The 140953-nt window shown below is 42.2% G+C and overlaps 10 protein-coding genes across 18 annotated transcripts in view; 5 read left to right on the top strand and 5 right to left on the bottom strand.

The window, feature by feature from the left end:
- Window positions 1-5802: 5802 nt before the first annotated feature.
- On the top strand, window positions 5803-28038 carry LOC121701035 (rho GTPase-activating protein 6-like). Its single transcript, XM_042084092.1, has 12 exons — window positions 5803-6051; window positions 14037-14196; window positions 16108-16179; window positions 19296-19561; window positions 20758-20953; window positions 21055-21110; window positions 21220-21370; window positions 21935-22083; window positions 22799-22978; window positions 24165-24262; window positions 24520-24770; window positions 25453-28038. Exons 1-12 carry the CDS (start codon window positions 5989-5991, stop codon window positions 26019-26021), a joined length of 2211 nt encoding a protein of 736 aa, XP_041940026.1. The 5' UTR covers window positions 5803-5988; the 3' UTR covers window positions 26022-28038.
- A 14759-nt stretch (window positions 28039-42797) lies between these two features.
- Window positions 42798-65734, top strand: mid1 (midline 1). 4 transcript variants are annotated; one of them, XM_042083420.1, is made up of 11 exons: window positions 42798-42914; window positions 52689-53422; window positions 55046-55099; window positions 59021-59116; window positions 60017-60124; window positions 61573-61721; window positions 61852-61979; window positions 62487-62630; window positions 63501-63662; window positions 63761-63968; window positions 64610-65734. In XM_042083420.1, exons 2-11 carry the CDS (start codon window positions 52745-52747, stop codon window positions 64956-64958), a joined length of 2076 nt encoding a protein of 691 aa, XP_041939354.1. In that variant the 5' UTR covers window positions 42798-42914; window positions 52689-52744; the 3' UTR covers window positions 64959-65734. The 4 variants fall into 4 exon arrangements, with proteins under 4 accessions (XP_041939354.1, XP_041939337.1, XP_041939364.1 ...); XM_042083403.1 differs by lacking the exon at window positions 42798-42914 and adding an exon at window positions 45061-45256; XM_042083412.1 differs by lacking the exon at window positions 42798-42914 and adding an exon at window positions 50614-50945.
- A 1951-nt stretch (window positions 65735-67685) lies between these two features.
- On the top strand, window positions 67686-78655 carry cog3 (component of oligomeric golgi complex 3). The gene is made up of 23 exons (XM_042082154.1): window positions 67686-67942; window positions 68655-68801; window positions 68917-68978; window positions 69247-69412; window positions 69535-69609; window positions 69696-69788; window positions 69954-70079; window positions 70192-70272; window positions 70414-70457; window positions 70558-70684; window positions 70798-70889; window positions 71175-71314; window positions 72943-73103; window positions 73223-73331; window positions 73521-73639; window positions 73937-74026; window positions 74915-75035; window positions 75188-75276; window positions 75443-75577; window positions 76006-76081; window positions 76254-76381; window positions 76691-76789; window positions 76950-78655. The coding sequence occupies exons 1-23, from the start codon at window positions 67760-67762 to the stop codon at window positions 76977-76979; spliced, it is 2493 nt and encodes an 830-aa protein (XP_041938088.1). The 5' UTR covers window positions 67686-67759; the 3' UTR covers window positions 76980-78655.
- Window positions 78656-78850: 195 nt separating this feature from the next.
- Window positions 78851-84153, bottom strand: LOC121699764 (glutamate-rich protein 6-like). Of its 2 annotated transcripts, none has more exons than XM_042082169.1 (13): window positions 83828-84153; window positions 83401-83440; window positions 82892-83010; window positions 81685-81767; window positions 81290-81397; window positions 81056-81199; window positions 80819-80976; window positions 80622-80695; window positions 80271-80419; window positions 80076-80155; window positions 79835-79990; window positions 79486-79714; window positions 78851-79154 (listed from the first exon to the last, which is right to left on the bottom strand). In XM_042082169.1, the coding sequence occupies exons 1-13, from the start codon at window positions 84039-84041 to the stop codon at window positions 78894-78896; spliced, it is 1815 nt and encodes a 604-aa protein (XP_041938103.1). In that variant the 5' UTR covers window positions 84042-84153; the 3' UTR covers window positions 78851-78893. The 2 variants fall into 2 exon arrangements, with proteins under 2 accessions (XP_041938103.1, XP_041938113.1); XM_042082179.1 differs by having other exon boundaries at window positions 83881-84047.
- A 1558-nt stretch (window positions 84154-85711) lies between these two features.
- LOC121699427 (glutamate-rich protein 6-like) lies at window positions 85712-89531 on the bottom strand. Of its 3 annotated transcripts, none has more exons than XM_042081758.1 (13): window positions 89184-89531; window positions 88846-88900; window positions 88596-88738; window positions 88406-88494; window positions 88165-88287; window positions 87948-88076; window positions 87605-87765; window positions 87412-87473; window positions 86955-87094; window positions 86772-86851; window positions 86513-86668; window positions 86124-86352; window positions 85712-86020 (listed from the first exon to the last, which is right to left on the bottom strand). In XM_042081758.1, the coding sequence occupies exons 1-13, from the start codon at window positions 89335-89337 to the stop codon at window positions 85775-85777; spliced, it is 1767 nt and encodes a 588-aa protein (XP_041937692.1). In that variant the 5' UTR covers window positions 89338-89531; the 3' UTR covers window positions 85712-85774. The 3 variants fall into 3 exon arrangements, with proteins under 3 accessions (XP_041937692.1, XP_041937694.1, XP_041937693.1); XM_042081760.1 differs by having other exon boundaries at window positions 89226-89531; XM_042081759.1 differs by having other exon boundaries at window positions 85713-86020; window positions 88171-88287.
- Window positions 89532-90160: 629 nt separating this feature from the next.
- On the top strand, window positions 90161-93213 carry ednrbb (endothelin receptor type Bb). The gene is made up of 8 exons (XM_042080028.1): window positions 90161-90247; window positions 90379-90842; window positions 91015-91127; window positions 91338-91542; window positions 92028-92174; window positions 92271-92404; window positions 92515-92623; window positions 93019-93213. Exons 2-8 carry the CDS (start codon window positions 90420-90422, stop codon window positions 93127-93129), a joined length of 1242 nt encoding a protein of 413 aa, XP_041935962.1. The 5' UTR covers window positions 90161-90247; window positions 90379-90419; the 3' UTR covers window positions 93130-93213.
- Window positions 93214-102074: 8861 nt separating this feature from the next.
- On the bottom strand, window positions 102075-107896 carry cnmd (chondromodulin). 3 transcript variants are annotated; one of them, XM_042081738.1, is made up of 7 exons: window positions 107788-107896; window positions 107472-107609; window positions 106365-106505; window positions 106122-106235; window positions 105028-105181; window positions 103047-103231; window positions 102075-102637 (listed from the first exon to the last, which is right to left on the bottom strand). In XM_042081738.1, the coding sequence occupies exons 1-7, from the start codon at window positions 107857-107859 to the stop codon at window positions 102410-102412; spliced, it is 1032 nt and encodes a 343-aa protein (XP_041937672.1). In that variant the 5' UTR covers window positions 107860-107896; the 3' UTR covers window positions 102075-102409. The 3 variants fall into 3 exon arrangements, with proteins under 3 accessions (XP_041937672.1, XP_041937673.1, XP_041937674.1); XM_042081739.1 differs by having other exon boundaries at window positions 102075-102634; XM_042081740.1 differs by having other exon boundaries at window positions 107472-107585.
- Window positions 107897-111059: 3163 nt separating this feature from the next.
- Window positions 111060-114905, bottom strand: si:ch211-199f5.1 (protocadherin-8). The gene is made up of 3 exons (XM_042081540.1): window positions 112299-114905; window positions 112016-112211; window positions 111060-111647 (listed from the first exon to the last, which is right to left on the bottom strand). The coding sequence occupies exons 1-3, from the start codon at window positions 114738-114740 to the stop codon at window positions 111268-111270; spliced, it is 3018 nt and encodes a 1005-aa protein (XP_041937474.1). The 5' UTR covers window positions 114741-114905; the 3' UTR covers window positions 111060-111267.
- Window positions 114906-135549: 20644 nt separating this feature from the next.
- pcdh8 (protocadherin 8) lies at window positions 135550-139332 on the top strand. The gene is made up of 4 exons (XM_042082751.1): window positions 135550-137950; window positions 138070-138140; window positions 138630-138763; window positions 138875-139332. Exons 1-4 carry the CDS (start codon window positions 135611-135613, stop codon window positions 139225-139227), a joined length of 2898 nt encoding a protein of 965 aa, XP_041938685.1. The 5' UTR covers window positions 135550-135610; the 3' UTR covers window positions 139228-139332.
- Window positions 139333-140155: 823 nt separating this feature from the next.
- The window catches only part of LOC121696981 (protocadherin-8-like), a 4318-nt gene continuing 3520 nt past the window's right edge, over window positions 140156-140953 (bottom strand). Inside the window, 2 exon segments of the mRNA XM_042078215.1 lie at window positions 140156-140499; window positions 140889-140953. The exon segment at window positions 140889-140953 is cut by the window's right edge and continues 6 nt beyond it. Of these exon segments, the coding sequence (XP_041934149.1) occupies window positions 140156-140499; window positions 140889-140953 (409 nt within the window).

The raw sequence follows: 140953 nt of genomic DNA, 5'->3' as shown, positions 1-140953 counted from the left end.
TTGCATTTAAACTTCAGTAAAACAATTCAGCCTTTGATGGTCTTTGTTACTCTGGATTAAAAGAGGCAAAGACTGTGATAAATATGGCCCTAAATCGATACTTGATACTCTTGCCCATGTTGCTTCATGGTCTCCTCTGTGAAAGATCTTGTTGAGCTCTGAAATGGCTGAGTTGAAATGTAAAGTAAGAAGACATCTGGTTTACATGAAGTAAGCCCCCACTCCTATTTCTCACAACAGAGTAGCATGACCTGATCTTTGGCAATGTTCCCCAAGCAAATATTTCTTCCCGCAGGAGACTGTCAGGGTAGGATATGTGGCACGGAACAGAACCTGCTCCTTGGCCTCCCACTCCTTTGGCGTTTATCTGCCTGTGCTCCCACAGTCTGTAATGCAGATAAGTACAACTATGCAGCACTAGGGCCATTACCACCGTCCCTCAGGAATATAGATTTTTACTTTTTTATTTCACAAAAACATTATTGCAGAACAGCAAGTGACTCAAATATCTTATCCACTTTACCTCAACACTTCAATGAGTACAAAAAGAAAGCTTATTGGTTTGTCAACATCTTCAGCTTTTCAGTTTTATATTAAGGAGACCTCTCCAGCCTAAAGACTGGAAGGGTGTCACTTCACATACAAGGTCAACAAAGCACAGTCAGAATCTGTAAATGTTTTTGAGTGCTATTAATAGAACTGCCGGAAAGATGCTTCCCCTCCTCATAATGCTGTACATATGGGTTTGATATTGGCAAGCGGCTGCTTGTGCTGCTCTGTGCATGTTTATGTTTTGGGGCTTTTATTTGTGTGATTGGAGAGCTCATTCCCTTTTCCTGCACCGCTGTGCTGTTGTTTGCTTTTTGTGCTGCGGATCACTAAACCTTTATAACTCTTTCAGGAGAGGGTTATGGGCCCAGCTGTAACATTATGCCATGTATTTTGCATCATGAGCAGATATAGTCCCTAAACCATGTTGGGGGAAAAAAAATAAACTCTATGTAATTGCCTTATTAATCTACTGCTTAACGTTCAGACATCCTGCACCAGTAAAGAGCATTAATCCTGAAAATGGTATGTTTCCATCTCAAGCATCCTCTCCGGAGTTAAATGGACTACAACTAATTTGACGAAGCAACATTTTTCCATGTGACTAAAAACGTATTTGTCATTGTTTCTAATTCCTCACAGTTGACATGGCTTAAAAACCCCAATGTGCTAGACTGGTAAATACAGAGGCCAATCCCACATCTGTTCGTGTCTGTGTTTCACTAGAGTGCTGCGGACCTTCAGCAGAGCTGCAGCAGAGGCTATCACTTTGTTTACAGAAAGGTTTTCAGTTGTTGCCTGCAGGCATCTGAGCCCGAAGTTCGTTTTTGCTTCATGTGGCTGTGGACATTCCCCCTCTGACCACAAGACCTCGCTCACATCTCAGACTTAGTTATGCAGCCATTTTGAATTAGTTTAGACTGATTTTAGACTTTTAAATGATGTGGCTTTCTGCCCCACATGTCGTCCTACCTCTCTCTCTCTCTCTCTCTCTCTCTTCTCCACCCTTTTCACTCTCCTTCTCTCCCTATCTGTTGTTATATTGTCTGTCCCATTCCACTCTGTCTTTTTTTTTCTTTTCTTTCTTTCATTATTTTTCATGAGTAGGACCGCGACAGTAGAAGTTACAGGCTACATTGACAAAAGTGATCCATATGTTCTTGGAGAAGGAACACATTGGGCACTGATGGAGAGCCCCTTTAGTCTTCTGAAGGGGAATTCAGTTGTTGGTCATCAATGGCAGCTTGTTTCAATTAGACACATCCTTTGTGCATGAACTAATAGCATTCATGTCAAATGAAATTCAGACCATGTTGTCCTGTCAGAGGCATGTTATTGCAGCGTTAATGTTGAGGGGCCTCACTGAGCTGGTGATGAATATGTTCTCATAGCTGTTGGTCTTCAACAGACATCTGGTGATGTCTTAAAGCAGGCTTTAATGACATAAGCAATGTGGGACTGCAGACATTTTGTTTATTTATTAAGTGGCCTAATGTTAGCTTGGCCACATGCATGCTACAACTCTTGTGAAGCGCTTTGTCTGATTAAGTCTGAGTGCAGCAGTGGTAATGCTGTCAGTGAATGGGTTTTAATGTGTTCAGTTCATCTCTATGATAGTATTATCATGCCTCCAAATGTAGACTTTGATTGCTATCATGGTTTGAAATACAGTGTGTACAAACTTCCTGTGATCTCTTCTTGATCATAGATTGACAACAGAACATGGCAATATAGCGATCTCTAGTGGACATTTGTTGCCACATTTGGTAAATGCAGGAACAGGCTGTACACAGGGAGTAATGTGCAGTATATTGATGAACTATTTAGAAGATGGACATTATTTTCATTTAAGCACCACTAGAATATATTAATTTCAAACGATACCACACCCAGAAGGAATATCCTGTTATATCCATATTATGTTCATGTTTTTTTTTACCATTTTGTCCTCTTTGCTTTTAATTGTTTGATCTGGAATGCATAACATGCATATGGCATGATCCCACATACCAATAAGAACGGTCATTTCAACCAGTGTCCACTTGTTCTTTTTCATCTCCAGTTGTTTTTAGTCGCCTTTAAAAAACTGCAAGTGTCTTCATCTTCATGGCTTTAGAGGGAGCCATTTCCCTTCGACCCCTAGACTGCCTGGAACTGGCTTAATGAGTGCCTGAAACTGAGGCCAAGATAACGCAGTAAATGGCATATTTCCTGATTCATCCTCTCGCCCCACATGGATGTGGTGAGCCAGTCTAATGGCTTTTTAACCCATTCGTGCTGGATGCTGCACAACGCAATATTCTATCTCCCGCTGGTTGCTGCGTAGCGCAGCATGCTTTTAATTTCATGTTTTTAGGTGTGCAGAGGCTTAGATAGTAAGGTTTTGGTAGAAGTTGACAATTCTTTTTCAGAAAACCCTCAGGAAATAAGGTTATTTAGTCTAGAATGCCATAGGATTCTATAAGCGTTTTTAGCAGGCATTTCAGGAGTAAATGGGTTAAGAAGAATGAGACTCCATGCGGAGTGTTTACTCAAGACTACTTGTTTCAGAAAGTTCTGTGTGAGGGACTTCATGAGAAAAGAATGCACAGTGGAGAGCAAGCAGAACAAGGAAAATATTCCTGAAATCCATTTCAACATCACACAGTCCTCAGGCCACCTCTTTTCAAAAGCCTTATTTACTTGTTGAAGAAGTTCTTAGGTCACATGAAGTGTATTCTAATCAAACAAAGACTCAGATGGGTCAGCAGATCTTGTGCTCTATGTCTCGCTTGGAAATCACTCTACCAGGTCACAAGCATCAAATTAATCTCTGGGATTAATCTTCATCCAGTTCATCATTAGTGCTCTCTCTTTTTCTCTCCATGGTCACATTCTTTCACTTCTCTCTTTCTTACCTCATTTTCTGGGAATTTTCTGGAGGCATCTGAAACAAATCAAGCTAAACTGACCTGTCTGTCTGACCTAAAGTCAGGGTCTGTCTGTCCTCTCCCTGGGGCATGCTGTCGCGGGACACTTAAAAGCACACTTTACTCAGGGGACCTGACTGGAACAGACCACTTTCATCTCTAGATGTTTTAATAATGTGCGTCACATCTAGGCTAAACAGTGAGGGTAGGCCTACATTGTAGATGTGTTGTGTGCAGCAGCTGGTAGCATGGATCAAAAGAGAAGGTCCATGCACTGTGTAGCTCCATACTATATGACTTTTTAATTTGATCTTTAGGGTCTTTTGAAGAATCTCCTGGATGTGTGCACACTTGTTTTGTTTTCAAATGTCTGGTAGAAACTCCACAGCAACAGCTGCTTGATAGAGATGTTTTTTCTACAGCAAGACAGGAAATGACATTAGGGCTGCAACTAACAGTTATTTTCATTAATCTGTCTTAATCATTTTCTTGATTAATCAATTAGCCTAGTTGTTGACGATCGTGCCTTCTGTCCACACGCCAAAGATGTTTAGCTTACTGTCATATGCTGAAAATTTTAAGAAGACGGTAGGCCCTAGCCTAAGTCTCGTAAAACAGTTTTTTAATAAACTCCCGGTAGGCTACACTTACTAAATTCTTGATGCTTTCTTGATGTGTAGGGACCCTATTCATGCTACTGCAGAAGAGTGGTGCTATTTTGAGCATTATTAGTAGTTAAAAAATGGCGGTTTGGATATGTTTAGTGAATGGCCCTTAGTAGGCCTACTTGCTCTGTTAGCTATTTGGACTGTAGGCCTAAGTGCTAAAGCCAGTCAAACTCGCTACTCCTTCGATCAACGCAATTTATCTCCCGAGGAGGTGTTCTACTTGTCATGGTGAAAAAGACCCTGGGTTCAACTCTGGAATTACATTTTAAATGATAATAATTGACAACAAATTGATTAATGGTTGCAGCCCTAAATATTCCTATATTGATCTAGACATGTGGATATGTGCTTTGATTAGATTCTGAGAAGAGATGTGTTATTGCTTGTGAGTGATTGATAGAGTGGTTTGGCAGAAGTGGAGGTAGAAGTGGAATGCTGTCTGCATTCCGGAGGGCTCTAGAGAAAGGGGTATCCCATCTCAGGGGAGGAGAGCTCTGGACTATGCTTTGACAAGCAGCACTGATAATTAAAGCTTGTCATTCATTTATTTGTGAACCTTTTACCAGCTTTCTGGAACAAGCTTAACTTTATCATGAATCTCCATTATGAGTTCTCCTCTTCTCTTCTGCTAAGCTGGGGATGGTGTAGGCCTAGCCACTCACATGTGACCTTTGTTATTGAGAAAGTGTGAAATCAATAAATCTACATTACTTGAAATTATATTTGTTGAGGCATGAAGATGTTAAAAGTGCCCAGATTAGATTCAAGAAGAAGTACAAATATGATAATGGACTTGCCATGACTTCAACTGATTTTGAGATTAATGAGGTAACATGTCAGCACCCTGTAGATCCACCATGGACCTTTAATTTAAATAAAGAAAAGGAAGCTTAAAACAAATGTTGTTGCAAATGTGTTGTTTGTTTTGTGATTGGGTGCTGCCAATCTTGTGCAGTAAGCTAGCAAAGACTTACCCTTAGCATACCCTGTTGATCAATGCCAGTATATTCACAATAGATAACGAATGATTGTAGGCCTATTGTATCTTCAGAAGAGGCTCATTCAGGAAGATAACATTTATGCCAGTTAACCTCAAAACAATGACTTGACAGTTATGGCGCAATACTATGGCTTCAGTGTTAACAAGGAAAGGGCTGGTAAATGTGCAGTACGAAATCGTATCAAAAATAAAATATCAGTGGTGAAGTTATTCATAATGAAATATGCGTCCAGGAAATAGTGTAGAATACCATGCCAGTGACTCTTCAAATCTGTATTTCGTACATATGAACAAGGCTGGATATAGGCTACTGTAGGCTACCGAGAAAATACTTATTGAGTGAGAGTTATTATATGACTCCAAATGTAGGCCTACATAGTTTACCACAGAACTGTACAATACAGCTAGTCATTGTGGAAAACAATTACAATTTAATAGTCTTTACAGTTCTTTACATGCATAACTAATATGCACGTAGGCTACATTTAACAACATGCTACTGTAAACAACCTAGGCTACTGTAAGTTTACATGCATATATAATAGTCGTTATCTTCTCAAATCGTGTTAATCAAGCATAATCTTAGTTGTTCTGTCGGGCTTCCTCCCATCTGAGATTGTTTTGTGATGCCCCGCCTCTGTTATCTGTCAGCTTTTCTAACTTACAACGAGGAAGGTCCTGCGCGCAGCATCGTTTAGAGTGTCAATGGACACGCGGTATGTCAAGGAGATGTACGGTGCTTTAATGTGAGTTCGTCCTTCGCTGAACTTTATCAGAATTCATTCGTCCGCCCCGTCTGCCTTCCCATGTCTTTGTTTGTGACGGCCCATTGCTTGGAGTATTTTTCCCATCAAAAGTGCAGATGAGGACCTCAACTTGCGACATGGAGGATATTGTGGTCTTCAACAGGCGCATTTCCTACCTTGTAAGTCAGTCCTCATGTGTTTTTCAGTATCTCTTAATCAGTTGGTCTTTCACATTCTTAAACATTCATATTCATAAGTTATATTATTTTCCCCACTAAACGATTACTGTTATCATGATCATGCATGTCAGCCAGTCTTTAGATTGTCAGTTAGTTATCCTGTACTGTTTTGGGGATATATTATCCATCTTTGTTATGGAGAGTGATGATCTGTAGGTGTATTGAACTGCTGTCATTATTTCTTTCCTTCCCCTACAATCGTATTTCTTCTACATTTACAGCCAAGAATGTGTAGAGGTCTAGATAAGGGCAGAAGATTCAGATAGATAAGAGGCTACTGTGGCTCTTCCTTTCTTGGTTCTAATAGGCTATATTCTGTTTATCAATATAATAATTTTGAGATGATTAAATGCCTAGAGTTGTTGTCTATTGTCTATACATTGTAAACCTCATTAACTACCTATTCATTACTTTTCACCTCACTGTGAATAATTGTATACACATAGACACATCTGCATTCCTATTCATATTTCTGATTTTCAAAAAAGTAGCTATAGAGTGCAACACAGAAGTCATGTGCAACTGTGATCAGTAATCAGCAATCAGCAATGGAAGCCATCAGAAATCTTCATACCACAGACATATAGTTTGCAGCATGCATTCAGCACTTGTTCAGATTCGTTCAGCTCAAATCAACTCGTTGAATTTATGGATTTAGCCTGTACTGTGTAGGGCATTAGCCTAATAATGCTTGCATGCTCATATGATGTAATAGTGAATATTCTTTAAGGACAACTGGACAAGCAACCACAATTAAGTGCCCTATGCTGTCTGGTTATTTGAAATGCATATTTCTAATATGTATAGTGTACAACTGATGCACGCATTCCTTGATAGTGCTGACTTAATGTTATAAAGCTGGTTTTGCATTAGAAATCATTTCTGAAAATGATTATCTTTGAAGAATATAGCACATGGTATATAGGTACCCATTACACATCATGCTATTGATTATTGCCATCTCTGGACCCTGGGACAATACTTCACACTTTTAAAGAAGTTTTTGTCTGCAAGATCTGCAGTCATACATCAAAGACAGGAATAACTGGAACAGATTGTTTAGAAGTTAAACAATGTTGTTTCCAGGGAGGGTGATGGGCAGAGCACTCACTTCTAATTTTAGCATCTTTCAGAACTTTGGATTGCTCTGCTTTGAAAACAAAAACACTGAAAAACAGTGAACACACACTAAACTGAGCAGTGTCATGATATCAGATTTAATATGGCACAGTTGTTCTGCATCAAATAGTGATATTGTAAATGTAAGCTTTTCACTGTAGGCTGTGTACGTTGTAACTCCAGTGATATTGTAAGCTATTCACTGTTGTTTATGTTGTTTTAACTCCTCTCGAATGAGACGGAACTCCACTCAAATGCTGGCTCCTCGTTTGTCGTCTTACTTGGCGTTTGACATTAGTTTAAAAACAGTATAGATTATTTTGCCATTAATCCGGTTATTTATGGATTTGGCCATTTTTTTTTAAAAGAGTGACCACTGAGTGGCCAGTTAAAATAAATGACCACTGTTTCTTTTTAGTTCCAAGTTACATTTCACTGTATATAAACAAAGCTCACACCATGTGGCTTGTAGTAAGGCAGGTTTAATGGTTCAGGGTGGGATAGAAGGCGATAAGGATCTGTCTACTAAGACACATGCACAGTTTGTGAATTCTTTCTCTAGCATAAATAAAACCCTCATGGTCGTTCATGGTCACGTATGACCATGGGGTTGTGATAAGACAGAGACCAGGAGCTAGTCCCCATTTGCCTAAAGACCAAGTCCAATGTATTCTGGACTTGCATATACTGAATGTCAGGAAGTGTGGAGTGTATGAAAGGCGCACCTACATAAAAAGAACAACACTGTGTTTATCATTTGTATCAGTCTTGCAGTCCACTTCCACCATTGTCTCCAATATAGAAACCATTTGTCTTCTTGTTTTAATTATATTCAGCCATCAATTAAGAATATGTATTGTCGATTCATAAATGCCATAAATGTTTTCTTGAGACATGCACATCCTGCTATTCTTATACACAGTTTAAGTAAGTGAATGGTGAATAACATATGCCTTTTTTTCTACCTAGTAAATTAACATTATTTCACACATTACAAATCACAGATTAATGTTATAGACAAATTGAATGTGATGACAAATATTTTTCTTTGTTTCTTTGCTTTATTTTTCACATTCAGTTGAACTATCATGGTAGGGGAACTGGAGTCTGTTTTGGCTGCATGTTTCTGTGGAGGTACTGAATGAAAGTGTGAAGGAGCCGGTGGTTCCTTTTTACATTAGCCAAGTCTGACCAAAGCTAGCCTGGACAGCTCCCAGGGACCCTTCGATTCATTTTCACATCTGAGCATATTTTCCAGTTTCTCAGTCTCAATGAGAGAATTTCAGATACAGTCAGTGACAGACATGCAGATCAAAGCAGGTGTTCTGTGACCTGAGTAGTGAGCTTTGTGGAAATGTTGTAAATGTGGTAATGTCTGAATCTGGGCTGCAAGTTGACGTATTCATAGGTTTATTGATTGATCATTGCTTCAAATTGCAGCTAATCTAGTGCACAACTGGACTAAAGGTTTTATTGTATGGACTTTGAAATTGCTTCAATGAACTTGTCTCTTTCAAAGGAGTGCCACCTTTTAAATGTGTTGAATTTTATATCAGGGAAGACATTGAATGCATGCCTATTATGTTCCAACTGTCTTGCTGTTGATAGCTCAAAAACAAAACAAAAAAAGATCATGTTTACATAGAAAATGAAGCAATTGCTAATTCTGGACCTGCTTTAACTTAACCTGCAATATTTTCATAAGTCTTAGAAATGGCTTAAGCTCGAGCACAACATAAGTTTACCATTTCTGTGGTCTGAAAGACACATAGGCAAGTCCAAAGATCTAGTTGACCTGGAAAAACAACCTGGGAATAGTTTTCACTCATAGGGGAATTTTAGTGTTGATGTTGTGAAATGAAACCTGGATTAAGATTTGGCAAGATATTGATCCATATAAAAAGTATAAACACTCCATAATCCACAATTGGATGCTTTACATAATACACACCAGTTTTTCTTGGCCAGTTCATGGAGCCCTCCGAGTATAGCTGATTTTTTTATATTAATTGAAAATAAGAAAAAGAACCAACTAGGATAATAAGGCTTATTCTTAAGTTTGTAAGCAAAAACCTGAATTGCGTATTAAAATTACTTTCTGTATGACTTGGCTTGTTGTAAATGTAACGCTATGCATAGTTTGTAAATTAATAGTCACAGAGAATGTTCTTGTAGACCTTATTGATTTAATTCATGTAATTCATATTTTACTACAAGATACCTACCCTGCTGAGCTACAGTTTTTCAATGGTCAATTCCCCTTTTTGTATTTAACCTGGCACATAATCATGCATGCTAGTACTTTCCATAGTTATGAGTGAGTCTTTATCACTTCAACTATTACAGGTTCTCTATCTCTCTTTCTCTCTCTCTTTCTCTCTCTTCCTCCCTCTCTCTCTCTCTCTTCTGTCAGTTCTACAATTGTATAGTAGAGCTAGGCAATGTTTATGGACTCATAGTTTAAGAAGTACTACTAGTAGTAGAAGTAGTAATCATAGCAAAGTAAGTGGGAAAAAGACTCTTAACACAAACAAAACATCCAAATTAGGCATTTAATTATGTGATGCCTGGCTGTTCTTATTTTTCTTTCATGGTTAAAAAGTAAATACTATTGTACTTTCATGGTTATGAACTGAATTTAGGCAGTAATGGACATAGCTCTGTTTTGAAAGAGTAACTTCTCTCTGAAAAAGAAAATGCAGCATAAAGTCAGGAAAGAAAAAGTCCCTTAATGTAATAATGCAACAAGGCACCACTGTCTGAAGAGGCAAAAAACCTAAAAACCTCAAGGTGACTGGAGACCATTTGCCCATCCCCAGCAGCTCAAAGTAGCAATATGCAGGTTTTGTTGTTTTTATAGACACGCTTTGGCTTTGCCTCCCTGCTGAGAGAAGACTCTAATGAAGGCCCTAATCAGCTATGCACTATATCTTCTGCTATCTGTTGTGTTTACTCCACAGAATAGAATTAAGCTGTCCATATGCATTCTGTGCCCGACATGAAAACCCAGATGGTGGGTTGGTGGATGTCTCTGCATTTGACAAATGTGGTATTTACTTAGCGTGCTTGTAAATTGTTTCACGTGTTATGTAATATCGTAATAAGGCTCAGCAGTCCACATGGTTAGTGCTGCTTCTCTGCAGCCGGAGATAACGGTACAGCTGTGTGTGTGTGTGTGTGTGTGTGTGTGTGTGTGTGTGTGTGTGTGTGTGTGTGTGAGGTGCCTCAGCCAGGATTAAACACATTCTCAAGCCTCCCAGACCTCTGCTGTGTGGCAGGAGGCCTACGCCTGTTTACACTCTAATAAAATGGGGGGGTGCATAGTGTGTGTGTGTGCGTGTGTGTGTTTGGGAGGGTGGGTGTTACAATGGACCCAGAATGGTGATTGATGTCTTCTTTTGTGTGATAGGGAGCTCCTCTGATCTTGGCACACTCTGTGTCATTGTGAGACTGTCTCTCAACAGTAAAGGTTCATTAAAAATACTTTTCTTCACAGTTCCACCAACCTTTGTTTAGAGACTGGGAGACCTGCCACTGTTTTCCAGATACATCCTGATAATCACCATGACAACTGATTTTTGAACTAACAGTGAATCTATAATAAGGAGTAGGGTCAAAATGGATACAGGCATTGTTCCTCTCTTGACTTCTAATGTAAAATAAAAAGAAGTTCAGAGGTTTTTGATGGATGGGACCTAACCTGCTTATACAACTGGTTTTTGATGGATGGGACCTAACCTGCTCATCCAACTTTTGGACAGTACACTTCTCAAATGGCTTCAGAGGTTTTTACTGACAGTCTGGGGCTTGGGAAAAGACCACTCTAAGAACCCTAATCTATGTCCCAATGTCTATGAGATAGAACACTCCTAACAGAGAGAGAGAGCTACCTTACTGTAACCCTCGTAATGAGTCACTAAGCCTCTTTGGAAATGGGCTCATATGACAGGCTGGACTAGTGGATCAAAGAAAGTCTAATCTTGTCAGGGTAGACTTACAGGGGAGTTGCTCAAAGGTCAAGAAATTCCACTTAATATTGATCCTGTGGACCTACAGAACTCTTCTTCCAGAGTTTATGGGTGATATACAACATTCTTACAGTTCTGTTATTTTAAGTCCCGCTCACCCCAGTTCAGTGTCATATGGATTAAGCTGAAGACAATAGAATATCATTACCAGAATACAAATGCATAAAAACAGAAGAAAAAAAAAATTGTGTTTTCAACACAATTTTTGCTTGGCAGATACCCACACAGCTAGTCCTCTCCAGTCACTTTCTCACCTCAGCTTAAGAGGCGCATTAGCAGGGGCCGGTGGAAGAGGATTCTAGAAGGGTTGTTGGCATGTAGGGCTCCTGCAGGGTTGTTAGTGGGAACTGATGTTGTGCCATACAGCCCTGTCACAGGGCCTTATTACACTCACAGTGACTGAGCCCAGCAGGCTCCCAACTTGTCATCATTATGAGACACTACATGTGTCAGCTATGTAGATATATCAGCACAGAGAGAAGAGTTGGAGTTTTGGTAAGGCTGTGCAATTAATCAAATGAATTAATTAATCATAAACGACTCGTTGAATGAATCATTGACTTCCAACAATATCCAACATTATCAAAGTATAAAGATTATTTTGCTGCATGCCATTTTGCAACTGTTGTCATTTTATGGATTTAGCACACTACTTTGCTTTACAATGCTAAATTGTGTGATCTTTTTTGCAGTTGAATTATTTAAAGTTCAATTCAATCTGCTGTTATCTTTTTATGTTTCGAAAATGGATGTTTCCAAAATCTTTGAGTGAATGTGTTAAATAATCATGATCTCAATATTGACCAAATGAATCATGGTTAGACTCTGTGGCATAATCGAGCATAATGGCACATTGCCCCCCCCCCCCATGCATCAGGAATGAGTTTTTACAAGATTGTAATTGTGGTGCATAGGGAACCAGACGAAGCAGCACTTTAGGAGAGAGGTGAAACAGGACTTGTTCAGGGATCATGTATGTGTCATCAAATGCTTGTTATTTGTTTGTGCGGCATTTAGTTTCCCTCTGTGTGTGGACAGAGTCTGAGAAAGTGCACTGGGATGGAGCACGTGGATAGCATACTTCTTCACTGTCTGTTTAAGTCAGCAACTTGGCGTAACAGCCAAGAGAAAGTCCTTCTTAAGACAAAGGTTGTCTCTTTGAAAAGGGAAAAATGCAGCCAGCACAGTGTCCCTTAGAAAGAGTCATGAGTAGTTTAAAATGACAAAAATTCAGAATCGAATCAAAGCAAATCTAATTTTAACAGCTAAATGAAAGATAAGGTTTATTACAGTGCATGAAAATGCACTGTTCTGTTATCTGAAGTCTTCTTCTTCTTCTTCTTCTTCTTCTTATTCTTCCCACCAAATTTCTGCATCTAATTCAGCTTTAACCGTTTAACGTAGAAACTTCGTTCAAACTTTTTAATGTAGGTCTTGAAAAGGACACGTGGGGAATGTATTTTTCACTTTTGTAAACTTTATACTTTTTGAGATATTAATAAAAAACAAGCTTATTTTTCCCCATAGACTTAACATGGGCTGATGACATCACAATGGGCTAATTAACTTGATTTGCACCTGTATCAACTTCCAGCTGCTCACTACTAGGACCCATCAAAGGGCCAGTTAAACTGATTGCACCTGTATCAACTGCTTTCTGCTTAACTAGGCCAACTCTCTCTGTGTCTCTCCATTCTACAAGGATATAAGGCACATTCCATCCAACTTTCTATCCATTCATCCTCTTCAAACCATTCACTCATCCACCCATTAAACTATCCACCAACATCCATTAAACAATCTGCCTATCAACATCCATTCAACTTTCTGTCTATCAACATCCATTACACTATCTAAATTCAACTTTTAAACTATATACTCTGTCTCAGGCTTTACGCATACAATCTGGCTCTATTAAGACTACAGATTCTGTTCCTATTTCTTCTGCCCACAACTGTTTCAAAATAAATGTCCTCACTACAATAATTCACTATTAAATAATTTAACTATGTAAACTACTCAACTATTTAACTGTTTAGACATTTCAACTGTCAGTTGTTATCAACTATGACTCCTGCCAACTGTTTCCAAATAAAAGTTTGTTTTGCATTTTATGTTAATATACAGTATGTTTATATTTTCATGCACTGGTAATTTCCTCGAAATTACATTTTCTTGTTATTATTTGTATAATGTATTTGCACTTTCTTTGTTTTTTCTTTGCATTTATTGGCATTGTTGGATGATGTTCAAAACTGAAAAAAAAGCTTTTGACAACAGCAAACCCTCACCACCTTCAGTCATTTCTATGCACGTAAAAGCTTATGTCTTACAGTATGATTATAAAGTGAAAGTTAAGAAAGGAAATGAGCGAGAGCGAGTGTGTGTGTGTGTGTGAGAGAGAGAGAGAGAGACAGAGAGAGAGAGAGAGAGAGTGATTAAGTGCCTCTCAGTGAGGAGAGGGCACCCGTGGCTTTGTTAGCTTGTGTGACTGGGGTCAGTGTAAGGTGCTGTTGCTGTCAGCAGTGTGGAATGTTGGTGATGTAAGCTGTGCCTCTCTGTGTCTCTCCTCTCCTCTCGGCTCCTCACCTCTCCTCTCCTCTCGGCTCCTCTCCTCTCCTCTCCTCTCCTCTCGGCTCCTCACCTCTCCTCTCCTCTCGGCTCCTCACCTCTCCTCTCCTCTCGGCTCCTCACCTCTCCTCTCCTCTCTGCTCCTCTCCTCTCGGCTCCTCACCTCTCCTCTCCTCTCCTCTCCTCTCCTCTCTGCTCTGCTCACAGGGAGACTTCACCTGGAGCAGTGTGTCGGGGCGCACCGTGCCTCTGCAGCCCTCTCCCATCCAGAGCCTGTCGGAGCTGGAGCGTGTCCGTCTGCAGGAGGTAGCCTACAGCCGCCTGCACCAGGACTACGACCTGACCTGTCAGGTCACCATCCCCAAAGGTACACACACACACACACACACACACACACACACACACACACACACACACACAGGCACATACTGCATACATGCTGAACATACACATACATACATGTATACATACATCCAAACACACACGCACATGCTCTGTGTGTCCACTTGTCCTTTGTCCTTTCTTTCTAAGTTGGATGTGAGTCTTGTATAGGGATTGGCAGACCCGTGCTGAGTGAGGAAAGTGAACAAAGGGAACTGTCCACTTCTCACTCTTCCACTCAGTGTAGAGGCAGTTAGCTCTTAAGTGCTTTAATCTCCTGTTTCTCAAGTTTGTCCTGGAGAGTCACACAGAGCTCTGGTGTAGTTTAAAATGCCCCCCAGATCTGAGAGCTGCAGTGTGATGTCTCTGACAGTCAACCACACAGTGAGTCCTGATCAGTGAGCGAGGTCTGTGTTTTAGTGTGTGTGTGTGTGTGTGTGTGTGTGTGTGTGTGTGTGTGTGTGTGTGCGTGTGTGCGTGTGTGTGTGTGTGCGTGTGTGTGCGTGTGTGTGCGTGTGTGTGCGTGTGTGTGCGTGTGTGTGTATGTGTGTGTTGGGCAGTGTGTGTGTGTGTGTGTGGGTGTATGCGTGTCTATGTGGGTGAATGGGTTCAAAGACAGGAGTGAGCCCAGCAGGACTCTAATGTGGCCTCATTCCTGACCCTCCACTCTCCTCGGCTACTGGTGAATAATGGCCATGAAAGCCCATTAGAAGATCCGTCCACCACTATGACCAGCGATCTAACTCTAAAACACTACACAAGCTAGACTTGGAATCAAGGAAGCAGGAAACATTTTTTTTTTCTAATTGTATCCAACATTACCCCATTCCTCATCAGCATGAATGAAGTAATTAGTTGATCATGAAGAAACGCCCAGTTCACTAGAAATACCACAAAGTAGAGCAAGATGTAACTGAGTCGGTTAATAAGGGAAATATGAAAGTTTCATTTAGATGAGTTGTTTTGTTGAATTGTGTCGAAATGGGCCGTTGCCTAAAGCTAAATGCTCGTGTGCTAACCTGCTCTGGCCCAAACCCTGATCTCCTCTGTTTCTCGTCTGCCCTGTTCTGTCACAGCCCTCTTTCCCGCATGTGGCTTGTGACCCCTCATCCCTCCAGCCCTCTTAATGAGTGACACACACTCTCTCTCTCTCTCTCACACACACACACACACACACACACACACACACACACACACACACACACACACACACATAACACAAGAATCGTTTGATTATTATTTACCCTCAGCAGTACGCATGGAAGAAGGTAGCATAACATTGAGAAGGGTATGCGGATCCAAGGAATACTCCGAAACGCTCATGCTTCTTGTCAGCACACGTACTGCAAGATCTGACAGAAATGGGCACCATATGTGCGCCTGTGTTTGTGGTCTCTGTCACGTAGGGTAGCATAAATCAAGCATAGCCTTCTTGTCACACTTGCATATGTACCATGAGTTATTGCTACATTTTCTGGGTGGATTTTTTCCAGGTAGGATTCTTTAACCTTTTGCATATTTCAGAGCAATAGCATGAACAAACAAACTGTTGTGTCCACCCTGTTATATGAGCATATCAAATTAGATTTATAGTGCCTATAAAATGTTCAGCCCATTGGATATTTTCACTTCTATTGATTTTATAAATGGAATCATGGTCAATTTAGTTTTTGTACAATTTGACAAGGACTTTAATGTCAATGTCAAAGTGAAAACACAAAGTAATGTTAATTCATGAAAAATATAATAATGCAAAAAAAGCAAATGCATAAATATTCACTCTCTTCAAGTCAGTATACTGGTAGTAGATACACCTTTGGCCACAATTACAGCGCTCTGCGTGGCTATATTTTACTGTATCATGTTACTCATAACCTTGTTTTACCCCCATTTCCAGATTGTCAGAAGCGCAAGAAGTCCCTGAGGAGGAAACTTGATTCATTATCCAAAGAGAAGAGTAAAGACAAAGGTACAGTATCTTCACTGTCATCAAATGCCCTCACACATGGCTACGACCACAGATTCATTTCAAGGGTAAAAGGGTCATTAAACCTAAACAGACCTTAGCATGTCGAAAGTACATCCTAGTAGTGCAACAACACTATTTGACACTTACGTCAGACCCAGTGAGATTACAGTATACAGACAACATTGTTTCTGTAATTTCAGTGTGGCTAGCAGTGAAACATACACAGGATCCATTCAGTTGAAGGTCTCAGTGGAACCAAACTAAGATTATTCAATTAAATACTTTTAAAGCATGCCTAAATTACCGGTATGTGGTGGATTTTATTAAATCAGATGAAACAAAAATACTTCCAAAATAGCCTTACTTTCAGAACCAACTTCCTCTGTAGGTTAGGGCCGACACGGCCTCTGTGTTATTTTATGACATTTCAAACCTTTAGGTGTTATTATTATTATTATTATTATTATTATTAGTAGTAGTAGTAGTAGTAGTAGTAGTCAGGGCTGTAGTGGAGGCTAAAGAGATGCCGTTTATGCACCTCATGAATTTTGGAAATATAGTTTACGGTACTCATCTCTAAATTGCCTTTATCCACCTCTAAACAGCCTACCATTTTTAAGCCATTCTAAATTAAGCTTATGTCATTTTACAGTTGCCTTTAGATTGGGGGGGGGGGGGGGTGTCATTTAGCAGCCATGTTAACAGGTTAGAGCAGCCACCGTGCCACAGGCGTGGGTCAAACCACGCTGCAACCGCGACCCAGCTACTAATAGTAGTAAGGAGTAGTGGTCTAGTAGTAGTACTAGTTGTAGTAGTAATAGTAACAGTAATAGTATGAGTAATAGTAGTAGTATAGGCTAGTAGTAGTAGTAATAGTAATAGTAGGATTAGAAGTAGTACTATAGGTTAGTAGTAGTAGCAGCAGCAGTAGTAGTATAGGCTAGTAGTAGTAGTAATGATACTACTGAATAGTATTAAGTATAGTATATAAGTATATATACTTTTTTGATCCCGTGAGGGAAATTTGGTCTCTGCATTTAACCCAATCGGTGAATTAGTGAAACACAAACAGCACACAGTGAACACACAGTGAAGTGAAGCACACACTAATCCCGGCGCAGTGAGCTGCCTGCTTCAGGGTTTAGGTGCCTTGCTCAAGGGCACTTCAGCCGCGGCCCACTGGTCGGGGCTCGATCCGGCAACCCTCTGGTTACAAGTCCAGAGTGCTAACCAGTGGGCACGGCTGCCAGTAGTAGTAGTAATAGTAACAGTAGGCTAATAGTAATAGTAATAGTAATAGTAATAGTAGTAGTAGTAGTAGTAGTAGTAGTAGTAGTAGTAGTAGTAGTAACAGTAATAGTAATGGTAATAGTAGTAGTAGTAGTAGTAGTAGTAGTAACAGTAATAGTAATAGTAATAGTAGTAGTAGTAGTAACAGTAATAGTAATGGTAATAGTAGTAGTAGTAGTAGTAGTAACAGTAATAGTAATAGTAATAGTAGTAGTAGTAGTAGTAGTAGTAGTAGTAGTAGTAGTAGTAGTAACAGTAACAGTAATAGTAATAGTAATAGTAGTAGTAGTAGTAACAGTAATAGTAATGGTAATAGTAATAGTAGTAGTAGTAGTAACAGTAATAGTAATGGTAATAGTAGTAGTAGTAGTAGTAGTAACAGTAATAGTAATGGTAATAGTAGTAGTAGTAGTAGTAGTAACAGTAATAGTAATGGTAATAGTAGTAGTAGTAGTAACAGTAATAGTAATGGTAATAGTAGTAGTAGTAGTAGTAGTAGTAGTAGTAGTAGTAGTAGTAACAGTAATAGTAGAAGTAATAGGAATAATAATTTGTATAGCACCTTTCATACACAGAATGCAGCTCAAAATGCTTTACATTTGGAGCATTTAACACAATAATAGAGAGAAGAAAAAGATGAGAATGAAAATGAGAATTCACAAGATGGTAAGGAGATAGATACAAAATACAATTAATGCAGTGAAAATAGGAAGACCCTGTTATTAATAGCAGTAGAATGTAAAATAATGTAAAGAAATAGGCTACAAGATAAAAGTGAGTTAACTAAAAGCTCTCAATACAGTCTTTTTTAAAGATGCTTACAGAATTTGCCTGTTTGATGTACAGAGGCAGGGTGTTCCATAGCTTCGGTGCATAATGGATAAAAGCAGCTTCTCCATTTTGCTTGTGGAGCACTTTGGGCACAATTAAAAGATTAGCATTGGAAGAGCTAAGGTTCTAAGCTTTGTGGTTGTAAATAGTGGTATTACAGTAATAGTAGTAGTAGTATAACAGTAGTAGTAGTAGTAGTTTTAGTAACAGTAGTAGTAGTAAAAGTAGTAATAGTAGGACTAGTAGTAAGATATATTATACTGTATACTGCTTATATATTTTTCATCAACCCACCAAAGAAAAAAAAGACAGGAATCAAGGTGAAAAAAGTGTTTGATGGTGATTTGAATCCCGTGGGCCTTTGTTCTTCTCCAGCTGGGCAGTGTTTTCTCACTCTGTGGCTGGACAGTGGACTGACAGTGGAAAGCAGTGCCTTTGATCCGTTTCACTAAAGCCATGTGGAACTCACTGGAGCAGACATGCTCAGCTGTTTATACTGACATAGCCCTGTGCGAAAATATACAGTATCCCGCCTCAGAAAGGTCAGCTCCAAAAAAAATCCCTCCGCCCAGCCCCCTTACAACAACCTCCACTGGAATGCACTTTTCACTGTCGAGCAGGCAGCCAGTGGACTAACAAAAACAATCAGGAGAGGTTCCTCATCATGGCCAGCCAGCGCTCAGGTCTCGTGAAGCTCAGCCCCTTCCTCCTTTTTTTTCTGTGTGCACTGAACCCAAGAATGGTCTTCCATTGGACTGTGCAAGCTGATAGTCAGAGCTATCAGAGTGTGTCTGTAGTAAATCTGCACCATTGAGAGGCTTGAGATGCTATCATGGCTGTGCCTTCAGCGAGTGATTGATGAGTGATGAGTGATAAGGTATCTCAGCTAATGATAAGGATCCCTTCTGAAAACATCCCTTCCCTCTAACTCTCCTCCTTATCAGACCATTTATCTCCCTCTCAGACCATTTATCTCCCTCTCTCCCCTTCCACAGAGTTTGTGCCCCAGGCGTTCGGAATGCCGCTGTCGCAGGTGATCGCTAACGATCGTGCGCATAAGCAGCGGCACGATGGCCACCGCGGAGCCGAAGAGCATCGGGGAGATGCCGCCTCTGACCTGGTTTCCTCCATCCTGCACTTCACCACCAAGCGGCCAAAGGAGCTCTCCAGCAGCAACTCCTCGCTCAGCTCCACTTCAGAGACGCCCAGCGAGAGCGCCACCCCCGGCACGCCCGATTCTGCACCACGCGCTCGCAGACGGGTAAGAGACACCTCCAGCTACCCGACCGGTGGACAGGGAGTGTTCTAGGGTCCCTAAATGAGTGTCAAGTTATCTCATCTGAAAAACAACATTTACCTAAATGTGCATGCCTCAGGCTAAGCCTGTTTAACAACAAGCATATTCACCAGAGGCACACTTAAAGACCCACTCCAGCAAAAAATGAGCGAAATAAAGAGTAAACATCATGACCAAGTATTTCTGATTAAGATTGGCAGTACACCAGTTGATGCTTAAAAATAATGAATCAGAACAGTCTGCTGTAGCTACCTGGCAAAGGAGGGCACGGAATTCTGACTGACTCACAGGGTCCAACTCACAGGGTCCAAATAATTTAACTCCTCATATTGGAGATGAGAGAGTGTAGAGATACATACAAGCTGTTTCAAGGTAATTGAAGGATTTTTGGTCACACTTTACTCGACACTGTCATGACACATGAACTCTAACCCTAACCCTAATCCTAACCTCTAACCCTTATCCTAACCCCAACCCTAACCCTAACTTGTTATGACAAAAAACAAATGACACTTAATGACAGAAGCGTTATGTCATAAACATTTATGACACGTTCATGATAGTGTCATGTCACTCTTATGTCGATACTGTCAAGTAAAGTGTACCCGGATTTTTTTACCAGAAAAAGAATGTATCTTTAAGGAACTAAGGTGAGTTTGTATGGGTTAATCAATGGCTGGAGTGGTCTGTCATAGACACGAAAGCTCCATAGACAAAGGATAAAGAGCCAAACAAAGTTTTTTTTTCTTTCAATGTCAAAAGTAAATCTCTTGCTCTTGCCTAAGGTGAGGGTATTTTGTATTGTGCACAGTTAATGTCTTCAACTGAGCCCTGATTACAGTTACCCAGGCAACGCACTGCAACTGTTCATGAAACCCAGGTGGAAAAACCCCACTCTCTACCACAGTCCAGAGACCTCCAGTGCTCTCAAAGCTTTGATATTATGTGCACTGTGCGTTGTGTGGCACTGAAATGAAAGACATTCATTTCTAATGAGATATTGCACTATAACTCATACTCATGCATACTTTCTCATGAATGAATGAAGGAATAACATATTCCAGATTTAAGGCGCACATAAGAGAAGGTGAAGAGCCAAACCTGCAGTCTGCTTCCATGATGTATGTAGCTAATCTGCATGCTCTCTTTCTGTACTCCAGGGTGGGATGTCTGTGGACTCCATCACAGACCTGGACGACAGTGAGTCTCGTCTGCTGGAGGCCCTGCAGCTCTCGCTGCCCACAGAGGCGGGCAGTAAGAAGGAGAAGCACCAGGACAAGAAGCTCAGCCTCAACCCCATCTACAGACAGGTGCCCAGGGTAGTGGACTGCTGCTGCCAGCACCTGGAGCGATATGGTACCCATCCACTAACACGTGGCCACTTCCTCATCATCCCACTTTCTTGTGTTTCTTTTGTGAACATGTACATCACATATTTTCCTTTCATTTTTGTACAGGTTTGCAGACTGTTGGTATTTTCCGTGTAGGAAGTTCAAAGAAAAGAGTACGACAGGTATGAGACATATTCTGTGACCGTAAGCTTCTGAAGTGTTTGTTTTCTAGTTTGCTTTGGTGATGCTGACACAGGCCTTGCTGTGTGTCTTTCTACTGGTTTGCTATAGCTGCGAGATGAATTTGACCAGGGCTCGGAGATCCAACTGGATGAGGAACACAGTGTCCATGATGTGGCAGCGCTTCTGAAAGAGTTTCTGCGGGACATGCCTGACCCCCTGCTCACTAAAGAGCTCTATACCGCATTCATCAACTGCATGTGTAAGCATCCCATGTTCTTTACTATCGTAAAAGCACCAATTACCGGCCCTTTCGTTCGAACATTCTAAAACAACGATGTTTTTTAATACTTCAAAATAACATTTGATAAACGAACCTTACATTTTTCGGTAGCCATACAGTAGGTGTGTAGATTTGAACAAAATCTGGTTTGGTTCTTATCGGGGCTTTATTTACTGCCTGAAATATGCGATTTTGTTTACCACGCTCGGAGGTTAGTGCTGGCCTGGTGGGTCGCCTATTTCCGACCTTTCTCACGGCTCATCAACGGTTAGACCGAGAATTCTTGTCGCATATCAAAATTCCATTGGAGCTCCACATACATGTAAGAGGTCGGAAATACGGGACGGTCGGTAATGATGTGATGTTCCGATAGTTATTTAAGATACATGCTGTATTGCACAGTCAAATACCTTGATGATACATACTAGACTAGGATACAGATATATAGCGTAACTCATTTGGTCAGTGCACATCTGGAGCTGTTGTGTTTAGCCAGTGGTGAAGGGCTCATATCCATATGTCTCCCTCTGCTGCTATGTTCAGCACTAGACCCTGTGGAGCAGTTCAGCGCCATGCAGCTGCTGGTCTACCTGCTGCCTCCCTGCAACAGTGACACCCTGCACAGGCTCCTGGAGTTCCTGTTCACGGTAGCCGCCCACGCCGAAGACACCCACAACGGAGAAGGCCAAGAGGTGAGCCACTCTACTAGAACAACTCTAATATCTTTGCTAATGCTAATCTTTGCTAACTTCCCAAACTCAGCCAAGTCTGATTATCACACTGTGTGGATCATAGAAAAACAAGAACAACATATGGTATTGAAAGAGCGAGCCAGGTAAGAATCAGTATTATTCTCAGCAATGTTTACACAGGTAAGGTGAATGCTAATGTTTCTACACTTATCAACTTGTACCATCTTTTGGCTTCTGAGGAGGCATTTTGTGGTGCTGAAGCCAGAATGAGATCAGATTTAACTATCATTATCCTGTTATTACTCAGGATATCGTGCCGATCCATAACAAACTCAGCTAATCCCATCAAGCTCAGTGAACAGGTATGCCATTATTGGCAGTAGTTCCAGGTCTTTAGCAGACCCCCCATCCTGGGAGTGTGTGTGTGTGTGTGTGTGTGTGTGTGTGTGTGTGTGTGTGTGTGTGTGTGTGTGTGTGTGTGTGTATGTGTGTGTGTCTCTGTAGGTGTGTGTGTGTGTGTGTGTGTGTGTGTGTGTGTGTGTGTGTGTGTGTGTGTGCATTCTGCCTCAGTGTTCCTGCCTGCCTCCATTTCTCTGTCTGTCTCCTCGCTCCTGCTGTCTGCCAGTATTTATTTACATCTGTGTCAGCGCTTCTGCCTATGGCCTCATCCATAAGGGCCCGTCCACTTAGTCTAACACAGAGCTGTCCCGTTTAGATTACAGGGAACAAGATGACCTCTCTGAACCTGGCCACCATCTTTGGGCCCAACCTCCTCCATAAACAGAAAAGCTCAGATAAAGAGTTCATGGTCCAGAGCTCTGCTCGGGCAGAAGAGAGCACCACCATCATCGGGATCGTCCAGAGGATGATCGACACGTATGAGTCACTCTTCATGGTAGGTGGAGGCCTGGGCTGCTGACGTGGCACTGGCCTGAGCTTAGGCGTCCCGTCCAGTGGCGGCCAGGCCCTGTTCTCTGTCATTTACAGCTCACCGTGTCAAATAAAGTGGCACAGCGATCGCAGGAGATGGGAACAAGACGCCTGCAGCTCTCATAGAAACTCTCCCCAGCCCATTCCCACTACGGGCTTTGCAGTGTTTAGGCATTTGCAGAGTTACTGTAGGCCAAGTGGCTGAGCCCAATAAAATGTAAACATGAGTTTAACAAAGTAGTGATGGGTTTGAAAAGAGCTGGGCTCTGCTCGAGTGACTCTTCAAACAGAGCTCCACTCGGAGCTTTTACAAGCCTGTCCAACTCTAGTGGCTCTGCAGAGGTCTGTGCAGTCTGGAGCTTTTACAAGCCTGTCCAACTCTAGTGGCTCTGCAGAGGTCTGTGCAGTCTGGTACGATAGGTGTACCTGCAGTGCAGCTCCAGAGGGCACGGAGGCTTTGGGAATTACAGGAAATGCTATGTCTGTTTGGAATGCTTCCAGACGGCCTGCTTTCTCCACTGGAGGCTTTATGAAGTTTATTTGCTGACTGCATGCAGGTATAAATGTAGTTTCTGTTTTGTGGGCCTCTCATAGGAGAGCTTGTACGTACAACCCACAGCTATATCTTGCAACACCCACCACTGCTAAAAAAAATCTGGTGTCTTGAAGTGTCAACCCACTCATTATACTTTCGAAAATGCTTGTCTGAATATGTATTGAAAGTATAATGGTGGTCAACACTGTCATGCTAAATAGGCCTACCTGTTTAAGAAGTGATGTTGAAAGAGCTGATAATTTGACTATCCATGTTGCTGGTGTTTTAAAGGGTCACTTTAATTACCTCAGAGTAGTCACGCACCAGGGAAACGGATATGTGTGTGTGTGCGTGTGTGTCTGTGTGTGTGTGTATTTGTGACTAACTCAGCTGGGTGGAGACTGACACAGCAAGCCACATCTGCAGACGATCACCTGGGGGATGTGAGAGGAGAGCTGTGAGCTGGGCGAGAGTGTGAGTGAGGAGTGATGAGTGATGAGTGTGTGGGTGTGTGGGTGAGAGTGTTTGCCCAAGGAGGAGGAGGGGTTGCAGGTGTGCCGGGCGGCGTGATGTGGTTAACGTGGCTAATGTTGCTGATTTCTGACGTCTCCCGCAGGTGTCCCCTGACCTGCAACACGAGGTGCTGATGAGTCTGCTGGAGACGGACCATGACGTCGTGGACTACCTGCTGAGGAGGAAGGCGTCTCAGTGGGAGTGAGTCAGTCAGGCAGCCCTGCTGCTGTGTGCACACACTATGAAACAGCCTGCTACACCATGTCTCCCCCTGGTGGCCACTATCAGTAACACACATTGTTCACACACTGGCATGAGCTGACTGCATAAGGCCATATTTAAAGAGCTTCCAATAAAACAAGGGTCTTTCTTCACATGTAGTCATGTTAAGGTTGTTACTGCTGCTGTCCAAGAATGCCCGTCTTCCCCTCACCACCCTGCTCTCCTCCCTCCTCCAGGAACCCAGGCCTGCTGCGCTCCGACGACTCGTTCTCCCTGAGTGAGCGGCACTCCTGCAGCGACTCCAACAATGTGTCCAGTGGGGAGGTCTCCCCCTACGATAACAACTCCCCCGTGCTCACTGACCGACTGCTGTCCCCAGAGCCGTGTGAAGAAGACAGCCGGCCCCGCCGGCCAGACAAGCTGTCTCAGGAGGGCCCCGTCAGCGGGAGGCCGGGCCACATCAGCCTCTCCTCAGCCTGCAGCACAGGTGAGCTCGCTGGACACAAGGGTTAAAGGAGTTTACTCAGCAATCTTCTAGTTCAGTTCAGTTCAGTTCAGTTCAGTTTATTGTCCCCTAAGGGGAACTTGTCTTGCAGCCAGGTAAACATACAGGTACAACAGGTAAACACCACTTACACATATCAATAAATAACACAAACTACTAGTTAATACAAACTACTAGTTAAAGTAGTTTGGCAGTGAATATGTTGATGGGTTTACTTATGTGCTGTAATGGAATCATCATCTTCCCCAGGGCCTCTGAAGATTTGGGTCTTTGTTTGTTTGACAAGATGCAGTTTCCTCTTTTACAGCTGAACACAAAGATGACCGTTTCAGTCAGAAAGTCAGAATTACAAGACCAGAACTCAGGTTATTTACACTAATGACCTATCATAAAGGATATGGGTCATTCATGCATTTATATCACAACAGCGACAACAGTAGGCTAATAATAATACAGTAATACATTATTTTGTTATTCACACACTTTTACATCATGTTCAGCATGTTTCAGCCTCCTCTCATGAGTGAATGTGTCTATCACATGAATGTGTGAGGAATCGTATAAAATGGAGGGGGATTGTTTTGCTTATGGAACTGCAAACATAAGGTCGGAATAGAAGGCTTCATGCTGGCTAAAAATGTTTTGTGTGTGAAATCTGACCCAGGCTCCCACAGAAGCATATCCCAGAGCTTAGCAGAGGGCCTGGACAACCAGCGCGGCCTGCAGAAGCGGCGCGCACACACCTCCTCAGCAGTGCTGGACTGCCAGAGTCACACGCCGGTCACACGGGTCAGCAGCAGCCCACAGACAGGCAGTTGCTTCAGCCAACCGCAACGCAGCACGGAGCCCCGCAGCCAACCAGGATCAAGCAGCTTAGATGACATCACGCTCAGTAGAGCCTCCCCTACCAGAGCTTTTCACTCGGCCAAGAGTTGGGGCAGGCTGGACAGCACGTTGCCCCCTCCGTACCCAGGGTTCAACAGAAGGGCCAGTACCCCTTCACCAGCGGCACCCACACCACCCCAGGTGCCTCCGTCCATACAGGTACCACGGCAACCCCCACAGATCCGCATCCCCGGCCCCCAGATGGAGGCCTCTGACGAGCCGTCCACCCCAAAGGCCCTCAGGCCGCCCAACAGCCCAGGCTGGCCGGTCTGGCAGCGGGACAAGTGGCAGATATGGCAGCTGCTCTCCTCAGACAGCGCTGACACACTGCCAGAGACACTGGTGTGATGCTGTGCCCAGTACAGCGCTCCAGTTGACCGTGTCTCTCTGGGCTGGACATAAAGGATGTGGATAGTTCTTCTGAGAATGTTGGGGCTTTGTTGTTGTTGTTTTTTTTACTTTACATTTCCTGCCAAGTAATCTTTATTTTTTACTCAGCTCCAACAGTAGTTTGTTCATTACATGTTTAAACATACCTCTAAATGGAAAAGATCACATTTCTCACTGTTAGTAAAGAATGGTTCTTTACAGTAAGATGACTCCTCTATCTGATGCTCCGATCAAACAAAAAAGAGTCATTGATATGTCAAAAACATGACCCATTTGAATGTAGACTATTATGCAGTGCCTTTGGTACTATTTTTCTACCCTAAGTTCACTGTTTGTGGATGCTGGTTTGTTGTTTGTGTGTGTGTGTGTGTGTGTGTGTGTGTGTGTGTGTGTGTGTGTGTGTGTGTCTGTGTCTGTGTCTGTGTCTGTGTCTGTGTGTGTGTGTGTGTGTGTGTGTGTGTGTGTGTGTGTGTGTATGTGTCACAGTGTTTCCATTTTTTGTGGAGCAACAGAGCAATCCTATACTGTATGTCCTTTTCAGTCAGTAAGACAGCGCAGCGCACTTCACCTTACAGTAAGTGTGCTTGGCAATTTGAATCCCAATGTAGTAAGTCCCTTTTGTGAAATGCTGCACAGCACTCAGTATGCCTGTTTGGCTTGCTGTTGGAGTAAGCTCATCTGGAGGCAATGTAAATGGATGACTGCATTATTGCACTTAATTTTCTGATAGAGCTTTTCGTATATTTTCTACAGCTATAAATGCTTTTATTTTTGTCTTTATTGTCACATACGTTTTATAGAAATTGACAGAGTCAAAGTATATTTTATTAGGTATAGATATAAGTTAAACTAGGTGCTATCCTTGTGCATGATATAACAGTACTTATATGTATTGACCACGTTCCCTCCCAAGTTTCTTTGTCCACTGTTTTAAAGAACATTCTATGCTCTAGATGCTCTACACTATTGGTTCAGTGATAGTTTTCCTTTAGTTATTGTGCACTTTGACTTCAGTTTACAGTTTTCTTCTTTACCCAGAATGCATTTTGTCCATGTATGTGTGCCTTGAAATTCATTGCATGCTAGAATATTGAGCTAGTCTGCAATGCTACTGGAACATTCTCAGCTACAGTAAATGGCAGTAAAACATCCCCAGAAGCTTAGTGTACAAGAAATGTGTGTTTTACCAGAACGATTAAACAGTGTTCTCTTAAAGGAGCTCAGAGAGGAGATGGCTGACACAAGGTAACACATCATAAAAATAAGCAACTGTACAAACAGTGCAGTACTGCTGAGTTCTTCTGTGTCTGCTAGGCTGTCTAGCAAAATGCTGTTCTATTGTTGTCAATCCAATCACAATCTGTTTCTTTCGCTATTTCCTCACAGACAATCTTAGTGTCTAATTATGCTTTATGCTTTATTCAAACTGTCAAAGACACTGCAATTCAGTTGTGATTTATCATCAGTATGTCATCACACAATAAAGCTTTCAGCTCCCTAGTCATCACAGAAAGTTCAGTAGGTGCCTGTATTTATCTTTTAACAAAATGGAAATGGTCAATTATCGCAGCCATATGTCTAAAGGAACTCTATGGTTGTGACTCAGAGATGTATTGTTCATTATGCTTTGGTTAAGCTCTTTAATCTGTCACACTGACAGTAACACTCTGTGACACTGATCCTTTCATTTGTGTATGGGGAGGGAACAGAGGAAAAAGTGAATCTGCATTGTAGACTCAATTGAAATCATGTGTTGCTTAAAGCGAAGCAGTCATAAAAATGTGGTTGGCAAAAAAAGATGTGCCTGTATTCTGGTCACAATAATTTGTTAAAAATAAAGTGTTTCTTTCTTCTTTCTGTTGTTTACTTATCCATGTTTTATTGTCCTGTACTGGTCGAGTCATCTTTTCATTTGTAATATGCATTGTCCTAAAGGCTTTCTTGATGTAATAAAGCTGCTTAGCTGCTTTCTATTTATGGATTTTCTCAGTATTTGTATTAGTTTGTTTGTGTTTTCCTCCATCTCACAATAATGTGTTGACTTCAACCCACTTAAAAGCAGGATGGAGATTGGTGGGGGGCACCGTGTTTTAGTCTCATTCTAATGCCACTTAAATGAAACTTAAAGCCGGGAGTCTCTCCGCCTCATCCGCCTGTGTGGATGGGCATAGCTGCCCGCTCCCACAGAGGAAGCCTGGAACAATTGGAGTTGTTCATGCTCTAATGAAGTGAAGCGGAAGGTGGCTTTTTTGGCAGCTCCTCAGACTCCTTAAAGGCCTAATTCTGGCAGATTTCAACACAGCGGTGAACTGCCACCCGCGGGTCAGCTGCCCTCATCAGGACCCTTCGCGGCCGGCACCAGGAAGTGTGCACTGGGGCTTTCGCTTGGGGCAGGGCGGGTGCGGGGGGGGGGGGGGGGGGGTGGAGGCGGGGCAGCTTTACCCCCCCTCGCTGAGAGATTTTTCCAATCTTCCCGTAGACTCTGCAGGCATGCCAGCGGGGGGTCAGGGAACATTCAGAACGAGGTTTTCATTCAGTTCTCCTCAGCAGGTTGCACATCACTGACCTCACCCCCTTGTTGGCCTCTACAGCTCTGCCTCAAGCTTGGCATGTGGTAACAACTGAATGGAATCAGTGGTTAATGGTAAGTCTGCTTTTGATGTCTCTGATGTCTATGGTCTCTTCACATAGTGAGTCACTAACAGTCTATCATAATCAGTAACTGTCACTGAACAAGTTACTGTAAGTATAGAGAGAAGGGTGAGGTGGTGTACCAGTGTGGTAGTTCTACAAATCAGCCACTAGGGAGCAATGTTATTTTGCCACTGCATCCACTTTGCCTCTTCAGGTTTTGGCACTGCTTAGCTGGGTGTTGGCGATTTATGGATCTAGTCAGTAAGGCTCTACGGCGGAAAGGTTAGCTCTGCTCCAGAACATTCTGACATGAATCTCTCCAACCACAAAAGTCAGAGTATTCACTCAATAAAGCAAGTCTGACGCCATAAAGTATTTTTAAGCTCTCGTTTCCCACACCACAGAAGAGGATGAACATGGCTCACAAACAATACAACACATTCTGATTCTCATGGCAGACGCCTAAGGCAGAGACTGATGTTAAATGTGTGTGTCTGTGTGTGTGTGTCTGTGTGTGTGTATGTCCCTCTGTTTGGACTCTGTGGGATAAATGTTTCATTTGAACAGAACTGAAGTTGAGAAAGTGCCATTTCAATTTTGAGAAAGACTCATTCGAGCAGCAAACAACAAAAAACAAAGCCATGTTCTCTGCTGCCAAGCCGGTCCATTTGTGAAGCATTCAGTGGTTTGGTGTCGCCACTCTCTGGAGAGACCACTGTTGAAATACATCAGCCTGCTGCAGTCTCCACATTCTGCTGCGCCCCTTTGACAGCCAGAGAATTTGCTCAGCTCTGAAAAATGTGGTTAAACTTTGTGGGGCATATGTGGCCTTGGAGCTGTGGTCCTCCACTATGCATCTCCAGCCGCCGACCCCGGAGCGCAGACCCGACCAGAGGCCTAGAGAACCCTGACCTGACCAGAGCAGACTGGAGCGCAGCGGACCGCCTGGGCAGGATGTTGGCTTTTTATAGGGCATTCCACTTTCACCATTTATGCAGCAGTAAATCACCAGAGGAACCTCAGAACAAGCCCCTCCATCCAGCTTGTCAACATGTCTAATGTTGGTGCAGATGCAGGCTTGAGACACGATGGCAGTCTTTGTGAGGAATCTCTTCAAGATGTTAGTAATTTGAACCAAAGTCTATCTATGAAGACGAGGTAATTTTTCTTTATTCTTTTTTCTTTATACCTTTCTTTCTTTCTTTCTTTCATTTTTTCTTGCGTATTGGATTGCTTACTTAGTTGCTTACTTTTACAGGAATTTTAATCTCTAGAAACAATAGCTATGATTGCATCATAGGGTGCAACACTCAAATAATTGACGTCATAGTGAAACCTGGCCCATTGTGATCAGCAGGGTGTTGATGAGAACACAACTTCAGCGAGCTCTGAAATCAGAAATCAGCAGCCAGTCTGCAGCAGGAGAGTCCGCCCAGTCTCTAGGTGTCACGTGAGGAAGAGGGCAGCGGCTGACACTGCAAATGACATCTGCTGCAAATTAAATCAAATATGTGAGATGACTGGGTTATGTCCATTGTGTTGTTGTGTTGTTCCTTAGAACACCTATCAACTGAAATTAAGCTAATAATTGAATCATTTAATGGCACCAGGAAGAGGATGCTCCTCTGTGTCCTTATTGTGTCTGGTGGCCAAGCCCTCCATGACCCTCATCACATGGTGAAACAGCTGTTTTAGAAAGAGACCAATCTCAGGCCATGAAGGTTATGAACTTTATGTTAAAGAAAAGTTTGTTTGAGATTAAAGGATTTGTTCTGATTGCATTAAGCCTACAAAGCCTCTGCTATTCAGAATCCTCTTACAGAACTGAAATCTGAAAGTTGACTTCAGATTAAAGCCACCCCTTTGATAGGTAAGGAATTGTATAACAACTTAGAGCATTTGGCTTCAGAGCCAGCTATAGATTTTTTTTATTTAGTGTTTGGTTGCAATGTATCTTGTTTCTCTCTCTTATGTGTGGGCATGTTAGAGGTGGGGGAAATCCAGTCAATTCAATTCCAATATCATGATGTTCTGAAGTTCTGTATCAAATCAGATTATACATTATGAGTAAATCTTCTTGCCTATTAATCACCCAGATTTTTTAATGATCACTGGAGCAGTAAGCCTCTAAGAAATCATTTGTTTCTACAGTCCACACTCAGATTAATGTGTTTTGTTGACATTTTTTTAATCACATCACAATGCATCACATATTCATAATGAAGTACTGTGATCGTAATGAGTGACTCAAATATTCTTATACAATAATAATAATAATAATAATAATAATAATGTATCATAATACAATGATCATGGGGACTTTTTGTGTTTACTGGTTGTACTGTATTACACATACAATGAAAACATATTGATCAACAATTGAATTCACACAAAATGTGTATGTCTGTGCAAATGCATTGGATGAAATGCATGTTGTGTGAAATACTAGAACAGGAAGTGTCTGTAGATGAGCGTGTTAGAGCGTATTTGTAGGTTGCCTGCTGCGCTGTTCTGTCAGCCCCCCCGCCCTCCACCAAGTCCCACCTGCCAGTACCCCCCACCCTAAGCCCCATCCGGCTGCAATCTCATTAACACTGCCACCAGCAGCCTCATCCCTCCCTGCCCATCTGCTCCTAATGACCTTTAGGCCCAGTTGGGCTCAGGCTGTGCCTCCGACAAAGCTCCAGAAGCCTCTCAAGATGGGATTTTTTTCATGAGTAAATATAGACATTTCTGGGAAACAATTCTGGGTCTGATATTGCATCAGAACAATCGTTTCTGCTGTTTGAATTTCAAGACTATGATTGTGGCAAACTTTTTAAACAATGGGTTTGGCTTTTCAGTACTTACTGTATGTTGTGACAGGCACACTGCGTGTGGCTGGTTTAAAGAGGAGTTTGGATATTGTAATATTTCTGGTTGGACCATCAGTTAAGTTAGCAGGTAAGTGGGCAGCCGTGGCCTACTGGTTAGCGCTTCGGACTTCGAACCCCCGACCAGTAGGAACGGCTAACCCCTCACTGCTCCCCGAGTGCCGCTGTTGTAGCAGGCAGCTCACCAGCGCCAGGATTAGTGTGTGCTTCACCTCACTATGTGTTCACTGTGTGCTGAGTGTGTTTCACTAATTCACGGATTGGGATAAATGCAGAAACCAAATTTCCCTCACGGGATCAAAAGAGTATATATACTTATACTTATACTTATACCAGTGATTTTGGCACTATCGTCAAATGGACTGATGTTATGTTTCCTGATGCCATGCTCATATTTCTGCTTAGGCACACAGTATGATTACTGCCTGCATATCAAAACCACGAGTAGGCCTACATATCTTGATCAGAAACACTCTCTCTCTCTCTCTCTCTCTCTCTCTCTCTCTCTCTCTCCCTCTTTCTCCCATGTCTTCAGTTGGTGAACATGGTCTCATTTCCTTTCCAGCTCACATAGAATCTGGACCACAAGACATGCTTTCTCAGACAGCAGGCAACTGTTCACCAAAAGCTGTGTTGTATCAAATATATGTGTGAATAATAAAAAATGTAGGCGGTGGAGCCCATTGCAGCTGAATAGAACAGCAGAGAAAAAAATATGCTCCATCAGGGAATGTACAGGCTATTGTGCATTTAAGACTAAAAAATGGGAAAGCAATTTACTTCATGTTCTTCCAACAGGTCCCACAAGGCCAGTCTGAGAGTTGACTCAAAAGCAAATTTTTGAACATTTGAAACAGGAAGGGCTGCTTTCCCCTCAGAGCCAAAGCTGGGGGGGAAATCATCCAGATGTTTTCATGAGAAAAAGTCAATAGCCAAATGCTGAAAGCAATCTATTCCTGGTTCAATCACTGAGGTTTGTTAGCTCGGCAGGTCTTTGGAACAATTGAGTTATAGGTGAGACCGTGGCTAAATTATCGACATTATTATTTTATTCAATGAAAGGTATATTTGGATAATTTGCTAGTTGCTCCAACTAAAACAACATATTTTGTATTGTGTATTATTTTGATTAAACCTCTCACCCTAACATTATTCATAAAGAACGAAAGACTATCATTTTCACACTGACAAGTTACTGCTTACAATTACAATAAATTGCTCTCACCAGTTCCCTTCTCTTTCCTCTGTATTTCTCCGTATGTCTAATCTTTTTGTTTTACTTTAATGTCCTCAGGAGGATTTTGGACAAGCTCTTACACGTTCAGATTCCACTGCTTTGTGGGCTACTTGTAATGATATCAGCAAAATAATCGTATACTCCTCATTATAATACTAAACCAGAATGATGACCAATTAACACAAAATATCACATGAAGTCAGGGTTAATGGCTACAAGGTATAACTCCATAAAGAGCATTATCATTCTGATTCTGAATTAAATCCAGAATATCCTGTTGCTGTGTGTACCCCTTTCAGACATTATTTTTTCCAAACTGTGCGCTCATCTGGTCTGCCTCACAGTAATTTCAGGTGAAGGTAAGTGGTACTTATGCAGAAGATGTGCCTTGATAGATAATAGTAGTAATCTTATTTTACTGCAGCAGATGAAGTAAAGGGGATTTCCATTAGGTTAGGTCAAGGCTCCTTCTGCTTGTTCTGATTCATGCCCACCATACTTTCCCAAACATTTCCTGGTTCACGTGGAGAAAGGAAACTTTGTCATGGTGAATCATCATCTGTGTGGTTGACAACATCTGCACTCCAAACACTGTTTAGTCCACACTAGACACTGCTTTAGACATGGTTTCTGAAAGCTTACAAAGATTGTTTGGTGTGACACACAAGCTTCTTTTCACTTGAATGACAGATGTATCAGTGCACTATTGAGAGCAAATTCCTGTCCATTCTTTGGCACTGATTTATTCCCTAGAGTGCAGCATCTGCTGAAGTCAGACCGAGACAGAGCTGGTTGAAACTGCAACGGTACAGTACCATGATCACTGAGAGTAACCAATCACTCAGTTGATCTTAGTACTCCTTTTCTGACCACCACTTCTTAATGGTAAATCTGTTGGCCAAAATATTGCATGCTGAACCTTTAGGACTATTGCAGAGTTAGAGTTTGTGCTCTTTTTTCAAAGCACCATGGTCATCATCCATGTTCTAGGCAATGGTGGACTTATACAGTTAATGGAAACTAGGAGAAAGGAAATGCTGAGAGATAAGACCACAAGAGCATTTGAACATTTATGCTTGCTCCCATCTTTTCCATTTGATGCTGACAGACAAACTGGAATAAATCCACACTGATGACACTCACAGAGAATTGAATCAGCAACGTGAAGGTACTTTCCCCTATAGAGAAAATGCTGGGCTTAAATAATCTTCCATTTCTGCTGACCTATGTGAGATTGAATGGCAAATGTTTGCCAGGAGCACCGGGTGCCCTATCAGCATGTAGAGGGTTAAAGCAGATCCCTGAGACTCCTGGCGCTTCTCTGGAAACCTGTAGGGCAGATGTGCACGTGGGCTTGTCAGAGAGGTATGCACGAACACACCCTGCTCAGGCAGAGCCAGCTGCACGACCACGGCAGCTCCACCGAGGAGAAGAGGCTCCGCACACACACACACACAAACACACACACAAGTGTGGCACACAGACAGACGGACACCCTCCGTGACACACTCGACTGCCACTGTCCCTCTGAGAGACCCTGGGAAATCATGGGGGAGCAGGTAAGACTGGTGCTGTTAGTTTATGGACAGTCAAGTGACTCTCAACTGATGATTGGACAATAGTGTTAGTCGGACTTGTTTCACAGACACTGCCACTCCTGGAGAGACTTTGCTTGATGTGCAAGTATGTTGGTGGAATAGTAATGGTTTAAGGAACATCAATTGTTGTTGTTGAATAGGATTGATACTAACAGTTTTTCAGCAAAATAAGGGTGTGGAAATTAAGTTTGTTTACAGGAAATACTTGCTGCGAGCTGACAAACATGAAAGAGCATCCGATATAGCGTATGAAAATCCATTTTACGTTCATTTTTTAAACCAGGGCCTACCCATGCATAATGCCTCCAAGTAGTTATAGTTTTAGGCCCCTGAAATTAATGGGTTTTTTATGGATTTCCATTTGGAAAAAGAATTACTGGTCACAGCCTGGGTGGCAAATATCAAGATGAATGATGTACAGCCAGAGGAGCTGACTTTAGCTTTTCAAGGAGAGGAGAGAGGAGGATGTGCACTTGAGAGGAATAAATCACAAACAGCTTTGGGCAAGTTGTTTCTTGCATGAGCAAACAGTCGACTAATAGCTTACTAAAAGGTAGAGGCAGGGGCTGTTGCCTGCCTCACTGCTTAACAGGCCTGCTTAGCAAACTTTAGACATGTATAGTGTGCATTCGCTAATGCACTGTTAAATTAAACACAGCGCTATAGTTTGGGGAAAGCAGAACATCAGGGCCTTCCACTCTGTTTATCATAACTCTTCCATTTAGTGAGATGATTGATTGGTGTCATACATGTTGGGACTTGTGAGTGAAGGGAAGTCCATGAGTGTTTTTCTGTCTGGTCCTCCTAAGATGTCTGAGTGATGTAAGGAGTGAGATGCTGTGCATTAGACCATAAAACATCAGCTCCTGCATTTTTCTACCTTCTTTGAATCCGACGCCTGGACTCTAATAAAAATCAGACTTCTGTAATCTAGATTTGGGATGAGTGCTGATGTAGCAAAGTTAAAGCAACATCAAAGCACTTTTCCTCTGCCGCACGCACGTAATTTGATTATCCAGCACCGGCTTTGCAAATAACGATGTCCACAGACACGGTAGAGTATGTTGCATGATTTTATGAAAGTATGATGTATTGCGGCATCAGAAGCAGGTAACATTTGTAGTTTCTTATGTCTCATTCCATCAAACTACAGATCCGCTACCCAATCTGGCAAACTTGCATAGTGCGGTTATAGCCGATAGAGGGTGTTGCTTTAAATGCTTGAATGTCTTCCTCCCTAAGGGTTAACTGGATTTGATCCAAGCCTTGGGATTACCTGGTTTACCTGGATTACCAGACACCCCAACTCATATCCATTGAAATGGCAAAACAAGAACTCAATCCAGAGAGGGATATTTACTGGATATTTATTGGACTGAGGCGTTACCCTCTTTATTATACAGTATCTAAACTATGCGCAAGCACAGTACTAGGCAACACCCCCTACCACCTCCTGTAAAGACTAGTCTCTGAAGCAACACAGAAAATAATAATAAATAATGCAAAGGCATTTTTATGACTAGCGAATGCATGCCCTGGCAATGATAAGACATTCAGTTTCAACATGATTAGCTTCAGGTTCATGACAACACTGGTATCTTAAGAGAACAGGCATGAGGTGTTTTAGTAAAGATAACTATTGGAAGTGCTGTGGTAAAGGAAGTACAGCCCACACCTGTCACAGAGCTGGTGCTTGCAGATGTACACTGCCTAGGTTCTGATAGTATGATTTCCCTGCCAGTATTTTGTACCATCTGTATTTTTGAATCAGCGCAGTTCTTGCACCATACAGATGGATGGAGCATGGAGACACTTTGAGCCCTTGGTTTAAAAGCCTTCATGACAGAGAGCCTGTTTCCCAAGAAAATCTCTCAGATATGGAAAGACTCTGAAACCATAGCTCATACATGCTTTACGTCTTACTTGACATCACTTCATCTCTTCAATCTTGAGGAATGGATAAATAGTGTTTTCCAAACACGATACCAGAAGACTCATGGTTCTGTTTGTGCCAAAAGAATATTAACTGTGTGTGAGAGTGCGTGAGGCAGAATCTCTGATGGGTTATGTTTTCTTGGTAATACTTGATTTGAAGTATGACTGAGCAGTATAGCCAAGGCATACTGCTAATACTGGATATTGTTGTGACTGTTTATAGAGACGGCATGCAGATCTGGTATGTAATATATTGTGAGTAGGTAAGAAACAGATCCTGAGTTGGTTGAGGGCAGTTTATCATGTATGCAGTATGCTAGACTAATACTGTTCATTTGATGTAAAGTGAAACCATTCCTTTTCATTGAAAGTCAAATCATTCTGTTCACTCTCAGGACTTCATTTTGCACTAAATCTGCAGTGTGCTCTTTGACAGGCTGAGGCCTCATTAACATCTAGCATTGTGACGTCCCCACAGATTTCAATAAATCCATCACAATCTGGAAGCAATTAAAATGTCTCAACCAGCAGCATGTGAAGAATTTACCACTAACCAACAAAAGACAGATGCATTTTTCTGGACACAAACATTAAGTCAGACGTTTCTTTATGGGAGAACCAAAATAATGCATGATCTGATGTTCTAGATGTCATTCCACCGTTCTTTGAATTGTTAGAGTGATAGTCCTTGTCGTCAGTCCTGAGTCCAAGCAGATCGTAAATGCTGATTTTATTTTCAATTTGATGATCAGTTTTACACAGTTGGTAATGTTTTCTAGTGGGATATTTTTTAATTACGCATTTGCTTGTAAACTCCCATTTAATTTGTTGCTGCATATACGTACACTGACTGAAAACATATCAAAATTGATATTTTGTGAGCAACTGATTTCTGTGTACATGTGTATGTATATTTGAGATGATGGTGATGCTGATGGTTTCCCGGGAGTCCTATAACTTGCCCTTAAAAGACCACCATCAGGGAAGGTCAGGGAGGTCCCTGATAATCCTCCTTGAATCCCCCACTGCCCAAACACTTTCAAATGTGGGATAGAATCTCCTGCCAAGAGGGAGAGTATTCCCCTGTCATCTGTGCTCTTCATCCCTACCAGCCATATAGTCTTTAGGCTCCTTCGCAGCCACACTTCCAGGCAGCAAGTATGCAAGGCCCCAGGCGATGAAAACCTGACTCTGAAGTCTGAAGTCTGATCCTCTACTGGAAATGCCAGTAAAAGTATTTATGATGGACCAACACAATTGTTCACTCCAAATGCCTGGGTGTGTTTTCAATTACAATAATAGTGTGGCTATAAAACTGTAATATTTCAATATAATGACTAGAGACATTGTTTAGTTATTTGTTGATCTATTTACTCAGAAAGTTGAAGAACATCTAAATGTTCACACTGGATTTTTTCCATTGAAATGCAGCCATTTTGGATTTTTTTTTCTAGTGATACTCCTGTAGCTTTCGCTGTCCATTTGGGTAATAAGTGTATCAGTCTCTTTGCTTTCTGCTTTGAGCTCTTGCTCCATGATCAGCCCAGTCAGTATCGATCAGAGTTGTTTGCTGTTTCTCTGGAGATGGGACGGGAGGGTTCTGGCATCTGAAATCTAAGGGCCGGCTGTGTTGGCAGACTTAGGTACTCCATGTTCCAACAGCAAAGGAATCAGTTCTAGGTCAGCGCTCACTGGAGCCTCATTCTGGAGAGTGACCTGGCGTTAATGCAAGCTATTGTAGCTAATTATAGGGAAGTATAGATTTTGTGGAGATGATATGGATCATATAGCGAGTTCACCGTATAGCAGATATAGTATGCTGGAAAAGCTCTCCACTCCCACTCTAGTGGAAAGAATCCCAATCATGTGCCTGACCTAATTCACTAGAAAGTAAGAGAAATCTCCTCATTTGGCAAATATTCGTGAATATAAATGGCACATTAATCTCCTGATACTCCCCATGGGTGGTCTGATGTCCACACTCGGTGATTATTCCCGTTTCCATTAATCCGTACCTTCCGGCCACTCAGCAGCCAAGCGGAGTCGCCCGTTCTCCTCTCGTGCCGCCTGGTCTTGGTGCAGCCCATCAGCTCTCCTCCTGCTCCTCTCCTCCTGCTCCTCTCCTCCTGCTCCAGCCAGCCGGTCCAGGCCCAGCACTGACGGGAGCCTCTGCACCACACATGGGGCCCAGCGGTGCGGCGGGGAAGCCCCTCCGACCGACCCCATCTGGCCACGCAGCCTGGTTATCTGGGCCGCCTCATCACAATCGGCTCCCTAAGGCCCCCCCCCCCCACACACACACACACACCACCACCACCACCACCACCTCCCCCACCTCCCTCCAGCTCCCTCTGTCTTTGTTCCCCAATTTGCTAGGCTTTTGTTTTTTTTCAGGGCGAGGGGAGCGGGGCGTGTCAGGGCCCAAAGTGGCGCCCACCATTACTGGAGCCGGAGCCCATGAAATAGCCCAGAGGAAGAGGCGCTTCCCCACATGCTTCACGCCAAAGTGAGCACATAGCGGCAGAGGCAGGGGGGCGGGGGCGGGGGCAGGGGAGTGGGAGGGGGAGGGACCACGCTGGCTAGGTGGCTGGGTTTTGTTTGGAATCAGAGTTTCGGACATGTGCTTGTGTAAGGGACAACCGCCCATTGCCTCCTATACTGTACAAGAGTTGCATCCATTTGCAGAGGGCCAACAACAAAGCGCAGAGAGAGTGAGTACTTCTTCCCCGTGCTTTTGCGCTCCGCCAGCATGATGTATGACCCAGTTAGTTCATTAGAAGTGTAATGAGATTCATCATCAGGAAGGACACAGATGGAGCTGTATTTGGGGGTGTTTAGCTGTGAAAAATTATGCATGTGTTTATTTCATTTACAAACATCTTGATGAGTTATCACAAGATTATTTCTCAAGATGTTGCTCATTAATTCTCTTGATGTAGCTCACTACTTCCAATGTAACCCCATCAGACATGGGAGATCAGAGCGTGTTTTGCCTTCCTGCTGTGTTTTTCTCTTCTAAATTTGGTCTTTACACACTAACTTCCAGTGTGTTTGTGTAAAACATTATTAGACAATGGCTGATTCAGTGCAGACATGATTCCAGTGTAGATTGATTAGATGCCAGCCTAATGAGGACACAGTTACTGTATAATAAGCATGGACATGACCGCATACGTACAATACAAAAGTGTACAATATCATGCACCACATAGCAATATGATCAGGTGAATTGTTTTAATCCTATTTTAAATCTCTAATTGCTTTCATGCTGTTGTAATCCAGCAAGATGTTTATGGCACATGGCAAGAGGTACCCATTCACGAATGGCCACGGGCCATGCATGGCCTTCTTAAAAATGCTTGAATATTAATTTACGCAATTACTTGATAGTATGCACTGTTTACATTCTGTCTTTATGTAGGGCAAGCGCAGTTCATTTGGTGACCATGCCATATCAATAATGTATGGACCCTTTCAAGAGAGTTCCATTCTCAGCATCATAGTTGGCCCCACAAGACTTCCTTTTTAACATTCCATATGTTATCTTAATGCAGAGGAAGTAGATTGGGGCCCAAATAGAATGTTCAAGCATTGTTTTTGTTTTTATTGATGAAAGGGTCTATAGAGCTTTGTCTCTGTGGCTGGTGCTCCAGCTGAGTTTGCAGAGAGTGATGTCAGATTTCTTCAGCTTGGTTGCAACTCCATCCCTTTGCCTATAGGATGACATACATTTATCTAGACTGACTGGACTCATGTGTGCTTGTGTGGAAGGACATAAGGATGGACCTATTACAGTCACATTCTTCACTGCATCAAGCAGCCAGTAAAGATACTGTGGTGTGCATAAATGCTATTGAAAAACAATCAGAAGATAAAGCATAATCATACATGACATTGTATGAAGTCATTGAGATGAGTATTATATGACTGTAAGTATGATTTGTGTTCAGAAGTGCATGGCTTATGCTGATGCTGTTGACCTGCCATAGTACTATCTCTGTGGAGAGCCACTGTTGAGCTCTGAGTGTCTTTGGAGGAAAGTGGACGTGAAGCATCATCATCATTGCCACCTTTACTAGATGCTGATGTCATCCTCAGTGGGACTAGAAGCACTGCCCATTCATCAGTATTCCACCATCCAATTCATTCGGACATATTTCATACATGGATAAATCCAAAGCTTGTGTTCCTAACCCATAAACAGCTCTCCGGCCAAGGTGTCTTCTGTATCCTCCAAACAGTTGTTTCCCCCCCACTGTTTTCTAAAGGCCTTGTGAGTCATTGAAAATTGAGAATCCAGCTGCATTTCATGTGGGCGAATTGGAGACAGCATCTTAACCACAACCCAGAAATGTCTTCTTGGAATAGGTCAAATGCACCAGATTCAAAGTTTCCACTCAGCCATAGTCCCTGACAAAATGAAGGTTTTGGAGTTGACCTTCAGATAGTATGGTAACTGCTTGTTATCAGTCAAACCTATCATCCCAAAAATAAGCAGTGCTTAGAAATGGCACATCTAATTAGGAGACGGAGCACTTGGGTCTCTTGTGTCAACAGTGTGGTGATGCTCCACTGAAGCTCCCTGTGCCGGTCCATTTCACTGCGATGGCTAATGCACTTCAAGGGCGCTCCATCAGAATGAATGCGGATAGTGCCAGTAATATTGTGTACTGGATCCTCCCCCTTCACATCACTGCTGCACTGTGACCACACGTTTTGGTCAGAAAAGTCACAGCAGTGCAGAGCATGTATTGCAAAACATCAGTGAGTGTTTCTGAGTACATATGTGTATTGGTCACATGCAGTACTGGCAAGTGATGTGCTTAGTCACATGGGCAATGATACACTTACAAAAATGACATATGAATATAAACAGGTACTGAACCTAATTTGTACACATTGTTGTACACATAATTCATACTTAGCCAGAGGACACTGGCTGACATCACTTAAGCTGAGTTGACAGCCTCAAGTCCCTCTCCCCGGGTTGGATAAGTATCTCTGAGAAGTGCCCCCATGACAACCTGTGTGCCTCTCCATGTCAACCTGTCAACTTAAGGGCTTTGTGTAGGTCACTACAAACAGACAGGCCCTTCACCAGTCCGACTGCCTCGTGAAAAAATGCGTCCGAGTAAACAACTTCCAACTTGTCCCCCGTCTCCCGCGCCTTTCCATTGGGCCCTCTCCCAAACACAAGAGAGTGTGGGGGAGCTGCAGAATGGAGCCAGCTCTGTGCCTGGGTAGGAAACAAGCAGCCTTTCATCTGCTAGGCTGGAAGCCTGGCTCTGAAAAGATTAGAGTGCTGCTGGACGCAAATGCCAAGATGCAGCAAGAAACACTTACACACCGCCATGGTAACAGGAGACGTAAAATATGTGTAGATCTCTCCCACTGCTTACTGCCAAAGAAGAAAGGGAAAAAGACAACATTATGTATGTGACTAACACACTTTGAATGCACTTATACAGGACTAACTGTTCTGAAGCCAAATACATAATGTGAAATGTTAATGACTAAATAGGACTGTAGAGCATGTCACATCATGCATGGAGCTCTGTGCTACTCCAATGTAGAACGAAGAGGCCACGTGTGCAAATCTTAACACAAGGCACTGAAATGACTGACATTACAAAAAAGGACACAATCGCTCCACTTATTTGGCCTGTTGCATAACATAGTTTAGTCAATCGAATTGACAGGTGAATGAAACTCTGATGAGTCGCAGAACTTAAGCTGACCCTGACAGTGGAGAGAGAGAGAAAGAGAGAGAGAGAGAGAGACTTCATTCAGAAACCTTGATTGACTTATTAAAGCACTAATACTGCCATTGTGTGTGCGAGTCTGCCCATGTCTGGCATGACTGCCATGCAAATGAAGGGCTGCCATGAAACCCCATTATGTGCGCGCGGCACTGGTCAGCTCAATCTGCATCCCGCGGTGACAAAACTCTCTGCCGTCCCCTGTGCCGCCGTCCCCTAATTAACAATCAGAGGTGCCTCCTTGGCAGCCAGTCCCAAGGCCGTCCCGTCCGGCAGGGCTGAGTGACAGCTCCCCGCTGGAGGGGGGGGATTATTTACCTCAGCCTGTTCCCCCCGGGGACCGGCTAATGATCCGGCCCAACAAAACAAGACAGAGAGGAGAGCCTGAGAAGTCGCTGGAGCTGCTGGAGTCATTTGGACGACAAACAACACCCCCCCCCCCCCCACACACACACACACACACACACACATACAAATACACCACCACCGCCACCACCACCTCCTCCTCAGCTTCCTCTCCAGAATGGATTAGAGTGGTGTGTGTCTGTGAAACTGTGAGGAGAATATCAGAGATAGGGGCAGAAGAAGGAGGCAGGAGTCTAGTCTTGGAGTCTGACCGACAGAGAGAGACTTGCAGAGAGGGGGAGAGAGTGGGAGAGAAAGAAGAAAAAGGAACAGTGGAAGAGAGTGAGAGAAAGAGTGAGGGAGAAAGAGAGAGAGAGTGCTCCTGAGAGGAAACTGGTGCTCTCAGCAGTTTCCTTTAAGTCCCCAGCATTGTGTGTTCAGCTGTCACTCACACGGTGGATGTCAGACTGGTAAGGCAATCCTCCATGCCATGCTTCTCTGTCATTAGCTCTAATGTATTTCGCTCGGATGCATTGTGGTCTGTTTCCAGGCAGGAGACTGAGGAATATTTGTGGGCTGTTGGGATACGCGGGAGGCGTTGCTCATTGGCAGATACTGTATTTCATCTCAGGCTTGTGCTATATGCTTCACACTAGATATGGGGACTGTTTTTCCTGAGCTATTGCCTCTAACATTTTCAAGATCATTTGCATGACAATTCTACCAAGGATTCAGAATGGTTTTCCCCAAATCTGAAAAATGTCAGTGTATCTGTGTTCTCATTTGCATGTTGCTCTTAACTATATTCATTTGACTGAATCAGGTCTCTGTTTTTGGTGACAATACTGGTAAAGTGATGATATGCATTGGATGAAGAAGCAGATAATGATTTCTCCGGTCTATGCTGACACTGATCAAAAATCATATATCATATGTACAGTAGTTGTAAAATCATATCTTTCATATATTTGTTTTTTCAGTAAATTACATTTATTCATCTCGACTTCCATCCATGTATTCCACCCACAGTAAGACACTAGAGGGTTTGTTAAAAGGTAATACGGAAGCCAGTCACACTTCTCTAATCCCAGAAGCTTCTTTAGTGTTTAGTGATGAGATGGCAATTAAACAGTGAAGTGGTTTACCAGAGTTAAGACCGCATAATCCCCATTACAGGTCCAAGTTTGGGCATATAATTCACATTATTGAAATGGGGATTGAGGGTCTGGATCAGTCTGTCAGGCTCATGCTGTGGCTTTGTTTGTTGTGAAGTGGACTTTGTTGTGGAATGAAATGGTATTAGCGTATTAATCTTGGGCTGGTGCTCGTTGGCCGCACCCAGGAAAAATGTGATAACTCTTAGATTAGAGTAGTTGAGAAACCTATTTAGAGCTTTTACAACTTAACAATATAATATTAATAGCTAAGTAATGACCGTTGGTAGTGAGCTGACCGGCCTGTATGGATCAGACAGAGTCAGTTAGTTTTAGTGAGCGCCAAGCCTGTAATTTTGAGTCCAGTGAATGAAAAGCGATGGCACTGAATTGTTCCTGCTAAAACCGTCTTGTGGCCGCTGGTGGAAAGGGCTGCATTCTTCCCCACAACCACAGCATGGAAATAAGCAACAGAGAGAGCTGATGCCAGGCAGCCAGGACTGCTCTCCCTACTCTCCACGGCCTCCACCACAAACAAATTCCACTGTGTTTCTGCAAGAGTTTGCTTAGCGCAAAAGTAATGTTATGTTTTTCTCCATGTGGTTGACACAGACAATACTGCTCAAAGTGAAGGCTGAAGAATTCACAGCCCTCAAAATACTGTTTGCATAAACAGAGTATGAGACACACATCTCCACTAAAAATACCGCTGTTAATGCCAACTGAACATGTGGAAAAATCTCACTCACTTCTGACACTACTGAGAGAGAACATTGCTTTCACCATCGAGGTGCACTGCCAGCCTCACGAGACAAGCATCTGGTGAAGGCAGAGAGAAGACACAACTGATGAACAGAGCAGATAACGTCATTTGGGTTATGGATTCCGCCTCCTGAAGAGGGTTGAACTCTCTGGAGCTTCAGTGATTGATCACCTCTCATCTGATTTTACTAAGAGAGAGAGAGAGAGAGAGAGAGAGAGATAGAGAGAGAGCAACCAACCAAGGGCAGCCACTCTGCTTATTTGACAGTTACACAGACAAGAAGTATAGAGGAACCCAGAATGTCAGAATGTCAGAGACTGATTGATGCTAGTCTGAAATTACTTTCTCCTGCTTTTGTGTCATTGTGTGTAAGTACAGACTTATTTTTGCTTGTTCTCTCATTCAGCATTGTTACTTTTTTTTTCTTATTTTATTTGTTGAACTTTGTTCTTTTTCAACATATTTTTCACTGCAGTTCCCTGTAGTTTTTTTATATCAGTTCCACATAACTGCAAAGCCTGAATTCTGTCAACTCCTGTCAGACATACCAATACTTCTGGAGATCCCGCCCCTGATGTTTGATTGGCTAGGAGAGCTGAATCCCACCCACAGCCGTGGGTGACAGATTCTATTAGACAGAAAGAGAGCGGGTGGTTGGACAGTGCCCCTCCTGCCTTCTGCCATTGGCTGAGCTGGAAAGCTTGAGGTTCAGAAACTGCCACAAGGAGCAATACAGATAGTGATAAACAAATAAAGTCAGAGCACAAGCATTCACTTTTCTCACAGACTTCCTCTGTGGATGTTCGTATCAGGACTCTGCCTCAAGAGTGAATTCCAGCTTGCTAATTCTTCTTCTGCTCTGTTAATGGATAATGGGAATTTAACCATGTGGCAGGTAAGGAGAACATCACTGGTCTTACATGCATACCTGTTACAAAGACTTATTGTCCTTCAGTCAGTGGCACTGCCAAGTGTGTGTGTGTGTGTGTGTGTGTGTGTGTGTGTGTGTGTGTGTGTGTGTGTGTGTGTGTGTGTGTGTGTGAGTGAGTGAGTGAGTGTATGTGAGTGTGTTTGCTCCATTTTAATCTTGTAACCTGCAAAGAAAGTACGACATAAGTACTGTAATTGGTTGTCAGGTTTTACAAATGGTAAAATATTTTGCTGGACATTTTTACCCCGACTTTAGTGAAGTAAATGACATGTGTAGGTTGCATTCATCTACATAATTGAATTTGACTTTAGAAGTTATAATAATCTTACTGAAATGAAAATATATAAATGCCACATGGAAAGTTTCCAAATGACTGTTCTGTGGCATATAGCCACACTGATGAACTGTGTGCTCTATAATTGTTTGCTTTCTACACATTCATCTCACTTTATGATGTGTGAAGAGAGTGTGTTCATGCATTGTATGACTTGTGAGCTTGGCATTCCAAACTGCTGAGAAGTTAGATGTGTGTGTGCGCTCCCACACGACTGCTGTGTGCTCACATTAGAACTGTGTGTGTACGCAGAACCAATGGTGTACTTTCATCAACATGTGAAATAGGATCCAGTAAGCTCTTTAGTCGGCTGTCTTTCTCAAGTCCGTGGAGTTAGATATTGAGCTGAGATAAGACGGTAAAAAATGCTGCATATCTGATTCTTCCCCAGCGTATTTCAATGAATAGTTTAATAACCATGAAAGTGGCTTTTATGCCCTCAGGCAATTTAATTAGTGGGTGTATTTGTATCTTAAAAGATAAGCCTCTTTATTTTCTTTGGCTCCAAAGGGAAGTGTGAAAAATGCAGATAATTGATCATCTATTAACTGGACTTCAGAGCGTGGAGACCCTGACCCACACTGGTCAGCATGCCTTTCCTCACCTCAGGGCCAAACGATATAATGGGGGTCACCGTGGAAACCAAACTGCTGGGGTGGCTCTGGGCTGTTGTTTTACATAAACAGAAACCGGTCATGACTCTACATGTGAAGGCTGAGTTGTATGTGGAATGAAGGTGTGGTTGCGTTTATAACGCCTGAAGTTGTTATTCTGGTAGACTTTAGCTTTCTCTGTGGCAGCTGAAGAGAGACTGGGGCTGAGTGAGAGGCCAAAGCTCTGCTTGCCCTCCCTGACTTTCACTGGCTTTCAGTTGAAAGGTCATGAGATGGACCTTTCAAACAGACAATAGACCAGCTAACCTGTTTCTTTAAATTCTATAAAGGGAATATATGGAAAGGAGTTACATTCTGACATTTCATTATTGGTTCCTATTGTAATTTACAGATTCACCGCAAGGTGGCAATGTTGAGACATGAATTGGCTTCATGGACATATCAACAATTTTCCTCTGCTGTCTTCTAATGTTTGCTACTTATTTGTGATTTTTCTATATCTTTCCACATTTGGAGTATATCACAACAGAGATAACTCTGCATGGAATAGTGTTGTGTTTGTGTTCCATGAGAGCACCTGTATTTAACCATTCGTTTGGCCATAATTACATTCCATGAAAAGTGGCAGGTTCAGGACTGTGGTTAAGAAAGAGACTGTTGACCAAAGGCTGGACTTAGCTTTTCCCCCTCCTATGGACCTTTCTTCAACCTGACCCTGGGACTCTTTGGTCTGCAGTCCTCTGATGGGAGGGTAGTGAAGGAAGGACAGGCTCTTTTGGAAGGAATTTTCTGCTTAAGTTCACAGCTATGGAAAGAAAACGGTGTTTTCCTGCAGACACCACCTGCCAAACCACAGGAGGAAGTGGGCGAGTTCGGATTACTGACCAGGATGACCCAGAGAGTGTGCCTGCCCCTGGCAGAATGCTTTACGCCGGGTCCCATTTCCACTGTCTGATCTCGCAGAGAAAATGTGCCACATAGATACAAAATTCTGTGTGTAAATGCTCATTGTTCTGCTTAGTTACACAGTCAAATAACCTTTTTTTTTTAGTTCCAGTTTCCTTAATAATTTGACACAATGTTGTCACAATATCTACTCATTTCAAGGCATATAACTGATTTAGGGGGAAATATATTTCTATTATGATCTTTAATTGTTAGCATATTATGATTGTTCTCTTTAATAAGAACAGGCGGCAGTCTGCTGACCTAAGGATGCACAAGAATGTGCCTAAGTGTCCTGTTTAGGATTGTGCACACTAGGCCCTGCCAAGGAATCTTTGGCCTTTGCACTGAGCATTCCATGGCCTCCAGGTAACAGGCAGCTTTCCTGCCAAGAGACCCCAAAACGTAGGCCAAGAAAACAGCATCTTGAGAAAAAGCAGCTTTGCCATAGTGGGCTTCATTTCACAGCACATAGCATTTTAACTCAGTGTAAATACTGTAGTTCATGTGTTCCCTCAGTTAAATTCATTTTATGCTAATTTGCACTCTGGATCACCACATTAGGCAGTCAGGAGCTTATCTGCATGTCGGGAAGAGATGGATATCTTAATGAAGGCATTCAGATCACTTAGATATGCTAGGAAGTGAAACTGAAGGTCAAATCTGCCTCATGCATTTAGCATGACTGCAAAATGACTTTAATGGTGTGCAGTGCTTTGCCTCTATCCTGTTGTTTAAGCTTGTTTGTTCAGTGTTTGTCCAACACGGGCCGGAGCTCTTACTAACCACATGCTCCGAGTGCCACAGACAAAGTGTAGCCGGTGAATGTAGGCCAAAATGAGGATAATCATGCTGATAATCACTGTGATACGTCCAGGGTGAAGATTTAGGAGATTAGACCCTGTCTAATCATCGCGCCCGAGTCGCCAATCACATTAGGGGGAAAATAGGCCCGCTCCATCCGCCTCTGTTGTTTAGTGAAGAGCATGAAAGAGTGCTGATTGGACACAGATATGCTGCTGAGAGTGGATTACAGATAACCAGCATGGATCTGCTCAGCGAGTGAAAGAGACAGGGAGAGCATAGGAGAGCAGGATACTGCTCTGGATTGGCCAGTGAGATTGAGTGTCTTAGTCAAGCGTCCAGGCCAGGCGTCCTTGGCTTACTGACTGTGCTGAAGGGCATGTGACACAACCTGGCACATTCTCCTGAACTCAGGAAACCTGAAAGTCTTGTCTGTATGAAACTATTGTTTCATTGTTGGTCGTGCATATCCAATGTCAGAGTGGCATCCAAAATCTGCTCAGCACAAACCACACATGGTATTTCAGCATGTTTTGCACGGTACCTCATTTCATGCCTTTAAATGACATGATACAAAGAACTGTAGCCTATTGTAAATCACTATGCAGATCTACAGTCACAAGCGATCGTTCATTCATTTTCCCCACTCTGTGCCTAGCTGCAAGCTTCATTTGAGAGGCATGAAAGGCTATGGCCATGTGTCCAGTCAATAAGTGGTGCCAACATTATTTGGCATTGACATCCTGTGCAACGTCCATTTAAATTAAGGTTACTGTTTTTTTTTGGCACTGTATGGGGAGCAGGCGAAATAGGCTGATGGCCGAGCGCAGCCACGCGGACTTTATTTACGTGTCCTCAGCCAAGAAGCACACAATATATTTATCCTGATAGATATTTAAATATATTTTTTGCAGTATCATAACAATTCTTTGCCAATAAACTCTTGGTGGGCCATCCAATGCTGCGTTCACATAGCGATATAAAGGCATGCAGTGCTCCAGTCGAGCGCATGTGAGTAGGCGAGCCTAGATAGAGGGGAGATGAGCAGGGGGCCATCCAGCTCCATTAGGAGCCATAGAGCCGTGAGTGGCCCTGATGGAGCTCCATTCAGCCCTCCATGACTTCCATTGACACCCGCATTCCAGCCCAACAGGGAGCCTGTTGAGGAGCCAGGCCAGGAATGCCACTCACTCTCACTCACTCACTCGCTCGCTCGCTCGCATGCCATTCAGGCGGGTTCCCTCGCCACTAGTGTAGTATTCGCAAAGGCATGTCTCTGATGCCCTCAGCATGGATGTGTATGTGTGTGTGTGTGTGTGTGTGTTTCAGAAGGGGGCTATTCCCACCACTCAGGCAAGGAGGGGTGCCGAGAGCTATGGTAGCAATCAGTGTCCACATGTAAAAGCTGCGCTGGTGGGGTTGAGGAGGCAGCACATGGGGGCCAGATGGACCGGCCTGCCCAAGGTTAGAACGCAGCAGCGGATGGGGAACGCGTGAAGTCATTCATTACATGTGACCTCAGATGTAATAAGCTGATCTCAGCTGGGATGATGGGTGTGAAGTGATCTACTTTTAGGAGAATGTTCCAGCGGGGAGGGGCGGGTGGTGTGTCCACACTGGCAACATGACTTCATCTGACACATGTGGATGTTGTGATGAGGTGGTGGAAGGGCAGGGAAATGTCCCATCTGTAGGCTTTTTTAGGCTTTTCACCCACCATTTTAGGCTTAATCCCTCTAAAAAAATCACTTGATGACCATTTTGGTGACAATTCAAATGAGTCTCAAGTTAGATAATCAGATGGAGGGAGAATTAAAAATACAAACACACAGATCTGTGAAATTTTAATTAAGTTTTTAGCACTTACTCTGACGTAAATCCTGTTGAGACTGTGAGAGGTGGTGGTGGTGGTTGTTTGTGGTATATGGATGTGGCAGATTGTGATGTAATCTGCCGCTTCCAGGTCAAGCTGTTGCCCTGTGTGCGGCTGGGGGGAGAGAGAGAGATGCTGCTGCACTGCACTGAGCCCTGAGCTACTGCCGCTACTGCTGCTACTGCTGCCTGACAGACAGACTCCTGTCTCATGCTGCAAACCCTGCTGCGTGTCATCTCTTCTTCTCCTTCTTAATCTGCGCTGGCAAAGCTGTGTGAAGTCCGGCCCCCCATGCCGGCATGGTGGGACAGGAGAGACTTTCACTTTAACTTTAAGTGTAGAGAGAGAGAGAGAGAGAGACAGAGAAAGAGAGAGAGAGTAAGGTTCAGGACACAAGGAAGATGGGACTCTGACCTGACAGCAAAAACCAGTGGAACAGTTGGCGAGTTTTTCCAAGAGAACTCTCTCTATTTCTCTCATCATTTCTGTCTCCTTGTACAGTTCTGTCATCGCTGACATTTCTTTGTCTACCATTTTCTATCTCTATCTCTCACACTAGCCCTCTCTCAGGATTACTTACACGCCTTCTGTTACTCTCGCTCCCTCTCTCCCTCTCCCTCTCTCTCTCCCTCCCTCTCTCCCTCTCCTTCTCTCCCTCTCCCTCTCTCTCTCTCCCTCTCTGTGTTTGTGTCTGTCCTCTCTCTGCTCTTCTCTCCTTTTATCCCACTCTGCTCCCTGCACCGGTCACTCTGCTCCCTGCACCGGTCACTTCTCCTAGGTGGAGCTGGCTTTCCTGGAATTGTCGGGCAGCTTTTCCTGTTGTGCTTGCTGCCTCTCTCTCTATCTCTCTCCCTCTCTCTCTCTCTATCTCTCTCCCTCCCTCTCTTTCCCTCCCTCTCTACTCTGTTGCTCAGTGTGAGCTGGTGTTGCCGCTGGATTAGTGGGTTATGGACAATCATGCCATCTGGATCCCCTGTCCTGAAAGAGGGGTGCTTTTCCTCTAAATGCGCTTTCATTTTTGGGGTCAGAAGTTCTTCAGCCATCAAAATGTCTAAGCAGCGCAAAGCGGGGCGAAATCCATCGGTGGGTAAAGTAACGTGTGTGTGTGTGTGTGTGTGTGTGTGTGCAAGGTACTGCTCACTGGCAGTTTCCTATTATGCACTCTTCTGTGTTTTCTCTCATCTCGACTGCATTGACATGCGTGGAGACACTTACAGTATATCATGTTTAATATCAAACGCATGTTTTATGTTTTCTTCAGTCAGATATGTTAAAGATGAACTTTCGGTCTTGTGTGAGGTTTTTTTTTGTCCAGGCTATTTCAGATAAATCATTCATTGGAGATATGTATTCAGTTTCTGACCTGATATTGATCTGAAGGATGTTTTCAAGTTCCAAATGACACTTTGTAAGTGTCATGTAGATTATGTGTAATACACATCCAGAAACTTTGCACAGACGTATTTTATACAGATAATATTCAGGTTCATCCCAAATACTGATGCTTTAACTGGCTATGATGTAAACCTAAAGTAACGTAAAATGTGAAAGTAATAGTTGCATCTCAAAGTAATGAATATTTTAACTCTTTTGCATTATCAAATGTAAAAACATTTCCATTATGACGATACATTTTCATTTATTTATCATTTGTAAGCCATTCATGACTTAGTACACATTACACTTTGAATCAGAAAGGAATTGATTAGCGGTCAGTCATTATCAAGACACATTTTTAAAAAATGACTATCATATGACTTACAACAAAAAGTGTCCCAAATGCCAGCAGACCAATGCAATGTCTGTGTCGGACTCCTGGGACTGCCTGAAACAATTGTCTCTTGTATTCCAATGGCAAACAGAGAGCTGCCCGGCTTTGAATGGATTTCAGTAACAATCCCTGGCCCACTGCTTGGCATAATTGCTGTATCTTTGCCACTTCAAAGCCCGTCTGTGCCTCTCTGGCCTGATAATGAGCTTTAACTTCTTTCACACTTAATGAGTGAAGGTAGAGTTCACCCAGTGAAATAAGGCAGGCACAGACTCGTCGCAGCTGTGGTGTCTGACTCGCCGGTAACAAAGGCTTAGTGTCCAGCGCTGCGTGGAAACCCAGCAGAGAGCCGGCGTGGCTCAGCCTTCTGCTTGACCGAGCTGTCTGGCCAGGCCACCCCACGGCACTGGAGGCCCGCACACTCATGCTACACAATCCTGTGTATGGGCATTGTTTTGAACAAGCTATTTGCCCCTGTCCGCACATTGCATAATCAAAAGAAAGACAAACCAGAGAGGTCTTGGAGTTTGTTTACAGTGCTGTGTTCCCTCCCATGGTTGTTTTGGTTGAAGGAAAATTGAGCATAAGCCCAGACTTAATTATATCAGCCACCATGAAATGAAAAGACATTCCAAAGTTGATGTATTTGCATGTTCTCATTTGGAACCAAATCTATTCATGATAATCTGCATCTCAAAGGCTGAATTCGGCTTTACTGTTCTTAAAGTTGAGGTCATTTAATAATATTCAGAGTGATCTTGAGACTGTATACATAACGTCGGTAATTAACGCTGTGGCCATGGTGTATTATTTCATTTGTGTATCTGCGCCAGCCTCTGTTTGTGCACATATACAGTACAACACTGTGTGTGCTCATTAAATTGTGTCTTGTGAAAGTTGACAACCCCCTACAGCTTCAACCTCTCTCACAGTGTTTCTTGTTCTTTCTCATTCTCTCTGTCTCTCTCTCTCTCTCTCTCTTTGTTTTCCTCTGTCTCTCTACCCCCCCCCCCCCCCCTCATCCCCTCTAATTGAACTGTGTGTCATCCCCACAGATAGCTGATCAGCTTCCCTGGATTTCGCTGACGACACCGCTTTGTTTCGCCTGAAGATGGAAACACTGGAGTCGGAGCTGACCTGCCCAATCTGTCTGGAGCTCTTTGAGGATCCGCTGCTGCTGCCGTGCGCCCACAGCCTGTGCTTCCACTGTGCCCATCGCATCCTGGTGTCCCACTGCATGACCAACGAGTCCGTGGAATCCATCAGTGCTTTCCAGTGTCCAACCTGTCGTTATGTCATCACCCTCAGCCCGCGAGGCCTAGAGGGACTCAAACGGAACGTCACCCTACAGAACATTATCGATCGTTTCCAGAAGGCGTCGCTGAGCGGGCCCAACTCCCCGAGCGAGACGCGCCGCGAGCGCGCCGCCTCTTCCTCCGCCACCGACGGCCCCGCCATGACCTCGCCCGGCGAGCGCGTGCAGTGCCAGTTCTGCGAGCAGGACCCGCCGCAGGACGCGGTCAAGACGTGCGTCACCTGCGAGGTGTCCTACTGTGACGAGTGCCTCAAGGCCACGCACCCCAACAAGAAGCCCTTCACTGGCCACCGGCTCATTGAGCCGCTGCCTGACCAGCACCTGCGCGGCCTCATGTGCCTGGAGCACGAGGACGAGAAGGTCAACATGTACTGTGTCACCGACGAGCAGCTCATCTGCTCGCTCTGCAAGCTGGTGGGACGCCACCGTGACCACCAAGTGGCCGCGCTCAATGAGCGCTACGACAAGCTCAAGGTAAGAGTCTCTGGCCAGGCGGGGCTGGATGCATGGGAGCAGCATCAAGAGTGTAGGAGAGCTGGGGGAGCCGATCCTTACACATTTCTAAAAAGTGAAAAGTAGATTACTTACTATGATACAGTATATATGTGCACAACAAAGAAAAATTATGGAAACAATATTTAAAACTATATTTTGATTCCATCTGTGCAATATGGAAATAATAAGTCATAGTAAATGGATCACGCTGCATGATTTGAAGTCAGATCTTGTATGTCACTACAACACTATTCATGTAGTGTGTCAATTCAAGTTGTCAAAGAACACAATATCTGCTCTATAAAATGACATATGCGTATGTATTGCCCTGAACAGAGTAATATTTCCGTCAACAAGTTAGTCGTGTGATTCAAAATACATTGTGGAATGAATCATTTATTGATATACATCTTTTATAGCATTTCTCTTCCTCCGTTGGCAAAACACGGAGGCACGTCTTTTAGAAAAAAGTAATTTGATATTCTGGATATATTTCTTTATGTGACATTAACATTTACCCCCATTGATTATTATATTATATTTTGACCTACAGTATATCTAGGATAAGGCTAAATGTTATTGCAGCAGCCCATACAAACTGACCTGACTCAGATCCTCAGTAAATGTGTCTTTTCACCAAAGCTCCAGTCTGAACCCATTTTAACTATGCAGAGCACTCAGACTCGGAGCGTTTGGTAAAGGGTTTCTCCACAATCTCTGCTACACAATTAATACTAATAAAATACATCACCAACACAAATCTTGGGTTAAGTAGAGCCTTTATTGCATGCTTCGTAACGGCTTAGAAATGCTGTCAGTCAGCCCAGCTATAAAGCATGACCGGACAGTCCCCTACACTTCAGCTCTAAAAGAGAAACTGTGCGAGCCAAAATGCTGGACTCGGTAGGTCAATATTTTGCCAACAGACTGTGGGCTTCGTTAAAGACTCCTAAATATCTGTTTAATGGTCTATGCTTAAGTAGATTTGAACAGCTGTGATGTTCAATTTCCCCTCCTGTGGCAATTACTCCTCATAACACACGAGTGGTCTTGCATGAACCCTTTCTACTGTAGTGTATGTGGTTGAAATGTGTCAAAAACATACATCTTATCCTACAGTCAATTAATTGTCAGTATAAAGTGGAGAGCATCTGAGGTCATTTAGGCTGTAGCACTTTATTTTTTCTCAGAATGGGTTGTAGGCAAAATGCTTACATTTACTTGGTCCATGAATTTCACAGAGGCACCCGTACAAATTCTGCTGTGTATTTGTGTGGATAACAGTCTCTATGTGGACCTACTGTATATAGGACATCACAACCTGCTGGTTCATTGACCTTTCTGCCCTCACCACTTTATACCATATGCATGGTCCCCTGCAACGAAACAGTGACTCCTCCACGTTGGTACCTGCACTACTGTGCACTGTGTCTGCCTGTCTGCTCACCTGATGAATGCATCCTGAGCAAGTGCTTAGTCATCCACAACAACCCACCTTCTCCCCTAAAGCCACAGCAGTACAAACAAGCTGTTTTGTGTCAGGTGAGACGGACATTAGACTTAACCGTTTCTCCTTTGTCTGATCATGCTGTCATGGTGCAGAGAGAGGCTGCCCGCTCTCCGAGTGAGGAGAGAGAACAGGAGGAAGCCGACCAGGTGATCTTTATGGCATAAACCCCCTACCTCCCCCATCTTACGGGCTCCCCACGGGATACACCTGGCATTTGAATATCATCATTATCCTGCACTGAACTACGGAAATGGATAGTCATTCATAAGTCATGAACATCAAATATAAATGTATTTATGTAATTGTAATCCACTTCGAAAATACACTGCACTTAAGAGATTAATCTTTAACTATCACATAATTATTTTATATCTGTGTTACGTCTGTATTAGATCTATCTATTTTCCCAACAGCCAGTTTTTTAAGGAAACAGAAAGAGTGTGACAGTTGTCTGGTCTGTGTCTGTTTTGTCTGTGAAAATTTTGCTCAGCCCAATGATTGGGTGAAAGACAGATACTTTGATTGGTCTGTTCTCTTGTCATGTGGTTTCACACCTTTTTTTACATTCAGAATTTCCTCCCATCACACTAGTTTAAGATGTGTAAGGGATAATGTATAGAACGCCGGTCATTATTGGGAAAATAAGTCCCGACAGGGCGAACTGGACCCCGACGCGCAGCGTTTGAGAACACGGTGTGCAGTATGACACAGCAATTATACTCATGTAATTAAACTCAATTTCTTATTTTCTCTCTATGCTGACATGCAAGAATGTAATCTACCAGCTTCCGCAGAAACCTTTAGCTTTAATATCTATAAATGTTACAAGTACAGTGTGAGACTTTTTTTAGGATTGATGTCACAAGTACAGTAATCACATGAATATTCAAAATGAAAACAGATGGAGTTAATCCGTTCTTGTTTCTTGGGAACTTTTTCAATTCAGGAAATAAACAAATAGCTTTAAAATGTATTAATAATGCAAAATGTTGCTGTTTTTAGAATTTTAGAAGGGCCAAAAATATTTCTGACATGAGGATACAAATTATTTTGCAATATTAATGCAGCAAGCACGGCAAAAGTAGCTGCACTTAACATGTCACATTTTATTTATATTATTTTATCTACAACATCCACTGCTCTGAACCACTCACAGAGGAGTCCAATGCTGCGCTGTCCTGCCAAGAGACAGCGTCATAACCCTATTTGGTTGCATCCCAGACGTAGTTAGCCATGCAGCAAGAGCTTGTGTACTTGCAGCGTTTTAACACAGGCCGATTTTCTAACATCCCTTTCAGCTTATCACAGCCAAAGCCTGACGTATTCAAAGGTCGCACTTGCATCGCATAATGTGATGAAAGGGGAATTTGGGCCTTTTTATTTCACTAAACAAGCACTTAAGGAATGATGAGGAATTCTATTAAATTAATTATTAGATGTGATTAAATTAATGTATAAGCCCTATTATTAGATGTGATTTTGTGTAACAGACTGCCATGCACTGGCAGAGCATACCATTAGTCACTGGAGGTATCCACCTACCTGCTCCTGAGTTTCCTCTTCTTTATTATTCTTCTGTACAGTCACAGCTCTCTATCTGTGTGCTCCCCTAGAGGGCCGTAGGGCTGCAAATGACCAAAAAATGGAAAGTGATTAAAAATGATGGGAGGGAAAGAATGGCAGCTTCCTCTAGGTGGAAAATCCTTGTGGTTCCACACCTTTGCTGTGCTGAGCCTCTTTTCCTTCCTGACAGAAGACCTGATAGTTTCCCTACAAACATCATGTCCTGTCCATTCCAAGCACATTGACGCATTCCTGCACCATCCAAAACCTTTTGCCTCATCTCTCTCCTGATACATAGCGCATCAGTGAAATAATAGTGTTTGATGACTATGTTGAACACAGAGTTCTGGATTAGTTTCTATTTAATCAATGTGTATTATTCTATCAATGTATGTTGTTTATAACATCTCTACCAAAGTTAAAATGACACTTTCTTTACAGTAGACACTATACTGCTTTGCGTAGTGCTGATTTCTTTACAGACACTATACTGCTTTGCGTAGTGCGGATTTCTTTGCAGTAGACACTATACTGCTTTGGGTAGTGCAGATTTCTTTGCAGTAGACACTATACTGCTTTGCGTAGTGCAGATTTCTTTGCAGTAGGCACTATACTGCTTTGTGTAGTGCTGATTTCTTTACAGTAGACACTATACTGCTTTGCGTAGTGCTGATTTCTGACATTTTCTTTAGGTTTTCTTTTGTTCTTGTTTGTGTACCTTTCTTTGCTTGTTTTTGTTTTCTGTCATGACAAAACACACAATAGCATTACTACCACAAAAAACCTAAAACACTCAATCCATTTTGTTAATGCACTTAATTCTGAACATGTATACGACGTAATTGACCATGGCTATCAAACTGCCAATATGCAGTACATGTGAGCTCTCTTTACCACCCCATAACATATCTATTACATTCTCAGAGTAATATCAAAATTCAATGTAAATGTCAAAAAATGTCCAAATTAATTCAACACTTAGTATGTTGTAGAAATCTCAATCTATTGTCTCCCTGGTAAATTAAATAATAACACTTCTTATTAAAATAGTCCTTTCTAAAGCAAGGCCTAAAAAGTTGCACTGAATCAGAAGGTCTCAGTGTGAAGGTGGACTCTTCTCTTCTCTACTCTTCTCTTCTCCTCTCCTCTCACACATCCAGTAAGAGAGGTTCTCCTCCCGCTGCTTCCACACTATCTGGCTTTCATCACCTTTGCTTTGGCATGAATAAATGATTGGCTGAGAGGGCGGCTATGATAAAAACTTCAGCGCTATTTCTGAGCACCGTGAGTCGTGACTCAGGGCCCTTATGAAATTGCAGGATGAGAAGTCCTGACCTGAAAGGGCTTTTTGCCCTGTTTCCTAAAACCCTGTGACTTAATCCACTGTGTGTGGACTGTGGCTACTCTCCCCTGCTCATTCCGTCAACCACACTTTAGAGCATGCTCTGCTGAGTGCAGTCATATGAATCAAAAGTTGTTCCAGTGTTGACACGTTATAATACACTGTATGTATATTTTAAGATGCTGTGTATACCATTGGAATTCACAAATGGAATATTCATGTATACTTCAAAATGTAGAGGCAGTGAACAGTGAAGTTTTGCATGTTCATTTTTCTCGGACATTAATAGCAGCATAATATGTTTTACTGCACATTGGGAGTGCATAGCATATCCTGTGTGCCACTTTGAATTGTTTAACAGTTCAGTGAGACCCGCAAAAAAAAATCAATCCAAAATTCCAAAAAAAGATCATTAATGATAAAAATGTAGATTTCTCTATTAGAAATGCCACAATATGTTAGAAGGCTACCACAGTGTGTAGCATCACTGGAATGTTGTAATTTAAACAATAGCAGTACCGTGTATGTTTATAGCCTGTTCCTGTAGGAGTCCTATAAAACTCTTTCTCATAATCACAATATTAAGCTCATCCAGGATTCACGTATGAACTAGTAACATACTCCAACCCTCAACACATCCTCTCTCCCCCTCCATATGTCTCAGTGGTCAGCACTTACTCATGAGGCTCGTGCAAGTAATCTGCAGAGACTCTAATGTCTCATTATTAGCAAACATCAACCAACATACTCAAGAAACATTGCGTATGAACATACATGAGTTCCTCTGTACATCCAAACTCCTCTGGTTAGAGAGTGCAGTGTTGTCCATGTTTAATGGATGTATTGGTGGGTGTTTACATGCTCCAGTTTCCTAAATCAGTGGCAGATGCTCTAGTCTTCGCCTGCCTGGGCTGGAGCTCTCAGACGGGATGATGGGGACTTTGGCAGTGGGGGGTTGTCCTGGTGTTACAGACTGATCATAAAACCAATCTGACAGGCTCATTCAGTCTGCAGGACTGCTCCATGCTGGGTGATCAGATATGAGCGTAGGGCTTTTATTTTTTAGGATTTATTTGAAAACATTTGTTGCATGTTGGCGTTTAGGAGTATGTAAAATTACATGCAAATTCTTACGCATATTTTACTGTTTGATTTTTTTCAGCAAACTCTGGATTCTAATCTTAGCAACCTGATCAAGAGGAATAATGAGCTGGAGAGTCTCATGGGCAAGTTGATCCAGACCTGTCAACATGTAGAGGTAATGCTGTCCTCAGGCTGGGCTCACCATATGCTATATAGCCTATACGTTCATTCTCAGTTAATCTGCCGCTGCTTTATTGTGACATTGACTACTTTTCCATTGTGTTTTTTGTTGAAATTCGAAATTAGGATTCCACTTTTGTTCCAATATTATGCATGTGTAGTTTATCATTCTGATTTGAGGCTAAAATAAATACATGCAGCAAATACACTGTAATGTGTGTGGCGGTGGTAAAGCAGATTAGGATTTTTAAAGAACTATGGACCAAAGATGCTCTGTTCTAGAATCTTTGCTATGGACCCTTTCAACAATAAAAACAAAAACAATGCTTGAACGTTCTATTTGGGCCCCAATTTACTTCCTCTGCATTAAGATAACATATGGAATGTTAAAAAGGAAGTCTTGTGGGGCCAACTATGATGCTGATAATGGAACTCTCTTGAAAGGGTCTATAGTAGAGCTTTGTTACATTTGCATCTGTCCCAGGCTCACATGTACTGCACATGCATGAGCAGACTTCACAGCATATTAACTGATCTAAGCAGTGGTTCGTGATGGCCTGGTTCTCTTAATGAGCGTGCAGGAGTGGTGTGAAGTGGAGGGATGGCTGCATGCTCTGTTGGGTTTCACCTGCCTGTGTGCTGCTCTGTCAGTTGGAGAGATGTGTGCCTCGTTCCAGTGAAACAACATAGTTGCATGATTTTTTTTAATGCGGGTTCAGTGACAAGTCAGAATCACACCAAGGAGATGCTGATATGTCAATAGATATTCACACAAAAGTCTCTCATGTATAATGGTCTCAAATGCAAAAATGTGTCCTCAAATGACCACTGCCCTCAGGTCACAACATGCTTGATTGAATCCTAAAAATGATCAATCTCTCTCAATCAATTCCAGGTAAATGCGGCTCGACAAGAGAACAAGCTTCTTGAGGAATGTGATGTCCTGATTGATATCATACAACAAAGGAGACAGATCATCGGCTCCAAAATTAAGGAAGGGAAGGTACTGTACCTTACCACACTACACTCATTTTACTCACACAAATAAGCCATCATAAAGCTAGAAGAATAAACAAGAAGGAAGAGGGGAAGAAGCAATATGGCCTTTTATTGTACAGGATGCACTTTTGAGCTACTGATGGGCCTATTTCAGCACCTGATCTCAATCACGGTTTCAGTCATCAACACATTCTATGGTCCAGCATGTCTGACGGTTATGTTTTGATACAACCCAGAAGCTCCAGTGGGTTTCTGTGCATGGCCTAACAGTGCACATGATTTCCCTGATTATTCAAGTGGTCTTTTTGTCTCGTTTTGACGCTTATCAGGGCGAGCAGATGGGCCAAACTGCCGCAGGGCCGCGCACGGGCATGTTCCGACTCGCTTCCCCCGCCTTGCTCGCTCCCCAGGCTAATCAACCTTGGCCTCCTCCAGTGGCAGAGTGCAGGAGATGTTGACACAACACGAAGGAGATTTTACAGTCAGTTCGCGTGTTCTCATCCCATGGGCCAAACGAAAAGTCGGAACGGGCTGGTCGACTATGTTGATTTTGTTTACTTGGAACTGAAGCCACGTGTTCACGCATAAGCAGTGTACTCATGTTTGAGCAGAGACACACCGCATGCTCACAGCACTCCAAAAACACAGTTCTCCTATTAATGCCTTGCGATGTGGTGGTAGGCTACGTGCGTCTGTTTTTATCAGCGCACTGTAAGTAGTTTTGTTTCCTCTCTCCCCCAAGAAAGTCATTAAGCGGGTCTCCGGGGGGCCCAGCTGGCATGCTGAGCGGCGTCTCATGCTGCTGGGGGATCAGGGTGGTTTCCTGAAGCCCTCCCAGAGGAGCGCCGCTTCCTTCCTCACCTCGTGGCAGAGTCAAAGGGCTGCCGTTTGCCCTGATGGAACAAGAGCGCGGTTACCATGGGGAGCGCTGGAATGGAAATGAGAATTAAAAACGTGGAGTCGGAGGGAAAGAATTTCATGAGCCTCTCTTCCCTGTTGGACCAGCTCAAGCATGTCCTGTCCATCCAGGCGTCATCAAAACAGCTGAATAAATGTTGTGTGCTTTTTGGCCTTGGTGGCATGACTGGCATCGCTGTAACTCTGCATTTGCCATCACCAACCACACAGTAGGAATATCAAAAAGCTTGTATGTTTGATTAGCCTAATATACAGGTCACATATTATTGTAATAACCTGAAGGAAGGATGAACTGTATTGAGTTTACTGAGGTAGACCAGCTTCAGGCAGATAGACCACTCTTATGAGCTTGGTTCTGCTCCGGATTTCTGTCTGTTAAAAGGGAGTTCTTCCGTGCTCCCATCACCTAAGTGCTTCACTAGAGGGCTCAGGTTTTGGGCTCTGTAAAGCACCTTGAGACCATTATTGGCCTATAAATAGGTACAACTGAATTGAAATGAATTTAATTGAACTTGTGTTTTCCCCTCGTTTCAGGTTGTTCGTCTGAGGAAACTTGCACAGCAGATAGCGAATTGCAAGCAGTGCATAGAGAGATCCTCCTCTCTCATCACTCAGGCTGATCACACCCTGAAGGAGACAGACCATGCTCGCTTCCTGCAGACCGCCAAAAACATCTCAGAGAGGTAAGAGCACCCAGGAGGAGCCTTTCTACCTGCGTGATCACTAATGACTCGACTGTGGGCTACACTACTGTATCTTTCATAACCATAATATTTGGGGTAACCTTTAAATATCACTCTTTTTATATTTCAGAGTCTCTATGGCTACAGCATCATCTCAAATCCTGATACCAGAAATAAATCTGAAAGACACATTTGACACATTTACATTAGACTTCACCCGGGAGAAGAAAATGCTGGAAAATTTGGATTATCTCACAGGTCAGTTTACTGTCCATGAAATAACAATATGTGGTATTTGTCTTTGTTGAGGGACTAGATATGCACATTTACACCTCAGTCAATGAAAACTCACGCACGTGGTGCATTAAGATGCTTCTGTGTTTTATCCCCGATGACTCTAACTAACACATAATGAAATTACTCTGATTACATTCCAGTTTTTTAAGTTTTAGAGTAATGTTTCAAAACAGATTTGTAGTTTTCAGCTGCTATAAGGCTGTGTCTGCAGGGTATTACATTTTATGTTGTGGGAGCTTGCTTCACTTAAGGGACAGCCAACTAACTGCATCACACAGCGTGTGCAGTCACAGTCATATTTATCTCAACACAGAGAGCCTGGAGTGTTTTTTTGGAAACCTAGTTTTAATGTGCAATAGTATGCAAGCCTTTTTCAGCTGGTAGCATCTGTGTACTTCAGCTTCGTGCACATGCCGTCTGTTTTATAGATGACAATAAATCAGTGTTTCTCTTTATTTCATGTTCCAGCCCCCAATCCCCCTGTAATCCGAGAGGAATTATGCACGGCATCTCATGACACAATCACTGTCCACTGGACATCTGACGATGAGTTCAGTGTTGTTTCCTATGAACTGCAGTATGCCATCTTTACTGGACAATCCAATGTTGTCAGTAAGTAAACCATGATTCATACCTGGGTTCATGTTGCAGTGCTTATATAATTGTTGTTAACATTAAATTGCATCATATAAAACATCATAAAATTGATTGTACAGTATTTTAAAACATCTTTTAATTTTGTATGTTAAAGAGAATTATCCCAAGAAACGACTAAACTAAAAAAAATATCTAATATCTAAAAAATGATATACAGGCCAGTTATAATACAGTAATGAAATGTCCTGAGTAGAGCATGATGAATAACTGCTTTACATGTGACTGAGGCCGAGGCGTACAAGTATATTGTGACCCAGACTGGGTTATGATGCCTGGACTAATGAAAGGGCAGTCCTCAGCCCCCGGCTCTTCCTGCAGACTGAAAAGATCACTGGGTGCATGCAGGCTCTTAAAAAGGCCTCTCCTCGACATGCTTAATCGAGCTTCTGCCCTCTTCTGCTTCATAGCCACACTGGATTGATTGCACTGTTTCAACTTATGGGTCACAAACACTGGGAGCAAATAACAGCTTTGTCACAGCGATGACCACTGGAATGTTCTTTCATGTGGTCAAGCACATTTCAGCGCAAATGCCCGAAGTACCCTCTGATGTAATATGCAGCACAAACTCGCTTTTAAAGGGAGCAGAAACATAATTTACCCAGTCATCTAAAACATCATTCACCCATTCATCTAAAAGTCCGTCAATGGGTTTGTTGATATAGTGTTTATAGTCACGATTCATAAGAATCTTAGGGCTTATCAGACTCTGATGATCTCTCATCTTAAAATATTGAGATAATCTTGATCTCTCAAACACAAAGTCTACACCGAGAGGTACTCTGTCTTTTTTAAACATCTTTGTTGGATTGCTCTGTTTTGCAGGTCTGTGTAATTCAGCAGACAGCTGGATGATTGTGCCCAATATAAAGCAGAACCACTACACAGTGCATGGCCTGCAGAGCGGTACCAGGTACATCTTCATCGTTAAGGCCATTAACCAGGCAGGGAACCGCAGCAGCGAGCCGGGCAAACTCAAGACCAACAGTGAGTCTCTGCACACTGCACTAAAAACACATGCAGCTCAGACTGACACAGCAGACAGTGACATAGTGAAGGTTTGACACTGATGTCCACCTCCACAGGCCAGCCCTTCAAACTGGACCCAAAGTCTGCCCACAAGAAGCTGAAGGTGTCCCATGACAGCCTGACAGTGGAGAGAGACGAGACGTCGTCTAAAAAGAGCCACAGTCAAGACCGGTTCAGCAGCCAGGGAAGCTACGGAGTCACAGGAAATGTCTACATTGACAGTGGCCGCCACTACTGGGAGGCTCTGATTGGAGGGAGCACATGGTAGGAGCGTTATCTAGTCAGGGTGCATTTTTTGTGACCCAGTTAGCCCTCCTGTTGTGTTCGTTTTATGTTTACTAGTTTTGTGTTCCCGGTCAAAAATGACCACTGCATTATAACTTATTATAAATCCATAGTAAGACATGTATTATCATCTGATGTTGTGATGGACCTTTGTACCAACTTATACCCTATTGGATATTTCCAGTTTTGAACTTTCATTTGCTATTTATGGCCTGCAGGCCTCATTGACCTGAGCTCATGCAATTTAGAAAGGGGACGATTCCATTGGGGAGTGGTTCCAGTGGGGGCTGGCATAGAAGCAAAGAGGGGGAGTGAGGGTGTGTTTGTGTGTGTGTTTTAATGTACAGAAGCACACATACATCTGATCAATTGGTTTGTGCCTGGGCTCAATTTTATACACTGACAATTTTCTCACCCATTCATTTTTTTTGAGGGAAAAGAATTGTCAATCGGTCACATTTGACCACGAACTTAACAGGAGGGAAATTTGTTGCAATCCTGCAAAATAGAATAGAATAGAATGGAATAAATCTTAATGTAGCTATTCATGTTTTCCATGATGTGTCATATTTATTTGTCATGAGTTATTTCGTCATATTTAAATTCAATTCTTTCCCCAGGTTTGCTGTGGGCATTGCATACAAGTCTGCCCCTAAGCACGAGTGGATTGGCAAGAACTCTGCCACGTGGGTGCTGTGCCGCTGCAACAACGCCTGGGTAGTGCGACACAACAGTAAAGAGATGCCCATCGAGCCGTCCCCACACCTGCGCCGTCTGGGCGTGCTGCTGGACTACGACGCCGGCTACTTGTCCTTCTACGACGCCGTGGGCTCCCACCACCTCTACACCTACGACATCACCTTCATTCAGCCGGTGTGTCCCGTCTTCAACGTGTGGAACAAGTGTTTGACTGTCCTCACGGGACTGCCCATTCCCGACCACCTGGAGACGACAGATTCTCAGGACTAAGAAAAGATCCAGAAGTCTCCAGCACCCAACTCACTGAATGCTCTTGCACAAAAAGACTGTGTGCTTCACTCACCACAGAAAAGACTGATGCCCCTCCAGCTGTACAAAGTAGATGATGAAAATAAACAAAGCCTTTATTTCAATCATTCCTAAATCATACTCCTATGGTTCATTAGTTTCTGTAGAGAATATTATTTATTTAAATGGAAAAACAAGCAATTACACTTAGAAATTGTTTTGTTTTGCTTTGCACATCTTCTGTGTTTATGCTTAGCTTATTTCAGCCCCACAGGAAGGCATTTTGCATAGCTCTATTCAAGTCAGCTAATGTGAAATCACTAATGAGATGCTTTTATTTGTCTCTCACATTCACATGATTTTGTCTGTTTGTTTATCCATGGTCCTGTGTTTATGGGCTACTTCTACAGTTGTGGCACACGTCTTCATCTCTACAAAACTATCACTAAAGTCATGATTATTGCAACAGCAGCTTCTGTATGTAAAAAATGAAGTGTCAAATGAACTCTCTTTATTCATTTTGGACTCAGGTGATGATTTCTTAAACTCAGCTTGAAAGTCACAGTTTGTCATTTGGTAGTTTTATATTGGAACAGTTCACATACATTTTAAAATCCTGATAACAGATTATGTTAAAACTGTGTTAGTAAAAGAGATGACAGAAAAATATGACCATATTAGGCTTTCCACACATGTCACTTATTGCAGCTAATTCTTAAAATCAAAAATATTGCACTATATTAAAATTTCGCTTTCAAGTATGAGTTATAGTCTACTTTGTTTTTGGACTTCTGATAACAGTTCTTAATATTTCTTCTATAGGGCGGAGTATGTGTGTGATAAATACACAAATACATACACGAAGACTATATTTGTGAGTAAAGACTTAAACAAGTATGTCAAAATGGGATTCAGTAGGACACTCAGACAGCATACACCTATACAGGAGACTGACAAGATCCTTTGTGACATCTCCGTTTTTTGTGCTTTTGTGTCATAGCTGGGGGACTCCTCAGTCTCTTTCAACAGCGTGAGCCCAAACACGGCTGACCTCACGCTGACCTCGCCTTCACTTGCCCCTTAGACATAGATCATGACGGTGCACTAGAGCACACAGATTCCCCTTGTGGCATGATGTCACACAGATCTGTCTGCATGGGCACTGACTTATTATTATTATTTTAAATTCAATATAGGATAATGTGTTTGTTTATTTGACAGAATAATGTCACCTCTCTCAGTTTGAACATCATCTAGGCTACTCTTGACACAAGCTTCCATTTCACAAAAATATGAAGCTCCATGCACATGAGTAATAATAACACTAAAGTGCAAGTGTGCTTGTGTGTCTGAAATACCAAAAAATCATTCATTCTAAAAACAAGAAAAAACATTTGATAAATAAACAACTATTCAGTCCCAATTAATGTTTGCTGGTTAATTGCAGGTTGACAGTGACAGCAAAATAGCATAGAGTAATAAGGTACTGCCTGAACTTTCTATGTCATTTGTAAAAACATATTTTATTTCTCAGCACTGTTCTGTGGCTAGTGGCCTGCATGCACAAAATATATTCAGCTAAATTAAAGGATTGTTTAAGATAGTGAATAAAACTGACATACACCACACTTACTGCTAAATATGAGCTTCTATGGTAGCCTATATATAACCTAGCCCAGGGATAGGACTCCAAAAAATCAATCGAGCTCTGTTCCCATTTGTTAGGCCAACAGCCCCACGGTTCAGAGCAGATCATCATTTTTGGCCCTGAGGACAGTTATATTGAATGTCTTTCCGTGAGACCTAGTTTGCCTCACAGCCACTCCATTCTTGATCAACACGGTGTAAAAATCTGACCTTATAGCATGTTAGTCTAAATGGGAAAAGAAAGAATCAAAGAAAGAAAGACACAAACAAATGTTGACTTTTAAAAACATGGAATAGCCTATTGTGTTGACAACACACCATTTCTCCCAAAATAAAACAACATTCCCTGTTGAATGAAAAGATGGCCAGCAGCATGTCCACATCTTTGCTTTTTTGACACTCCTGCACCTACCCTACCGGTAGCCTTCCCACAACAAAATAGAGCCTTAGAAAACAGAAAAACATCCTTTGTCAGAGTCTTCTCAGGGCAAAAACAGTCACTCGCCACTCACAGAAGCGTAGAAAAGGGGTGCCAGTCTATTGCAAAATGTCAAAACAGCGGCAATAACCCCAAGGGAGGGCATCCCTCCACTGATGGTCCGTGGACCACTTTTGGAGATTTGTATGCAAGCCTCCATCCTGAAGACATCTCATCACGAACTCACTCCAGACACTAATTTGTGAGAAACAAATGTTGTAGGAATCTACAGCCTCCTGTAGCCTAGACTAAGGTGACTGCCATTTACACTTATCTAATCAACTAATTCCATACAGTTGCTGAATTTGTATCAATCTGATCCTTAAGAGACCAAAAACACAGCATTAGGCCTATGTGGTGGTTGAGGTGCTGGAATTTAAAGTAATTTTTTTTTTTTTAAGCTTTCCAAAGACTTCCTTCCGGACATGAAAGAAAGAAAGGCTCACAACGAAAAAAGTACATGTTTGGTAAAAGACTGGTAAGTCATCATCCGAAAAATCACAGGCCTACTTGGATGGAAGAGCATGGAACAAGGGTAACCCCTAACGGCCAGCCACGATAAATACCACAAAAGGACGTACTGAGGTAGAGGAGTGTACTACAACCTTTTACCACGGAGAACTTCAGGAACAGGAACTGGTGTGTTTGATGACGTTGAATGTTGATAGAGACGATGGCATCCATGGAACAGTCTCTCCTAGATTTAACTGACAAAGAAACCCGTGAAAAATTGTCATTGTGGGACCGACGGACTGATCCCATGGCGCCGTTAACAGAAAAACAAACAGACTCGATTTTGGAAATTCGTACTGCAGCTGAAACACTTCCCATTCCATCTGAGGTGAGTGCATGCTAACTTGCTAACGTTACATTGCTAGCACTAGTTATCCTGCTGCATACTTTAATAACGTTACCCTTTCTCTTGTGAGTTGATGGTCTGTCAAATTATAGGACAGTTGACATATCATGTTAAGTTTTCATAGAAAGGTTGCATGCACCCATCTGCACTATTGTCATACAAACAGAGGGTGCTTTCGATTGCATCCAGCTACAGTGATTTTCAATGAGTGAAGTAGCTTGCCAGCTGGCTGGCTAACTGACTTACTAGCTCTGCTCTCTCATTGCTATGTTATGTCTACCCGGTTAGCGCTAGCGAGCTAGCGAGCTAGCGAGCTAGCAAGCTAACAAAGTTGCTGTAGTAGCCTAATCGACTTGCCACGTCGCTAGCTGACTAGCCATTTGTAAGAATATAAACTCCCAATGCCGCGCATGTCCTTATGTTCCGTGTCGTTAATTAGCGAAATCATGGATGAAATTGATTCGTGGTTCGAGTAATGGGTTGCTATTTGATAGTATAGAATGAGGTGAGAGGATAACGTTAGCTGATAAATCTGTCAACAAGCTAGTCAAGTTCAGTTGTGTATTAGCTGTCTAACAGACTTACGTTTCAATTTAGCTTGAAGGAACAAGAGTGTTTCTGTCTTAAGTTATGTTCCCAGTTGCCAGTGCATACTATTTATGTCACATTTTGATCCCTTGTTCGTTTCATGTAGTTGCCTATCGAGGACCTCTGCAGCCTGACCTCACGCTCTTTGCGTACCACCTTTACAACAACAGTGCCAGCATCTACGGAGGATGTGCTGCTGAAGGGCTTCCAAGCACTGGACCTCGAGAATGAGAGAATAGAGACAGCGCAACAGGTCAGCCGCTCATTTACATGTACCCCCATCATTCCACTGACTCAGTTATATTTTTTGATATGTTGAGTGTCCTTGTCTAATGACAACAACGTTGCATCTCTTATCTGCTCTACAGTTTTTCTCTTGGTTCTCCAAGTTACAAGTTCAAATGGATCAGGATGAAGGAGCTAAATACAGGTTTGGGGAAGTCTCTTGTCAGCATGACATTCTTGCATGATTGGTCATTCTACTGTATGCTTCTATAATGTTTTGCAAAATGTGTAAAGCCCAGACGTTTACTTAACACGAATGAGTAAGCACAAGGCAGTTGATCTGCACTTTACACTATCTAAGTTAGTGCTTAAACTCAGGGAATGATATCTGGGTTTTGGCTTTGTAGAGCAGGTCTCTCCCATAAAAAATATTCACAAAGTGTCTTTTTTTTTTTTTTAATTCCCTCTGGCAGAAAAACACGAGACGGTCTGAATGGCTATCAGGAACAATGTGACTCCATTTTGAATGATGTGAATGAAGCACTGCAGCACTTGGACTCGCTACAGAAGCAGTATCTGTTTGTGTCCACCAAAACAGGCACTTTGCACGAGGCCTGTGAGCAGCTACTGAAAGAGCAGGTTAGAGAGCGGGTTACTGAGAATGTGTGCTGGATTTCATTGGTGACTTAAACAGACAGTGAGACCAGTTCTTGCTTTTTCAGCATTCTGCCAATTAAATCCTAATTTGTCTTGTTTCTCAGTCTGAACTTGTGGACTTGGCAGAGAGCATTCAGCAAAAGCTGTCATATTTCAATGAGTTGGAAAACATAAATACGGTAGGATTCAGTTACTTTTTTGGGTCCTTTTTTTCAGTGTGCCAGCACACTCAGCAAATTGTCACCAACTCTCTTTATCTCCTCAGAAATTAAATTCCCCTACCCTCTCAGTGAACAGTGAAGAATTTATTCCAGTGCTTTCTAAGCTGGACGACTGCATCGAATATGTCTCTTCACATGTAAGTATATATGTGGTCTTTTTTTCCCCTTTCTGGATATGTAAGAGTGGCTTTTTATGTTTGATTCAGCCTACTGGCAGAGAGTTTGGCTTCAGGGTTGGATGAATGTTAGAGATTGAGCATGCACTAATGTAATATTCATTCTTCTCTTTGTTTACGATTCAGCCAAATTTCAAGGACTATCCTGTGTATCTCACCAAGTTCAAACAATGTCTCTCAAGAGCTATGCACCTCATGAAGACCCATACTGTGAACACCATGCAGAACCTTACTAGTCAGCTCACAAAAAGGGTATGGATGCTAACATTATCTCTGAGAAGTATAATTATGCCACCTGAGGAACCGTTCTGAAGTGCTGTGGTGCTCTGTATGTTTCAGTTAATAACCCCCTCTCTCTTCTTAGGATCCATTGGGAACAGCCAATGCAGATAATGCTTTTACACTGTACTATGTGAAGTTCAGAGCTGCCGCTCCAAAAGTCAGGGTAATGTTTATGTTCTTCTTCAGAATCTGTTTACATTCATGTGGGCAGATTAGACAAAACAAGTGTGCATAATCTGGTGAACATAGCAAATGTTTTGCATTCTCCACACAGAATGTTTACTTGTTTTTCTTGTTTTTCCAGACATTAATAGAACAAGTAGAAAAGCGGTCAGAGAAGATTCCAGAGTAAGCTGAATTAAATTAAATTGAACAAGTGCTACTGTAGTGATTCTCTTGTGTTTCTTGAGCTCCATGAGAAGACTGTAATGTACCTTGCCCTGCACAGATACCACCAGTTGCTGGATGAAATCCACCAGTGTTACCTGGACCAAAGAGAACTCCTGCTGAGTCCCTGCATCGCCTCCACCATCACTGACCTAACCAGCCAGAACAACAAGGACCACTGTGCCCTGGTATCACCCTTCAGACTACAGAGCTCTCACACGTTATCATGTATCATTGATTTTATTCCTCATAATACAACATTTTGACCAATATTGTGGTGATGTTGGTGTTCTTCCTCCAGGTGCGCAGTGGCTGTGCCTTTATGGTTCACGTTTGTCAGGATGAACACCAGCTTTATAACGAGTTTTTCTCCAAACCTACGTCAAAATTAGAGTAAGTCGAACAGTGTCTCTTCCACTAGTTTGTCAACCGTTGACATTTTTCACTGAGTGAGCAGTTCATGATTATGCTCATTAGATGAGTGTCTAATCACTACCTGAGATACAGGTGTGATGAGTTGGCCACACTGGGCGTTTTTCGGCCGATAGAGAATGTGTTCTTGAACCGGTTCCGTTCAGAATTCGTTGTGCTATCTAGTAAACCAGCCCCAATGGGGGGGGGGGGGGTCTTGTTGCTCAGTGCTGATGGCTGGTTGCTTGTTGTGCTGTGTTCTCACAGTGAGCTGCTGGAGAAGCTGTGCCTCTCCCTATATGATGTGTTGCGGCCGCTTATCATCCACGTCATCCACCTGGAGACGCTCTCCGAGCTCTGTAGCATCCTCAAGAACGAGATGCTGGAGGACCATGTCCACAACAATGGTAACACACTGTACTAGCACACACAGACACAGAGACACACACACACACACACACTCAGGCGTTCACTTTACGTTTGAAAATCAATTGCACAATCGATTGGACCAACCAACACAAGTTTCGAAAACTAAAATAGGGAATCGATTTTAACCAAATATGTACACTTCATTTTAAACGAATTAAACAAATAAAAAAGATAGATGTAACAAAACCCACAAACAAGCAGAAAGAGAAAATAAAGAATTCCGAAAGTGCAGTAGGCATTGCGAAAGCTAAAAAGAAAATTCCCACCAATTTTACGCACCGGAAACAGCTGTTTCAATCGGCTGCTGTGCTGATGGTGTTTTGCCAAAAAATGGAGGACAACGCGATCAACCTGTGTGACATGAGAGAGACGAGTGATAAGCCCTAATAACTTGAGGAGTTCTATATGGAAGCACTTTGGGTTCGCCAATAATCAGAAATATTGCTGGCTTGTGCGTCTTCAAGTGCCCTCTTTACGTTCCTCCTAATGCCTGTTAGTTGTCCGTGGATTGGCCTATATTTGGCGTTGAAAATGGAAACGTCTTTAGACAAAGAAAATCGATTTTACAATCGATTCAATGAACACTTATGGGCTCCCCCTATTAAGTCAGGTTCTGCTCAAGGTTTCTTCCTGGAATATGGGAGTTTTTCCTTGCCACAGTTGCCATATGGCGTGCTTGTGGGGGGTAAGAGGGTTAAGGCTGCCAGTCTTATGACGTCATTTTCTATATTTTTGATATGTTGCTGAGTGGATCATAAACAGCCCCAGCAATGAAGAAAAGTGATTGATAATGACTGACTGACTATTATTGTGTTACATGCTTCAAATGTAAAGCACTTTGAGCTGCATTCTGTGTATGAAAGGTGCTATACAAATAAAGCTTATTATTATTATTATTATTATTATTATTATTATTATTATGTGTCAAATCGAACAGGATTTTTTCACAAAAGTGACACACCCTCACACACACACTCACACATGCCATGAACAGGATGTCAAGGATCAGGATACCTAAATATGGACACAGATGTTTCTCTCTGTAATCAGAAAATGTCTGACTGTTGGTTTTGTCAAATGCCAAGACATCATGCACAATGGAACACTGAGTGTGACCCAGTTGTGATGACCTAGTTGCCATGCCGTTCTCCTGTCAGTCTTTTTATAATCTCTTGCCCTGAACTGACCATGGTGCGGTGCATATGCTTGCGTGAAACTGCTTATTGTGTGTGCGTGCGTGCGTGTGTGCATATGCTTGCGTGAAACTGCTTTGTGTGTGTGTGTGTGTGTATGTGTATTGTGTGTGTGTGTGTGCTTCTGACCACTGGCAAGCTGACCTTATTCTGAGTTTGTTTGTGTGAAACCACTGGCAGGCCAAGCTGATTTGCATGCTGTGTGTGTGTGTGTGAGAGAGAGTGGCCACTGGCTGACTGAGCTACATCTCATGCTGTGTTGTGACTGTGTGTGTGAGACCACCGCTGGGCCTATCCCTGCTGCGTTTTGAGTGTGCGTGAGTGCAAGAACACACACGTGTGTATTTGTGTGTGTGTGCGGCCACTGGCAGGCCAGGCTGAACTGTGTGTGCTGTGCTGTGTCCCCTGGACAGCGGGGCAGCTGGGGGCCTTTGAAGCGGTGGTGAAGCAGATGCTGGAGGACGTGCAGGAGCGGCTGGTCTACCGCACCCACATCTACATCCAGTCCGACATCATCGGCTACAACCCCGCCCCCGGGGACCTGGCCTACCCCGAGAAGCTGGAGATGATGGAGGTGCGCTGCTGTTTGCTCTCATTTCATCGCTTGTTTATTTTCCGTTTAATCGGCTGTTTATTTGCGTGCTTGCCGGCCCGACAGGCTCTCTTACTATTTGTTGTTGTTGGGTGTTTCAGAAAATCGCCCAGAGCCTGAAGGAGGAGCAGCTGCGCTCGCAGTCGGCCGAACCCTCGTTCTCCGACGTGCAGCTGGAAGATCCCGAGGCCAAGAGGGCCATTAGCTCTGGTTAGTGTGTGTGTGTGTGTGTGTGTGTGTGTGTGTGTGTGTGTGTGTATGTCACAATGACAAAAGGCAGGAGGATGCCAGGACGATGGAGAGTTCTGCTGGCTCTCTGCCGGACTGGCCCCTTCTCTCTGCCCTCGCTCAGTCCCGGCCCTCATGCGTTTGTTTCCTTGATGTTGCTGCCCCTAACAGGCGGAGGAGAGGGCTCGCGGCTGCAGACGTCCATCTCGCCGGCGGACCTGCACGGTATGTGGTACCCCACTGTCCGGCGCACTCTGGTCTGCCTGTCCAAGCTCTACCGCTGCATAGATGTAAGTAGCTGCCCCAGCACATTGTGGATTCAGTCTTTATTTCACAACACATTGTCTCGTGGCTTATTATGGGAAAAGTGTCTGTGTTGGGGACTAAGGGCTTTGACTTGTGCTGTTCAGATGCTATGCTTGTGCACAGATCAGACAGTCCTCGTTCTTTTAATAATCACCGGAACATCTATCTATGTGCATGGCAACTGCAGATGAGTTTCAGCTTTTCCTGAGTAATGGTCTCTATCACAAGGTCTTAATGCCCCTTTGAAGGACACCATTTCTTTTTTGTGTGTGTTTGTGCAGAGAGCAGTCTTTCAGGGCTTATCTCAAGAAGCCTTATCAGCCTGCATCCAGTCTCTCCTCAAAGCCTCCGATGTCATCCTCAAGAACAAGGTGGACACTGCTTTTCAGGGATACATTGTTCCCTCTTGCACGCACGCACGCGCACACACGCACGCACACACACATACGCACACAGTATTTACTCTTTCCTAAATTGCATGTGTCAGGTTGATTTCCCACCACATTAGAAGATGTGGCAGTAATTTATCTCGTATGTTATGGGCACAACAGATATTACTTTTTTCAAATGATAAGGTGGTGATATTTTTTCTCTGCACAGATTAAACACAGTTTTTTTTTTTTTTTTTTTTCCCCCTCTCCTCATGGGCTGAGAATAGAAGCCGTCGTCCTAGCCATGAATTAGTCACGGTGATTTCTTACGGCAGCGAGGCTGAGCTCTGCTTCTGCTGGCTCTCCATTGTGCTTTATTCCCCCTGTCTGCCTAACCTGGCATGGAAATACACTGTGCTCTTGGATCCAGCACGTCAGGAGGGGGATTGTGATGAATTTCAAACCAGATGTCAGGATGGCTTTCCAGGATCAAAGGGAGGCCCCTGCGCGAGGCTGTCTAACAAATCCTTCACCCCCCCCCACCCCCCACCCCCAGGCCTACCTGCCACAACACAGACACGCAGCACAGACAGACAGACAGACAGACAGTGAGAGGGAGCTGCTGCTGAGAGTGTGCTAGCATGTGTTTCCCCTCAGAGCCCTGAGTTGCCTTTAGCCACAGTGCAGTGCACCTTTTGTATATTCTGTGTGCCCAGATCAGTCTCTATGAGTCAGGGACTGGCTGCTACAGTTACACCAGCACCCAGGGTTAGAATGGAGATTTGAGTGTGTCTGTGGTGGGACAGCTGTGGTGAGGTGGTGCGGGTGAGTGTGGAGGTGAGTTGGCACACACAGCCACACCTGACTGCTCCTTTCTCCCCCTTGCAGACGCAGATAGACGGACAGCTGTTCTTGATTAAACACCTGCTCATCATGCGTGAGCAGATAGCCCCCTTCCACACCGACTTTGCCATCAAAGAGATTTCACTTGACCTAAAGAAGACCAGAGGTTTGCCCCTCACACTTGTTTTTTTTTGGCTTTCCACACATGCAGTTGAGACGGCTTTATAGCCGACACTAGAGGGCAGTCTAGTCCTGCACTGGCTTGGGAATTGTGCCTGTGTGTTTGTGTGTGTGTGTGAGACTGTCTTCTTTTGTTAGATGCTGCATTCAAAATCCTGAACCCCAGGGCTGTCCCCAAGTTCTTCAGATTCAACAGTCACAATGCCATCCTGGAATTTCTGTTGGAGGTAAATTATTATTTTTCCTTGTGTATCTTTTCCTGTTTTGGGGTTGAGGAGGCAGGAAAAGCTTAATAATTTAGCCAGCAGTGCACCCAGGACGATTTATTATGCATGCTGTGCTTGATTGCCTCTCGCTATGCCTGCTGTCACACATGCGGCGTTGTCTCCTCAGGGTACCCCTGAAATAAAGGAGCACTACATCGACTCGAAGAAAGACGTGGACCGGCACCTCAAGTCCAGCTGCGAGCAGTTCATTCAGCAGCAGACTGGCATCTTTGTGGGGAATCTGGAGGAGTTCCTCACCAAGGTGAGTCTGGAGCGCCGCCACATCCAGGGCTGGGCTGCAGCCGAGACGCTGTTTACCACTCGCACACACTCCCCAGCCACGCTTTCCAGGGCCTCTCAATAGGGACACTGTCTCCTGCATAGCACGGCACACTGAGAGCAGTAGCTGCTGCAGGAAAGCACTAGTCACACTGTTGAGCAGTATTTCATAAATAAAATATGTGTTTAGTTTTTGGTAAGTCAGTCTGATTAAACCGCAAGGAGCAGTCACTGCTCATGTGTGTTGCAGTACTGTCATGTTTTGTGTTTTATGTGAGCAGGGTAGTTTTTATGTGATTGGTCACTCTGATAAATCAAGCGCTACACACATTAAACAGGGCACCTGACCGAATGTGACGTGAGGTTTCCTCTCCCTGAGGCTACTACAGGCTTGTCACTGTGCTTTTCCAGGTGTCGGCTCTGAAAACAATGGCCGTCCAGGGAGGGCCCACGTACAACCTATCCCAGCAGTCCTGGGCTCAGCCGGGTGAGTCAGCTCCCATCAGCCTCACGCCGCGAGGAGACAGGCTCAGATCCGCTCCAACACCGCCCTCCGCCCCACTATGACACAAAAAAAGTAGCATCAGATAGCTTATGCGGGCATACCGGGGTTTAATGTGTGAATGCCTCTGAATTTTTGTGTTTCTCTTGTCAAACAGCCAAGATCCACGACCTGGTGATGGATATGTACCGGGTGATAAAGAGCAAGCTGCCTGGCACGCTGCAGAGCATGTCTTTGTACTTGGCCAACAGAGACACGGAGTTCATCCTCTTCAAGCCTGTCAGGGTGGGTGGGCACAACTGTTACATCCTCGTCCTCCCCAGTCCGTGTCACTACCCATTTGCCATGTCGGGGCTAGTCGGGGTTGAAGTGCCTGCTTTCACACTGTGAACGGACTGCCTGGTGCCACTTCCCATTTGCGTTCCCTCTTTTTTTTTTTTTGTTATGCGAGACAGAAATTGATTCTCTTTTATACAAGACTTTTGGCAGCTCTCTATAAAAGGGCAGCTTGTGAGGATGTGTGGGTGCTCTTCTGTATACGCTGCCATCTTCCAGGCTCTCTGAATGTCTCTCTTTTGCTTTTTGTCCATATAGAATAACATTCAGCAGGTGTTCCAGAGACTGCACGCCTTGTTGCAGGAAGAGTACAGTGGAGAGGACCTCCAGATCATCGCCTGCCCCTCCATGGAGCAGGTAAGGTCCCCTGGCCACGGGCACGTGATGGCAGGCAGCATCGCGCACACGGCCCGGCCAGATGGCTGCACACATAGGGATTACGGCGATGGGGGAAGTAGGAGCAGTGGAATTGCAAATGAAGTCTCATCTCTCGCGCCATGTGTTTGGGTCCTTCCAGATCAACCTGCTGCTGTCTGTAAATAAGTAGTGCCCAGGTGCGGCCGGCCCGAGGAGCCTGGCTGAGTGGAGTTCCCATGAGGCAGCGCTGCGATGGCAAATCACCACTCCACTCCAGCGCACCCCCCTCCTCAGACCTCCCCGAACCCCCAGGAGCGGCGGCCCCTCCAGCAGCGTGGAGCACAAGCAGTGGTGGTGACGACGATGGCGGCGGCGGCAGCAGCGGAGCGCCGAGCCAAGCGTAGCCAAGCTGGCGGGAAGCGTAGCCAAGGAGGCTGCAGGGAGCCTATGGTGAGAGGAGAGTCTGGGGAAACGAGTTGGCGTTACGGAGCTCGGCTTGCCAAAGATGATGCAAGAGATGACAAACATACAATTCCCTAACAGTGCTTCTGCCTGGAAATCAGATATGATCCGGATTTTATTTGTTTTAATATATATATGTATATGTACTGGAATGACTTGTATTTTATAACAATCTAGTGCAGTTTTAATAAGGAACTGAGAGTATGTTGGGCTTGTATTGGTCTTGGGATACGTCTGTGGTGTGGTGTGGTGTGGGTTACAGTGCTCAGAGCGCTCAGACTATATGTTTGACATACTGTATCTTTACAATAAAGCTGGGGGTCTTGCTTTGGGCCTTGGTAGCCCAATTTGCAGGAGCTTTTCTGGCACGGGCTGTCTCCTTTATAAGGACTAGTATAGAGAACTGTACAGGTTTGCAGTGTGCAGGGGACTGGCTTTGTCTGTAATGGAGTAAAGACAGAAAGGCATGGCATAAAGATAGCTTTTCTAAGGGGAGAGCCACCTGCAATTAGGAAGGCCTGGCCTCCAAGTGCCCATTAAGCCATCAGTCAGTTGTTTTGTTAGCATGCCACGAACAGTCAGGCTTTAGAAGTGTCTTTAAATAGAACACTTTCAGAGAGACTTATAGTACCTCTCCTGTGAATCCTGGCATAGAGAGAACATTCATGGACTAACTCATGGACTTCAATGGACAAATATGGCAAATCAGATATGCTGTGACTATACATATATATGTATGTGTGTGTGTCCCCACTAACAGATAAAGCTTTCAAAATACATATATACATTATGATAACTTTTTTTTAGAGCAATACTACACAACCATGGTATAAATCAACATGAAGTAAGAAGTTTATATCTATCATCCCTATCACAATGGTGAAGCATTAAGCACTTTTAAGAAATTGAAGTTTCAAATATGGGAATTAAATTTGCAGCTGAAGCAGAGTGTGTGAATTTCGAAGACTATGAAAAATATCATTGCACTCCTTCGAGATCCATTCCATCTTCCTGACAAACACCTCAGCTACAAGCCGAAACCTTTTTTTTGTAAAACTTGCTGACAGAGTTTTTGTCTCTTGTTCCCACTATTTCACAAAACCTCCTCCATCCAGTTCTCAGGAGGACGTGTTCCCTGTTTTCTAGGAAGTCAGCTTCAACGTTCATGTAATTCCACCAGCCCTCCCTGTCAGTAATGTGTATTCAGGCAAAATATGTAAATTGGGGGAAATCTTATGTTTTGTACCATTTTCTTTTTGTATATGAAACTTTATTCTACTATAAGGCATGAAAGGGGCTCACTTTGCACTGGCAAGATGTTACAGAATCATTCTCTCAAGATACCACCATGGTACTGATTGTTGTACTTAACTTTCAATAAAGTAACAGATTTATTTAACATTTCCAAAAGGCATTTTCCCCATTATTTCTGCCACTGCTCACACACAGCAGGGTATATAAAGAAACCTCTAAGATCATACTGTGTAGCCCTAAATCAGATTAAAACATCACTGCTCACTTATACAATGCACAAAATCGACTTGGAAATGACAGAGCCAAGGTTCTAATGGACTTTTAATGAACAACATTAATACCTTGCATTGTATTTCTGCTTTTATTTCTTAAATGAATCCATTTGTCTCTATGCAATCAATCGTGCCATTTTTGTTAGGATATGAGGTAATTTGGGCTTGGATGCCTTTCGGTTCTTTGCCTGCTCCTTCCTTTTCTTCCCCTGGGCACGGAGGCTGTACTGGGAGCTGACCTGGCCAGGCTCGGGCCGCTTAAAGGACACGCTGCCCTGGAGCTTCTGCAGCAGGCTGGAGATCTGCACACTTCTCTTGTGGAGATAAGACTCAAGGATGTCAGGGCCTGGCCACATGAGGCCCTTTGAGTTTCCCACCTAGTGAAGTAGAATTATGGAGGTTCAAAAAAACAATACTGTTGACAGGCTACTTCCTGAATAGGGCTGCTTGTTTTTGTTATATTAAGTTATTCCAATATTCCAGATTTCACTTTAATCTGGTCCACTTCTGATCTGAGAGTTGCAAGCTGCACATTTTTTTGACTGCAATTAATTGCAGCCTTTGTGATTAGCTTATTCCATTAGTGCAAATTGCAATTTTGATTCAAATTGATTCATTGTGCAGCCCTACTGCTGAAGATATGTTATTTTTTTTTTTAGGCAGGAGCTGACGTGATATTTTCATCTTTACGAAGTCGTACAAGCTCACCTTGAGTTTGGTCCCCATGTTGAAGCGCACACTGTTCTTGCCAGCGGTGAAGGCGAGGTAGATGTTCTCCTGGGTGCAGATGCGGATGCTAATGCGGGGGCTCAGCATCATGTTGATGGGCTGGAAAGGCGGGGCGTGGACATGAGCACTGAGGTCCAGCCAGCTCCAGCATCTCTTCAGCGCCCCACTCTCACTGCACCAGGTACCTCCCACACGGGTCAGATTGACACTTAGAACAAAGATAATCAAACAGCACGTAAGTAGATAGATCAGGTGGGATTAGATCTTTAGAGCTTTCCATACGTACTGACATATAGAAGTGGTTTTAAAAACCACATCAGCAACGTACCAAACAAGACCATTGGGGTGATAGCACGTGGCCTGGCCCCTGGATGTGAAAATGGCCTGAATCCGCGGCAAGAGTGGAGCGTCCTCCAGTATGATATAAATAAAATGACCAGGATGGACTGAAGATATAAGGACTGCAATCCGACCTGATGGATAGCTAATGAGTCATTAAGGTAAAAAACATTTGCTTCATACATTTTCAAGTTTCAAAGTCAAACAAAAAAAGTGAATGAAAAGGATACAAAACATGTCCTGTTCCGTCTGGAAATATAAGGACAAATGTTTTGCCATTCCTGTAGTATCTTACAAGAATGTTTGTCCTCTGTAAATGACAAATAAAATGATGTGAAGCAACAAAGCGTTTGGATAGGACTTTTACAGTAAACTGCTGATCCAAATCAGATTAGCCAATCATGAAAAGGGAAGTAGTTAGACACCTTGACCCCTGGTTCCCTATCTGGAAGGTTCAATGTCTCAGGAGGGGTAATGATTTCCATTTCCGGAAGTTGAGACTCCTCTTGGATGTTCCATAAGTCATTTGAAAGTCGATAGCAGATGGTATTCTTTGGAACCATTTTATCTCCTGCTACATTCAAAATCAATGACATCAGTGCTGATATACAGATATGCTGATTTCAGTCAAATATTTGAAGTGTTCTTGAGAGCATCCATTAATGTGAAACTTTAATAGAAATAATTTACATTTCATTAGGAGCCAGCTATTTCACTATTAAAACTAATATCCCCCAAAAAGAATATTTAAGGATATTTATGTATATCATATTTACATGAACGTTCTCTGGTGTAAAACCCAGAGGGGTAGTGTGAGTCTTGGGATCTTATAGACACCCATTCTCTCAGCCTGAAAGACACAGAATGATGGTGAGCACATTGTATGTAAGTGGAAGACAGCCCTTCATAAATGTGAAATATAAGATGCATGCTATCCCCTCCTGAGAAGCGACCTCTTATGACATCACTTAACATGTGCGCTAGCCTCTCCTTGCTTTCGGTCAAAAGGGGACGAGGGTCGACATCATTGATCTTTCTGTTCTCCTGTACAGATTTAGAGGCCTTTTCAGTCTCTTCTTCCTCCTGCTCCTCGAGATCGGCCATCCTCCAGGCAACCTCACAACAAAACAACTGACAGCGGAATTAAGTTGACTGGGACAAAAGGGAATTCAAATGTAAGACATGAAAGCTAGACATGGTTGGGACCCACCTCCTCTGGGTCGGTCATTTTCTCCAGCTGCTCGCGAGTCACTGGGGGTTTCTTCCCTCGGCGGCAGTACTCACACAGAAGAGATGCCAACTCACACTCGGGTAACTTCACAGATGAATCTGAACTGGATGTCAGGACTGTGATCTGTGAAAGCCATTTATGCACAGAGCATTTCAAGTATGTGTCAAACTTAACTTATTGTTGCAACTATCATGAGCTTGAATAAATCCTAACCTTGTCAAACTCCCCTGTCAAATGCTCCAATTGAGGAGGGACTTGTGAATCTCGGCTCTTTGTTACAGTCTCCTCATTATCTTCCATGATTTCCATCTCAGCCGTCTCCTTTTTTATGACAGCCAGATAAAAAACACTTACTTATTCATTAAGAACAATGAATAGCCATGGAGTTTTGTTTTGTGTGAATGTGGGTTAACATTTATAAAATATTAATATATAACTATGCTGTCCTGAAATCTGATCATTTTAAAGTCACGGTGCAATGTATTTCTACTGAATAGCCGATGCATACATTTTTAAAGCATGCATGAAATTCAGAAACGAAGGAGAAATGGGAATAGGACACCACTGTCCAGTAAAAGGATTCATGTTACACTCTCTTCAGGGCTTACCTCAGAGTCAGGGCCTTTATGGTCCTCGTGCTCGACAGGTGTCTTTTCATGATTCACCACATATTCTTCAGTCTGACTGCACACTGGGTAAAAGTAACACACATTGCAGTGTTGTTTTCACATTATGTAAGTCCATAGAATGACAACAGTAGGCCCCTACAATTACAGTTTTTCTTGATTGCTTTGACCTGCTGAAGGAAACTGGGATCCACTTGGTCTTCATGAACACTTTCTTTGCACAGCAGAAGTCATCTCTTGCTAATGTGTTCACACATTTTCATTGGGTTCACACATTTCTCACACCCTTTTGCAAAACAGTTAACAGAGGTCATTCAAAAACCCCAAACTCGGAAATCGGTTTTCCCGTGCTAAACAAAAGGAAACATTTTTTTCACAGGTGGTATAGATTCCTTGCATAAGTCTGAGTGTCTGATACACCTGTGTGAAACTCCTTTGCACAATTCTTCAATCAGCAATCATTCATTATTCATAAGAGATGCCATGTGTGTTCTGTGTTGCTATTTGCAAGTATGGATCTAATGCACATTTAGACAACTGTATTGACCATTTGGTGAAGAAAACAGTACAAAAGGTGTTTACTGTAGGTCTATGAAAAATGACAAGTTGTACTGAAGGTCTTACATGTCAATGACAGTTGCATCTTGGGAGGAATGAATAAAATATTTTTTATTCAGTACATTTTGTCTTTTCACAGTTTTTTCTGATACCAGAAAATGAGAAAGAAATAGAAGACATAGCAAAAATGCTCATTTTGAGAATTAGATTTTGCAGTGTGTAATGATTGATTGAAATCACACAGTGATGATGATGACAGGATGTATTGTTTGAAGGCAAGATTTCCTTTTGCTGCATGTTTTAAGTGTTTTGAGAGAGTAAAAGCTTGTGTCATTTTGGCCAGAGTGCTTTTGTTCAGACACGGGTGTTAACTGTTTTGAGAATGTGATGTCAGAGTTTACACAAGCATCAAAACGATCGAGAAAAACTGTAAATGTAGATCACACAAACCAGTTATTTGTGTTCATGTTCATGGTTATGTTTAACAGATACAGTTCTACAAAGCGACATACAATGACATCAATAAATACTACATTAAAATTACTAATTAAAACTGTGACTGTAACAATGAATTAGTTAGATACAGGGTAAGAGTCTTTGGACGCTTTTTGAAGATACTGAACATATTTACGACTATTCTTGTGCTTCTGTGAGACCCAGTTCCATTCAGTCTGAGTTGATCTGCTTATTCTAGTGATGACTGTTCCATCCAGTCCAAGGATGTCTACACATTCGGGAGAGGTGCCAGAGCTGTGAAGTTTGATAGTTGAGAGTTTGGACAAAAAACATTTGTTTTCCTCAAAGTAGTAGGCAATGAAGTACTTTAAATGGAAAAACTACACAATATATAGGCTACATTTCTTACATGTTATTGCATGCTTTGTTTCTTCAGGTGCCATAACATCACTAAACACATCTACAACCAGCTAACCTAATCTGATAACAAAACACACCAAGTAGGCTATGGCATGCCACAGGTTGTGTGTTGGGGTGTGTGTGTGTGTGTGTGTGTGTGTGTCACAGTCGGCCTACGGTAATAGGTATGTCCATGACCACTGCCTTGACTTTGTTCACACAATGATGCAGTTATACCTGAAGGATTCACTTTCCATTCTACAATGGCTAAATAATTCAACTCACGAGGAATTTCTTGAGAGGCTTCTGTGTCCCTCACGAGAAGCTGAAAATAAGCAGACTCTCAATGATAATTTGATGCAGTCGAATAGTCAAACCAAGTAAACTCTCATACGCAGCGAGGAGCTGACTCCTGATCAGAGACCAGATTTACAGACAGCTGGCATCAGAGGCCACATGGCACACTTCTGGTTTACTGACTACGGAAGGCTCATCAAAACTAATTAGGAACAACAACAATACAACAAACATTATTAGGCCTACCACCAACACCAACACTAGGCCTACTAAGTCTACTACTAGGCTACTCGTACCACTACCACTGCTGCTAGGCCTATTACTAGGCTACTACTACTACTAATAATAATAATATCAATAATAATAATATACATTCCTTACAATGGAAAAAATGTCACCCCCACCATATTCCTACCTTTCCTGCTTATTTGCGGTGTCCTACCAAAATATTCTGTTGTTTTCACGTACCCCTCGATGGACTGACTTGAACCATACAACTTGTCCAGTCCCTTCAACTCCTTCTCCAGTCTCTGCACGTTTTCAACGGTGAGTTCAAGCGATGGATTCTCCACTCTCCTCGGACTGGTCCCTGACGGTTTGTCATTCTCGCTCCCCGATTTTTTACTCATTTGTTCAGTTAAACTTATTCGCGCTAGACATAAGCTTACACTGTTTTACGCCGAACAACCAAGTTTGCCTCCAATGTCATGTTCAGCGTGTTAGCTAAACGTCACGCATAACAACAGAAATGCATCTGTTCAAGAATTCGAAATGACACGTTCCCATGGTATGTAACAATGATCTATCATAGTCCAGGCAAAGTAGCGTTGGACAGAAAGATATTTTTGCAGCTTAGATCATTTCTATGAGGTGTCCAGAACAACACACAGTGTCCTAAGAAAAGTCCTAAGAAATCCTAGTTGAGGAAATATGTTAAATTCTCATCAATCCGAGATGTGTGCCAAGAAGGCCAGGCAACAATGCACCCCCAATAGGGCTATTTTTTCATTTACTCCTATCAAAATTAAACTTTACACAATGAAAATACCCATGAAAAGTAAAACAAATGTATTACAAGTTTCTTTGAAAACTAATTTCAATATGCAAATGAGCTATACACTAATCGAATATGCCCAAAATACACCCAAATAGACTTAATTTTTCCTTTACTCTTACCACAATAACACTTTACATAGTAAAAGTATGAAAAGTAACTGTTTTTGTATCACAAGTTTCTTTTTAAATGAATTTGAATATGCACATGGCTCCACACTTATTGAATATGTCCTAATTTGCATAGGCAGAAACACCATTCATATCTATGACTAATACATAGGCCCAATCTTTATCCAATCATCCTACTGCCTAGCCTGGGTTTTCCCATGCTGCCTTGCGCGCGATGAAAGTCTGACGTTAGCCAGGCTACCTACTGCCAATGGGTGATGGCAATGCTGCTTTTAGACTGGCCTCTAACCTGAAAGCTGCCTGGCTTGGTAGTACCTGCCAGGGGTATAACCTCGTCGGTATAGTCTTCAGGGTCACGGAGGCACACACACAAGCCTCCCCACCACGACAAGGTAGCAACAACACGGGAGTTTTCTTTTTTTTTTTAGTTTTTCTTTTTAAAGAGTTTTTTAAATGTTTTTCTTTAAAGAAAATCCAGCCTGGATCCTGGACCCCTTCTCTGTGGCTCTTGGTTCTGGCACCCCCTCAGTTCCTGGTTTGTTCTTTGTTTCTTTCCCTCTGGGTCATATTCATCTGATAAATCAGGCAACTGAGAGTTTGTAATGACTAAGATGGCTATTCTGACTTTCTTCTGATGTTATCTGTGGGGGAATGTCAATTGTGGTAGGAGTAGAGGAAAAAATTAAGCCTATGCGGGTATATTTTAGGTAGCCTATATTCGATTAGTGTATAGACGTAAGTCTTTGATAGACGTAAAGGGGGAAAATAGTCCCATAGGGGTGTATTGGTGTCTGGCCTTATACTGGCACACATTTCACTGTGTGCTGAGTGTGTTTCACTAAATCACGGATTGGGATAAATGCAGAGACCAAATTTCCCTCACGGGATCAAAAGAGTATATATACATACTTATACTATACTTATACTTATACATGGATTGATGAGAATGAAACATATTTTAGAGTCCGTAGACTATAGAATAATCCCATGATTAATGCTATTATGTGTATTTTACGCATTGTTTTGTCAGGAATATTCGATATGTTTGAACACAGAACAATAAGAGTATTGAGATGTTCTTGATTTTTTTTTTTACTGTTAATTTTTTTTTTTTTTAAGATGTATTCAAATGTATTTATTACAACGTATGAATATATAATCATCAATAGGATTATGCTTATTTCGGGGGCACTGGCGTTTTTAACTTCCTTCGTGGAGTCTGCCGGTCCACCTGTCTCCTTAGTCTCTCCATTTGGGCGATGAGTCCATAGAGGGGCTTTATGTTCTGGTGACTGGGCATGTGCTGATAGGCGATGTGTGTCTGGATTCTGTCCAAGAGAGTGTAAATCTCCAGACATTTAATTTGGAGATGCTTCTGCAGGGTGTCTGGTCCTGGCAGTACTAGGCCTTCTGGGTACGTAAGCTGTTCAAACAGGAAACTGCATATTTATATATTGCAACTAAACTGCATTTCCTTCCCAACTGTAAATACTCTGTGGATAGTATCAAGATAGCATATAACTCACCTTGAGCTTGGCACCCACATTGAAGCGCACCCGGCACGTGCAGTGGCTAAAGGTGAGGTATATGCGCTCCTGTGTTAGTATGCGGAGGCTGATAAAGGGATTGAGGGAGAGATAGAGAGGCTGGAATGGGAGAGGATGAATGTGTGGCTCAAGGTCATGCCAGCTCCAGCGCTGTCTCAAAGCACCAGTCTCACTGCACTGGATCCCCTCAAGCTGGGTCAGATTCACCCTTCAGAAGAGAGGCCAGAACACATGATTCAGCTCACTCCTGTCATCAGCACCACATCATATATCAAGTGCATTTTACTTATAGCAGTAGGCCTACAGTTAACTATGCAAACAGGAAACCAAAAGAAACAGGAATAGCGCAAACAGATTCAGATGTATACCAAATGAGTCCATTTGGATGGTAGCATGTTGAGTGGCCTCTGGATGTGAAGATGGCCTGTATATTAGGTTGGGATGGATTGTCCTCCAAGACTGTATATGTAAAATCGCCTCCCCCGACAGAAGAAATTGAGATAGCAATGCAACCAGAGGGGTAACTAGATGTGTTAAGGACAAGACTGAATGTGCCTTCTGCTTCATTTAGTATGGGTGGTTCAAATGTAACATGAGCTATTGCTTTGCTTCATGTGTAAAGGATACAAGACATTGCCAGTTCCATCTGGGAATACAGTAAGGAAAGGGCCAGCATCTGGATAGGACCTCACAAGCACTTTCTTCTGCTGTTAAATGCAAGAAAAAGACATTCATTATTTAGCCTATATGTTGGCAGAACTATCTTTGCAGACATAAATCCCACACATGAAAAACAGTGATGAAGCATACTGTGTATGTCACAGGTGTGACTCCCTGCACTCTGAAAAAGTCACCCGTCTCTGGATCAACCTGGTGAACCTCAGGCTCCTCACGGATGGTCCAGTCTCCATTAGACCGTCTGTAGGAGATTGTTTTGATCTGCTGGCCACCTGTGGGCAGTGGTAGTGTAGTGGTTAAGGAGCTGGGCTAGCGTGCAGTAGCCTGAAAGTTGTCGGTTCAACTCCCAGATTCCACCATTGTGCCCTTGAGCAAGGCACTTAACCCCAAGTTGCTCTGGGGACAATGCAATCCCTTGTTATATATATGACATAATGTATGTAAGTCACTTTGGTCAAGAAGTGTCTGCTAAATGTAATGTAACCTTCAGCCACAGACACAAAAAATATGACAATATGGCCACAGGGCATCAAATAATAACTACTACTGTACCTAAATGAGTAATAATTCAACTAATACCTGAACTGACCTGAGAAAACAGATTTCTGATTGCCAAGAGTTTGCACTCTTTGGAACTCAAATGCTCTCAACCTAAAATGTGCAAGAAGAGAAAGAGATAGTGGGTGGGGGAGACTAACAGTTAAAGAGATTGCCGATGAATATGGGGTGCCTGCTTTTTTTTCAATAACTGATTTGTCACATAAACTAAGTCTTCCCCAGACCTTTGCTCTGCTCGTTCTTTGGCAGCCCTTTTCTGGTGTTTACTCATGAATGGTGCATGAGGGCGAACATCAATTTTCTTATCTACTTCCAAATCAGCCAGAGCCCTCTCCTCCTCCAGGATCAGCATCCTCACTGACTGGGCTTTCTCACAGCAGAAACGCTGGACACACCGTAAGAGAACAAACACTTAGATAAATGTATTCAGTTTGTTCATATTTGTGGTCATCTTTGGTATACTGTGTATTATTATGTTGGCAGATACAGTATATTACTGTGGCGCTAGCGGCTAGCTACACTTTAAATGTGCACACTTTTCTTGGCATTTCATGTGAATGTGCTCACCAGTTCTGATTCAGGAGCGTTCTCTAATTGCGCTCGACTGATGAAGGGCTTGCTTGTCTGGTGGCAGTAGTCACACAGAATGCTCTCTGTGTTCATCGCAGGCTGTTTCAGACGCAATACAGCAGGGCTCTGAGAGAACAGCAACAATGTCTTTACATTCTGTTCCTATCTAGATTCATCTAAGTTGACAAGAGACTAGAGTCACTTGAGTTCTGACCTGTACCTTGTAGAGGACTGGAGGCTGTTTGGACTCAGGTCTGTAGGCCAGGAGTGAGGGTGGCCCCACATCAGGTATTCCATACAGATCATTCTCTTGCTCCCTTTCCTTTTCCTCCACATTCTGTCAGTGAGGAAGGAAGCAGCTGGTTTAGGAAACTTCTCAATGTCGGAGCACACACAAACATATTTGCTTACAATGTGGACTCAATATCTAAGTTGCAGCACAACCATCATAACACCTCAATGTCTGGAGCAATAACTAGTCCTCTAAGGTCAGCTGTTAACTCTTCAGCTGGTGTTTCCACAAGGTCCTCAACCACCATATGCACTGCAGAGAGATTAGGGGTAATCAGTAAGTGCTGACAGACTGAGGTCTATGGCCTGGAGCTACTGTAGATTCATGTCTGATGTGTTTGTATGTAAGACTACCTGAGGAGCTGTCTTTTTGCTGCCTGTGTACCACCCAGTCCCAGTCTGTTTGAGTCACAGTGTTGGCAACGGTGATGACTCTGCCATCCACTGTCTGGACCTCTATTACCTCAGGTGAGTCAGAGCAGTTGTGGCCTGGCGCTCTAAGGAGTTTGAGCAGGAGATACGTGTGGCTGAGGTCTGACAGATGTTTATTGTTCTGTTTGTCCAATATATGTATTTACAAAGCTATATGCAAACATTGTCTTACCCCGTCATATGCTGATCAGATGCTGGTGTCTTTGTTAAACTGGTTGTTGTTTCACCTGTAAGTCACAAAAGACATTGTTGATTTGCATGTGAGAGTACTTAAATGGACAAAATACAAAGATTTGAACTATAACAATCTTCTTCATGACAAAATAGAAATCTAAATAGCAGTTGTTTTAACCTACATAACTTTCCAAGACAACTGAATCAAATACATTTTAGATAGACGTGTAAAGGTTTTGTCCAGCTTTAAACACTTTCAAATGTTTGCGGAAGAGGACGTTTTAATTAGTTTCTTGAATATTAAGCCTTGACAAATTTTGCCATGACCAATTGTACCTGCTGTGTCACACGGACGGTCTCTTTTTGGCATTTGCTCACTATCAGCTGTCATCTGAGGGGATGACTCGTGTTGCCCTCCCCGTGTCGAGGACAGAGTGGTGGAGAGTTCAGATCCACTTCCCACCCCCGGAGACCCAGTAGGTTTGCTCATTTGGTCTAAGACACTGGTCTAAACGTAGCCTATATTAAGATTAAACGCAAGGTACAGCGTTCAAATTGAACATTTTTACTACTTCAGCATCAATTCACTTAATTCGGCAACTAGGCTATTGCGCTTTGAAGTCGCATCTTAGGCATTGACTGGTTACTTTTTCCACGGGATTGACTGGTTACTTTTTCTACAGATTTTACACTGACGCGATGTTTGGAGAAAGTACTTGGCAACATCTGGATGGCTTACAAATATGCATTATTACGTAGGCTACCCCCGTTGTGCAATTAAAATAGAGCATAGTTTTGGAAATAAAACGCTAGAATTAGAACATTCTCTGACAGGCAACTAAACACATTTGTGATAACAGGCATCGCAAGTGCTAATGGAGTAGGCTATACACCCTGTAATCAACTACACTTGATTTGTCAAATTCAGCGAGTTAATCCTCATGGTCCTGTTGCTATCTATCCACTCTGAAACACGGTGTTCGTACACACTGTGACTAAATAGGAAACAAACAGTGGCTCCGTTGTTCCAATGTGAAGAGGCCCGTCCTCATCATATTTAATTTGCAAGGATTTGAACTGAATGTAATAGGCTATTTGTTAAATATTATGCATAAGACCATAAGTTGTCCATTCCATAATGGCTACGACATATGCTTGAGTAACAGGGCAGAACATTTGATATAGTATGCTGCCTGCCCCGTCGCCCCTGCAGTGTGTTTTAAACCCGACAGGATGGGGTAGAAGAGATGACAGCTTTATGACTCAGCACTACCTTTATTTCCCTATAAAGGTTTCACACCACCTTTGTGTGTAGCGTCAGATTTGTATCAACAACAAAGAATATGGTTATGAGGAATTTAGCCATACAGGAGTGATTTTAGTATCTCAAGAGTTGTTTGGTGAGTACAGTAAGTCACTTATTATCATGTTGGATTTGTATTGTTTGTGTTTTAGGACATAGTAGCCTTTGATATTATTTCAAGATTTAAACTTTTCTGTTCTTTCTTTCTCCTTTGACATTTGTCTCTAGATAAATCCAATCATTTTTTTAATCAATAGCTCCAACACATCATGGAGAGAACAAATGTTTTCATCTTTTTCCTGCTCGTCCAAGTCATTTCAGCTGAAACTGTAGACAAGACCACATATCAAGAGACTTTCACCGACATCAATGAAACAATCTCTCAGACGTATCAGAAAGAGGAAGTGAATAACACATTGAGCACATCAAACTTCACTCTGAAAGCCCCTGGGCAGCGTCCCCATCCTCATCCAATGTGCTCAGGGCCAACAAGGATCAAAGTGGTGTTCAAATACATCAACACGCTGGTGTCTTGTTTTGTTTTCATCACCGGAATGACAGGCAATCTGGCACTCCTCAGAATTATTTATAAGAACAAGGGCATGAGAAGTGGACCTAACATTCTAATCGCCAGTCTTGCTCTGGGAGATCTCATACATATTGTGATTGCCATACCTGTCAATGCTTACAAGGTAAGTACAAATGTTAAATAATAATTAATAGCTAATTGTTAAATCACCTGTTATTTATCTTGTGTGGTCAGATTCCATGTATTGTGTGTGCATTATGGTATAGCCTACCCAAAACAGGAATGCATTGTTTTATAATAATGCAGGTAGCAAACTATTATTTTCCTTCTTTCAGCTTCTGGCTGAGGATTGGCCATTTGATGTGGCAATTTGTAAATTAGTGCCTTTCATTCAAAAAACATCTGTTGGAATAACAGTCTTGAGTTTATGCGCACTGAGCATAGACAGGTATGGAATATCAGCTTTCTGTGGAGAAACCTCTGTTTTAGTATACGGTATGCCATTAGTCAAATCTCAATTGAAATATGTTTTGTTTTACTCTAACAAATTGTCTCCTTGATAACATATTGCAGTCTTTATTATGCATCAACAGCACTAACCATCATCTTACATGAATCTCTGTAAAAAGTAGTAATCAATGCACATTTTTACTGTCAGATACCGTGTTGTGGCCTCTCGAAATCATATCAAAGGCCTTGGTGTTCCGAAGTGGACAGCAGTGAAACTGATTTTAATATGGATCATATCCACATTTCTTGCTGTGCCTGAGGCCGTGGGATTTAATATGATGGCAATGGACTATAAAGGGAAGCATCTTCGGATATGCCTCCTTCATCCAATACAGTCATCTCAGTTCATGCAGGTATTGTGCTATTCATACAATGTATAGTCGGAAGCCATTAAACACACCAGTGATTGCAACAATTGTCTATAAACAATTTGCCCTTGAAATGTCTGTCCTTTCTGCTTATTAAAGTAAAATGAGTTTCAGTTATTATACTGGGGACTTGTGTTTTTGCTATGCTTTCCTGTCCATCAATGTACCGAACAGTGTGTGATTTTACGACTTGGCTTGTCTTCAGAAACCAACCTGGCAACATTGCCTTTTTTTAAACTGCTCCAACACACCCGGGTGGAAAAAAAATTATAGCCATGAACAAAGTCGATATAGGACTGCTGCCATGATATAAATTCGAGCCGAGTGCAATTGCTGGAAGCCCACTGCAACCCTGCCCCAATTTCAAAGTGTCTGTGTCAAGAGTTCTACTGAGTGTGCCCATCTTCCACCATTTCCACAAAGTCAATTATACAGTGTGTGCACACATGATGTTTTCCCCCTTCCTCTAGTTTTATAAGAACGCAAAGGATTGGTGGCTCTTTGGAATATATTTCTGTATGCCGCTGGCTTGCACTGCACTGTTTTATACTCTCATGACCTGTGAGATGCTGAAGAAAAGTAGGACACAGATTGGTTTTAATGACCATATCAAACAGGTAGGAGAGGTGCTTTTTTTCTACCTAGATATACTCAGCCTCCAACTGTAAGAAGCCACATGATGCATTTCAAACATGTACTGGTCTCTCTTACAGAGAAGAGAGGTGGCCAAGACTGTTTTCAGTTTGGTGCTGGTATTTGCGGTTTGTTGGCTGCCATTACATCTCAGCAGAATCTTGAAACTAACTATTTATAATCAAAAGGATCCCCATCGATGTGATTTATTGAGGTAAGGAAGTGTTTAAAATACATAGAGATATTTATTTCTGAGCAGATACTTCTCTAGTATGCATTTAATATTATATTTTTTTCTTTTTTTTTCTTTCTTTTTTTTACTAGTGCCTTCCTTGTCCTGGATTACATTGGCATCAACATGGCCTCTGCAAATTCTTGCATGAACCCAATTGCTTTGTACGTTGTGAGCAAGAGATTCAAGGCACATTTCAAGGTAACACTGAACGTGTTTATAATCTTTGTGCTTTGATGTACTCGTATTAGTTATTACTGTCCAAGCAACACAACGCTCTTTGTAGAGAGAGAGAGAGAGAGAGAGAGAGAGAGAGAGAGGTGGTATTATAGAATGCTGTTTGATCCCCACCCAGATCCCATTCTGCCTCATTGACCTTGAAGAACTACGCACTCACAAGTGTTGTCTTCTTTGAGATGACAATATTCAGGTGCAAACTGGCTGACAACACAGAGGATCAGATCCAGTTATATGGGATTCAGTGAAAGATGGGACTTGCTATTGTAATACAGGCTTTCACCTTAATGTAGAACATTGTTGCACTATGTGTTAGTTATGTATAGGCACAAAGACTTCATGACCTTGTCTTTCTACAGGCCTGTCTCTTTTGTTGGAACACATCTTCCCAGACTGTAACACCAGATGAGAAGCAGACCTTGGAGAAGACGAAGGTCAACGGACAAGCCCCAGAGCAAAGCAAGTCCTGACACATGAAAGATGTTGCTGCCTCATTTGAACATGTTACTGTCACTGCAATTTAGTGTTTTTTGTTGTTGTTGTTGTTGTTTTTTTTACACATTTGTAAAATCAAATTACGTTGAAGTTTTCATTCGTATTTTGACATATTTGTTAAATATTTATGTCTCGCTTGAAATTCTTTTTGTGTGTTGACTTTGAAAATTGGGATGTGACAGTGTTTATGAAGTATATAAAGCGTACACAATCAGAACATGACAGCTGCATGAAGCTTTCATGAGGAATGATGTCTGATGCAGATGCTTTCATGTTGCATTTATGTGTCGCTTCTCAGTACTACTCCGTGCACCCTGTCTGACTTTTATTTGACGTGCAACCATAACATTATGTTGTGTCCTTGAATGACATATATCATGTATAAAAAAAACTCAAATAAAAGTGATATTTAAACATCAAGTGAGACAATGGGTCTAGTCTTTGTTTTATTGTAATTTTATTTGACATATCACAGCACATTTGCACATCTGTATAGCAATACACAAAATATAGCTTATGTTGATTTTACAGTAAAATAGACCAAAAATTAAGAAAGCCTTTCCACTGACTTTGATGAGTCCCACAGTGTGTAATGCCCTCTGTAACACTGCTTTTAACGTCTCAACAAGTAGTGGAGCTGTTGAAATATGCATAGGTCTACATTGTCTTCCAGGGGTAATCTTATGTGGTAATGTTTGATGAGTCATCATACATTTATATATCACTGCTCCTATAGAACAGCAAAAAGGGTTTTTTTTATGTGTGTGTGCTGGGGGATTTCTTCTGGGTTATTGGCTATTTACTTTTAGTCTACCTCCACATGCAGTGCAGAATATTACAGTGCTGCTCTTCCACGACTTCTCTCTTTTGATAGATTTTGGGAAAAGAACACAATTATAATTATTATGAAATCTAAAAACGAGTTATTTTGTGTGATAACCAAGCCATGCTTAAGTTAAGTTGTGGTAAACAAATGTAAAAGTGCAAACAAATATGTAGGAGTTTAAGGTGTGTCTAAAGAAGGTGTGTCTAAACATAAATGATCCCATTGATATAATACATTCCTATTCTATATAAGACTGCAATTTTGTAGCTTAACATGCTACTCTTAACAATGTTGTATGGAAGCTTAGTGTCTTGTTTATTTCAGTGGGTGTAATGTAGGGCCATCAAAAACAGTTCTCTTTCTGTGCTCCATGTCCAGAGACTATGTTATTTTGTTTTAGGGTTATCTGTTTCCATACTTTCTTGTCAACAAGTGGTGATGGCAGAGTGAATCCTCCAGACGTGTCATCACTGACAGGTGTGAATAAAGTAGCAGTGATTTTATGGCAAAGCTTCAAGCATTGTCGGCTCTCGTCAGCAGAACATCTGGTCTTGGCATGAACCATGCAGGCGCGTGGTGCTCTTACCTCAGGCACTGACTTGATCTGAGCCTTACGTCATGTACTACTTACAAATGTATATTATGAACGTATGCGTGGGTGGCACTGTCTGAATCATGTGCATGTTAACGGATTGCTCGACTCTGAATTCAACATCTGAGAGGGCCTGTGGGGTTGTTCAAACAGACACAGCTATTCATCATATCAAACAGATTTGCCAGGTGTGTGGAAGATTGCTAGCAGGATAGCAGTCACAAGCCTGTGTACAAACAAGAAACTTCATGTTTCTCTCTCTCTCTCTCTCTCTCTCTCAAAAAAACGTGTTCCTTTGTCATATTGATGTCAGAACTGTGCAAATGAGAGAAAATGATTAGGACACAGCTCGCTTTCCCCCAAACGCCGAGATGAGCTGGGAGAGAGTGCTCACTTTATGTGTGTGCACCACCAGTCAACACCACAAAGGGAAATGTATTAAATTGGAAGACGTCAGTGGATTTCTCCTCAGCGCTGAATGACTGATTGATGACGGCCTATTTATAATGCATTGTTACATGTGTTGTGCATTGGGACACTTTATGGAAGACTTGAGAGTGGGAAAAGCAGGAGAAGTGGGATGACAGAATGAGGTCAGAAGGAGGCGGGGGAGGAGGAGGGAAGGGGGAATACTTGAACACCTGATAGGCCTGTCACAGGACAAGGCCCTGCATAGATTGGAAGGTTTCAAAATCGTGGTATTTTTCCTGAGCCTTTTTTGCAGCAGCTCTGATCAATCTGTCCAACTTTTCACCGGGTGTTTTTCAGAGGTTCTTTTCATTTATTGTTGTGCGTACAGCTGCTGTTTTTTTTTACACTGAACCTGATGTGTGTTTGATTGGCCTTGGTGAGCTTTATGTATGTGGTTAATTTGTATTATGACAGAAAATAAGATTAACTTTTTTCATTTAAATAGATAAAAACAAGTCACAGAAAATTCTAGGGTTGTTATGGTTACTTGGTTAAAATATGCAGTCATTTGTACCCTCATCCATGTATTCATTCTTCCTTTCACTCATCCTTTCATTTACTCATTCAGTGAGTGACCTGTAAGCCACAGGTAAACTCCACATGAGCACAACCCTGGTTCAAGTCTATTGAGAAATGCAGCTGTGTGCTTATGAATGTGATATGTTTGACATTGACATGTGACATTTTTTTTTCACAAGCTGGATATGAAAAGCTGTCTCAGTAAATTAAGCATTCACTTAAGTTGTTTTTCAACCAATTTAATAGTGTATGTGTAAATAGTGTAAAATGGCCATATGGACCCTTTCAAGAGAGTTCCATTATCAGCATCATAGTTGGCCCCACAAGGCTTCCGTTTTAACATTCCATATGTTATCTTAATGCAGAGGAAGTAGATTGGGGCCAAATAGAACGTTCAAGCATTGTTTTTGTTTTTGTTGTTGAAAGGGTCTATAGGTTCTGTACCAATGTCTGTGTTTTACTTCACATACCCACTGTGGCTGTCCAGGTTTCTATCCATGTCACATTAGTTGATGCGTGAATGCAAATGATATGGGCAAAATAAAAAAAATATTTTTCTTTTTTTAGGTTGAACTGTAGTGCATGAGCGGGAATAATTTCTTCTTTAAGTTGAACTGAAGTGCATGACTGAGCTTCTGAAGCCTACTTGGCCTCAATCTAGCAGAGGTGATTGGTCTTGGGATCATGTCTGGGCTGAGATTTAATCAGATTATTCTGTTGCAAAATGCCTTTGAGGTCTTAAACATTTTGGCTGCAAAACTGTCACTGAATGTTACCCTTTAGTATTTTTTTTCATATGGACGAAAAAATGATAAGTCTGCCAAATGGTTGTTTTTATTTCTTCTGTGTTGAAACTGCTATCTTACCAGCATTATTTTCCTCCACCAAAGCAATGCATGTATTTCTCAAGAATTTTCACATGTGTGTTTTCTCTCATTTTCAGGTGGGAAATAGCAATCCCAATTGCCTAAAAAATCCTTCTCTCAAGCAAACATAATCTTGAATAGCAAATGGTGTGATATTTATGTCATCTTTAAACAAGAGATAGAAAGAAAGAGAGAGAGAGAGAGAGAGAGAGAGAGAGAGAGAACCCAACACTTGCCTCAAAGTAATCTCTGAGCAGATAAGACCTAGATATCACGTCCCTTGGTACCAATGAGTCTCCCCTGCCTCTGGATTTAATTAAACAGTGTGAAATTAATTAACTAGCAGGGTGGCAGGTAAAGAGATTTCTCAGTGGGAACACACAGACAGTGAGTGACACAGACAAGCTTTGTGCTGCACATACAGTGACAGGTGTGCTACTGTATGGGGTTATTTTGGGCATGCTACTGCATGTGGTAAACACAGGGAGATTGGGGGTGAGACGGGGGGGGTGAGACGGGAAACAGACACAAAGAGTTATCAAAATAACAAACCCCCCAAAAATCAAAGTATGAACCTGTGTTTGATCTGTTCTATAAATTAATTACAATTTTCAGTTCTTTATAATAATTTGGTGCAAATTAGATGGAAATGAGATAAAATATTCATTTAGTTTATCTGGGGAATCTGCCTGACGGGCTTTTTAGACTTCAGTCTGGCTCAAAATGCTGTCCATATGGCAATTATGTACAGTAGTATTGCAGGAGTGTTGGTCTGATGCCTGCTGGCGGTGAGGAGAGGAGTCTGCCCGTGACAAACTGCTGCTAGGATTTGATGTGAGGCGAGGGGGATAATGAGGCTGTTGTAAGCCGTAAGTATAGAGCCTGCCCCAGGGCTGGCACATCTAAGCACCAGAGCTGTCATTGTTGCACATGCAGCCACCGATTAGAAACACATTTATGTTCCTCCTCATAAACTTTAGACGCTGCTTCCAGTGCCACTCAGCACAGCTCTACAGCCCTACCCTAAACCCCTCCGACACCTCCCGTGAAAAGATGAGTGAAGCGTTTTGCATATAGTGTGTGGTCACTGATAAAATGTTTTTTTTTTATATATATATTCCCTTGACTCTGAGCTGTTAGGGAGCAGCCAAGATGGGACATACAAGTCAGGAAAAGTGATTCACTGGAATGAACCACTGGAACTGAAACTAAAAACAAATTCAAACATTGCAAATGGTTTCCCCTTCATATTGTGAGTGTAGCTTTAGGTGCTCTGGGTACAATGTTCTTTTTTGACGTAGCACTGGTGTGCCACTCATTAGTAGTGGATGGCGAAAGAGCATTCCGAGCTTCCTGGGTCATGGTCTAGCAGTGTGGCTATTACACTCTGGATGGGGAAAGTCAGATGTTTCACATGCCAGCCAAGTTCCAATGGAAATAGCGTTGAGGGGGGAATGTAATGAGTCAAAGGCATCTAATTGAGTCAATAGATGCCACACAAATCTGAATGGCTGGAATGGAATTAGGGGGAGACTTCCGTGTGAGGTGAGCAATTTACTCTTTTCCAATGATGAAACTGAGCAGGGGTCAGCCTTTCCATGCAGAATCAGTGGAGGCTGAATTAATAGGCATTTGGAGGTTGCATACTAAACAAGCAGGTGGGCTGGTTGCCACCCGTGCCTCGGGCAGCGCAGCTCTGAAGGAACCCAAGAACAGCGGGGAGGGCATTAAGAAACGACCAGGCTAAGCTGCTAGTGGCCACTCAACCATGGGATTAAAACGCATTAAACCCATGTACCAAAACCATACTCTTTGTGGCAATATTAAGAATCTACAGGCGGAGGTGCCTTGGCTAATAATACCATGGCAGTTTGTGTTATGAGATTTTTTCCCTCTCCAAAGGCCAGCTACAATGAATGTATCTTTGTGCTTTCATGCAGAAAAACATAATGAGGGAATTTAAAAGGTTTTCTGTGTACAGGTTTAGGTGCAAAACTCACCATCGCCAGTGTTGATTCCCTCTGGTGTGTGGATCTAATAATGCAAAGCATGCAATCAGAGTAGGGAGCTCATGAAACAGTGGCTCACGCTAGCAATGAATCGGAAGTGAGAAGAGGTCGCTTCTTGCACGGTCACTGCACACTTTGAATATGCTCATAAGCATCACTAACTTGCCACCTGGAACTCAGATAACGATCACAAGCCTCTTTTGTAGCTCCGCCAAAATAGGAAAAAGGTGTCAAAAACAAATATGTCCGAGAATGGTTTGAGAAATACAGTATTTTTCAATTTTCAAACTGTATTGCCCATAAAATGCAAATCGGTGATGGGATCTTTCTTTTGTTATGCGTCTCATTCATGATTCACTTAGGACACAACCAACCCCAGCACACATCAAATATATTTGCAGAGAATAATTTCTATTCCTACATAAAGAATGGAGTCTTTTCTGTGCTCGTCGTCCACTGTGACCCTCCAAACCCGTTAGGCATGCTCTGTTGCCATGGGGACAAAGGCCTCCTCAGAGAGGCACCTGTGTGGAGGACTCTGAACATGTGGCAGTGGTGTTGACGCTGTAGCTTAGCAGCTGAGTACAGGTTAAGAGGGATGGAGAGATTTTAGGACATGCCTATCAAAAAGAAGACCTTAGCTATTTTCAGTGATCTCTCAATTAAGCCACAAATGAAGACATATTCCTTAGAGCATGTTGCCAAGGAGACAGTATACTGTCTGCCCTCTTCAATTCCTTTTTTTGTCTTTTTCTAATTGCAAAGTGTAGCCATTACAGGTAATTCTGTCTAAGGAGTAACCCCTAAGATTACTCATACTGGCCCTCTTAGATTGATGCAATTCATTTAGCAGCTCTTAGCCAAAATGAAGCAAGCAGCACTTTCTGAATGAAGGGATGAAGTGAAATGCTCAGTCTGATTTAGAGTTTGCAGTCCAATGAGAGGAAGAGAAAGGCTCTTGTTTTATGTTTAATAGTTTCTATTCCATTTTATCACCCAGCCCAAGATATTCTCCTTTGTAAATGGTGCAAATGAAAAGCTACACTGCATCGGATTTTAAATGACTCTCCATTCCTGGAAACGTTGGTGAATTTTGCAAGGGCTGAGCTTCCCATTTTTTGTACTAATGGCCCTTTTTCCTGGGTTGTAAATACATATACAAGGCAGAGAAACAAAGACAGAAATATAGATGGGCCTTTTTGTGCATTTTTGTGCTTGTTGTGATTGTCTGAAAAATCTCTGAAAAACAGACACAGCACATGAAATTAATAAATAAAACTTCCCATTCGTACGGGAATACTGCAACAGCAGCAACCCCTGCTCCCCCTCCTTGTTTTGATGGTGGACGATGAAAGCACAGGTGGATGCTAGAAAAACAGAGAACCTTCCCCCGGCTCTGGCCGCTGCCGAGCCCGCATGTCTGTGGGCTCCCATTAGCACAGGAGTGGTGGTTTGCTGTCTGGCTGCTGGGCACAGCAGGTCAGTGCTCACAAAGCTCTGTTTGTTCCTGGGCCTGCAGGGTTCCCTGGGTGAGCCTGGCTCCAGAAGGGAGACAAACAAGAAAGCGCTTCAGTCTCTGACGCCGGAGCTGCTCCCTCAACATATTTGTCTCTTCCCCGCAACAGGGGTGCCTTTCGCCAGCACTTCCTTTACTGAGCGCTGAGCCGCAGGATCAACAATCTTGTGTTGTTCTAAGTGAAGGAGCTTAAATGACACTTTTGTTGTCTTTCTGTTCTTTTCTTTTCGATTCCTCTGCCCTGCCCTCTCTTTTTTTTCCCTTCCCGGTGACATAGAATGCATTTCATGGTTGTAAAAATAGAGAGGCTTTGTTTTTTCTATGAAATTACAACACTTGCTCTTTTCCCTTAGATTGCACTTGCTTTTCTTGTGAGCTTAATACATTTTAATCCCAGATGACCTATGCCAAACTTCATGGGCAAGCTTGGCCTGACTTTTTTCTCCCTCCACAGATTAATAAGAGAGCGGCCTCCCCTTGCTCTGTGGCTGTCAGGTCAAAGATTCAATACAGCACTCCAATCTGCAGTCCAAGTATAACTCCATTATGGAGGAGACTTATAAACGTGGGCTGTGTGACACACAGCCGGTTGATTTAGTTTAATGACCATGACAGTGACAGTGCACTGATGGAAATTGGACTCCCCCCGCAAATTTACATCACTTCAGGGTACTTGGGGCTCTTTTAGTGGCTGCTCTCCGGAGCACGAGCCATCAGGAGGTCCTGGATATGTCATGCTTGTCACCTTCCTTTAAGTGCATCTGCAGACGTGGGAGGGGATTAATATTATATAGCCTACGGAAGAACATAGACTGTCTTATCAGTGCTGCGTCTGCGATAAGCACCTCAGCCCGGTGAAAACGAAAGGCTCTCCTTGCCCAGAGACAATCATCTCATATTCTTCCTCCTTCCTCACAAAGAAACATACATTTAATGTACGGTACATTTAATGTGTGTTAATAGAGAGACATACATTTAATGTGTGTTAATAGAGAGACATACATTTAATGTGTGTTAATAGTCTCCTAGTGTTGTGCACAAAAATGCAGGTCTGCATTTCAAATATTGTCTACAGCATAACTATCACAAGGATGAGCATTTTGCTCTGGTGTTTTGTCTTTTCATTTCATTTTGAAATCTTTGAAATATGTTTTGTTTGAAAAGATACTGTGTAATCCCTTTGCTCCATGGAGCCCCATTCTATCTCCTCAAAAGAAATTCGACGCAAATATTAGCAGACATTATCATGCCCCAGGGCCTTGTGACTTTTTCAATTTCACTGTGCCCATTCACAGATGTCAAAGTCAGTCTGCTTTTTCCCTGCTTCACTCTGGATCTTAGAAATTCAGATGACTCTAAAACAGTCCCATAAAAGCCTCTTTCTCAGAGCGTTATCATTGAGGATGATTTGCCTGTAATTTGTATGTAGAATCTCACCATTTTGAATGCACTTAGATGGCTTTGCAGAGCCACCCACTTCTGTTTGTTTGATAATGTGACCTAAAATCTGGACTCTGACTGAAAGTGGAGAGCGAGTGAGTGAGACAGAGAGTGAGAGAGCGCACGAGAGATTGCATGAGAGAAATGGAATGGATGGAGAAGTGTTAAAATTATTTAGGTGTTTCAGCTCTCCTGTTTTTACTGAAATGTCATTTTTTATTGAAACGTTGGTTCTCGGTAGTCTTGGCACTCACCTCACATTAGTCCACATCAATGGAGATGTCAGAGGACTAAGAAATTACTCTGCCATGCGCCTGGCACATCCCCTGCTCTGCTGAGAGCAGGGGTGTACTTGAGAAAAAAAAAGACCACATCAGAGTGTTAAAATCACTTACCCAAAGTCAGCAGTGTGATTAGCACAACACTTCTAATCAAATCAGACTGCAGAAGGTAATGACACACACTACAGATGCCACAGGCCAGAGACTTGGAGCCTGAGATTCGCTAAATCAAACCAATAATGCGCTTTCGCATGCAACCGCACAGTCGTCTCCTTCTGAATCCATGCTGCGCAGAGTCGAGTCTTTGACTTTAATCAGAGGGACATAGCATATTGAAGCAACCATATTTGATTAATTGTGACCTAGAAAATAACTAAAGAACTAATTGCCAGAAGACAGCTCATATCTCGTCAAGGTTTATTACGGAGTCACAAGCAACAAAAAGCAATTCCATGTTTGTGCTTTTTTGACAGTCTTGTCTTTTCTTAAAAGGGTACAGTACTAGGGGTATGGCTTATCAGCACCAGATATAGTGTAATTATAGACTACTCTCAACAAAAGCCTGATGTTTCTGCAATTTCACAGTGCCTCTGATGGATACAAGCTCTACAAAGTTATATACAACCACATACAAATTAACAAAAATAAATAGCACCATTACAAAATTGTATGAATATGTCAACAGCTTAACTGTGTGTCTTTGTTTTAGCTGAGAGCTTGAGGTGACGGGCCATTTCAGACAATACCCATGATGCGAGCGACCCACCAACGGCAGGGCAAGATGACCCGGCAGGCCACTCGGCAGCCATGGTAGTTGTAGGGCCATGGCCAGTATCCACCCAGAGGCTCGCATATCCTCTCACAGTGAGTGTGGCTCCGTTGGCACTCCGTGCAACAGATGCCATTATGGTCCAGCATGGGATCGAAGAGCATCGAGCCGGCCTCTCCCTCCTGACCACGCTGCTGTGGAACAGTCATGTTAGGCAAGGGGAAGTGCACAAACTGTCGATAAAAAGTATTCCCAGACTCTCATACTTAATAGAGAAATCTTTGGTCAAAAAGAGAAATCTTTGACCAAAAGAAATCATACAATATCAGTAACACTTTATTGTACAAATGTGACATATTAGCCTTCAAAACAGACCATCACCCTTGCTCCTTTGGTTGCACAAAAATTAAATGACCTTAATTCAAGAGAGGTTACTGTCACTTCAAATAATGCTTTTTCCAATGTTCTTGAGTGAATTTCTCTCAAGGAAGCCAGTTGGACAGAGGTCAGATGAGGTAACAGTCCAACATTTCCTTGCCTTATGTTATTCATAGGACTGAAAACAAGATGTGTGAGTGCTGACATGCTAGAGGCGCTACTCACGTGGTAGGGGTTGTCAGGGTTAAAGGCAGACGTGGACCCTTCCCTGCCCTCCTCCTCACCCCTGCCAGAGGTGATGTTTTGGCCAAAGTCATGTGAGCCGGCGGCAGAAGCCGGGTAGTCCTCTCTGTCATACTGACGCTTTGTGCGGTCAATATCCCTTTTTTCTCTGTCTCTCTTAGTGGCATCTATCATGAGGAACACACCTTAACGTTATGTCTCACCAATAATGTGTATGAATAAAAAATATATATCTTATGGCAGCCATAGATCAGTGGTTTAGAGGAGCTGCATTTCAGTAAGGACAGCTTGGCCATATGAATACAATATACTTACAATCTGATTCAAAAAACTACAACAGTTGGTTTTGCCAGTTTGGTTTTGCTGTGGGCAAACTCCCAGAATATCCATTTGAGAATTGCAACATAGCTTAAATTAACATTAAATGTTACATTATGGCCATTGTTAGACATCCAAAGTAGAATGACTAAACATGAGTTCCGGAGTCAACCGGACAACTAAGAGCCAAAAAGTTGAAATGTGGAGCTTGGGATAGTGTTTAGCGTTTGGAATGTTTTGCAACCTTTAAATGAAAAGGTGACTAAATTGGAGAGGATTTAGAGCAATTTCACTCATTTGATTGGTTAACATTATGAATTGTATAATACACATACACATATTCACATAGGGCCATATTCTCCCATAATGCTTAAGACAAAAAAGCGTCCAATTATACACTCTGCCTCCATGCATTCTGTCAGAAATTGATATTAAGTTCCAAACATATCTCACATATTATGTCTTAAATGACTTTTAGTTAATCTAACGTCTGCCTCCCACACTGTATTACTGAAAAATGATAACAATACAAAAGCACAATTATATACGCATCTATATATCTAATGTCATTTTCATCCTCAATGGAAATGTGTTTCAAGATTGAGTTTAGTTAGAGTTACCGCAGATACAGGCTATAAAGCAGTTGGCATATAGACACATGCACTTCTCTCTTACCAATGAGTTTTAAATCATGAAACTACACCTCAAGCAATAGACTTCCGAGCAAATCTGTAATTTGGTTCATTTAATTCTTTGTAATGTGATGGGAGAGATGTTTTGTTTGAGATTCTTCCCTATAATTCTCAATCCATTTGTTTTAAAAATCAAAGTGTGGTTTATGTTCTCCATGCAATTAAATGGCATCCAAGGTTAATGGGAAAATCCATTTTCCACATTTTCGTAACAGCCAAAACTAATGAGGTTGTGGATCAGTCTGGTTTTGGTGAAATAAATCATGTTTTCTTCAGAAGGCCGCCTCGATTCTGAACTTATGTGTTGCGGTTATGACGGAAGTGTGGAGGGGAAAATGTGCTCAAAAGTGTGTATCTGGAAGCAAGTAAAAAAAAAGGACTTGGGAGAATGGGAGAATATGGCCCATGCAATATGCAACTGCAACTAACGACAAGATACTATGCAAATGTAATTCTGCCATTACGGGCAAAATAACCACTAGCAATGTGAAAAGCTGCATAACAAAGTTAAAATAATTTCAACTTTTGAAGCGAAGTGAAACAAATGAATCAGCGTATGTGTAACAATTATTGTAATACAATAACACAATGGCCAGTATGTCCTAAAAGCCTTAAAAGGGTAATGCAGCAGGAAAACATGTTTTCTTATTGACTTTGAGATAAGATAGTCGATGTGACTAGGGGATGTACCAGGCTAATCAGAAGGAGGCCAATTATGCATACATACATTTTGTATATCAAAATAAAAGCTCAAATCAACCTATTTTTCCTAAAGGGTTTTCAGAGCATGCTTGAAACTCAAAAAACAAGGCAAGGATTTTATGCAATGCACAACCTTCAGACTTAGGGAATGTTATAAAATAGTTGAAAAGTGTATACAATGACGCCTTTAACATATATGAAACACTATCTTTGTTACAGGATATAGTAGGTCTGCAAAGTTGTAAACATACCATCCAGGTAGGTCGGACGTAACCAGAAGATGGGCAGATGGCCACAGAGGTTGAGGATTCTGCTGGTCAGGAAGCTGCTGTCCTTCAGTGGTTCCTCTGAGGCAACCCAAATCAGAGACTTGTCTTCAAACTTGGCAGGCATGACTTCATCTTCCTAGGAGGACAAGAGTCACCTTACTGCTCCAGGTCAGGTCAGGTCAAGTTACTTTATTGGTACCCACATATTCTAATGTTGCATGACATGTCATGTGAGGAGCATATGTACATTCTATGTATATTCTACAGGTCAACCTTCTTCAATGCTGACTCTTTATCATCAATCTCCTCCTTATCATCATCAGCATGTTTCTCTCCTCCTCCTTTATTCATCAGTTTCTGCCCTTCTTTCTGATATTACATTATTGATCTTTCTTCCCTTCTCTCCCAGCTTTCACTCCGTAAACCTCAGATACACATTATTCTCTGCACTTTTATACTTGATGGCGCTAGCGCCATGTTCACATTCATACTTCATATCATGTCCTTGTATAGCTATGTATTCAGGGGTATACTGTATGTTTACTCTCCTTATTATTATTATTACAGCTTTGTAACAGAGTTGAGAGATTGTGTTCTGTGTGTATTTTCTGTGATTAATTTCCTGTACTTCCCCTTCTCTCTATCTCTCTCTTGCTCCTCTTCCTTTTCTGCCAGGCCTGCCTGGGGCCCATGCCCCTCTCCCCTTTTGAGTTCGGATTTCTCAAGGTGTCTTCCTGTTATAAGGGAGATTTGCCTTGCCACTGTTGCCATAGGCTTGCTCTTGGGGCATTGGGCCTTTGTTTCGGTAAAGTGCCTTCAGACAATCCTCATTTTTAACAGTGCTACACAAATACAATTGAACTGATCTGAACTGAACAAAAAGTATATTGCCCCATCAACAAAATATGTAGTTTGTATTTGTGAGGGACTTGGTGTTAGATATCACAATGGCATTCTATGGAATTATATTAAGACATTTCATTACAACGTCATAATAGGTTCATTCAGCTTCTGGTATGTATTATATCAGATGCTTTAACATCCTTCATATGTACACTACAATACTGAAATCATACCAGTTCAATGATCAAAGAGTCCTTGTTCACCGTGTCCACGTCTGGAAGATTGGCTTTGATTTGAGACTTGATATAACACTTCTCTCCCCCAGAGAAACGGATTCCAGTAACTCCCTACTAATAGGATCATAGCAGTAGCAGATATAAAAAAAAGAAATCACAAACAAGCACATCCAAAAAATAGCCTAAAAGCTCTCATCTAGTTGGGAGAAAATAAGAACGGCAAAAGTCAAAAATACTCCCAATTTGGAAATCATGAATCTCTACTGCCTCTTCATCCCCACTGCCAATTCTGAACCTCTCCAGGTTATTTTCAGAGTCAATCTCCATGGAACCCTCTTCAATCTTCCCATTAATGCTCACGCTGTAGTGAAGATTGTACACCTGCAGAGATGAAACATGCACAAGTGATCAAATGACTGTCGTCTGCTTTTCATGTTGTCATGTCTCAAGAACTCTGCATGTAGACTTTTTGCAATGCTCAAAAACACATCCGAGAGGGAAGTTGGGGTTGATCAAGACCAGTGTGAAAGGTGTGTTACAGTATACATTACTGGCTAATGGGAGAGTGTCGGATATTCAAAAAGCCTGATTCAGAGGAGCATATGAAAAATGCACACCTAGAAAAATCCTGATCATCTTAGATATTCCTTTTTGAAATGTATTTACAGCAACTGCACTTTCACTAGTGGTCAACTAAACAGCCTAAAGAGGTGGTCTATGCACCTTTAAAGTCATTTTATATTGAAGACTAACCCATTTTCCCCTATCTACAAATCCTGTACGATACTATGTTTCCTTTGACATAATCTCCCTGTGACACATGCGGCTTCAAAATTTCTTTCACTTAGTGGCTCGGTCCAATTACAGCCATGATTGGAATGTACTACCTAACAGCAGGGCAGTGTTGGCCATGGGCAAAAAAAAATCCAACCTGCGCTGCCTGCCCTTAAAGCTTGTTATAATATGCATAGATATTTCATTATCATTAATGAGGCAATGAACAGGCAACTGGTCCCCCTCATTTTAATCAGTGAACAAACTTCTCTGGACTTCAACAGAATAGGCCTACTACTACTGCAGAGCTGGAGAAGGTCAAAAGATCCCTGGTCAATACCCAACTGTTGTAATGAATCGGATAGTTTATTAGATAGTTTGTACCTCACTAAAGCACTACACACAAACCCAAACATTTGTTTGATGTTAATATATCTCACTCTCACAGTATTTTTATATCTATCGTATATTAATTGATGTATTCGATTTCTCATGAAATGAAAGAAAAATGGTCGGTGTGCCAAATACCAGTAAATTCCTGTGTCTAATCATCAAATAGATGACAAGCCTTACATTTTTATCGCTGACTTTCCAGAGGTAAAGAGCCCCCGCTGCTCCAAGCAGCATGAGGGTTGTGCCCGCGATGAACGCTGTGGTTCCAATTCTCCAAAAACTAGTGCTGCTGGGCTTCAGAGTCGTTGCGGTAAAAGTCTATCAGAATATAAAAAAATCTTCGGCTGAAAGTATGAACGGTAAGATGGATATGATTTCTTTGGATTGGGTCCTACAAGACAATACTCAGGATAACGCATTAGGCTACTTCAGCCCATCTGTAATTAACCAATATATGATATTACCTTAATCTTTAGTATGGTGCATAGTGTCTTACCGGTGAGAAACCTTTCTCCGGATCCATAGGACAAACATGAGTGAAAAGAATCTTCTCGGAACTTTCCTCCATCGTAGCGCATTGACTCCTGTTGCTGAAGTCTGCTCAAATTAAGAAAGTGCCCTCCCAGAAAAGCGAGTGACCATAAGTCTGGAGTTATGTGAGAGAAAGGAAGCCAAACCGCAGCTTGGACGATTTATTGGAACATTAGGCTACTGGCTTTTCCGGTGCATTCCTGCAGGCTAAATAAACTAATTCATATGGTCATATTAGTTATAACACTTATCATGCATAATACGTAAACAACCTATCAAATACTGTAGACCGGAGTCATTCAAAAAGCCTGATTCAGAGGAGCATATGAAAAATGCACACCTAGAAAAATCCTGATCATCTTAGATATTCCTTTTTGAAATGTATTTACAGCAACTGCACTTTCACTAGTGGTCAACTAATTCAGTTAAGAAGTGCTCTTAGCTATTTACTAGGTGATGGCTGTTTCAGTTCATGCTTACGGCAAGTGGTTCATGGTTCATGCAGATAGAATGAAATTACTACTGTTACGCTAAGCGTTTCCAAATTGATCTTAAACTGTAGATGATCATTAGCCTAGAAATCTAGACGCGCCCCTAGCGGCAGCAGGGCTCGTCAGGCTATATGATCATATAAGCACTTCCCTAATATATTTAAATACGTTTAACCACAAGTAGCATATATATGCATATTAAATAGGCCTAGCTATATGAGAAGAGGATACGTCTATATTTTAAATATACTAGAATTTTTTGTGATGTGGTGTTTCACGGGTTATAAATGGTTACAGTCGTATGAGCAAATTAACCCAGTGTTGTGGTGATTTGGGTGCAGAGACCGTTGAAGTTACACTTAAAGGGATTGTAGTTTCTGACGTATGCGTTTTCGCCAGAGGAAATTCTTGATGTTTGCAGTGTGTTGGTTCAAAATGAGTGTGCAGTGTTACTCTCTAGCTAGCATTTCAAAAGGATGCCCAAAAGCGTTCTAGCAGCTCAAGTCGCTATACTAGGTGAACGTCAGTTGGCACTGATGGTTATTTGGTCTGTGAAGCATGTGTCTTCAACCTAAACCTAATAGCTCTAATGGAAATGATGTGTTGCTGCTGAGTAGTAGTGGTTGGCAGTGCCAACAGAGGGCCTGGAGTATGAAGTGATTGTGTATGGACTCTGACAGTGATTGGTGAAGGGGGTGCAGAAGAACCGGCTCAAAGCGCACCCCTGTGGTGCGCCTGTAGTGCCATGGTGATTGGTGATGACGGTGTGTGCCACCCACTCCAACAGATCAGGATCTGCACACTTCAAAGCTGCAGACATAACTATCTCAGGGGCAAAAATAACATGTTGCATATGAATGGCATATTATATAAATTAATTAGGCTAGTTATTTAAGTTGTTATGACTAATTTGTTGTTAATTTGTTCAAATCTGTTCTGCTGAGACCATCAAAGTAATATAAGGTGACACACGAGCGTGAGTGACTACTACCTATATGATTCAAATTGTAGTTTACAAAATAAATGTGCTTAAAGTTTATGATAGAGTTAACATGTTGAATCATTAATAGCAAATTATGGTATGCTGTGCATAGCTGGTATATTAACATAGTACATTATGTCAGACAAGATAAGATAGTGCATCAAAAAGTGGATAGAACTGGACACTGCAGTTGGCAGACAAGTCTGTAGCAAGAAATATCTTCAATTGCTCATTAAGTTACAAGAGTAGAATCTGGGATTGTGCATGTACCTTCACAAGATATTGATCTAAGTAGATGGTTTATGGTTGTAATTTTGTTTGGAAACATTAAGTATTGAGGCTTGTAAGGGACACTTTGGTAGAGGGAAAACAGTGATGTTCCTGATGGACCAGTTATTGTGCTTGAAACATTCTTCCAGCATCACATTAGATCTCAGGATGTCCTATGATAGCTCTTTGATAACTGGACAAGGGTCAATTATTATTGTTATTATTATTATTACGTATTAATAATCATAAAAATAAGAAGAAGAAGAAGAAGAAGAAGAAGAAGAAAAAGAAGAAGAAGAAGAAGAAAAGAGAAGAAGAAGAATCAAAAACCAAACCTACCTAACAAATACAAAACCTGACCCAAAATTCTAATACATACCATTAGTGGACTGGGTAGCCTATAACGGCACTTTTGATCATCAGAGTTGACAAAATTGCTGTTTTCCAAATTGACATGTGTTTGTCTTGTAACATCACAAAAACGATATCATCAGAAAAAAGTAGTAGGCCAACACATTTCCATTTTGTCCCTCATTTATTTCACAGGCTCTGCTCTATATCCTTTGGACAACCCAAATCAGTTAATGCCTCATTAGTTGAAGCCTCTTAGTTGTAATTCACCCCAGTAAATGTGGGCAGGCGGCTGTGTGGGATGATCCATGAGTAATAGCGCCACTCATACACCAGAATCTACATGATGTCTAATTCATGTTGCTTTGGGGTCTTTAGAAAGTGCCCATTAAAGATACACGAATGCAACTTCGATCTCTTTCACACCTACTATGAAATGTTTAAAGAAAGACATCTTTGGCTGTGCTGTTGGATGCTCCGGGGAAATCCTAGTTCATTTTATAGATCAAATCTTGCTACACCTCATCAAACTATTTATTTTAGAGTTTATAGTTAACAGTAGGAGTAATAAAACATCATTAGGCTTTCATAGGTAATGGTTCTCAGTATTAGTTGGTATCTCATGGTCTTTTATCTAGATAGATAGATACTTTATTGATCCCCAGGGGAAATTCAAGATTTTATCTATCTATTTGCCAAAGGCATAATTTGGCACTTCAGTGCATGCTGTTGTAAAACACTGGAACATTGGAGCTAGTCATTAACATTTGTAAATAGCATATTATTGAAAGTGTTCACAAGCCAAAATACAATTTACATGTTATAGTCAGTAGATGTTAAGAGCACCATGCCCTTCTAAATCCTCACTGCACACATTATGATCTATTAATAGGTTTTCCTTGTTGTGGCTAAACTGAGGCTTAACATTCAAGTATGATATGACCTGTCATGTTGAATGACCTTTCAGCATTTGAGGAGATAAGAAAGCAGTGGGTGGTTTTCTATGCCAAGATACATGCATTTGTTGCCAAAACACAGCAGCATTTTGGATTTCTTTAAAACTTTTTATTTGTGCAACATTGTGACAAAATCGGATACAAACACAAAACACATTTAGTTTTCTATCATTGATTAAGACTGAATATGAATTATTCTGCCCAGTAGTTATCCATTACATGAGTCTCCACGTGCCATATAAAATCAGAAGGGTGTTGTTTTCCATCTCTATTAGAAAAATATACTCTGTATTTACAAAGAAATGTAATATCAACATATTAGAAATAGTCATAAAAGAGACCAAAGGACAAACAACTACAGTACAAACTCACCTAAACACTGTGCACTTGAGATTTTATGATTTTGAAAACCTATCATCATCATCATCATCATCATCATTATCATCAGCTGAAAATGTCTTTGTAGAATGTGTGTACAAGGGAATACTGATCTCCTCGGACTCCGGAATCCTCTCTGGTTGTGCAGAGCACACAAGTATGTAGTCAAATTTTCTATGCTGAACTTTTTCCTGAACACTGTAGGGACCACTTGTCTTGGGCATTTGAGCCTTGTTATGGCTCTCCCTCTGAAGACTGTCCCTTGGCAATGTGGCTGTCTTGGCAAATGTTGAGAGATGTCTGTTAGATGGGTTGCCATTGGGTCTGATTGCTGATGGGCTCCAGCATCTGTCAGAATGGCCCAGGATCTTGCACTCACTTGTGCAGGCCCACAGCCCTATGGAAACAATGCAACACATGTCATTCTCATTTAAAGGTCAAATATCAATTGATCACTCAGTGAGCACAGTCATTGGTAGGGTCATTAGATATGTAGCCTCACTGGATTTACATGTCTTGGAATGGGGCCAGTGGGTGTATAGTGTCATAACACAAAGGATGTCAGTCAGCTTATAAAAACCAACTGGGTGATAATGTGTATTGTATGAGTGGTCTCCATCTTTACACTGAAGTCTGCTGGACTGGAGGTGATTCAGCTCCCTAAGGTTTCACATCAGATAAAGAAAATGAAGTCCTTTGGATCTCATCTATGTGGTGTATTTTTGTTTTATCTCCCTGACATTTAAATATTAAAGGAGAACTCACCATTAACAGGTTGGCAGTCTTTTTTGTTCCCATCACTGATGTCTGAATCACTGTCATTGATGTCACTGTCTCCTTTTCCACTGTCCTTTCCACTGATCTGTGGGTCTCTTGCTGAGATGGTTGTCATTGAATTGCCCTTCCATATTGTAATAGGCCTCATGGTTTCTTTTCCATAGCCAGGCAAGGTGCAATAGCCCTATGAGAAAACAAAACACGGTAAATGATAAAACCACCACCCACTTTCGAATACAGAAGATTCAGCCATTTACAAGAATCCACATACCTCCACCTTGCAGTTCATTGTCCTTCCTTTGGGATGAAATGCATGGCTTTTCTCTCTTCCACTCTTGGAGCTTGGACAGATGTCGTTACCAGTTGCAGGTGCACTGGAGTTGATGAATACAGATTTGTTGGGGAATGGTTGTGTTTCAAACATGTTGCCAACATGGTCTGATATCAGAGCAACAGAATTGCTCTCCCCCTTTTCCAAGTGAGGCACGTTTTCTTTGTCATGAAATCCACCTCCTCTCTTTTCCCTTTTGTGTCGACTGCAAATGGTGGTAATTAAGATAATAGCGAGTAAAAGGACTGTGCAGCTGCCTGCTAGAACCACAATAATTACAATTGACATGTCCCATTCATAAAGCTCTTCCTCGCCGTCTTTGGCATACAAGTTGTCACTGGGGGGAGCGCCAGCGGTGAGAATGAAATGTATTGTAGCCGTGGATGTTAGAGATGGCTGGCCATTGTCATTTACTGTGACCGTGACTTTTAATACCTCGTCCACATCGAAGGTGAGCTTGCGGTGTATATACATTTGCCCTGTGGCCCTGTTGATTGAAACCCCCAAATCTCCGCCCTCTGTCAGTTTGTAGGAAAGCTCGGCGTTTCTGCCGTCATCAGCATCCCTGGCCTTTATCTGGGTTACAATGTAACCTGAAGGTGCATCTCTCGGCAGGAGAATCTCAGCAGTTCCGTTATTCAGGATGGGATGAATTATGGAGGGTGGGTTGTCATTTTGATCTCCTATTTTTAGATTGATGGCGGCACTGCTGTGAAGCTGAGGCCAGCCACCGTCGCTTGCCTGGATTCGTATGTCCAGCTGTTTCATGACCTCATAGTTAAAACTTCTCAAAGCATAGACAGAGCCTGTCGCTGGATCCAGAGATACGAACGTTGATACAAGCGACCCCATCACAAGGCTGTCCAGCAGCTTGTAGGTGATTTTGGAATTACGTCCCAAGTCTACGTCTGTGGCAACGACAGTCATAATATATGCACCTGGTGCGTTGTTTTCCTCAATAGAAACTTCATAAAAAGGTTTGCTAAACAGCGGGGCATTGTCATTTTCATCAGTCAGTCTAATAGTATATTGGGATATGGCTCTTAATGGGGGTGAGCCAAAGTCCTCCGCCACCACTGTTAAGTTATACTCAGGGATACGTTCTCGGTCCAAGGGCGAGGTTGTGACAATAGTATAGCTGTCTTCATGCGCCCGTTGAAGTTTGAAATGATCATGCCCGTAGAGGGTGCACTGGACCTGCCCATTCACTCCCGAGTCCCTGTCCGAGGTGCTGATTAGCGCCACGAAACTGTCTGGCTCTGCAGCCTCGGTGATGTAAGCTATACCTGCCGTGGTTGAAGTCATCGGAGTGATGCTGATTTCAGGGGCATTGTCATTCACGTCTTTGACGTGGATTATTATTTTACATAGCGATGGAGTGGGGTTTGCACCTAAATCAGTTGCCTGGACATCTAATTCATACGTCTTTTTGTCTTCGAAATCAACGGGACTCTCAAGTGTTAAACGTCCTGATTTGCGTTCCACCTTAAAAAGTTGTCGGATCTCGGCAGAGACCTGTTTTCCGAATCCGTACACAACTTCCCCATTTAGTCCCTCGTCGGAGTCAACGGCATTTAAATCCAATATAAGATACCCAACAGGAGCGTCTTCAGGTAAATCGACCGAAAAATTGTTTTGGTCGAAAACTGGATAGTTGTCATTAAAGTCGTTTACTTTGATGGTTATCTTAGTGGCCCCCGATCTAGAAGGGGTACCTCCGTCGGTGGCAACAAGCTCCAGAACATGGGAGGACTGAGTCTCCCTGTCGAGCTCTTTCATTAGTACCAGCTCCGCATATTTAACCCCATCCGCTCTTGTCATCGCATCAATGGTAAAGTGACTGTTCACCGAAATCTGGTAGCTTTGGATGTAATTAGACCCCACATCAGAGTCCTCTGCTGCATCTAAAGGGATTCTGGACCCCACAACAGCATTTTCAGAAATTTCAATTGTTGATTCTTTGTGTGGAAACTGTGGAGAGTTGTCATTAATATCTTTAATCTCCACCTCGACATGAATTAATTTGAAGCGCTCTTTGGAAAAATTAACAACATCAAAAGTAAGCAGACAATGTGGATTGCGCTTGCAGATTCTCTCCCTGTCGATACGCTCGCCGACCGAAAGCTCCCCATCGCTCTCTCTCAGTCTGATAAAAGAAGCATTAAATTGTTTCATCATGCGAAAATTCGTCTTGGTGCCCGGTGAAGGAATCCAAGATAAGTCCCATGCAAGGTTACCGATCACAGTGCCTGGCCCACTCTCTTCATTTATTTGGTATCGCAGTGTATTTCCCTCTGTCACAGCTGGTGAAACAACCCATAGGCAAAGTATGATGAATCCAAGTATCCACCGATTTATCCAGGTAAATGTGTTTTGTTCCATTTTGAGGAATCTGCTATCACCTAGTTCTCTGGCTTTAATTTGGCAATTACAATCCAATCGTTTAACACATCATCCCGAGAAATGGTCTTCAGCATGTGCCGATCATCAGGTCTTCCAAACTGTACTGGAAGTCACTTGTTCGATGTGCGCACGCAGATGCGTTCACGTCCCGACCCCTCCCGCGCAGCGCGGGAACCTGCAGTGGCGGGGTCCTTTATGGAAATCCACATGCAAATGAGATGAAGTGTAGCCAATCCGCCTCTTTAGAATGGAAAGTAGACCACATAAAGGATATCTAAACCAATTTTTAATCTAGGTGAATACCTCTTGATTAACCTTTTATCTTTTGTCTCCTCTAAATTTAGGCATACATGTCCACAGACTGCATCATAATGAGGGTGCAGATTTTAATTTTATCAGTTGCCTATCCTATAAGAGTATCTGGAAAACTGAAAAGCTGAAAAGGAAAAAACTGACTGTAATCAGTGTTGAGATCTTTTAGTCCTTTATCTGGTTATATCCTTAGTAGATCAAATCACTTCCAGACTAGAAAGGAATGATGACAACTTTATATTAGGACAAAATTCCTGGATGAATAAAAGCCCCATGCAATTCACTAGATCTCAAGAAGCCAAATGTTTCTTTTTTAAAGAAAGGCTACTTGTGAGGTGCTGGAGATTAATCGCATGGAAAGAGAACTCATTGAGGACATCAGTCAGCATTATTCCAAAATGACAGACCCAGGGGATAATAACCTTGGAGGGGGCTTAGATAAGAACATCATCTCTTGTGCAAATGCAGCCCTGTCAGCCACTGTCAAAACTCTTCTCACCTAACGATGACAAATGCAGGCTTGTATAGGCTCTGAGGCATGTATTGAAATGCATTTATGAACCAATCAGGCCAATCATGTCAATACCCCCCCCCCCCCTCTTTTTCCTCTTCTCTCTCTGTCTCTCTGTCTCTCTCTCTCTCTCTCTCTCTCTCTCTCTCTGTCTCTGTCTCTGTCTCTCTCTCTCTCTCTCTCCCTCTCTCCCTGCATTCACTCCTAGCTTGCTCATTTATTGAAAAGAGCGTGTGATATTATTGGTCACCATGGCACTTATAAATGTATGCTGAAGACAGGGTGTTAGAAGTCTACTTTCTCTAGTTTATGGGGACTCAAAAAGCAAGCACAAACTGCATTCTCAACAGGATCCATTATCTCCATGGAACTGCTATTGCTTTGAAAGTCTGGGGCAAATCATCTGTTGGTTCAAATGAATTCTAGCAAATGTGGAGAGAAACTGTTTCAGGGAAGATAGGGATTTCAAATTTACAGTTTGCTCACAGACATAATTCTGTTTTAATGGGATTCTAAATGCATTCAGTTTCAGGGGATGTCTTTACATTTTCAAGTTTGCTAATCACTGCAGTCCATAATGTGCCTGAAGAAATACCACGATAGTCTACATTTATAGCTGGCTGTGAGCTCCAGATTCTTTCAGAGAGATTAGAAATCAGTAGCAAATTATACAGCCCTGACGCTCCAGTGGCCTGATGGTGGCTCTTGTGGGAGATCTCATTCTTTTAAGATTTCTTTAGAATTCTGGATAGACCTTCTCCAACTGAGTTGGCTTTTGTGAACTGTAGAGAAATTGGCAACAATCAGGGATAAGCCCACATGGTTTGCATGCCAATCCAACTGCCTGTACGTAAAATACTCATTATTAGAAATGGGGCACAAACAAAAAAGGAGGACTCTATCCTCTCAGTGTAGTGTATTTTCATGCATAACACTTTATTGCACTCATCCTCTTTCAGTGGAGCCATTATAGATGGAGTTTGTCCCACAGACATAACCCATAATGTTTGTGATATAATTGGACAATTCATCAGAATGCATTAACTGTGTGTCCTAGGAGTCCTGGGAGTTTTCACATTTTATGCAGTCTTCATGGTTAGTTGAAAGAGAATGATAAACTTGATCTACCTTTTGCATAATAATTATCCACAGTTTATTTAATTATTTCCCATAAGTAAATATTTAGATTTCATACCATCTGGTACCAGTGCAATTCAGATACGTCTAAATGAGAGGGAATGAAGATGGTCTGAGTGTTACTTGCTGTGTGGCTTTAATTAACTTTCCAACTATAGCATTCTGGCTTGGTCCACACCCAGTTCTCTAACCCCCTTCAGTTCATTAGCTGAAGAAACGAACATACTAACGGAGCCATTATTCTAAAGAGTGTTTGGCGGCATTCTGTGCCTCCCACACAGGCTGCTTTAACATCATTTCCTGTTGATGACCCACGTCTTTGTCAGCTGTGATTCTCATTGTGTGGTGACCTTTAGAATATCATCACCCTTTGTCTGATTCTCCCAACATTACTGTCAAGGGCTGACAACAGATTTACACACTGACATCTGCAAGCTGAGTTCAGCAGCAGGCTGCTAGTCAAATTAGCATGCCTGAGTCAAAACACAGTTGAATTATGGTTTGTGTTCTCTTGATAATATTTATGCTCCATTTCAAATAATCTATGTATTATGTAAATCAAATATTATTTCAGGCTTAATTGAGCTTTGTCTTCTGTGCACAAGATGAGGTAAGATGAAACCTCTCGTGAAATAGTTATGTTTTTGTGGGAAAATAGCAGTTCAATGAATAATAACAAGATCACCAACTTCTGAAAATAATGTCAAAAATAGCAAAAATAGTGTTTTTTTTTCACTTTTGAGTATTGTACTTTTGTTGGTTTAAAGCTTTTGTGCAGCATTTTATTTGCCTGAAACTGGACGGATAACAATCTTGGCTTTGGCAACATTAGGGAGCCTGATATATAGTTACTGTTCTTCTGCAGCAGATGAAAGTCAAACATGGAGTCTAGAGGCACACATTTGGTATCTCATTCCAAACATTATTTTACCATAGAATCCCATGACTGCCGTGGCATCAAACCCACTCCATCCCTCTCCTGCACATTTCTCATTCCCTTTATATGTAAGGAATTCTCTGCTGATTAAATGGAACATCAAAATGAAACCCTTTTTTGTTTGTGTGTTGTGTCTCAGCTGTCACATGGGCTTTAAAGGCCCACTGCACAGGTTGAATCCTGAGAGGAACCAATGTGATGTTTTATTGATTCTTCTTGCAGTGTCTAGAGACAATGAAGAGATTGAGTATTTCATTGAGGCTCTCTTTGTGATTTTGCTCAGAGCGAGAAGCTGATGTTAAAGGCATCTTGGTGAGTCCCAGCTCGCACATTAACAGATGCTCACAGATGGCTAAACCTGAGATGCTGGAGCAAATCCAGTCTCAGGAACCAGAGAGAATTCTTCCTGTGTTGCTTGTTACTCTCTGCTTGGGCTTGGAGGGGTTACTGGGTTGGTTCACACTGCTATAGCTGTTGCTATGCATAGGTATTGGTGATTATATTCATTACTTGCCAGATAAAAATATACTTATAATTCCATCAACCCCCTGGTACATTGTGGTGTATTGAAGTGTATAGGAGTGATCTCCACTGTAATACAATGTATGTGCATGGTCATATGGCATAAAGCAATGATCTGCTTGTAGCGGGTGTATGTATTAGAAGTCATGTGATACACTATGCATGAGTATTAACTATCAGTATGTTAACAAGCCACATATGGATCTGTTTGAATACACAAATACTAGTTTATGAGTATGTCAGCACCCTATGGTCAGCACATCCTCTTTAACCTGTTCAATATTAGTTGAGTTAGTTTGGTGCTATTTATTCAGCAGCACACGTTCACTGTGCTCATTATGGTGTTGCACATGAGGACCAATCACAATTATAATAGAAGTGATTGGATCTCCTCACAGTTACCGTAGCGACAACTGGGCTTCTGACATTTATCAGCATATGCACGGCCAACTTGACCTGTCACAGAGCAAATCCATTTGGGGCGTGCTACTGACCTTTTTGACCGCAGCCATTTGTCATGACTGGAATTAAAATGACAAGACTTCCTCTTTGTCATCACCTGCAACAGCCCATTGAGAATCTCAGCTATAGCAGCAGGAATACAAATGATGTCAGAACTGACTTATTATTATGATTCCAATGTGTTAGAGCACTGGCTCTAGGTCGTAGAGGAACTGGACAGAATCTTCCTGAAATGAAGGGTTGTCCCTTTTTTATATACTTGTGTTTTACACAGGTAGGAATCTTCCGATAAGAGCTGAAGAGCCTCTTCTTTCTGATTAACAAAATATATTATTATGTAGTCACACTCACATGATGGAGCTATTGATCACATGGAGCTCCTTATCTCTCCTCTTTGTGTGAAGAAAACCAGCATAGTTTGGGAGACATGCTGTGGAAATCTAAGGTGAAGAGAGATGATTGCAGTCATGGTTTTCAGACTTCATAGTTGATAGTTTGCCTTTTGTGTCTAAATATTTGGCTAAATATAAGTACACTGCTTGGCAACACAACTTGCATTGATGCCATGGCAACTCAGATTGGAACTGAAGTTTATGTGTGTATTATTGGATGTTAACCAGTCAGAGAGCTGTGTTGCATAAACAAAATTTGCACACCATTGCACTAATGATGAATCCAGTAGGCAGCTGTAGCTTAGCCTAGTTGTTAGCTTGCCTGTGTCCCATCCGGTATTGCAGAATAAAGTCCAGTGAGGGACTGAGGAAAAGTAGGTTATGTTTGGCTCCTCTGAGTGAAGCTTGCTCTTTTCCACCATCTGCTGTGGTGTTTCACAGGTCAGTATCCCGAGTTGTATTGTAATATTTTTCTCATGCAATGCAGAAGTCTTAACATTATTGTTTGAATGACATGTCAGAGTATATTGATTCCTATATTCATTTAAGATAGTTTACCTACACTGTTAGCAATTTGTTTGCAATCTAGGCAGCATGCTTTGAATAGCTGAGTAGTTAGCTTGATTTGCCGTGAAGGTCTTGCATGGGTTCAAGTCTAGCTTTACTCTCAAGCAAGGTTAGTCTATGTTGGAAAAGAGTCTTCAAAAGCAATTGTAACCTGAACTAACTTATTCTCACAAGTGATTATACACAAGCTAGCTAGAAACATCCCATTACTAAAATAAGAAGTCAACATAAGCCTGATAATGTGCCACTGGATCCCCCTCTGATTATCCAACACATTTGCAGTTAAATGTTTCTACAGTAGTCTGATTATTCCTGTCATTAGTTTTTCTAGTAACTAGTCACTGATCAATAGCTGGCAGTATGTCACTGACAGCTGCATACAGTGCAGTGTGTATGTATTGTAATGTATATTAAAAGTAACATAATGTGCACTTTTTAGTACATTGCTAAGCTCTAAATACTGCCAGTAAAATGTATTTTTCATGTCTATTGTTTTTACAGCATTTTTATGTTACTGTGACCACAGAATGTATTGCTTGGAATGTATTACTGTAAGTTACTGGCCAATAGATTCATTTCATTCATTCATTCATTCATTGTAGATTTCACAGGAAAGTTTTAAAAGTGCACAGAGATACTATAGTTTTGGATTCTTTGGGCAGATATGGACAGCCAAACATTAGCACATTTCGAACCATCACACCACTAGTTGTAGTTTGGGTAATATAACTATCAGCCATCATAACTATCATTGTTGATGTCTCCCCTCACAAAAGATGAATCCAGTGGGTAAAATAATATTTTAAGCCCTGGTAGACACTTCCAGAGGTTAAAGCATGGAGGTAAATCAATGTTTTGTCTTTCTGCTTCAGTTGTAGTCTGGGCACGTGAAAACAGCCAAGCAAAGAGACAAAGAGAAGACAATTAATCGAGAAGAGACAGAAAAGTGCTTGGAGTGCTCTTGAGCGACACTTCGCGTGGGGAAAAAAATCTTGTGTCTGATTTTTTTTTTCTCTGTTGCCGTTTGCCCAAGATGAATGGGCTTTTCAGATTTAAGAAAGTGCATGGTTGAAATACAAAGAGGGGCTCATCTATCAGGACTGAATAGCTGTGTGCTGCTGTGGAGGGTGGAGGGGTGGGTGGGGGGGGGGGGGGAGCTGTAGGCCTCTGATTAGACCCTGGGCCAGCTACTCTCAGGGTCTGCCGCGCAAAACATCAATCCTCTCTTTTCTGCCTCCAAAGCCTTTGAACTGCAGGAGACAATTTCTTCACTGTAAGCTCTGTTTTAGACATTCTCTCAGAGACTCGCTAACATCCGCATATGTTATTGAACATTTCATGCCACTCTTCAAATGTTCAAGGCAGATTTTATCAGAGGAAAAGGGGAAAAATGTGATGTGAAGTATATGTGAACATTGTGCCAAGATTCTGACTAGTCTCATTTCTAAAACATGAAGTACCAGCCCATGAAAAATAATACGCAACTATATACAAACCCTTACATATGAAATACAGACAGTTTCATACACAAACACACACTATCGGCCTAGGAGAGATTGAGGACACAATGAAAAAGACAAAAAGAGAGAGAGGAAAAAAGAGAGAAGAAATTGAATCCCTTCTAAATATTGTACAATTCTGCCTGACTCAAAAAATTCACTAGCACATTTGACTTTCACACAGCGCCGTTTTAACGGAACTCATAGAGAATCAAAAGGTATTGGAAAGCACACTGTGAAGGCTTCTTACAGCTCCACAGTGAAGAAATGCCACATTAGTTTTTTTATGTACACTCAGAATAAAAAATGTCCACTGAAAAGCAAACAAAAACACTCTATGGTCCAATAAATGTCATCCTAACATTAAATCAAACTGACACATCTCTTTAAGGAAGAGGCCATTCAAAATTAACATGATTATTTAGACGTGCGATAGAAGAGCTGCAATCTTTGACTAAACCAAGACAGTTATGATCCCCATGTCTGTCTAAAATGATTATGCTTCATGTCAGTCTTTGTAAATGTTCAATCAACCTTAATTGCTTTTAATTTACAGCGTTGCTGCATACAAATGCTTTGTAATGCCACTGGCCTCGCTCCACTGTTGTTGCAGCAATGATGTTACTAATGTCTCTCTGTTCTAAGACACCAGCACACAATAACTAGTTAAATAAACAACATTGCTATTGTTTAAGTAAGTAAACAAACAGTGAAGTCAGCTTTGATTATACAACAACTAGCATAAAATGTACAACTTCCAGTAGGTTTGTGGCAGGCGGTTGGTGAAACGCATGCATGTCCAAGGACGCAAACACACACACACACACACACACACACACACACACACACAGACAAACACACGCACACACACTTTTTTTTCAGGTCATGGTTGCTGATAAACTCTTTACAGGCCTGACAGTGAGTGATGTAAATGCATTCAACAGAAACCACTCATGCATCCCAGCAAGCACTGACTAGCACCTTGGACAGCTGTCAGTCTCTCCTATGTCTTAACTTGACGTCGCCCAATTTGCTCAGCTTTGTTTTATTACTTATTATTCATGTATTTGGATTATAGAAAAACTGTGTTCGCCTGACCTTCACACTGTGAATATGATAGCAAAACATTCTATTGATCCCATATGGATGTTTTTTTGTTTTTCCTTGAAATGCAAAATCTGCAGGATTCGCTGTACTAAACCTTGAAATCCACTGAATAAACCCAATGTTTATTCAATTGCACTTCAGTTCAAACCCCTTAATCTCTCTTCATTTATCCAAATGCAAAACACATTCAGTCAAGGAGAATGCCTCGACCTCCAATATGGTGATCTGTTGTCTTTTTTTCCCCCACTGCCCTTCATCCAGAACGCATGGGCTGCTTGGGGTTTTTCATCTCAACCCATGAGAATGATGATATGTGAGCCACTAAGCCCCTGAACCAATGGGTTTAACGTTAGAGGCGAGATGGAAGGACGGCACACACGCCAGACCAGAACGTGTCAGAAGCTCGACCAAGACGTGTGAAGGAGCAGAGTGCGCGAGCGAGGGGGCTGGCGGCTCAATCGCTGGCGGCCTCTGGCTGTCTCAACCGCGCATTCACAGTTCACAGCGCTCGCTGCGCCGCACCGCGCCACGTCGTGCCGCCACGCAGCCAGCAGAGGTCCCGGGGTGCTGGGCTGTTGGAGCCAGCCCTCGCTGAGGATCGCCACAGTCTCGCAGTGCTGCTAATGGAAGAGGAAAAGCATTATGACAGGCCAATGAAGAATTCATTCGAAATATATTTTCCAGTCACAGGTCCTCTGTGAGTTCCCTCAGTGGATGAGGGAATGTTAGGTAAAGGGTAGACATGAGTGCACAGGCAACATGGGTTTAGGCTTGCAACACCACCTTTTATAGTACAAATAAACACAATACACAATAACCTCTTGCAACACCATCTTTTATAGTACAAATAAACACAATACAAAATAACCTCTTGCAACACCACCTTTTATAGTACAAATAAACACAATACAAAATAACCTCTTGCAACACCACCTTTTATAGTACAAATAAACACAATACACAATAACAGCTGCTACATTCTGCATTGTTATAAGATTTTCACACATCTGTGAGGGCATCTGAAAAAAAAAAAGAAATCCTCCTACTCACACACCATTGTTTATGTTGCTTGACTGAACATATTGACTGGAGTTGTCATGAAAACATTATTCAGACAAACCTAAGTGTTAAGCATGTAGACATTTTTGTCTAGTGGAAGCGATGAAATCGATTAAGCATAAAGCACTGGGGATTTCATCACAGAAACGCGTTGCTCTTCTCGCCACGTGTTGCGTGAGCACAAAACTCTCCTCCTCTACATTGAGTGAAGTCGTGTGAAGCATGAAAATGGAGAAACGCACTGTACGGGCCGTGCTGGAAAATGATCATAATGCTCAGGTAGCCTGTGAGTCTCTCACTCACTTCGCTAGATTGAAAATACAATCATCCTTGAAGAGGGAATTGCAGCTGAAGGTAGAGAAAGGAGGGCAAACGGAGGGAGGGGTGGAGGGTGGGAGCGCAGTGGTGTAGAACGAGGGAACGAAGGAGAAGCGGCGCTGGAGGAGTGATGAGGCCTGACAGAACAGCCCTCCCTCGGTTTGCTGTTGACAGCTCCAACCACATTGATACCAGCGCTCAGCGATGATGGAGGCTAAGAAATGAAGTTGCTTTGTAGCCCTCTATCATTAAGGCCACACTCCCGCTATAGCCAGAACACATTTGCAGGATAAGCAGAAGTGAAGGAGAAAGCTTGGCTGCTTGGGCCATGTGGCGTATGTGCTTTTAAGCCCAAAATATCAGCCATGTGAGTGTTACTGGTATCTTCCAATGGTCATGTTCCATGAAAAGAATCTTTCCTAGAGAGAGGTTCCTAGAGAGGTTCTACAAGTGAATAACACTTTCACCACATCGAGTGGAACTGGTGTTTCATGTGTGTATCATCACGTGTCTATTTCATTGTTGGCCAGCCTTGCTATTTTTGTAGTATGTAAGGAGGATGTATGTTAGGTTTAGTTTTTCATGTCAGACACAATACAGAAAAAGGTGAATGAGAAAAGCCTTTGTAAAGCCTGACATTTGAGCATGCTCCAAAGTGCTCTGAACTACTTAAAATATTAAAGTACAAGATCTCTTAGCAGACACAAAGCAGTGTTGCCAGTGTGTCCTTGAATATATTCATAGGGACTGGCTGATAGGAGCTCTGCTGATAGCAGGTGCATGTGTTTATAAATGATAGATTGAACAGGGGAAGAGGGCTGCAGGTTGACAGTTGCAGAGATGAATACAGGCTGTGATGCTTTTACTGATGATTTCTGCCTTTCCTTTTTGCACTGAAAAGGTAATGGCAAGCATGCCTGGTCAAGACTCTCATTCAGAGAGTTAGTTCTTTAATTTGTATGAAATATGCATTATGTTTTCAAAGAGGGTCGATTCAATGTTATTCTTCGAAGTCTTTCTAGTCACTGTATTACATAACACACAGTTAATTTACCCCAACATACCTCCCCTGCCTAACCAAAGCAACATTTCCAGGAATTAACCATAGTTCACTCAAGGCAACCATGATCCATCTCACCTCCTGAGAGGAAGCAAGCTGACATTGTGACCTGTGCCTCATTGTCTTGTATTATATGGTTCAAATTCTTGTGTGACAGGAACAAAGACAGTGGATCATGTGAAAGGCGTAAACTACAGTAAAACAAACGAACGTGGGGTTGGAGGGGGGTGTGAGTGCCCCCAGCAGGACACTGCTATGATTGTTCTGACAATCCAACCGGGAAAAAACACCTTCTGTCCCAGAGTTTCTCTCAGCGCATGGAAATGAGCTTCTGCAATTCACTTCATCCACGCTGCTTAAATACCTTCTGGCATAGAGTGCCACTGAAGGGTCTGTTGACAAACCTCTCTCCAGATCACTGTTTAGTTATTTAAGACGTGTGTGTGTGTGTGTGTGTGCGCCATAATTGTGAGGCATGAGCATTGTACAGGGAAAGTGAGAGTGGAGAGGAGGCAGCCTGCTTCATGTTATTTTCCGTTAGACTAACATATTCAAGGACAAAGATCATCTGGGATGAAAATTATGATAATTTAAACCTTGGTTGCCCAATGTCACTGAACTTGCTGAGCCGTAAGAACCAGATCCCAGGCACCATATGAAATAAAATCCATGCTTTAAAAATCAGTTGACTTATTTGGCCTTGACACTGAGCAGACATGGAGATTACACAATGGGAGAACAGAGAAACTCTTAATCTGAGAATTAGCCAGATTTGGTACAGAGCCCTTTTGTAAAAACTGGTGCGGAGGAAGATCTCTTAAACTGTTTGCCAGTGCCACATTTTATCTGTTCTTACGTCCTCAAAGATCAGATAGGAGCTTTGTTCTTTTCCAGCCAAGAAAAATAAAGTCTTTTCCGAATCCCTTTCGAGATGACTGCCCCATAACAGTGGAGGGATCTGATTAACCTGTGCACACCAGGACAATTCCTGTTTACTCCGTGACTCAGCTCTGTAATGGAGGCTGCTATCCATCGGTGTGCCGTGGCCAGAGGAACATTATCTGCACCTCAGGATTGGAACAGATTGCCATCCGTTTCACTCCCCCCTGAACCACATTCATCCCAGGGCCCAAAAAATGGTGAACCTGGATTTATTTCTGTCAATATATTTATCTATTAGATTGGGAGTTCAGACAGATATATCTATCTATATTTTGAATGTGCAACACTTATGATCATCAGAAATAAACATTGAAATCTATACAATATTGTATGTCAATATTGACTTAATTACCACAGACCAACACATACAGTATTAACACCAAAGAGTAGTCAAGCACTGTAAAGGAGTGCGTGTCCGAGCAGGTGGAGAGAAGACTCAGGTGGAAATCCAAGTGCCAATTACGACTTTTTAAATTACAATTTACTGGTAGGCTACCGGCAGGTTTAAGTGATGAACAATTAACAAACAAAGACTGGACAAACAGAAAACAAAGATTAGGACAATGCCCACGCTTCTAGGCCCCTGTTATAGCAACAGTACTTACGTCTTCTCTCGTGAGACGCATCTCCCTACTAAAGCAACCCCAGGCATTAAATAGCACTGGTCACAATTCAATTAACATCTTGAAACAAATATTTCATCTCTTAGAAACCCTTGCGCAGCACAATACTCAGATTTTCTTGTGCATTTAAAAAAAAAAAAAAAGTGCTTCCAAAAGAAAACAATGAAAAGAAAAGTTTCCCACAAAAACCCCTGTGCTAATGAGCGCTTCCCTACGGGAGCACGCCCCAAACATTGAAAAAGGTCTTGCCGTCTGCAAACCGGCTTGCCCCCTGTACACGGAAGGCCGCCATGAAGACTGGTGAGAACATTTGCTAGTACAGCATTAACATACAATGACAAATTTAAGAAGTTACCTTAAGATGTTATGTGCGCGCTTCAAAGTCAAAGTCAGCTTTATTGTCAATTTCTTCACATGTTCCAGACATACAAAGAGATCGAAATTACGTTTCTCACTATCCCACGGTGAAGACAAGACATATTTTACCAATTTAAGTCCACAGACAAACATAACATTCAAGTAAACAAAAAAGTAAGTAAATAAGAGGGCACATATAATAATGAAAAAAATAAGAGCAGCAAAATTTGGTTGAAATTGTGCATAGACAGTCAATAAAATACTAGTGCAAAGTCAGGCCAATAAAAGGCTTGGGTAGTTCTGTTTGACCTAAGTAAGAAAGAAAGTGACATAGTGGTGCAAGTTATGTAAGAGCAGCAGAAGTGTTGTGTTTTCAGGACAACAACAAGTTGTAAAGTGCAACCCCCAAACTGCGTTGATGTCACGCTATGCAAACAAATACCATTTAGCACGCTTACCGATAACAAATATTCCATTCCTTATTCCCTTCACCACGCATCCAAACATTCAGCCCTCTGTACATACATACATACATTCACATGATATTGGCTTGGTACAAATTACATTGTCCACAATCATGCCAATCATCCCCCCAGATCATATTAATGTAAAATGTCTCGTTTTGTTTAAATGTTGAGTCTTATTGTCCATACCGTGTCGGGAGATGTCAGATCAAGTGACCGGCGCACTGCGCTCTGTCACATTTACCCCCCACCCCCTCAAGAGTCTTCGTCCCAGAAGACAAAGAGAGGAAGACCGCAGTTCAACTTTCTGGTGTCATATAATGCCCAACAAAACTGCACAGCGGCATTCTTTTGGTCCCCTCCAGCCTGTGAGCTGTAGCTCCAGTTCTCCTGGAGCTGGAACCCTGCTTCTGGGCTGAACCCGTTGCCCCTGTAATGCTTGGATCCTTGCGATTGCCACTGGACACATTGCCACAGCTTGTGCTTGGACCCCCGTCGTTGCCACTGGATATACTGCCGTCACTCGTGGCTGGACCCCTGTTGTTGCCGCTGGCCCCACTGCAGCCGCTGGAGGTTGACCAGTTGCATCCACATCCCCTGGCATTTGCCAGACACCGCCATTTGCCACCCCTGGTGCCGACCTTGAGGCCGCTGAAGCCTAATTCCGCAACCCGACTAGTCTTCCTCTCAAGACCTTGCGTCGACGAAGGCAGAACTGATGCACCATAGTCATCCTCTGGCTGCCTGGTCACAGGAGCAACTTTCCTCCTGCCGCTGCTTTACCTTACATTCCAGCCTGGTCTTCGGACACTGGTAGTTGATGTTTTTTTCCACTGCCACCATATGTAAAGGAGTGTGTGTCCGAGCAGGTGGAGAGAAGACTCAGGTGGAAATCCAAGTGCCAATTACGACTTTTTTATTATTATTATTTACTGGTAGGCTACCGGCAGGTTTAAGTGACGAACAATTAACAAACAAACACTGGACAAACAGAAAACAAAGATAAGACAATGCCCACGCTTCTAGGCCCCTGTTATAGCAACAGTAGCCTACTTACGTCTTCTCTCGTCAGAGACGCATCTCCCTACTAAAGCAACCCCAGGCATTAAATAGCACTGGTCACAACCAAATCACAATTCAATTAACATCTTGAAACAAATATTTCATCTCTTAGAAACCCTTGCGCAGCACAATACTCAGATTCTTTCTTGTGCATTAACAAAAAAACTGCGCTTCCAAAAGAAAACAATGAAAAGAAAAGTTTGCCACAAAAACCCCTGCGCTAATGAGCGCTTCCCTACGGGAGCACGCCCCAAACATTGAAAAAGGTCTTGCCGTCTGCAAACCGCTTGCCCCCTGTACACGGAAGGCCGCCATGAAGACTGGTGAGAACATTTGCTAGTACAGCATTAACATACAATGACAAATTTAAGAAGTTACCTTAAGATGTTATGTGCGCGCTTGCAACCCCCAAACTGCGTTGATGTCACGCTATGCAAACAAATACCTTTTAGCACTCGCTCTTACCGATAACAAATATTCCATTCCTAATTCCCTTAACCACGCATCCAAACATTCAGCCCTCTGTACATACATACATTCATTCACATGATATTGGCTTGGTACAAATTACATTGTCCACAATCATGCCAATCATCCCCCCAGATCATATTAATGTAAAATGTCTCGTTTTGTTTAAATGTTGAGTCTTATTGTCCATACCGTGTCGGGAGATGTCAGATCAAGTGACAGGCGCACTGCGCTCTGTCACAAGCACCCAGCACCAAAAAGATTACATGTTCACTGATTTAGATGCTTTGAAGCAAAGGATTAAAGGTGCAAAATATATTCACACAACACACCTCAGAGCTTGACATGCAGGGGGTTGTTTGGGAACAAAGGATAGTGTATTTATAATGGGTTGCCCTCTCACTACTGCCATCTACTGCCCAAACCCGTTCTTATATGTTTTTTTCTTTGAGTGAGATCACTCAAATCATGGTCATTGTGCAGCACACAAAAACACTGCCGCCATTTCTTCCTCACACGTAGAAGTGATTTGTTTGTTTTGTTGTGTGGTTGTGTACTGACGGGTGGCCTGCCAATATGGAGCTGTCAGGTCTGAGCTGTCCACAAGCTAGCAAGGTGCCGAGAGAGAGAGCAGTACAGCCACCCCAGAACTGAGCCAAATCAATCTTCTTGTCAATTACGGACTATTCACATCAATTGCTGATAGTATTCAAGGGGAAATGACTGCAATCAAGCATAAAAGATTTAAGCCATTCAGCACCGCTGTTGGAGTTTTGCATAGGAGAATGGAGGGAAAAAGAAAGAATATATATACCTCAAGATCAAAGGAAAGTAGAATTTGAGATTTCTTACATATGCAAATGACCTCTTATAATAAGAGACACTCTCACCTTGCCTTCCTGCCTGCCTGTACACCACTAGTAATACTTCATCAGAAGGAGAAGGGCTCGTATGGCACACACTACAGACAGCTACAGCACATTCATCTGTCCTCCTCATGAGCTTTAGTGTAAACCCAAGACTTGTTTACATTTGGCCAATATGCAACAAATATGTGGCCTCTCAGGGAGAAAATCACATACTGTATGCTCTAAATTTTATTTGCATGTAGCTTACCTGCATCAGTTGTATTTACTGAGATTGCTAACTTATTTTGTATTTTCAAGGTTTCTACTGTTATCATTGAGGCAAATGAATAGCGAGTGAAACCATGGCGTATAATAACATAGTTAATATAACTGGATTGAAACATCATTATGAATGCTTTACACACTGAGTATAAAGCATGCCCCACTTGCATACTCACACTTACTTGCATAAACACAGACTTGTTCCAAGTGTTCTTGTTTGAGTGGAGGCAACATGAAATTGTTCCAGTTTCCCTCTTTGGCCTGCATAGTGACTCAAATGTGTGGCAGGAAAACTGGATTTAATTTTAGATGTTGATCAGGCAGGGGCCAATTCTTTGAAAAGCCAGAGATTTGAGGACTGCCAAAATCAACAGCTTGACTAATTGATTCCTACACAAAGCTTTCAGGCATTGAAAAAACAGGGAATGGATTTAGTTCTTTTTTAAATCAATACATATGAAGACTGTTGTCATTGTTTGAACTGATTGATACTCGGTCCTTGAATAGTGCTGAATGACTGCATGCTGTAATAGTTTTATCAATATTACAGTAATTTGGGTGACACGCTGGGTGATCTGTGGCCTGTAGATGGCGCTGTCTCCTGAGATTCAGCCAGAATGCCTGAAACCTTCAATTGGTCAAGCAAAACAAACCCCAGAGACACAACACTGCACCAAAGACAGTATCTTGACAATCTCATTGACTTTGGTACGTACAGATTCACCCAAGTCAGTACAGCAAAACACTTGTGCAGTTGCCAGTCAGATGTGTTTATGCATGTCATGCCTGCTGAACGACAATGTAATCTGTTTCTTGCTCATGTGTTTTTTTACCCTAATGGGCAGTCTGTTCTGTAAGGGACACAATTCAGGAAGAGAAGCGCTTGGAGACGGAACGGTTCAAACCATACTGGGAGTCTGGGGGTGGCAGAGAATCAAGCAGGCATGATTTATCTCTACATGCAAATGTGTCTTTTGATCTTGCTGTGTTTCTCACAGACCTAATACAAAAGTACAACAAACTTCTGTCCTTCTCAGTGCCAAAACAGACTGGGTTGGGAGTGGGGGTGGGGGGTATGGCTATCACATACATTCCAAATGTGCATCTATAGCACATGAGACTGCACTGGATTCAAGCATGATAAACCCACTGAGAGCCAATTACAGGCATTCTGTTTACGATTCAACTGCATCCTAATAGACTAATTAATATTTCATGAAAAGATGAATAACATGATCTTTGTGAAATATGTCATGCATTTCATTACATTTCATTTCATTAATTGGTCTTTGCTTAGCAAATCTTTTTCCATTTTCCCCCGACACTGATATATGGCATGCAAATAACTTAATATTCCAATTTTGGATCAGCAGAAACCACACATGGATTTTCCTAGACATTGATGCACACATTTGAACACTGGGGGAACACACATGCAGACAGGCACACACACACACACACACACACACAGTTGTCTAAGTACACACACACAAGCACGCACACACATACAGGCATACAGGCACACACACACACACACACTAATTAGGTAAAAAGCCTTTGTCTACAATAGGCCAATGTTTGTGCTAAGACATGGAGTGGGATGTGGGTAGCATTAAGGTGTTACAGTAATACCACTGAGAGCCCAGATTGGTCTGATTATCTGTCACCTGCCCATCTGCTCCCCAACATGCTAGCCACTTGACACAAAGCCAAACAGTTCCTCAAGGGTGGGGGGCCTCATCTGACTGTTAGACATCTCAAATCCCAAATTAAATGCCACCTCGTAGCATGTGGCATATGACCCCTGTTTACCTCACAACTGACACGTACACTGCTGCTTTTGAGTTAACATAGGGTCAATGTAAGGGAGACGAAGGTCCCTGAGGACAGATAGAAAGCAAGAGACAGTTCATGATGGCAAAGACAGGATGACTAGAAATAGACATTTACAGTAAGACATTTGACAACATACTGAGTTCCTCATGATCACCACTAGGGCATTGCGTGAGCACAATGAGAAGAATGCGGATGCATGATTTCATAATGTAAACACATTTCTCACATATGTAATAATGTTGAGTTGGTCTTTGTTGGTATTTGTTTTTAGACTAAATGAATGTTAAAGTAGTCATACCCATTTTGTCAACAAGTGGTAGACAATTTTAAAATCAGAGCCCATTTTCATAGCAGAACACCTACAGTATACACAGTATATTTTGCAAAGCACTTTGGTCAAAACTATCCATTTATTAATAAAGCCCTATTTTGTTTAGTCATATGATCTGATTCTGCTTGAAATGATTCTGATCATTTACACACTACTGTGCTCAATACAGAACACTTTTGACATTGCTGCTTCTCTTAGGATATAGTGCAGGGTTAAGAAGAAGATATTGACCAAACTCAACAGACAGGGCCAGGCCTGCACAGTGAGGATCAGTGATCACTCAATACATCTATCCATGCTCACTGATCACTCAATACATCTATCCATTTTCAAATGTTACATTTTGCACTGGGATAGAATTTACTGCAGTGAAACATTTGTGGAAACAAAACATTTTTTATAAGTATATATACTCTTTTGATCCTGTGAGGGAAATCTGGTCTCTGCATTTATCCCAATCTGTGAATTAGTGAAACACACTCAGCACACAGTGAACATACAGTGAGGTGAAGCACACACTAATCCCGGAGCAGTGAGCCTGCAAAAACAGCGGCGTTTGGGGAGCAGTGAGGGGTTAGGTGCCCTGCTACTGGTCGGGGTTCGAACCAGCAACCCTCCGGTTACAAGTCCGAAGCGCTAACCAGTAGGCCACGGCAGCCCCCCAATCCCGGATTTAGACACCCAGCCTGCTGGGCGTGTGTTTGGAATCTCAGCCTCACTTCATGATGGTGTCTGGATAATCACCAGAGCGACAACCACTTTATGTTTACCACGGCCTACATTTCTATATTGATAACAATGCAGACTATCTTGCTAGAAAACAAAAGTCTCGAAAAGTCACAAAAATGTTTTGTTTGCTGATGCTTTTTTATCCTTTCACAGACCCTGCACCATTTTGGTCAAATGGCTCAACCAATTTTTTACATCATAGTCAATCAATGTTGCTTGAATCTAGTTTGATATGAAAAATTGGTCCTAGTTTCCTCTGTTCACATATCTTCCAGGTCTACCTCAATCTTCATCTCAAGCTTCATCTTCCTCACCCAACCCATTTCCCTCTACAGGTCCCCTGCATTGCAACATGACTTTACAGAGTATGAATGTGGGTCATGAAGAATAGTGAAGTGTGTGAACATAGCCTCTTCTTGAGAAGAGAGCACATCACCTCTTCTTGTGAAATGTATAAAAAGACAATTTCAAGAGAGCTGATGAATGTCTGTCTACCAAGTCCTCTTGTCTTTAATTGCTGAAAAAGATCTCATTAGTTCAACAGATGGTGTGTCTTGTTAGCACACAGTAATGCTCTTATGGCCACCATGCGCCTTAATCAATTTGTGATCTGGTTTAATCACCACACTTAAGTGGCAATCAAGCATCACCCCATTCCATTTCAATTCAATTCATTTTGAGTCTGAAATAAACATTTTCTGCTGCAGTGGTTGTGTAAATTACTATAAGTGCAAGTTATTCAATTGTTGCTGCTTTGATTAGTTTATTTATAAACCTAGTCAACAGAGGTGTGTATAAAAGCTATCTGTACACATTTATTTGTCAAGGGTAGTGTCTAAATATCTTTTCCTGATGCAGCTTGAAATGTAGTCTTCATAATTTGTGAAGCCTATGTGTACTTTTGCACGTGTTTGTGTGCTCAAGTTGATATCAAAATAAGACTATGGTACCTGCCTCCGAGATAAGACAATAAGATGCCACGTAAGCCTCTCAGAAACTCAGAGGTTTGCCTGGAAATCCTCTTACAAGCAAACAACTCATGTGGTCTAATTGTTTAGCATTATCCATCAAACTACTACATACAAGCCCGAAAATCCTGGATTTAGACACCCAGCCTGCTGGGCGTGTGTTTGGAATCTCAGCCTCACTTCATGATGGTGTCTGGATAATCACCAGAGCGACAACCACTTTATGTTTACCACGGCGTACATTTCTATATGGATAACAATGCAGAATATCTTGCTAGAAAACAAAAGGCTCATTTTTGTTTGCTGATGCTTTTTTTAATTTCATGATTGGTCAAAGATGAAGGAACAGTTTCAAAACAAGCTTAGAAAGCCCCCCCTTGTCACTGTCTTTCACAGAGGCCGACTGAAGTGACAGAACTGTAATTGCTGATAAGAGATCTGACTGTCTGCTCACACTTATCTTTAATGAATCAAACGGTTTTTATCATTAATAAACTAGCTAAAGATTCAAGCGCTCTGTATGGACTGTTTAGTGTAATCTCCAATCACTGTCCATTTTACAGAGTATTTATTTTCTATGGAGGAACATTAGAAAACAAAGATTAGATTTCCATATAAAACCTCACCAGTCTCTCAGTTTTCTCTCTTGCTTATCTTGTTGATTTATGAAGGTCCCATAGGCTTAGGTTTCCTAATGCATGAGAGCAGAAATGTCTGATGTTTTCATGCATAAAGGCAGAGAGATGGCAACAACCCATTGTCCTCATGGGCAATGTAAAATATCCACAATTATGTAAAACCCTGTTGTCTTTGTATTCATGTGTTACTGACACCAATACAATCCACTACTCTCTGTGTGCCTGTGTAAATAAAAGCACTGCATGCAAAGCACTACACTGATAAAAGCATCCTGTGCTGAATTTAAATTAACACAATTTTCTCAAACAATGGAAATTAAGTGGCTCCTTTAGAGATGTAAATGAGAGACTGACCTATGTGTGGACCCTTTCCATGTTTCTTTGCTGATATAAGTACAATCAACAACCCAGACTGTTTGTCCCTGTGGACATTTCCCAGTCTTTCATGACAGATAGGAGCATTTTAAAGTCTTGCCAGAGTGATACATTTGAAAAGATGATGCTGCATTTGTCTCTTGACCACACAGACTAGCACACAGAGTCTAAAATTCCACATTTAGTCCCTGGCACACGCTTTAACAACCCTCCAAACCCTGGAAGTTGTGAGGAAACCCTGGTGTAAATCTAATCTTGAAAACATTGTTTTCACCTCATCTAGACAGGCTAATTAGACTCTCAGACAGTGGGCCATGTCTGGAAGAAAGCTGTTTACACCTTAAATTAACAAACTGATGTGGGGGTAGATCAGACAGATTAACAGTAATTGAACAGACAGACGATGTTTGACCCTCTGATATCAAAGCATTCTGTCAGAAATAAACTAAAGTGGTCTACCTACAATTTGTCTACATAATTTCATTATTTGAAATAAAATGTAAAAAAAACTATCAACACTTCATTTAGGCATCATGCCCATTCCAAAACACCTAACCTGGTAGGAATATAGAGAATGTCCACCAAATAGCTAAATTATCTATGTAGAGAGTTAAATCATAGTTTCATGCCTTTCTATATGAATTTCATTAAACAGTAAGGCTACTGACTTGTATATGACTTGTATGGGCTAATACAAACAGTATGTTGTGTAAAATGCAATCTAATATAAACTGAAAAAATAACAAAATATCAAGTTTTCGTAAATAAAGTTTGCTATCTCAGAAGACTGGCACAAAAAACGCCATGCATTTGAGTTCAAGTGACTGTAACATTCACTGTGACTATGGAACTTGCACCATGTGGTAGGCCGAGTGAAGATCATTGGTCTGCCGGACAGCCTATTTGCATAAGTCAAGACTTATATCCATTTGATAACAGCGGTCAAACCAGTCAGAGTGTAGCAGATGACCGGTCAAGAAATGGCAACTTCTGTGTAGTTGTACACAGCGTCGTTTCAACGTTTTCTCTTCTCGCATGTGAAGATGGAGTTTTTAGAGAAAAGTGTACTGCTTGTGCTGTGTGTCAGTCTAGCCCACTGTACCACGACGAAGTATTTTACATATGAAGAAGATGCACCAGGCACGGAGATTGGGAATCTCTCTCGGGATTTACAGATTGACCCAGCGGACGACCCAGAGACAGCCTTCCGGTTCATGCAGGAATCTGACTCGTACTTGATTCAAATGAGAGAAATAGACGGACTTTTAACTGTAGGAGAGACCATAGACCGCGAACAACTGTGCCAACAGTCACCACGATGCCTCATCACGTTTGATGTTGTCACTTTTTCCAAAGAAAAGTTTCAGCTGATTCACGTGGAAATCGAGGTGAAAGACATTAACGACAACTCACCACAGTTCCCAGCAAATGAAACGGTTTTAGAAATTTCAGAGAATGCCCCATTGGATTCGCGAATCCCGTTGGATATAGCAGTTGACAAAGATGTTGGCAACAACTACATCCAAAGTTACCGTACCTCTCACAACAGCCATTTTGCCATTGAAGTGCGCACGACAGAGGACGGTGTTAAATTTGCTGAACTAGTGTTGGTGAAAAGACTGGACAGGGAGATCGAGGACTCTTATACTGTTGAAGTGACAGCTTCTGATGGAGGAACCCCACCAAGAACAGGATCAACTAAAGTTGTTATCAAAGTTCTGGATTTCAATGACAATAGTCCCACATTTGAGCACAATTCCCTAAAGGTCGAATTGTACGAGGACTCACCAATAGGCTTTCGTGTTCTGAAAGTCCATGCTTTTGATCCAGATGCAGGTGTCAATGGTGAGGTGGTGTATGGATTCGTCGAGGGATTTCCTTCCGAAGTCACGCGAGTATTTAAAATTGACCCTCTTTCAGGCTCTGTGACTTTGAAAGAAATGGTTGACTTCGAAAAGAAAAGGTCATACGAACTCAACATTAAAGCGTCTGATTTGGGTGCCAACCCTATGCCATCTACATGTAGAGTTATAGTAGAGATTCTAGATGTGAATGATAATGTGCCAGAAATAAACATTAAGCCAATGACTTCCACCAATGACGGTGTCGCTTTCATCACGGAGGCCGCGGCCAAGGAGAGTTTTGTGGCGTTGATCAGCACCTCGGACAGAGACTCTGGTTCCAACGGCTACGTGCGCAGCAGCTTGCACGGACACCGGCACTTCAAACTTCAGCAGGCCTATGGTGACAACCTAATGATTGTAACCACCACGATTTTAGACAGAGAAACAATTGCAGAATACAATCTTACTGTGGAGGCTGAAGATTTTGGGACACCTCCATTCAGAACCGTGAAGCAGTATACAATTAGGGTGACTGACGAGAATGACAACCCTCCACTTTTCAACAAATCAGTGTATGAAGTTTCCATCATAGAAAATAACATCCCGGGTTCATACATCACTTCAATTCTGGCTACTGATCTTGATGCTGGTAAAAATAGTAAAGTAACTTATAAACTTGTTGAAAGCCATGTTTTGGATGATGATCCAATAACAACATTTGTATCAGTTGACCCAGTTTCAGGATCATTGTACAGTTTGAGGTCATTTGATTTTGAAACTGTTCAGCAGATTGAATTAACTATTCAGGCTAGTGACAGTGGCTCACCATCACTATCCAGCACAGCTTTAGTCAGGATCAAAGTCATCGATCAAAATGACAACTACCCATATTTTACATATCCAGACTTCCAAAATGAAACGGCTGAAGTTCCCATTCCTTCCAATGCACCCCCTGGGTACATTTTACTTCGGGTCAAAGCTGATGATGAGGATGGGGGTGAGAACAGTAAACTGAGCTTTGACATTTTGGAGGATGACCAAAAGCTATTCTCCATGGACAAAAGGACTGGACAGATTGTTTTGAAGCAAAAATTGAACTGCCCCTGTGATGATGCCCTGGATATTAAGATCAGAGTGAGTGACAATGGCCAACCTGCTCTCTTCAGCGTGTCCACTGTCCGCTTTGTTGTGACGGACACTCAAGCCTTTAATGATCAATTTATAATTTCAGTGGGCGACGACTTGGACGAATTCAACTTTGTTGTCCCTTCAGCAGTGATTGCATTTGTTGGTGGGGGCTGCATTCTGCTGTTAATAGTAGTTGTGACTCTCACAGTTTTCTGTAAGCTCCGACAAAAACCAAGAAGCTACAGTTCCAAATCGAACAGGAACCATGGCCTGTTCGGCACTACATCCTTAACAGTGTATAACGCCTCAGAGCCAAACATATATGGTGGGCCCACACATTTCCTGACCCATGGGAAGAAATCTAAACATGAGGACTCGTGTCTGTATGAGGATAAAAGCTCTGACTCAAAGGTGAGGTCGCCATTACAGTAACCGTTTAAACCTACATGAGGTATTTAAACCTACATGTATGGACACTAACTTTATTATTTATTAATAAATGTTCCTTTTTCATCTTTGTTATCACATAGGGTTTTATACCGTCAAGGTCTTTTGAGGGAACAGCAATATGGCAAGATGACAAATACAGTTTGCAAAGAAGGTAAGATTCCTGATACCTTTATAGACTTTTCAATATTTTTTATGGCCACTAGGGTCAGTCCACACTGGCAACAGTAGCTATGACATTAACTGTACATTAATGATAACAAATCTACACTTTTAAATGTTTTTCTAGCTTAGAAAGTAATGTCCACACTACACACTACAACAGTAACAGCTCTAATAGTTATTATTGGTAGTGTTGGACTTGAGTTGTGGAGTACACCATGTGTGTGATAAAGGGGAACGGTGTGTCTTATAGTCCAAGTCCAATAGATGTCAAAAGATTTCAAAACAGTGTGAGATACACATCAATAATTTATGAACTATTGTGAAGGTACAAATCTATTTTTAAACTCTTAAAGTAGCTTAACTTGTATAACTGCTACTGCCACTTTTTCACTGGTCCATGTAGTATTTTTTACTATGTCAGAACATCAATAAGTTGATAGACAGATACAGGGGCTGACATGTTTGATCGCATCCACAGTGGCACTGGCAACATAGACCAACTGAGCGTGAAGGACAGTGGCAAAGGTGACAGTGACTTCAACGACAGTGACTCTGACGTCAGTGGAGATGGACTTAAGAGGACCCTCTCAACATTTCAACCATGGGCAAAAAGTGAGATATAAACCGCACAAAAACACACATATCCAACTATTATCATCACCGATCTTCGGAGACGAGACTGATGTCATTTTCAACCATTATTTCTCTGTTTCTCTGTTCCAGATTCTTTTCATTCGGCTAACACTCTCAGTGTGGATTGGCAGAGCAGATACTGTGTAATTCCAACCCACAGCATCCATGCCACCCCAGGAAATGCATACACAATAGGCTTTTCCCAAGCACCGGCATATAGTAATACCCATGTTAATCCCCAGTCCTGGAAAGAATCCTGCTACAACACAAACATTCCCAAAGCCAAGGGATCGGCGGCACAGACATTCTGTAGGGCAGGCACACTACCCCCGTACAGTTCCCATCTGAAGCGAGAGCTGGGCGCCAGGGCAGACGACCAGCGGGAGCAGAACCAGGACATCCTCACAGTGACGGCACTGTCAGAAATCGCTACCACCTTTTAATCGCTGGAAAATCCCAACAGGGCTCTTTTCCCTCCTCAATGAATCACAGAGGGGTTTTGTGTTTAACAGATTTGTCAAAGCAGAAGAATTAACATATAAATAAGAATCGCTCTGTGTAAGTGAACAGGAGATGTAAATATTTTTTTGCATAAATAGAAAAGAACTTGTCTGTACATGCTTGACTCATAAAAAATGTATTTCTATCATTTGACACTTGCTTTTTTATAAATAAAGGAATTGTCGAAAGCCTGAAGTGTTACCAATTCCAGCAGCTAAAACCAAACCACACAATCACATCAGGCTATGGTTGATGCTTTGTGTAGAATACAAACCAGCACAGCTGTTTTGAAAGGTTGTCTTTTTATGTAAAAAGAAGAAATTGGTGTGAAATTCATATTATAGTGTACCTATTATATACCCATAAAGATTAACAATGAGGCTGTATCTCTCCAAACCTGAACACAACTTTGCTCAGGTATAGAAGTCTTTATATTCATGCCAAGTAGCCAGATACAAATAGACTGTAGTTCAAAATCGAGGAATATACATCATCTAAAGTTGTCGGTTTACTGCAAAGAATGGTTTTGGATGAATGATCAAGACTCCTTACATAGTGTTTTGTAGGAATTGTTTAAAGGCAATGGATTAATGAAGTTTAATTCTATTTAGAAAAAAAGGAAAACCAAAGTGTCAGAGTGTTTTATTGCTTTATTTCATTATATGACACTATTACAGAATATGAGGCTCAATTATTTAACATCTGATCACCATTAAGTTATACTTTATAATAGAGTTGGCAAATGTCTTCTATTAGGAATACTTGCCCATTGTATCAATGCATTACAACTTTGTGCTAGCATTTTTCTGAGGCAATGAGTGAACATCAGGAAGGTCACTGAAGAGGTTCCTCTCCTAAGCACTCCAGACTCTACAGAGCAGTAGAGGTCCTTACTCGCACCAGTGACACAGGGGAGCATGATCCAGATGAGCTCTGCTCATACTCAGGATACAGTGGTAATCCACTTCTTGGAATCACCTGTAACAAGCCTTTCGTTTTGGGAATCTTGGTCCGAAACAGGTAATTCTTTTTCCTGCAGGGAAATTTGTTAGTCCCTGCAGGAAAAATGGTGTGTTCTTTAGTGTAAATCTTGCCTTGTTGATGAGGTGACTGCTGACACTGTTTATCTGTGTTGTCATGACTGCTGAAGTCCAGTCTCCTGTGAGCTGACTGGACACAATCTTCCATCTGCTTCTGATTCCATGGACACAAGCCTGCAACATGGGAATGACATAATATTAATAATACTGAAAGCCTGGTCACAGGACTCTGAAATGCTCTTACACGTCCTGTGTGCCACTTTCTGCTCTTATCCCACAAAAGTCCATTTTAGCTTGGAAAAACACTATTTAATCTCTTAAGTGAGCCATAATATTACATTATTTGCTAATTGTTCCTTCTAAGGCTATAAGTGAAATGACTGTGACAGTTTGTCTCAAAGCAAGTCTGAGACTTGCCTAAACACAGATTAGAGTGAATGCCCCGATAATGACCAGGCTCAGCTAAGTCACCATATCTGGGTTTTAAAAGCTTGAATACTATTTTGAGACATCCTATAATGCACTGGTCACAAAATGAAGAGGGACTAACAAATTTGACCCACATGCGCCAGATGTGCCACCAGTGGGGTCAGTTGAAATCCTCATGTCCTCCTCTGCACTGGTCTGA

This window comes from Alosa sapidissima, chromosome 2 (genome assembly GCF_018492685.1).
Source record: "Alosa sapidissima isolate fAloSap1 chromosome 2, fAloSap1.pri, whole genome shotgun sequence".
NCBI lineage: Eukaryota > Metazoa > Chordata > Actinopteri > Clupeiformes > Clupeidae > Alosa > Alosa sapidissima.
This window is presented reverse-complemented; position numbering and strand designations above follow the sequence as displayed.

What these genes read in the sequence shown, in the direction of transcription:
- pcdh8 (XM_042082751.1), top strand. Translation starts at nt 135,611, where the DNA reads ATGGAGTTTTTAGAGAAAAGTGTACTGCTTGTGCTGTGTGTCAGTCTA. An exon ending in ATAAAAGCTCTGACTCAAAG is followed by an intron (nt 137,951 to 138,069) that starts GTGAGGTCGCCA and finishes GTTATCACATAG; the next exon opens with GGTTTTATACCGTCAAGGTC. An exon ending in AAATACAGTTTGCAAAGAAG is followed by an intron (nt 138,141 to 138,629) that starts GTAAGATTCCTG and finishes TCGCATCCACAG; the next exon opens with TGGCACTGGCAACATAGACC.
- ednrbb (XM_042080028.1), top strand. Translation starts at nt 90,420, where the DNA reads ATGGAGAGAACAAATGTTTTCATCTTTTTCCTGCTCGTCCAAGTCATT. An exon ending in CATCGATGTGATTTATTGAG is followed by an intron (nt 92,405 to 92,514) that starts GTAAGGAAGTGT and finishes TTTTTTTACTAG; the next exon opens with TGCCTTCCTTGTCCTGGATT. An exon ending in GATTCAAGGCACATTTCAAG is followed by an intron (nt 92,624 to 93,018) that starts GTAACACTGAAC and finishes GTCTTTCTACAG; the next exon opens with GCCTGTCTCTTTTGTTGGAA.
- LOC121701035 (XM_042084092.1), top strand. Translation starts at nt 5,989, where the DNA reads ATGAGGACCTCAACTTGCGACATGGAGGATATTGTGGTCTTCAACAGG. An exon ending in CAAAGAAAAGAGTACGACAG is followed by an intron (nt 21,111 to 21,219) that starts GTATGAGACATA and finishes GGTTTGCTATAG; the next exon opens with CTGCGAGATGAATTTGACCA. An exon ending in AGGAAGGCGTCTCAGTGGGA is followed by an intron (nt 24,263 to 24,519) that starts GTGAGTCAGTCA and finishes TCCCTCCTCCAG; the next exon opens with GAACCCAGGCCTGCTGCGCT.
- LOC121699764 (XM_042082169.1), bottom strand. Translation starts at nt 84,041, where the DNA reads ATGAGTAAAAAATCGGGGAGCGAGAATGACAAACCGTCAGGGACCAGT. An exon ending in ATAAAGGCCCTGACTCTGAG is followed by an intron (nt 81,398 to 81,684) that starts GTAAGCCCTGAA and finishes GTCATAAAAAAG; the next exon opens with GAGACGGCTGAGATGGAAAT. An exon ending in ATAGGGAACCAGGGGTCAAG is followed by an intron (nt 80,156 to 80,270) that starts GTGTCTAACTAC and finishes TGTCATTTACAG; the next exon opens with AGGACAAACATTCTTGTAAG.
- LOC121699427 (XM_042081758.1), bottom strand. Translation starts at nt 89,337, where the DNA reads ATGAGCAAACCTACTGGGTCTCCGGGGGTGGGAAGTGGATCTGAACTC. An exon ending in ACGCTCCTGAATCAGAACTG is followed by an intron (nt 87,766 to 87,947) that starts GTGAGCACATTC and finishes CGGTGTGTCCAG; the next exon opens with CGTTTCTGCTGTGAGAAAGC. An exon ending in TCAGAAATCTGTTTTCTCAG is followed by an intron (nt 87,095 to 87,411) that starts GTCAGTTCAGGT and finishes CACTGCCCACAG; the next exon opens with GTGGCCAGCAGATCAAAACA.
- cnmd (XM_042081738.1), bottom strand. Translation starts at nt 107,859, where the DNA reads ATGGAGGAAAGTTCCGAGAAGATTCTTTTCACTCATGTTTGTCCTATG. An exon ending in GGAAAGTCAGCGATAAAAAT is followed by an intron (nt 106,506 to 107,471) that starts GTAAGGCTTGTC and finishes TCATCTCTGCAG; the next exon opens with GTGTACAATCTTCACTACAG. An exon ending in ACCCTGACAACCCCTACCAC is followed by an intron (nt 102,638 to 103,046) that starts GTGAGTAGCGCC and finishes ACTGTTCCACAG; the next exon opens with CAGCGTGGTCAGGAGGGAGA.
- cog3 (XM_042082154.1), top strand. Translation starts at nt 67,760, where the DNA reads ATGTTGATAGAGACGATGGCATCCATGGAACAGTCTCTCCTAGATTTA. An exon ending in CGGTCAGAGAAGATTCCAGA is followed by an intron (nt 70,458 to 70,557) that starts GTAAGCTGAATT and finishes TGCCCTGCACAG; the next exon opens with ATACCACCAGTTGCTGGATG. An exon ending in GCAGTCCTGGGCTCAGCCGG is followed by an intron (nt 76,082 to 76,253) that starts GTGAGTCAGCTC and finishes CTTGTCAAACAG; the next exon opens with CCAAGATCCACGACCTGGTG.
- mid1 (XM_042083420.1), top strand. Translation starts at nt 52,745, where the DNA reads ATGGAAACACTGGAGTCGGAGCTGACCTGCCCAATCTGTCTGGAGCTC. An exon ending in AGACCTGTCAACATGTAGAG is followed by an intron (nt 59,117 to 60,016) that starts GTAATGCTGTCC and finishes AATCAATTCCAG; the next exon opens with GTAAATGCGGCTCGACAAGA. An exon ending in TGGACAATCCAATGTTGTCA is followed by an intron (nt 62,631 to 63,500) that starts GTAAGTAAACCA and finishes TCTGTTTTGCAG; the next exon opens with GTCTGTGTAATTCAGCAGAC.
- si:ch211-199f5.1 (XM_042081540.1), bottom strand. Translation starts at nt 114,740, where the DNA reads ATGGAACAAAACACATTTACCTGGATAAATCGGTGGATACTTGGATTC. An exon ending in CAATGAACTGCAAGGTGGAG is followed by an intron (nt 112,212 to 112,298) that starts GTATGTGGATTC and finishes GTTTTCTCATAG; the next exon opens with GGCTATTGCACCTTGCCTGG. An exon ending in AGACTGCCAACCTGTTAATG is followed by an intron (nt 111,648 to 112,015) that starts GTGAGTTCTCCT and finishes TTGTTTCCATAG; the next exon opens with GGCTGTGGGCCTGCACAAGT.